The sequence below is a fragment of the Vulpes vulpes genome, chromosome 9, assembly GCF_048418805.1.
Source record: "Vulpes vulpes isolate BD-2025 chromosome 9, VulVul3, whole genome shotgun sequence".
NCBI lineage: Eukaryota > Metazoa > Chordata > Mammalia > Carnivora > Canidae > Vulpes > Vulpes vulpes.
Window position 1 is genome coordinate 39457288 of NC_132788.1, and position 117217 is coordinate 39574504.

General features: G+C 35.3%; 1 protein-coding gene across 5 annotated transcripts; it reads left to right on the forward strand.

The window, feature by feature from the left end:
- The first annotated feature begins 272 nt into the window (after nucleotides 1-272).
- On the forward strand, nucleotides 273-111827 carry CDK8 (cyclin dependent kinase 8). Of its 5 annotated transcripts, none has more exons than XM_025996687.2 (13): nucleotides 273-874; nucleotides 52782-52857; nucleotides 63651-63761; nucleotides 68114-68254; nucleotides 91071-91128; nucleotides 93315-93446; nucleotides 100683-100826; nucleotides 103267-103336; nucleotides 104114-104186; nucleotides 106832-106929; nucleotides 107638-107716; nucleotides 107835-107993; nucleotides 110535-111827. In XM_025996687.2, exons 1-13 carry the CDS (start codon nucleotides 747-749, stop codon nucleotides 110658-110660), a joined length of 1395 nt encoding a protein of 464 aa, XP_025852472.1. In that variant the 5' UTR covers nucleotides 273-746; the 3' UTR covers nucleotides 110661-111827. The 5 variants fall into 5 exon arrangements, with proteins under 5 accessions (XP_025852472.1, XP_025852473.1, XP_072575947.1 ...); XM_025996688.2 differs by having other exon boundaries at nucleotides 107838-107993; XM_072719847.1 differs by lacking the exon at nucleotides 273-874 and adding an exon at nucleotides 28370-28388.
- Nucleotides 111828-117217: the final 5390 nt, after the last annotated feature.

The window sequence follows — 117217 nt, forward strand, 5'->3', positions numbered from 1 at the left end:
TCTGGGGCCCTGGCCGCCGTCGGGACAATCCACGTGGTTCATCCAGCGGCAGCTTTGGGCAGTGGCCACCCCGCTTCCTCCACCCGGTCCTCGAGGTGCGGGCCCCAGCGGGGCCGGACCGGCAACGCGGAGCGGGCTGCGGGGAGGCCCGGAGGCAGCCGGAGCCTTCGCGACGTTTTTGCGACAGCCGTGGCCGTGTTCCGCGCGTCCCCTCCCTCCCTCCTCTCTCTGAGGAGGTACCGGCTGTTGTGCGGCGCTGCCTTTCTGTTTGAGTGTATGAGGGAGAGAGTGAGTGAGTGAGTGTGAGCGTGTGTGTGAGAGCGGGTGAGGCGTGAGTGCGAGTGCAAGAGGAGGAGAGCCCGCCGCGGCCGCCCCGCCGCTCCCCGCCGCGGGAGCAGAACGCGCAGCAGGAGCGAGCCGGAGAGCCGGCGCCCCGGGAGCCCGCGGGGACAAGGGCAGAGACGCCGCTCCCCACCCCCAGCCCTCGTCCCTCCGCTGCGCCGCGCCCGGGGGAGCCTCCCCGTGCCCCCCCCTCCCGGCCGGCCTCTGCCCCGCCGTCCCCCTGGATGTCCCCGGCGCTCTCGCGGGGCCTCCTCCTGCTCTTGCCGCATCAGTCAGGCTGGTGCTGCGGCCGCCGGGCGTAGAGCGGGCGGGTTCCCGGGGGCTGCGGCTGCCGGTGCCTCCCCGGTCCCCACCCCTGCCCCCCGGCCCCCCGACCCAGCTCCCCGGCCCCGGAGGCTGTGACAATGGACTATGACTTTAAAGTGAAGCTGAGCAGCGAGCGGGAGCGGGTCGAGGACCTGTTTGAATACGAGGGCTGCAAAGTTGGCCGCGGCACTTATGGTCACGTCTACAAAGCCAAGAGGAAAGATGGGTGAGTGTTTGTGTCGGGGCCGGTGTCCGCGCTGGGCGGCGCTCCCGCAGGCCGAGGCAGGTAGCCCGGGGGGGGGGGGGGGTGCTGGGGCGCCGGCGTGCCGGGCTCCCACTTCCTCGGCACCAGCATCGGGTCCTGCCAGCCAGGTTTGGGGAGGAAGTGCCGTACGAGGGATCCAAGCCCACGCGAAACCCTGCCTGCCGCCGCCGCCTTCGTCTTCTACTTTGCTGGCTAATAGGGAGAAGCAGCATCTACTCCATGGGCTGTACACTTTTCCAGGATTTCGGTTATAGATTTTCAAAGAATTGTAGTAAAACGTCAGCTTAAATGATTTTCGTCGTTGGGGGGGGGGGTGCCTCGATTTATTATGGTGACCTTCTGGGGGATTTCCTCACGCCTCTGGAGTGAGATCCGTCAGTCTGGAAGGGAAGCTGCGATCCTTGCCCCCCACCACGGTGTGATTGATTTATTACCAAATTTGGATTTTATTTGGGGGGGGGGGGGGAGAAAGCAGCAGGTAAAGGTGATGCTGCAGAGTTCTTCGTAGTGATAATCGGATATAAATGTAGCAGTTGCTATTTAGAGATCATTAACCTGAGTTTTACATAGAACAATGGGGGTTTGGTGCAGGGTGGGTGGTGGGGAAAAAAAGGCAAGGGACAAATAGGGGACTATCTTGTTCAGGCCTGTTCCCCCAAAATGTAGCAGTCGGCAATGAACTGTAAATAGTCCCTTTGCTTTAAATATTTCCCCCTAGAAATAACTTAATTAAGTCTACGACTGGTAATGCTCTCAATTTAGTTTTTTAAACAGGCAAGTGAAGTGTTCATTTTTCCTTTGTCAGTAGATGAATGTCGTGTAATATTGACAAAAGAGAAGGCAATTCTTAGTTGAGGGGAAAATATATTTTATTAACTCCTTGTTTTCCTCTTGTAAAAACGTATGTTGCCTCTATCGCCTTTGACCGTACGGAAAATTGCTGGAAAGATAATGTCAGAGCTTATTATATAATCTTTAGATTTCAGTGTAAACAAAGTAGGTTTATTTGAATATCACTGTTAATTTGTTAGCTACCTTTCAACATTTAAAATGATTGCTTTTTTTTTTCCCCTCCCCAAATTAGGTAGGAGGGTATGTTCAGAACTATATTAGCACTAGAAAAATGAAACCATTCATAAAGCTGAAGTAAGTTGGGGGGAGCCATATTTATAAATACTTTAATATTCTGGATATTGGAAAAGGAAGTGTATATTCGACATTTTTCTTAGATTTAGTAAGATATCTTTTTAAAATAACTTAAAAGGGACTCTTAGAGGAAGATAGTGATTCTAATAAATTTAGTATGGTGCATTTCAGTGCTTATATGCAGCAATTAAAGCAGTACAGATATCTGCAAAAGGTCTGGATTTGAAAACTTGATACTCTGTGTGCTGCATGTATTTAAAAGTACTTAGTGGAAGATAATCTGGTGACATTTGAGAAATCGTAGACTGGAGATGCCTGTTGACTCTGTTGTTTATATTTTTAATTGAAAAATTCTAATAACATTTTTTAAAAATCACCTTTCTCATATAATATTTTTCAAAATCCTTAAACCATCTCCCTTTCCCCCAATATTATGTAATTTGGGGCATATTCAGAAAATCCCCAATCCCATGAGAGTAGACATAGTAGGACATCTAACTAGTCTGTCATCTGCTTTATAAAATTATGGTGACCTTAAATTATTTTTAATCTCTCTGAGAGAAGCCAGTTTTATTTTCATAAATTAATAGTTTAAGCTAATAAAATACATAAATTTATTAACTTTGATTTTATATTTTATTTTAAACCTATGATACTGTTTATTGCCAAGAGGTACTTTTAACCACATTTTATACCTCATGGTTAGGTTTTAATTTAGACTAAGAATAGTTTTAGAAGAATTATACAATTTGAAAATAGCTAAATGTATATACTATGTGAACATTTCTTAGGCATTTGTGAAAGCTGAAAAGTAGCATTGCATTTTGGGAAAAAAAATAACTTTATTTATAATTCTTTGGGCTTGTTTTCCAGCAACCTTTAATGATTTTGTTTATAGGATGAACTTTAAAAACATACAAAAGGATCAAATGTCAAGAGAGTTTTAGAATTACTTAAGACAGCTTTTGTTTTCCAGAGGGAATATTTTTGGTTTGGCTTCTTATAACCTCCCTCTGGTAAAATACTGCATTGTATTTATGAGGTTCTTTTGATCTTATGTCAGTGAAATGTAATTTAATGCATTTTAGTCCTGGTAAAATAAAATCTGTGGCTGTTTAATCTTTTGTAAAAAGATGATGATGAAATAATTTGTTTCTAGTATTGATTTACTTTCAAATTAAATTATACATTCTGTAACTGAAATTTCAGAGTACTCTAGGAACCCAGACAATTACACCTTCAAAGAGAATCCTGAGATTTACAATAAAATAGGTTTTGTTTAGACATATTTGCCTATTAAAATGAACATATGTAAATGTTGTATCCTTTCGGTTGTCCAGCAAGCATCACAGAACATGAGTACGTAGTAAAAGAATTTAGACCAGAGGAGTTAGCATCTTAAATTACTAAGTTTTAGGAAATAAAACAGCTCTCAGGGTCATTTCTTTCACTTAAAGAGTTATTAATACAGTCCTGCCAGGATCCTACACTTATGTTAAACTTCACATTTTAAGGAATATGGGGAATGAGGAAATATTTTATTTGAGGCATGATTATATATATGGAAAAAGGGTCTTTTATAATTGTGTTAATTTCAGATTCTAATAGAGTTAAAACATAAATGCACAATAAATCTTGGAAATAATTTGCTCTCACTGTCACCATAAATGAGATAGAGAGTGTCCTTTGTGTCTGAACACCAAAAGGGTACGGTACTCAGTAGGAAGCAAGGAGATTCATTTTCTTTCTGAGTCAGTTGCATTTCCTCTTTGCAGAATTTAGGCAACCAAACTCATTTTGTTCGAAAGAATGGAAAAGTGCAAGAAGATAGAAAACAGTTTGTATTTTTAAATTTTAAACTCTATTTGTAGGGACTGGACATTTCTAGAATTTAAAAATCAATTTGAGATAAGAGTGATCTCTAAAAGAGAAAAGCAAAAGAAATTCTCTTAAATAGTATTCTTAGTTTGCTGGACTCTGTTCAGAAGAACAGATAATATATAATTGGGGTTGTATTTGTGAGAGAGTGAGAAATACAAAGAAAACTTTTGTTGGGGTACTTTTGTAGGCAATGCAGAGATTAGTAGGCAGTAATATTGATAATAGCTAAATTATTGAGTAAGAACGAGGTCCTCGGCAAAGCCCTTTATATTCATCATCCATTTAATCCTCACAAGTACCCTATCAGGACAGTTCTGTTTTGCAGTTTTACAGGTGAGGAAACTGTAAGAAAGGTTAAACTATTAGAAAGGTTAAATTTGTTCATGGTTATATGACTAATTAAATGTCAGAGCTGCAATTAGGGGATTACAAACAGGTCTCTTACTCCAGAGCCCATGCTCTTAACCATTATGCTTCATATAATTAATACATTAAGATAAATGTAAACCTAGACATGGTGATTTGGTGTTTTAGTTGGTCATTCAGAAAACATGAATACCTTATCATAGTACTAGTCTTTTCAATTAATTTAAAAAATACTTTTTTAATACATTTCTGAACAGCCCTGGTTTTTTCAAGTGCGGCAAGTGTGTATGTAGATATGTGGGTGTATTTTTATGTACACACATACATGTGTATGTCTACAGATATACACGTGTATATATGTGTGTAGAGGGGAAACCAAACCTCTAATAAGGGATGTTAAGATAAGAAAGTTCTTTATCTAGTGGGAAAACTCTTAAGTTTGAGAGACTAGAAAACGGAGTTTGAGTTCAGATTCAGCCTCTGATTGATTACCAGTATGACCTTGGGCAAGTCACTTGCCTTTTGTAAGACCTTGGTTTCCTTATTTGTAAGACTGGAAGATTTGATTTGATAATTTTTAAGATCTTTTCTAGTATTATGATTTCAGAAAGTAAAAATTATGAATATGTAATACTTTTGCAAGATGAGATAAACAACTACTGAAACAAATTTTACTTTAAACAATGATACACTTTTATGTTTCTTAGTGTTGTGCTTTAACATGCGTTCTTACCAGCTTCCTAAAAGAAGTTAACTTCCAAAGACTTGCCAGCTACTTTACCTGTCTTACTACTGTAGCATTCCATCATCTTTATTTCTTCAGATGTCAGGATTTACTGGCTAGCACTTGCTCCCACTCCTGTGAACCATTCATTTGATAGCTAGCACAAGGAACTCTTCTGATTCAGTCTGCTTTGGAGCTTTAACTCAGTTTTAATTCCTTAATTATGATCAGAACTTGATGGTACCCTTTATTTCCACTGACAGAATCTAATAGTTTTTCTTCTGAATTTTGTTGAACTCTATATCTGTGTTCAATTTGATTTAAGTATTTCTTTAGATGTCAAAATGCCAGATACAACATATATACCCATTACTGAGGATTTTGCATGCCCAATAAGGAATATTCCTTATAACTTCTAAAAAAATATGATTGAAAGGAACAAGCAGAATATTTACTATGCACTCTGTGTTACTTGCTGTTGAATTCATCTACCTTAGATATTCAGTGCATTCAGATCCACTGTTTAGGCCACTTGGAGGTTTCATGCTTATATCTCATTTTCTTAGTAGCCAGACTGGCACATTCATTCATTTGGGATTTGTTCATTTGACTTTTCCTTTTCTTTTTTTTTTTTTTTTAAGATTTTATTTATTTTGACAGAGCACAAGCAGGGGGAGAGGCAGGTAGAGGGAGAGCGAAAAGCAGGTTCTCCGCTGAGTAGAGAACCTGACATGGGGCTCGATCCCAGGACCCTGGGACTATGACCTGAACCGAAGACAGACACTTAACCTACTGAGCACCCAGGCGCCCCTACTTTTTGTTTCTTTCAATATTTGAAGAAACCCATTCAGTCATTCATTAACCAGTATTTATTGGACCCTTTTACGTGCCAAGCACTGTCCAAAGTATTGGGAATACAAAGATGAGTAAAATATTCCATTAATTGAGGAGGTATCTAATGGGGAAATAAATGTAAAATAAACGAGGCAGCCCGGGTGGCTCAGTGGTATAGCCACCTGGGCTGCCTTCAGCCCAGGGTGTGATCCTGGAGACCCAGGAATCGAGTTCCGTGTCAGGCTCCCTGCATGGAGCCTGCTTCTCCCTCTGTCTGTGTTTCTGCCTCTCTCTCTCTCTCTCTCTCTCTCTCTCTCGATCTCTTTGTGTGTGTGTGTCTCTCATGAATAAATAAAAATCTTTAAAAAATGTAAATAAACGGTAGCAATTTAATAAGCACTATAATAATTAATACAAGGTGCTTTTGGAACACAGAGATGGAAAGTCCCAACTGCTTAGGGTTTTTAAGGAAAGCTTCTCAAAGAAGGCAACATTTTGTTTGACTCCTAAAAGATGGGGAAGATCTTATCAGGAAGGATCTTTTAAGAGGACTGGGATAAAAAGGAATGCTTTTGCTTTTTTATTATGCTCTTACAGATCCCAGCAAATTTTGTGCATTTGAATTTTTTCTTCTCACGCCTTACCTCTTCACATCTTTCTGCCTTTGAACTCCTGCTGTATGTGTTGTATTATGTACATGCACTACAGATGGTCCGTTGTACCCACTGCACACGATGAGGTTTCTGTTATTTCACAGTGAACACCTTAATTCTTTGTGTGGCAGTTTTCCATCAGAAGAGTGTTGCTGAATCAGAGTACAAGCAGCCTCTGAAATTCAACTGTCTGACTTAAGAATTTCTCTCTCATGTGTAAAGCTGTCATGGCGGAACTCCATTTTGGTTACAGCTCTGGATAGCAGATGATTCTACCTTGGTCTCACCTTCATGAAGAGCAGGGAGCCAGAATTTTCTATGCTGCAAGATGGTGGTGGCAACAAATTGGAGGGGAATTTCTCTTGTTGGAATCTTGATGTGTGAAGAAGAGATGGGAGGGAGGTAGGGGAGATGGCTTCCAGCATCCTGGATTTCAGCTAGGAAAATAGAAATAATGAAAGATTATTATAAATTATTATAGGCTATTTGCAAACTTACCTACTTTTAAAAAAATTATTTCTCTTAGCAAATGTGTTTAGAATTATGATTTATAAACATTTAAAATGTTACCCATATGTAAGTTGGGAACTGTATATGCCAAATCAGTATATGCCAAATATTATCTCCTATGGCTGGTGTCATCTTTCTTGTAGTGCCTTTTGTTGTTGAATCTAGTCCTCATTCTCTCTTTATTCTTTTTTTTATTGTTTTTCTGTTCTTAGTTGCTGCTAGATAATGAAAATCCTTTGCCCTTTCCTTCTGCAGAACAATTTGTAAATCCTTTCCTTCACACCAGCTTAGGTAGGCCTTGTTCATCTCTTTGTTACTTAGAAACTACTAAGATATTTTTTGTTTTTACATATGGCTTGTTACTTCAAGGTGGTTCTTGTCACTAAAAAGTGACCATCAGCTGTTATTTTGATCTTAATACTTGAAGACCTTGATTTTAGTGTCATGATTCTTAAGATTCTTCAGTATGGTTATTGTCAAAGTCACAAAACCAGTCCGTGCTGTAGTAAGCTTCCTTTACTGATGGAATTATATCATGTCCTTCAGATGTGTTATGGCAGAAAAAAAAAAATGGCTGAGAACCCCCTTTTTAAAATTGATATATATTACATACCATAATATTCACCCTTTTAAAGGGTACAATCTACTGCTTTTTGGTACATTCCCAAGGCTGTGCACTCATTACCCCTCTCTAATTCCAGACCATTTTTATTGCCCCAAAAAGAAACCCCATATCAGTTAGCTGTCACTCCACATCCCTTGTCTTCCCAGCTTCTGGCAACCACTATAATACACTTTCTTTTTCTATGGATTTACCTATTCCAAACATTTCATATAAATGGAATTATACAGTGTGTGGCTTTTTTTTTGTTTTGTTTTTTTACTTAGCATAATGTCTTTAAGGTTCATCTATCTTGTGTATGTATTAGTATTTCATTCCCTTTTATGATTGAATAATACTGAATCGTATGAATATACATTTTGTTTACCCATTCGTTAATTGGTAGATGTTTGTTTTACTTCTATTTTTTGGTTATTATGAATAATGCTGCTATAACATTCATGTTTGAGTTGTGTGAGTATTTGTTTTCAGTTCTCTGGGCATATACTCAGGTATGTTTAACTCTCTGTTTAGCTTTTTGAGAGAACCACCAAATTTTTCAAGGCAGCAAAGAACCACTTTTGAGTAGCTTTATCTTGTCTTTAGTTTAGGACCAAGGTCTTTGTCGTTTGTGAGACCTGACTATCCTATCTTATTCCCAGAATATTGTTCACACCTTTGTCCGTTGTAGTGATTCTGAAATAACAGATTAATACAGGTGCTCCTTCATCAAATCAGACTATCATTCTGAGCTTTGTCTCAGGCAGGACCTTGTGCTGGAAAATTTTCCCTCCAACTGAGGTAGGTTCTAACATTTAGATTCAGAAATCCTAACTACTTTATCTTAACATACAACTCCAATAATTCCCTCTTCACTCATCACCTCACAAAACATATTTAGTCCTTCATAGATGTATTATGTAACTACTTCAGTGAATATGTGGTTAATGTTTATATGTCCTTTGGGTCTATCTGGTGAATGTTTATGGGTTAGATATTATAGATTTCCTCTAGGGCAGTATAATTGTGTTCCCCTCAGTTCCTGGCATATTGCCAAATGTTGACAGGTATTTAATACTTTTTTTTTTTTGGTTTACATGAAATTCATATTTGAAAGTCTTCCTTTTAAGTTTGCTGAAATTAAAAACTTGAGCATATTACAGGAGACTAAACATCTTGTGAAAATACTCAGAGAAGCAGAATTTGGTACCAGGAGCAGAATTGAAGAAAACCAAAAACCAAGGGCAGGGCAAACTTTGTTAATCAGTTGAACTAAATACAAATCGTAGGTATTTAGGGATCCCTGGGTGGCTCAGCGGTTTAGCTCCTGCCTTCGGCCCAGGGCTTGATCCTGGAGTTCCAGGATCGATTCCCGCATCTGGCTCCCTGCGTGGAGCCTGCTTCTCCCTCTGCCTGTGTCTCTGCCTCTCTCTCTTGGTCTCTCATGAATAAAAAAAAAAAAAAAATCTTTAAAAATAAAATCGTAGGTATTTGAAAAATTGAACCATTACAAAGAATATTTGACATTTCATTATAGTTTCCCTTTAGCTGTAGTTTTTGTTTTATTTTTGGTAAAAAAAATTTTTTTAACGTGTTTAAAAAACATTATTTGCCTAATATCTGTAATATGTCAGGTTGTGTGCCAGATGTGAGTGATTCAGCAGTCAGTAGGCCATGGTCTAAGTCCTTAGGGAACTTAGAGACTTGAGTGATACAGACAAATAAAAAGTTAATGAGAGCACCGAGGGATAGGGCTGTGGTAGGGAGAATACATAGGTTACCATAGGGTACCTGACCAGTTCTGGGGGTTCAAGGATGGTATTTCAGTTGTGACTTGAAATATAGTTAGAAGTTACACAAGTGAATGGACAGTGCACAAGAATGAGTGAGGGTTGGGGAGTTACAGTACAGGCTAGAGGGGCAGCATCTGGTTCCAGAATTGTTTATAAAGGAAGGGTTTCTATCTGGTTGAAAAGGGAGTGTGTAGGGGTTGTATGGTGTGTAGTAAACACGTTTTAATTTAAATTATTTATTTGAAGTGATTTCAGGAACTTTGATGTCGTGTTGTAGGAGGAAAGGCTAAATAAAGTTCTCTCCACAACCCTTTGGAGCCACTGCTGAGCAGCATTTATGAAGGAAAGATAGTATGGTAAAGAAATTGAAAGAGTTCCAATGCCAGATCTTAGTAGTAATGGATGAGGTGAGAGGTATAAAAAAATCAGTTGGAGAAGTGGGGTCTTAGAAATCACGTCAGGGTCTTCGTTTTTCTTTTTCTTTTATACTGAAGACAATAGGACCATTTATTTGTAGGATTTTAAGCAGCTAGTAACAAGTTCAGATTAAGTATTTTAAAAGATTGCTTGGCAATACATTCAGAATAACTTCAGGGAACTGGGGTTAGGAGAATGTAATAGTAATCTAGGTGGGAGATTTTGGAGGTTTGAATTAGGATATGATTAAGGGAACGAGGAACAATTGATAGGATTTGTTAATTTACTGGATGTGTGAGAGAAAGAGGTAAGGACTGAGGAGAAGGCCCTAGGTTTCTGGTATGAGCTGTGGGATGTTGCCATTCACACAGCCAAAACAAGAAAAGGAGCAAGTTTGAGTTTTGATGTATTAAGTTTTGTGTACCTGTTAAACATGTAAGAAGAAATGTCCATTAGGCAGGTACATGAGTCTAGTGCAAGAGAGAGAGCTGGGTAGAGATAAATTTGGGAGTTACCAGGTACTTGAAGCTTCACAAGATCTTAAAATTGCCTAGGGAAAGTGTAGAGTGAGAAGAAGTCCTAGGATAGAATGTAGGAAAAAAGATGGTTCATCCAGGAGGCCAGTAAGTTGAGTCCTGAGGAGGACAAAACTCAGGATCAACCACATTGTGCAACAGGATTTGTGCAGTGTATAGCTTATTGGCTATAAACTTGGAGAAAAACCAGGACCTTGTCAGTAGAAGCATAATAGCTAAGAAGAGAGTGTTTTCAGAAGGAGTGGTAGGCATACCTTATGCCACACACAGAGCAGGGGAGATAATGGTGTTCAGGCTAAGTAATGTATTTTAAACAAAAGAAAAATTCAGTGAAAGATTTTTGGACACTAGACCTGAAATTATATCTCACTTTGTAGATTTTATCCAAAATGTTTTGTGGTACTTTTATGGGTATTATCATTCAGGGCCAAGCAGTGAAAAACTTTACTTCCATCTTTGTTCTATATTAGCTGTATTATTGAAGCTAAACCTGTAGATACTAGCTTGCTATTTCTTTGTTAGTTTGTTCTTTCATTCCATACTCTTCAAGACAGTTTATTTTTTAAGTAAAATAACTTTTTTCCCCTCTGATTATAAAAGTGATACAAGTTCATTGTAGAGAATTCATAGTCCAAGGAGACCTGGGTGGCTCAGTGCTTGAGCATCCGCCTTTGGTTCAGGTTGTGATCTCGGGGTCTTGGGAATGAGTCCTGCATTGGGATCCCTACAGGGAGCCTGCTTCTCCCGCTGCCTTTGTCTCTGCCTCTCTCTCTGTGTCTCTCATGAATAAATAAATAAAATCTTAAAAAAAAAATTCATAGTCCAGAACTGTATACAGAAACTAAAAGCCCTAACTCTACTACTAGGAGACAATTACTATTTTCTTTATCATCTTCACAGATAACACTGTAAGTAGAGATTAATGAAATCTATTATGATCTTGCTTTTTTTTCATTCAAAAATATTATGCATCTTTTCCTTTTCCTGTTAATAATTACAGCTCTAAATAATCAGTTTTAATTATTGCAGTCATTACACATGTATGAATGTAAATATATATCTGGTGAAACAGTTCTCTAGTGATAGAAAAAATTTAACTAGTCTCCAAATTTTACCCATTAGTTATCAAAGGATCTCCTAGAAAATGTGTCTGCAGTTCTCCAACTGTAGCAAGTCCTTGAAGCAGTTTCAGGGTCAAAGGTTTTATACTTCAAACAACTGTCTTTTTATTATAAAATAAGATTGGGATATATAGGTCATATATCCTCATGATAAAAACTCAAATCGTACATAAGGATAACTAAGAAAATCTAAGTCTTCCTCTTTAGGACAATCATTGTCAGTGGCCCCTTAAATATATGCATATAGAAGCATATATATGTATGGGTAGACTTTAAAATTTATTATGATACATCATTCATTTTGAGCAGACAGTACATGCATATGAAAAAAAAATGTAAGTACACTGAGGAAGTTTAAACTGAAGAGTTCTCACTCTGTCTCCTCTAGCCACTCAGGTCCTCTTTCCAGAGCTGTTCACTGATAGTTTTCTTGTGTATGCTCTCCAGTTTGTGGAAACAAACATCTTTTGACTTTGTTTATGTTACTATTTTTCATGTACAACTCTTATTTTTATGAAGACACATTTATCATTCATTTCTTTAATGGCTGCTGGGTTATTTGTCAGAATTAGTTAGAAAGGTCTGTATGTCATTATCTTTAAACACAAATTGTATGGTACTGTGTATATAATTCTGTGCCTTTTTCCAGTTTATATGTTTTGGTGATCAGTACCTGCACATACGACACAGTTCATTGCATCAGCTCATAATCTCGTTTTTTTGTTGTTGTTTTTAAAGATTTTATTTATTTCTTCATGAGAGACACAGAGACAGGGAGAGACATAGGCATAGGGAGAAGCAGGCTCCCTACAAGGAGGTTGATGTGGGACTCAATCCCAGGACCCCGGGATCATGACCTGAGCCAAAGGCAGACACTCAACTGCTGAGCCACCCAGGCATCCCTCATCATCTCATTTTATGGATATAATGAAATATATTGGTCTACTTGAAGGACATTTAGATTCTTTCACTTTTTTGTGCTCCATAAAAGCACTTCAATAAATGTCCTTTACATCTGTCTGTGCACACAGCATTCTCTCAAATGGGAACAGAGCTTCTCAAGTCCCCAAAATTTCCCACAGAGATATTTGCTGTGGCTGATACCCCTTGCAAAGAGTAAAGTTTTCATGAAGCAAAAGAAGCTCCTTTGCCCTATCTACAGAGACTTTCAGTCCTCCTGGCTTTCTCTCAGTGGTCCTAGAAGCTGGTCATTATGCCCATACACAAGTCACTGATAATAACTCTGGTACATCACTGCAGGACTAGTGAAGTGCAGGTCAGTTTCTCAGGAATAAGTCTTAATAGACCTGGGTTAAGGCTCTTCTGTGGGCCAATCTTAGTCTTCTAAAAAGGTTCCACCAATTACATTCACATCAAAACTCCAAAAGCAAAACTTATCTGAAAGGAAGAAGTGGGAATAGATACAGTAATGATGTGTTTGAATCATGGGGGTTAAACACTTGTAAAGTTTAGATTATTCTTTGGGAACTTTTGCTTTGAGTTTTCTTTCCCCACATAGTCCTGTGTATTTTAGATTATTTGTTGGGATAGAAAAATTTAAGAGCCATGTGGATGTTTAAAGTTATAGTCCTTATTATGTTTACATTTTATTTTATGTTCATTTCATCAAATTTCTGTATTCCCACTTAATTCTGCTGGTACACTTTGTTCCTATTACAAGTAACTAATGTTCTGGATGTGTTCTACCTCTAGCCACTTAACACTGACTTTTACTAGAAGATTCCTTCCGTTTCCTGTTACTTGGCTTTGGTCATCCTTTCATTGTTGCCCAGCACTGAGCTTCATCCAGTCTTTTCCTTTCTCCCCCTTTTTGGCTTACTTTTTCTGTGTGTGTCTGTGTGTTTTAATTTCATTTTATTTAAAGTCAGTTAATTAACATATAGTATATTATTAATTTCAGAGGTAGAGTTCAGTGATTCATCAGTTGCACATAACACCAAGTACTCATTACATCACATGCCCTCTTTAATGTCCATCACCCAGTTACCCCATCCTCCCACTCTTCCCTCGCCCCCCCCCCCCCCCCCAGCAGCCCTCAGTTTGTTTTCTATGGTTAAAAGTCTCTTGTGGGGGATGCCTGGGTGGCTCAGCAGTTGAAGGTCTGCCTTCAGCCTGAGGCATGATCCTGGAGTCCTGGGATCGAGCCCCACATTGGGCTCCCTGCATGGAGCCTGCTTCTCCCTTTGCCTGTCTCTGCTTCTCTCTCTCTCTCTCTCTCTCTCTCTCTTTCTCATGAATAAATAAATAAAATCTTTTTTAAAAAAAGATGTAATTAGAGGAGACAAACCACAAGAGACTTTTTTTTAAAGATTTTATTTATTTCATTTTTTCTGATGGCTGAGTATTCCATTATATATATAGATAGATAGAAGATAGGTAAACCCCATCTTTTCTACCCGTTCATCTGAGCTCTTTCCATAGTTTGGCTATTGTGGACATTGCTGCTGTAAACATTGGGGTGCAAGTGCCCCTTCGGATCACTACATTTGTATCTTTTGGATAAATACTTAGTGCAATTGCTGGGTCATAGGGTAGCTCTATTTTTAACTTTTTGAGGAATCTCAATACTCTTTTCCAGAGTGGCTGTACCAGCTTGCATTCCCACAAGCAGTGTAAGAGGGTTCACCTTTCTCCACATCCTCACCAACATTTGTTGTTTCCTTACTTGTTAATTTTAGCCATTCTGACTGGTGTAGAGTGGTATCTCACTATGGTTTTGATTTGTATTTCCCTGAGGTCAAGTGATGTTGGACATTTTTCAGGCGTCTGTTGGCCATTTCTATGTCTTCTTTGGAGAAATATGTTTATATCTTCTGCCCATTTGACTGGATTATTTGTCTTTTGAGTGTTGAGTTTGATAAGTTTATAGATTTTGGATACTAGTCCTTTATCTGATAAGATATTTGTAAATATCTAGTCCCATTCCGTAGATTGTCTTTTGGTTTTGTTGACTGTTTCCTTCCTGTGCAAAAGCTTTTTATTTTAATGAAGTCCCAATTTGCTTCTGTTTTGTACTGATTCTGGTGTTGGTCTTGTGCTTTGTCACCTGTCTTGGTGACCTCTTGGCTTGCCTCCATAGACTGAGAAACTGGAGCTCATTATGCTGCCAATGGAATTGCTTGACTTTGTGTGTTCAGCAGAGGTAATCATTCATGGTAGATAAGCAGGCAGATGATTATCTGTAAGATAATTCTGATGCATTTAAATTTTGAAGTGATTTTTATTAAAAGTTTTAAGTACTGTAAAAAATAATTCTTTATAGATATTTCTGCTGGACAGAAGTTGGGAAGGTATTTACTCTGTATACAGAGATACAAAGTTAAGAAATGCACAAACATTTTATCTTTTTTTAAATGTATTTATTTATTAGAGAGAGAGAGCATAAGCAGGGGGAGCACCAGAGGGAGAGGGAGAAGGAGACTCCCCACTGAGCAGGGAGCCTGACATGGGGCTCATGGGGCTCAGTCCCAGGATTCCTGGTCCATGTCCTGAGCCAAAGGCAGACACTTAACCGACTGAGCCACCCAGGTGCACCTATCTTCTTATCTTAAAATCTATTAGTATAAATGAGTCCAGCTCTACTTGAAAACTTAGACCAGATATCATGAAGCTGAAAAGTTACTATTGTCCTGTTTTAGCCAAGACTAGCTGACCTTTGCATATCCTCTTTAGCCTTGTGATGAGTTAGACTTGGAAGTACATAAGTGGAAAAAAAAAACAAAAACAAGGAAATCTATCAAAGTAGCATGCACATCTCATAGTTCATCTGTTTGTCTTCTGGGTTTTTGTTTTTGTTTTTGTTTTTTTGGTTTGGACCATTCAATTCTAAAAGGTATTTCAGCCTGATGTTCTTTAAGTACTTTAGGTTTTCAGAGCAATCAAAAACTAAGTATAACACTTTTAAACCTTATTGATTCTGATCATGGAAAGTCTTTGTTTCTATTGCACTTTGTGTAACTGGAAATATGTTTGCTGGTTTCCACATCAAAATGCGGTACAATTACATTTTGCCTTGGTGAAATCTTGTACTATAATTATCCCAGAACATTTTGGAATGTAAGATAACATTTGCCACTAGTTATTTATTTTAAAAGTGTTTAAAAGTACTTTTGATTAAGTTGCAGTGTACTAAGTAGGGATATTAAATCCCAGTTATCTTTATGGGGATAATATTAACGATACCTTCCAAGAAGTTACAAATTTATAGTTTGTAATTTTTTTTTTAAGTAGGCTCCATGTGGGGTTTGAACCCACAACCCTGAGACCAAGACCTGAACTGAGATCAAAAGTCAGACAAACCGACTGAGCCACCCAGGCACCCCCATAAAAGTTTGTTATAGCTTTATGGAGATAAAATTCACATACTATACACTTAACTTATTTTAAGTGTACAATTCACTGTTTTTTTTTTTTTTAACATATTTAGAGGGTTGTGCAGTTATCACCACAATCTAATTTTAATTAGAATTAAAGAATTAAAGGGCCAGAATGTTTTTGGCCCTTCTAAAAGAAACCTTGTACCCATTAGCAGTCATTCCCCCTTTCCCTTCAGTCCTCTAGCCCTTTGCAACCACAAATCTGCTTTCTGCGTCTTGATTTGCCTATGGTAGACATTTCATTTAAATGAAATCACACAGTATGTGGTCTTTTGTGACTGCCTTCTTTCACTTAACATAATGTTTTCAAGGCTCCTCAATGATTTAGCATGTATCACATTTTGTTTAGTCATTTATCAGTTGATGGATATTTGATTTGTTAGCACTTTTTGGTTATCAGGAGTAATGCTAATACAGACATTGGTGTACAACTATTTGAGTTCCTGACTTCAGTTCCTTAGGTATATACCTAGGAATGGAATTGATGGATCATATGGTACTCTGCTTAATTTTTGAGTAACTGCCAAACTATTTCCACAGCGGCTGCACCATTTTACATCCCTACCAGCAATGCACTAGGGTTCCAATTTCTCCACATTCTTGGCCAACACATATTTTCCTTTTTTTTTTTTTTTTTTTTTAAAGTATAGCGATCCATATGAGTATTAAGCGGTATCTCATTGTGGGGTTGTGGGGTTTTTTTTTCATTGTGGTTTGATTTGCATTTCCCGAATGACAGTGATGTTGAGCATCTTGTCGTGTATTGACCATTTGTATATCTTTTTGCGAAAATATCAAATTCTTTGCTCATTTTAAGATTCAGTTATCTTTCCATTATTGAGTTATAGGAGTTCTTTTTAATATTCTGGATACTAGATCCTTATCACATACATGATTTGCAAATATTTTTCCCACTCTGAATTGTCTTTTTACTTTCTTTTTGGTGTTCTTTATAGCACAGAAGTTTTTAATTTTGATGCAATCTAGTGTACTTATTTTTCCTTTTGCCACTTGTGCTTTTGCTGTTGTATTCAAAACCTACTGGCCGACCCAAGGTCACAAAGACTTAATGTTTTTTCCTAAGAGTTTTATAATTTTAACTGTTAGATTTAGATCTGTGATAAAATTTGAATATTGTGGGATTGGGGTCCTAACTTTGTTCTTTTGCTGCTTGTGGACATCCCAGGATCTTTGAATTGTCTGGGCACCTTTGTTAAAAATCAGTTGCTCCTAAATGTAGGATTTTTTTCCTGCACTCTCAGTTAGTTTTACTGATCTATATGTTTGTTCATAAGCCAGTATTACACTACATTATCGTCCGTTTTGAAATTGGGAAGTTTGAGTGCTCCAATTTTGTGCTTTTCTTCCAAGATTTTTTTCATTTTTTTATTTGCAGTAAAATACACATAATAGAAAATTTACTATTTTAACCATTTTTAAGTATACAATTCACGGATATTAAGTACATTCTTATGTTCAGCCATCTCTCATCATCCATCTCCAGAACTGTTTTCATCTTACAAAATAGAAATTCTGTATCTGGTCAAAAATAACTCCCCCTTCACATCTCATCCCAGCCTGGAAACCTTCATTCTACTTTTTGCATCTATGATTTTACTGCTTTAAGTACCTCATATAAGTAGAATCATACAATATTTATCTTTTTGTAACTGGTTAATTTCACTTAGAGTAGCCTCAAAATTCATCCATACTTTAGCATATATCAGAACTTTCTTTCTAAGGCTAAGTCATATCTCATTGAACTTATAGACCACATCTTACTTACCCATTCATCCATTGAAAAACACTTGGGGTAGCTTCCACATTTTAGCTACTGTGAACATAGCTATACGGATAGTCCCTCAAGACCCTCCTTTCAGTTCTCTTGAATGTAAAACCAGAAGTGGAATTGCTGGATCATGTGGTAATTCTGTTTTTAATTTTTTGAAGCATTGCCATACTGTTTTCCACAGTGACTCTACCATTTTACATCTCCACCAATAGAGCATAGGGGCTTGTTTCTCCACATCCTTGTCAATACATATTATTTTCTGGTTTTTGTTTGCTTTTATAGTAGCCATCTTAATGGGTATCAGGTGATACCTTTGATTTTCATTTCCCTGATGATTAGTGGTGTTGAACATCTTTTCATGTTTTTATTAGCCATCGTGTAAGTTCTTTGGAGAAATGTCTGTTTAGATCCTTTCCTCATTTTTGAATTGGTGCTTTATTTTTTGTTGTTGAGTTTTAGGAGTTCTCTCTATATTCTGGGTATTGATTACTTATAAATGAATTGTAAATATTTTCTGCCATTTTACAGGTTGCCTTTTTACTCTATGGATATTATCTTTTGATACACAGATTTAAAATTTTTTTATGAAGTCCAATGGCTATTTTGGATTTTCCTTTTTTAAAAAAAAAATTATTTATTTATTTATTTATTTATTTATTTATTTATTTATTAATGAGAGACACACAGAGAGAGGCCCAGACATAGGCAGAGGATGAAACAGGCTCCCTCTGGGGAGCCCAATGCAGGACTTGATCCCAGGACCCCAGAATCATGACCTGGGCCAAAGGCAGATGCTCAACTTCTGAGCCACCCAGGTGCCCCTATTTTGGTTTATCTATTTTCTATTTGTTTTGTTTTGTTTTCTGTGCCTTTGGTGTTATATCCAAGAAATTACTGCTAAATCCGATGTTGTGAAGCCTTCATCCCATGGTTTCTTCTAAGAGTTTTATAGTTTTAGGTATTACATTGAGGTCATGGATCTATTTTGGGTTAATTTTTGTATATGGTGTTAGGTGGTGGTCCAGCTTCATTTGCATGGATATCCACATTTGCATGTGGATGTCCATATTTCAACCACTTGTTGAAAAGATCTTTTCCTCCATCAAGTGTTCTTAGCACCCTTATCAAAAATCATTTGACCATACATGTAAGAGTTTATTTCTGGACTCTTTATTCTGTTCTTTTGGTGTATGTTTGTCTTTATGTCATTACTAGACCTTTTTGAGAATTGTAACATTGTAGTAAGTTTTGAAATCAGGAGTGTAAGTTCTCTCTAGCCTTCTTCTTTTTCAAGATTGTTTAGACTATTCCGTGGCTCATAAAGTTTAAATTCTGATTATATTTGGTATTTTTAACTTTTCTAATAGGTTAGGATACCTTAGAGATGTATGTTTGTGAATGGGTCTAGGTTATTACTAAGCTTTCTAGGTAACTGGTTCACTGGTTCACTTTTTATTTGCCAAACTTTTTTTTTTTTTAATCATTGTGGATGAAAATCCTTTTAAAATGTATTATTTAATTTATATGTATTTTGTATGTATTGGCTTCTGTACCAAATAGTTGAGTTTTCATAATTCATCTGCCTGTGTTGTTTTCTTTTATTCCTCTCTTGTCAGCTCTCACCTAAAAAAAGAACTTAATGCTTTTTAGATTATGGGAGTAATGGAGTATCAGTTGTAGAAAATGTGGATAAATTTTAAGAAGATAATAAAATTCACCCTAATTTAGCCAGACTTTTTTCTTCTAAACATGTTTTAAAGTCAAATTATATTGTACCTATTATTTTAAAACCTGCTTCATTCCCTCACCAATAGATTGTGCATATTCCATGTTATTAACCATCTTTCTGTTAGGGTTTTTTTTTTTTTAACATTTAATTTTTACATTCCAGTTTTTCTTTGCAATTTTGAAATTTTGTTGCTCCATCTTTGTAGATATCCATGATTTTATCTGTAAGAAAATTTCTAGAAGTGGCTTTGCTGGGTCAGTTTTTAAGGTTTTTGATACATAAGGCCTGATTTTCTCCAAGAAAGTTTGAACTTATTGGTAATCTCATTCATAATAAACAGGAGTTAATATTTACCACTTTCTTGATTAGTATCTTTATTGTTTAATTTTAAAAATAACTTTCTTTAAATCTTTGCAAATTTAATAGGAAACCTATGGAATCATCGTTTTATTTATGTTTGTTTCATTAATATTTAAATTTATACCTTGTTAGTCATTATTTAGTGTCTTGTGAATTGTTGATATTTTGCCTGTTTTACTCTAATATTCTTCTTTAAAAATTTTTTTTGTAAAATGTTTTATTGGGATATCAACTCTTCATATTGCAAATATTTCTAATTTTTGTCTGTTTTTACATTTGTGAAATTTTAATTTGTAATAAAATTTATTATTGTCTTATTGCTTCTGACTTTTCTCCATTATATACATTTTTAAATGTTTTCTAACATTTTTGTGGGTCTTAAAATTTTTGCAGTTGAATTTTTATATAATCTTCAATTTGTTATAGCACGTTATATAGGGTTCTAATGGGTGAATTTTCTAGTCCTTTTAATACTGTTAAATAATTCTTTCACAATTGATTTGAAATGCCACCTTATCATTACCCTCAATTCCCAAGTATACTTCTGTTTTTTTCTGAACCTTCTCTGCTAGTTCATTGATCTCTCTATTCTTGTGTTACTCCCCTCTTGTTTTGAGTCATAGATTATAATAGCTGGTGAGGTACCTTTTCATTACTCTTTTTAAAAATTATGGTTGTTTTTGCCATTTATTCCAAGTAAACTTGAAAATCAGTAATTCAGAGGCTCCTGAATGGCTCAATTGGTTAAGCATCCAAATTCTTGGTTTTGGCTCAGGTTACCATCTCAGTGTCCTGAGATCAAGGCCTATGAGACCCACATCTGGCTCTGTGCTCAGTGTCTGCTTCTGCTTGAGATTCACTCTTTCTCTCTCTCCTTCTGCCCCTCCCCCTCATGTTTCCACATATGCTCTCTCTAAAATAAATAAATAACTATTTAAAAAAATAAAATCAACAATTCAAGTTCTGAAAAATATTTTTTGACTTGTGTTTAAATTGTGTTGTGTTGATTAATTCCCATATTCAGCATTATGGATATTTTTTTTTATTTGTTCAAATTGTATCTAATGAATGTTGATAAAGCCTTGTAGTCTTATTTATATAGATCCTACTTGTTTATTACTAGATATTTTATTTTTGTAATTTTATGTGTAGCTTTGTGTGTCACATGCCTCATGCAGTATTTGTGACATACGAACAATTTTTCATTAACTATTTGTTATGGAATTTAAAAAACATTCAGAGTAAAGGTAGTTCCTTGAATCCCCATTAATCTACCATGTTGCTAAAAAAGCCATAAACTTTCTGTTCCTGTGTAGTTAAAATTTTTTATTCCATTTGTGACTCTTTCATGTTACATTTTTTGCTTTTATTACTAATTTCTTTATAGTACTTCAACTTTAGAAAATCTGATGTTACTGCATTGGCTATAACTTTTTAATAATGCCAGTGTTGGGGGTGGGGTATTTTTGCCTTACTTTTTATTTTAAATGGTAATATTACGAAGTTTTTTGTTAGGTGAGACCTTTTATTAATTTTTATTTTCATAGCATTATTAGATATCAGATTGATATATGCAATATACTATCTTTATGAGCTTGAACAATTTAATCTGTCAGAGCACTTCAGATTTCTCATCTGTAAAATGAATTCATCCCACAGAGATCTTTTGTATAATATGGTAAGATAAAGCATGGAAATGAAGTTTTCAAGCTCTTGTAAGGCCATCTAGGTTTCATGTATTTTAATATATTTATTAAATTAATCTCACTTGTTCAGTCATTCGTGATTCTCTATTTCTCCAGCACTCAATTATGCTAATTCATGTTTGTGAAGAATTTGAGGTGTTTATTAGGAGATGATTTTCCTAGATACGTCTGTAGATAATAACCTGTAGTGCTTCTGCAATAATGTCACGGTTGTGTTCCTGAGAAATATTTTATTATGAAAAATCTCATAAAAACAGCTGTTTCATTAGGGAAAGGGGGCTGCTGGGATTCTGTTGTCTTGCTGTAATATGCATATTTTTATAGCTGTAATGTAAAAGTATTATGTCTATTGACTAAACTTAATAGAAACAAACCATATGTTTACTCCTTTATCATTTAGTCCATTCACTTAGAAGGTTCTTAGATACCCCTATCTCCTTTGCCCTTGACCATGCATTCTTTTGTTTACTACTGGCATAAAACAAAACAATTCTTGGGTAAACAGAACAATTCTATTACAGAAGAACAGCCATACACTCAAACAGTGCATCTATGCATGCCTATTGTTTGCACACAACTATTATTTTTCCTACTTACTCGATGCTGATTCCGTTTTGCATTGTAATAACCATGGCTTTGTGTACTGATTTTTTCCCCCTAATTAATTGGTGATGTTATAATCATGTTGTTACAAAAAAAACTCATGCAGTAAGAGAATTGCCTATATTTGCTAGTACAGAATAAATAATAAGTACTGTCAGTACTCATTGACTATAATTGGCCAGGTGACCCATTTCATATATTGAGATACACTGTTGTTGCTCTGGCTCAGTGCAGGTGTTCAAGCTTGGCTCAGTAAACTGTGCCTATTGAATGGGATCTGGGTGTATAAATGTTTGTTCTTGTTATAAGCATTTGAATGGGTTCCAGAAAATTGTAGAGGTAGTGTATCTCTAGAAAACACATGTGCAAAGGTAGGAGTTGGGCAGATGAAGCAGGTACTCACTGTTATCACTTGGACCCTGTATTAAAAACAAAGTAGAGAATGTAATTCTACTATTGAACAAAATCATAGTACCTTTTTACTTTTTACAAGTGTTGTCACTTTGTAGGAAGATAAGAACTAGAATAGGTTTGGAGAAAGGCAAGTAAAATGATTGAGAGAAGGATGTTCTATAAACTGAGAGGGTTTGGGTCTTTCAGCTTAGAATTTAACGGAATGTATTTAAAGTATAGAAAACTGTGACTATACAGGTAAGTTGAATATGACCTTGTTTCTGAGTCTCAGGCTTACGAGCTCTTGTTTCTTCCTTTTCCAATCTTGAAATAGGACAATTAGATAGAAGCTCTATAATACTTTATTTTGCTGCCAAAAACATAATGAATTTCTAGAAAAATTTAGGTATATTCATGAGTGATAGATCTACAACTAGTTACTAAATGGAACTTAAGGTTTTATCCTCAGTCTTCTGATGATCCAGAGGTATAAGCATACCTTCCCATATGGGTGCTACTTTAAATATATGGAAGACTAACAAAACTTCTTTGTGACCCAATATATAGAACTATGACTGATAACTGAAACTGAAGAAGACAGACACACTTTGGCACCATAACATAAGGAGCAGTTTAGTAACAGACAAAGTTGTCCAAACATAGGAGGCAGAGAATTCTTTCTTTATACACATGGTTTCAGCATACCTTAAATGACAACTTGATGGAATTGTGATAAAGGAAACTCAAGTATTGGGTGGATGTTTGGACGAGATAATTTGTCCAATTTGTATGGTCCTATCAGCTCTAAGATTTTATTATAAAATACAAGGAATGATGATCAGTTAGAGAACATTGGACTGAATGGGCTAGATCTAGAAAATATATAGTAAATTATGCTGAAACCTGGAGATGACTTGTTTGCCCTTCAAAGTTGATAAGCATCACATTTTTTAAAGATTTATTTATTTATTAGGGTGATTGCATGCGTGTGCTGGTGCATGAGTGCATGGTGTGGGGAGCAGAGAGAAGAGGGGGAGAGAATCTTAAGCAGACTCCACACTGAGTGTGGAGCCCAACACAGGGTTCAGTCTCAGGACCCTGAGATCACAACCTGAGCAGAAACCAAGAGTCAGATGCTTAAGTGACTGTGCCACCCAGATGGCACCCACATGTTTACATTTTTTAAGCAATTCTTTAAATTTTTTTAAATTAATGAAGTGATAGAAGTATAAACAATATATACATAATACATAGAAGAATATGAACTGGAAAGTAATAGTGCTCCATTCTTCCAACCACTCTGTTTCCTTCTCCAGCTAGTGGTGAGGGAAAGGGAGGGTTGAGAATTATTCTGAGGTTTCTGGCTTTGAATAATTGAGTTGCTGGTGGTGCCATTAATGGAGAAATGGAGTAACTCTTGGAAAAACAGGAAGCTGTGTGGGACAGTCTTACTGAATTGTCTAACATTGTTTGTCTTATTTAATTATTTAGGCCTCAAATTTTATTTGCCTTCTGACATTTTGTCTTCAAAGATGTCAAATTATTTCAAAAGGGATAGGAGCAGACTTGAAGAGGTTTTTACTGGACAAATTTGGTGCAATTTGAGCATCAAAAAATAATAGATTATAATATGTCAAAAAAGAATCCATGAATCCCTACAGACAGTAAAAAAGGGAGGAAGAGTTTTTTACAGAAGAATGCCAATTCATAAATGTAGAAGGAGTGATGGAATTAGAAAAAAAGCATTTTGAGACTTCCAGTATAATAATTGATTCAGGCAAGAATCATTTATGGATACTAAAGTCATTTGATGAAAGTTTGTTGGAATAGAGAATATTCCTTTCACCTTCAAGTATTATCTCATGAATAATTTACTAATTGCAAAGAAGAAAATATATCTTTATGTATGGAGAGATCTGGTAGTCCCCAGTTTAACAAAATGATCAATCTTAGCATCAGAAATAGTGGGAGAGCCCATCCCTATCTGTTGTGATACAATTAGAAAATTTAAAAAATCATCTCTGAATTATTCTTGCCTACAATGTTTAACTCAAATCTATAGTTGTTTATTACACTTCCCTTCAATTTTTCATTAGGTTTAAGCATTTTTATTTTTTTTTATTTTTATTTTTTAAAAGATTTATTTATTTATTTATGATAGAGAAAGAGAGGCAGAGACACAGGAGGAGGGAGAAGCAGGCTCCATGCCGGGAGCCTGACGTGGGACTCGATCCCGGGACTCCAGGATTGCGCCCTGGGCCAAAGGCAGGCACTAAACCGCTGAGCCACCCAGGGATCCCCGGTTTAAGCATTTTTAAATGAATGTTTTGAAAGAATGATTTTTAACGACCATTATAAATCCTGTATGACAATTTGTTAATTAATTAAATGTAAATCTGCCAGTGAGATTATTTAGGGGTGATTTTTTTTATAAATGGTGATTTAGGACTTAAACTCAAATATTCATTTAAATCTGTATCAAAAATACAGACGTAGTAATCTTGAATGACTCTGTAACTTTGTGAACATTTCACCTATTGCTCCTTGGAGCTTTCATTGGAGACTCTTCATTAAGAGCATTTTAGAAGACTGAATGGATGAGGAAGGATATGGAATAGTGAGATGGAGACACTGGCAACTCTACAAGTCCTGTGGTTCTATAATAGTAAGTAACTCAGCGTGACTCCCATGGGAACTTGGTGTTAGCTATTTATGAATTAAGCCATTAAAGCCACTGGTGGTCTATAGTGCTGTACCTCAGTGTGATCTTAGTTTTCTTTCACTGATAACTAGTGAATGTGAGTATCCTTTCATATGATTGACGGCCATTTGAATATCTTCTTTTCTGAGATAGTGTTCAAATCTTTTGCCCCTTTTTCTACTGGATTGTGTCTCTCACTGATTTGTAGGAATTCCTGTGCTTTGTTGAAAATACACACATTACAGAAAGTTTGTCATTCTGTGACTTGCAGTTTTGCCTACATAACAATGTCTTTTGATTAAAAGAAGTTAATAATTTTAACACAGTTTAATTAATTTTTTTGGTGAGCAACCTTTTTTTGCGTCCTATTTAAGAAACTTTGTGTTCTACCACAAAGTTGCTTTTTTAGCATTTAGATCATTCCGGATTGATTTTTAAATGTTTTGTTAGCTAAAATCAAGATTTATTTTACATAGTCATAATTACTGTGACCTTATAATAAGTGTAATAAGTCAGATAATATAAGTCTTTCAATTTGTTTTTTAAGATGATCTTGGCTGTTCTAATTCCTTTTTATTTATTTACACATTTTAGAATTTGCTTATCAGTTTCTGCCAAGCATGCACACACATCTTCCAGTCCATGATCATGGTATACCCTCCATTTATGTAGGTCTTTAACTTCTCTGCTTTTCATACTTTTCAGTGAAGTTCTTAAACATCTTTTTAAGAATTTTTTAATTTTAATTCAATCAAAAAATTCTAAATTATGGAAACATAATTGATGTACACAATGTTCTGTTAGTTTTAAGTGTACAACATATTGATTTGACAGTTCTTTTCCTTACTCCATGCTCACCATGATAAGTGTAGTCACTGTCACCATATTATTACAATATCATTGATTATTCCTTATGCTATACTTATCAGCCCTGTGACTTATATATTTTATAACTGGAAGTTTGTGCCCCTTGATCCCCTGTATCTATTTGGCCCATCCCTCTCCCTGCCTCCCCTCCGGCAACTACCAATTTGTTCTCTGTGCTTATGGGTCTGTTTCTGCTTTGTTTATTTGTTCACACATGTCTTGTTTTTTAGACTCCACATATAAGTAAAGTCATGTGGTATTTGCCTTTCTCTCTCTGACATATTCTAGGTTCACCCATGTTGTTGCAAATCTCATAAAGCACCAAAACATTAAAATATCTGCTGTGGAAGCAGATCTTTTCTTGTAAAAAAGATCAGGAAGGAATAGGCCATTTTTTATGGACCCCCTAGATTTTAATTTCTGTAAATCTTTTCTCCTGGGCTTTCCCAAAAGATGACTAAAGTGTGTGGGAGTTGTCTAAGAGTACTGTAACATTTTGATATCTCTTCCCAAGATGGTTCCCATTTCATTACCTGGTTCCCATACCAGGTAATGAAATTTTCAGTGTCAATATCATCAGGTAGCTCTAAAGTGGAGGAACTTGGGGTTGAACTTAAGTAGTGGGGTCTGTGAAAATGAGAGAGCCTTCACATACACACCCTCTATTCTCTTGTCTTTTTCCAAGGTTTATTTCTGTGAAAGTAAAGTTACAGAAGCTAGCCCCTGTGAAAGATCCCTGAATAATGTTTTGGTGAAGATAGGAACCTCCTATCCTATCCCATGAAAAGATATGATAGATGGTCTTTTGTGGAACATACCATTTAAAAAGTTACTTAAAAATCGAGTCCAGGAATGCCTGGGTGGCTTAGCAGTTGAGCATCTGCTTTCGGCTCAGGGCATGATCCCAAGATCCCGGAGTCCCACATCGGGCTTCTTGCAGGGAGCCTGCTTCTCCCTCTGCCAGTGTCTCTGCCTCTCTCTCTCTCTCTCTGTCTCTGTCTCTCATGAATAGATAAAGAAATCTTAAAAAAAAAATTGAGTCCAGTTACCCTTACCCAGAACACAAGTCTTTATTAATTCATAATTGGAGAGTGGTTGAGCCCCGGAACGAATTGATTTCATTGTCATTAAAGCCAGTGGCAGTATCTTGGGCCTTGGAAGTTTGAGAGTCTCTAAGATCTTTGCTAATAGGTAGCAAGTATAGTTTCAGAATTCCCTTTGTTCTTTCTACCTTCTTGAAGATTGGGCAGTAAAGTTTCTGAGCAAGTGGAAGGGCTTTGAAAACTCTAATAATAGCTTCAGCAAGATGGGTACCTCTCATCAGAGAGAGGTTGGAAACACATTGAATAAAGTTTTTTATTTTATTTTATTTTATTTTATTTTATTTTATTTTATTTTATTTTATTTTATTTTATTTTATTTTATTTAAGGTAGAATGAGTGAAAGAGAGCGCTCACACACGAGCAGGGGAGAGAGGGAGAAGTCAGTTCTCTGGGAGCCTGATGCTGGGATCATGAGCCGAAGGCAAATGCTTAACTGAGTGAGTCACCCAGGTGCCCCTGAATAAAGTTTTTGCTACTATTTGAGATGTAGATTTCCAACAAGAAATCTATGTCTATCCCAAGAATAAGCAAATGATGACCAGGACATATTCACAACCCTTGTGTGAAAACCATTTGGAGGTATTCAAAGAGACCTTGAGGTTTGACCCTTGTCCATGTTTCACTTTTATTATTTTTAACCAAGGATTATGTTGGTGAGAGGTGAGACATAAAACAACATGCTCAGCAATTTTAGTAAAGTTTTCCCATTGAGTGAGTTCACTAACCAAGTTTGTCTTTACCAGAGTGTATAATTTTATGTAAAATATTTCTGTTTCTTTTGAGAACCTTTGATGCCATAAAGAAACTTTCTTGAGAGCACCAGAAGCTACCATGGGTAATCACCCAGATTTCTCCCCCAAACCCTTCCTTTTCGAACTCCGAAGGTAATTGCTGGCATTGTAATGTAGCCTCTTTGAGCCTATTAAAAGACTTGAATTTTTCCTATCAGGAGGGCTAAGATCTTAGTAAGGGATACCTATTGCCATAAAGATCAGCCAGGGCATGTTCTTTGATCTTTATGTTATCTCTCTCTCTCTCTCTCTCTTTTTTAATGGGCTTCTATCTTTATAATCATTGTCTCTTTTAGGAAGTATTAATGCTGAAGTCAAGAACCCTCATTGTTTCCAAAGCATTTCAAAATTATGGACTATCCCAAAAGTGATCCACTCTGTGAACCTATGTGTATTAACCCTTTTAACTCCAGCTAACCAGTTCACTAACGGGCAAACTGGTGATTTCATGGTGAGTTTTGTCATCTGGGAGTGTCTTGTCAAAGGAGTCATATTTTAGGGAAGAATTGAGATCTGTTTCAGCATACTGTTTTTAATAATCATTTAACAGTATAAAAAGTATTCTTAGCTCATAGGCCATCCTGTGGGTGGTATTTGGCCCATGGGCCATATTTTGCTGACCCCTTAAGTATTACAATGAATAGAAATATGTGAGGGATAAAGTAATTGGATTTTATGTGAGCTAAGCCTCCTTGCTGAGACATGTTCTATCTTTGCAGTGAGCAACAAAGATTGTACAGTATGAAGGACCTTGGGGTTGGAAGAATATCCTTAAATGAAGTGAGCGGAAGTCTTTAACTACTGTGCCTATTTTTAGATAAACTGGGTAGTCTTTTGCCACTGGGTCAAGAGAAATTTCAGTAACCTCTTGATTTCTGATGATTCTCATGAAGTTAAGTCAGAACACCAGTGGCTTGTTCAGATCTCTCATGGATGAATAGGTAGAAAAATTCATTATAATTAACTTAGTAGGAAGTGACTGAGGTGCTCATTTTATATTGCAAAAGATCTGTTCATGTTTAGGTTTACGTGGAAGAGATTTGGTTATTGAGGTCTTGGCTAAATTATTTAATAATCACACCATTTTGGAAAAGTTGGGACCCATTGCCTGCTTTGGTCAGTGAGATCTAGGAATCCTTGTAACTGTCTCTTAGTTATTTGTGTTGGAAAGATTCAAACAATTTGTAATCTGTCAAGAGTAAGGGATATCTCCTTAGGATAAATCATGTGCTAGTTAGTATACTTGAATAAAGTTATAACTTCTCTTTGGAAATCTTACGTCTTTTCTGAGCTAAAACCAAAAGATACAACAGCCTTTGGCCTTACCATATCTTTCAAACACAACAAAAGATCATTCACATGTTAGACTACAGTAGAAACCCAGGGAAATTTAAGATCCTTGAGGTACAGATTGAGGACTTGTTAAAAAATTGGGGGTACCCTAGGAAACCTCTAGGACCTAACTGTCCAAGATATATTATTGATTTTCCCGAGACAAACAAGTATGGACTATTTTGATCTAAAGAAACACCATGCACTGAGTGGGGCACTTGACAGGATAAGCACTGGGTGTTATGCTATATGTTGGCAAATTGAACTCCAATAAAAAGAAAAGGAAAGAAAAGAAAGACCATAGAAAGACACAGATACATAGGTGTGAAATATGTACCCTCAGGCAGTAGTGAAGATAAAATATTATTTTGATATGGCTCTGTATGAAATTGAGATGAGGGCCACCTGGGTGGCTCAGTTGATTAAATGTCTGCCTTTGGCTCAGGTCATGATCCCAGAGTCCTGGGATTGAGCCTTGCATTGAGCTCCCTGCTCAGCAGAGAGCCTTCTTCTCCCTCTCTGTTTGCCACTCCCCCTGCTTGTGCTATTTATTTGACACAGACAAATCAAGTAAATAAATAAAAATAAAAAGCAAAATCTTGAAAAGATGAGAGGGAAGATGTATATTCTATTTATGGGCCTTAAATCCTGAATAGATCTACATTTTTTTCTATTACTCTTTTTTTTTTTTTTTCTAAATAATGAGGACAGGAATATAATGTAAGTACGATGAGTCCTTTCTATGTAAAGTTTTCAGATATGTTTTTTAGTCCTTTCTGTAGCTGCTGCTTTTTGAGAGCATGTCCAAATGTGAGTAGGTATTTGGATGGGTCAGTGGAGCCTTGATGGCTTCAGCCCCAATAAATCTGCCAATGTCAGTAAACTTTTTGTTTTTCCACAAAAAGGCATACTTCCTGGAGATGTTGAGCTTGGGTTTGATTTAAATAAAGGGACACTAGTAAATCAATGTCCCAATTAGCTGTGACCTGATTATTGAATAGGAAGACCTCTAGATTTCAAGGAAAGGGCCATTAGGAGAACACTTAATATGGTAAGTGTTTTGTGCAGTAGGTCTTCCCCTATTAAATTACCTGGAGTGATATCACAAAAGGAGGAAAAAATGTTCCTTTGTTAAAAGCCTGCTAGTAGACTGAGGGTAGTACTTGAGAATGTCTGAGGTTTATTATAGATACCATCACTGAAGTAGTTCGTCAACTCCAAGGGAGAGGTTCTGTAATAGTGGTAGGGTTTAAGGTTGGTATAGGATCAGTATTAACACAGATCTTATAGGGTTTCTCTTCAATATTATAGAAATTTGTCCTTCTGAGTTTAAGGATAAAGTAGGATATTCTCCATCATATCACCTTCCTTGATCACCTATTTTATTTTTTTTAAGATTTATTTATTTATTTATTCATGATAGACATAGAGAGAGAGGCAGAAGACACAGGCAGAGGGAGAAGCAGGCCCCATGCAGGGAGCCCGACGCGAGACTCGATCCTGGTACTCTAGGACCGTGCCCTGGGCCAAAGGCAGGCGCCAAACCGCTGAGCCACCCAGGGATCCCCCACCTATTTTATTTTTTTCCTTCACTTTGTTAGCAATGGCAGAACTATTGTTTTTCCATTGTCTTTCCTGTTTATAATATCTACAAGTGTCTGTATCAAAAGATTCACTTTATTAATTCAGAAGTTCCACATCCTGGCTACTCCTTTTTAATGGTTATCCTAGAGATTAAAACATGCATTTTTTACTCTATCAGTGTGTAATTCTGGTGCATTTACCCTTTCCCAAACATTGAAAGAATATTAAAATGTTTCAAATCCACTTACTCCTCTTATCCCTGACTTATGACTGTATTGTTGTATCTTTTAATGCTTTATGTTTAATACTCTACAAGATATTATCATTGTTGTATATAGTCAATATTCATTTAGAATTACTACCACTGTTACCCCGTTTCTTATTCCTTTCTGCATTATTGTACTTCCTTTTTGGGTCATTTTTGTTCTACCTAAAGAATACCTTTTTTACTTATGGCTCTGTGATTCATAATGTTTCTTGAATCTGTAATTTGCTGTTAGTTTTAGAAAATTCTTAGCCATTGTCTCTTTAAATATTATTTGTGCCCGCCTCCTCTCTTGTTTCTCTCTCCTTCCTCATGGGATCCAGTTACATGTATGTTAGACCCTCTCATCTGTATTATCTATGTTTCTTATCCTGTCCTTCATGATTTTCATCATTTTATCATTCCAGTCTTTATTTTGAATATTTTCCTATGATATCTCTTCCAGTTTATTAATAATCCCTCCTGTTGTACTTCTGTGTTTTTAAACCCATCCATTGTGTTATTAAATACAGTTTTGTTTTTTAATAATTTATTTTCTCCTCAAAAATCTGTTGTGTCCTATTCCTGGGCTTTTGAGACTTTCAGAATTCTGAGTCTTTTTCTGAGTCTTTTTAAATTTTTTTTTTTTAAGATTTTATTCATTTGAGAGAGAGTGCACATGCAGGACTGGCAGGAGGGGCAGAGGGAAAGGGAGAAGCAGACTCCCCACTGAGTGGGGAGAGAAGTGCGAGGCTTGATCTCAGGACCCTGAGATCCTGACCTGAGCTGAAGTCAGAAACAACCAACTGAGCTACCCAGGTGCCCTTTAGTTTCTTGTTACCTTAAGCATTCTGTGCGTAGTTAAAAATGGCAGAGACTATCTGGAGCCCTTACAAGTCTATTTCTATTGCTTGTGGTTTTTGCTAATTGTCTTGTCTCCTCAGTTTCCTGGTTTTTGTTTTTGTTTTTGTTTTGTTTTTTTAGGTTTAGACCTTGTATTTGAAATTTTTCTTTAGAAATAACTTATACCTAGGAGATGGTATCTTCTAACAACACTTCCAGGAGTGCCTAAAGGAGCTAGCAGTCTATGACTATATTGATCTGTTTTCAAGCTTTGATATTTGAAGCAGTCCCCATGAGAGTCAGTATACTTCTTGTTCATATCATTCTTAGATTACTGTTCTTTATGGTATTGCCCAAAGTGCATGGGCATTTCCTTGCAACCTTTCCTTCTTTCTTCTTGGCTTCAGTGGTCCTTAGACTAACTATAAGCTTTATCTCCTTAGCCCTGTAAGGTTATCCAAAACCTCATTCGGCTCCCCAGTAGCCTCACTGTAGGACTGAACATATCTCTTCGACTATCATTAAATCCTGAGTTACCTTATTAACTGTTTATTTTTTATACCATATGTTATATTATAGTTTTTTTTTAGTCACATGCCAGTTATATTCTCCATTTTTTGTTTGTTTGAATAATTGGAATCCTTTTTTCTTTTCAAATGAAATGTTTTATAGAAAAGTAAAAGGCAATAAAAAGAGGATCTGTTTAGGTTGAGGCAGGGCTAATGCCTTGATTCTTCCATATTTTTCTCCCTTTACCCCTTACTACTCCTGAGTCATCTCATTAAAATTTTAAGTCTGTATGCAAGTTTGAAAAACTTATCTTGCAAGAGAATTTCACATCAATTTTAAATATATTTGAGTCATAGAAAGACATATAATAAAAAAAAAACATAATGAATACTTTTATCTTCTAATTAAGGAATAAAACATTACAAAATTAAAGCTTCTTGTGTATCTTTTGTGGGAGAATAACGGTCCCCCCCAAAGATATCCATATCTTAACCCCTGGAACCTTTGGATATGTTAAATTATGTGGCAAAGGGATATTAAAGTTGCAGATGGAATTAACGTTTCTAATCAGCTGTCCTTAAAATAGGAAGATTATTTTGGCTAATTTGAGTGGGCCCAGGGTAATCACAGTAGTACTAAAAGTGGAAGAGGGAGGTCCCAGTTGTTAGAGAAAGAGATGTGACAACAGAAGCATGGTTAGAGTAATGTGACATGAGAAGGATTTCACCTGTTACTTCTTGTTTTGAAGATGGAGGAAGAGGTCCGTGAGCAAAGACACGTGGTTGCCTCTATAAACTGGAAAAGGCAGGGAAACTCATTCTCCCTTAGGGCCTCTAGAAAAATATTGTCCTGTTGGCACTTTGATTTTAGCTACCAAGACCCATGTTGGCTTTCAATCTACAGATGTGTACCATAAAAAATTTGTGTTGTTTTAAGCCATGTTTATGGTAATTTGTTACAGCAGAAGTAAGAAACTAATATACGCTCTCTGATCAGATTTACATCTCTCACCCTAGAAGTAACCAACACATTGGTGTTACAATTCCTGTGAATGCCTTTATATGGCTATTACCACATGTATGTTGTTGTTGTTTTTTTTTTTTTTTTAAGATTTTATTTATTTATTCATGAGAGAGACAGAGAGAGAGAGAGAGGTAGAGACACAGGCAGAGGGAGAAGTGGGCTCCATGCAGGGAGCCTGACCCAGGACTGGATCCTGGGTCTCCAGGATCAGGCCCTGGGCTGAAGGCGGCGCTAAACCGCTGAGCCACCTGGGCTGCCCCACATGTATGTTTTTTAAGTGCAGTATGTATGTTAAGTAATGTGCATATGTTTAAACTTGATATAAATGGTATTGAATGGTACTTTTCATTCTTTGCCTTTTGGTAAACATTGTTTTTGAGATACAATATGTTGAAACAAATATTTATAACTTATTTATTTTATTGCTGTAAAATGCCATTGTAACTTGTGAAAATTATATATTCTCAATATACATTTGGATTGTTTGATAAACATTTTTTTAAGGGAACTAACATTTTAAAATTAGAAGATTTCACATTAAAATCTATTGCTGGAGGGTACCTGGTGCCACAGTCAGGCCATGGCTTTTTTTTTTTTCTTTTTTAAGATTTTATTTATTTATTCATGAGACACAGAGAGAGAGGCAGAGACATAGGCAGAGGAAGAAGCAGGCTTCATGCAGGAAGCCCAATGTGAGACTTGATCCCAGACTCCAGGATCATGTCCTGAGCCAAAGGGAGATGCTCAACCGCTGAGCCTCCAAGGCGTCCCAAGGCCTTGGATTTTGATTTCAGCTTAGGTCATGATCTCAGGGCCCTGGGATCAAGCCCCACATCGAGCTACACAGTCTTTGCAGAGTCTGCTTGAGAATTTCTCTCCCTCTGCCCCTGTCCCATTTTGCTTGCTCTCTTTCTGTCTAACATAAATAAATCTTTTTTAAAAAATCTATTTTTGGCTCACCTTTAAAAAATTAGAATGTTCATAAACAATGTTTTGAAGTTGTGCTATCCAGTATGATAGCCACTAGCCACATGTGGCTGTTTAAGTTTAAATTTGTTAAATAAAATTTAAAGTTCAGTATCTGTCATACCACCTTTATTTCAAATGCTCAGTTCTCATACAAGGCTGATAGCTACTACCTTGGACAGAGCATAGAATATTTCTGTCTCACAGAATGCTCTATTGGACCCTACGTGGCTAGTGGAGTCATAGATCCCAAAGCTCCCATATCACATGTACATTTTTGGCCCGCTCTCTGATAGAAGGTCCTTGCTCAGGAAGGTTTGAATCACAGTCAGTTGTGTGACTTTGGTCATACCAGACCTTTTGGTATATCAGTTTTCTCATCTGTAAAATGGAGCTAATTAGCTGTCCCTGGCATTACATGTATTAATATATTAGAAATGCTTAGAAGAGTACCTAGTACATTAAATGTAAGTACAGGTTGTCCTTATTATTGTGTAAATTACCTGTCTGATCTCTCTGTATACTTGAGTGTGCTGCCTTGCCTTTAGTAGCAAGTTCAGTAATAATGAAACTTTCTATATACTGAATCCCCTTCCAGTTACCACCCTATGTTTCACCTTTCTCATAGGCATTTTTTTTTCCTTAAACAGCAAGGGGAAGGAGAGAGAGAGAGAGTCTCTTAAGCCAGTCTTCATGCCCAGCACAGAACCCATTGTGGGGCTCGAAGTCACACCCTGAGATCATGACCTGAGCCAAAATCAAGAGTCAGATGCTTAATTGACTGAGCTTATAGGCATATTTATTAAGAGTTATTTGTTCATATTACCATTAATTCCTCACTCTCCACTTATTCTTCAGTGCACTCCAGTCTGGCTTTTGCCCCCGCCATTCCATTTAAGTCCACTTGGCTAACATCCCGGATCTGTATGTTGCTAAACCCAGTGGACACTTATGGAGCCAGTATCACACAGTGGTCACGAATTCAGGTTCTGGATTCTCCCTAGTTTGCTAGATACATGGCCCTGAAAAGTTACGTGCTTTTTCTAGGCCTTAATTTGTTCACCTTTAAAAAGGGGATAAAGCAGCTTTCTTATAGGGTGTTGTGAAAAATGAATGAACCTTTACGGTGCTTAAAATAGTTCTGGGAATATTGTAGTTATTTAATGAATACCTCCTACCATTATCATCATCATTCTTGATTCTAACACATTTTCTTTTTCTTCTGTAAGCTCTTAATTTATTATACTTTTATTTTATATGTATGGCTTCTCTTTTTCATTCATCTGTGGGAATTTCTTATCTTTTCTCCAATGTAAAAGTGAGAGTTCCCCATAACTAGATCCTTCAAAGCCTGTATTTCAGGCCTTTCTTTTTTAACTCTTATATTCTTTTTCCAGGTAATGTCATCAACTTGTAGGCATCAGATGCCTTTGAAATATTGAGGACTGTGTGATTTACATCTCCAGGCCAGACATCTGTTCTGAGCTCAAGACCCATTTATACTCTCATCTACTCACTTTCATTTTGATGTACGACAAGTTTCTCAAACTGAACATACTCAAATTTGATTTGTTTCTCTGTATTCTTCTTTACAGTTGGCAGTTTATCCAACGAAATTACTATGTCAGTAATTTGGAAATTAATTGTGGATATCTTTCTCTTTCAGCCTCTAGTCAGTCACAAAGACCTGTCAGTCCTTATCTTCAAAATATAATTCCAGTCTGTCCACCTCTTACTATCCAGTCAGTTGCATCTTCTCTGCTGTTAATCTAGACCAAGCCACTATTATCCCTTGGCTAGAAAATAGCCATAGAAGTTTTTTTTAATTGTGGTAAAATATACATAACATAAAATTTAAGTATACTCCACTGTACAGCATTTTCACATGTACCATTCAGTAGTATTAAGTAGATTCACTTGTGCTACCATCACCACCATTCATCCACAGAACTCTTTTCATTCTGCAAAACTAAAACTCTGTACCTATTAAATAGCAATTCCACATCCCCCTCCTGCCAGCCTTTGGCAACACCATTTTACTTTCTATCTCTATGAATTGGATTGTTCCAGGTACCTAATAGAAGTGGGATCACAGTAATTGTGAGCTATATGTAGGTTTTCACCTTAATTTTTGGTAGAATACCTGTTAAATATCCTCTTTGTTCTTTATTGTTTCTTTCTATTCTCCTTACCCTTTCTCTGCATTCTTTTTCTCTACCCCTTCTTCTCTTTGCCCTTTCTTTTATTCCACAAATACATTTTTTTTTTTTTAAGATTTTATTCATGAGAGACAGAGCAAGAGAAAGAGGCAGGGACACAGACAGAGGGAGAAGCAGGTTCCATGCAAGGAACCCAACTGGGACTTGATCCCGGGCCTCCAGGATCACGCCCTGGGCCGAAGGCAGGTGCCAAACTGCTGAGCCACCCAGGGATCCCCCCACAAATACATTTTTGAAAATATGGATTAAATTCTCCATTCAAAAAACATAGAATGACTGAATGTAAGAAAAATAGACCCAGATGTATTTTGCCTACAAGAGACTCACTTTAACTTCAAGGATATTCATAGACTGAAAGTGAACTGAGGGAAAAAAATATTCCATGCAAGAGGAAACGAAAAGAGAGCAGAGGTAGCCATACTTAATGTCAGACAAAATAGACTTTAACTCATAAGCTATAACATGAGGTAAAGAAGGCCATTATATAATGATGAGGGAATTATGTCTTTAGAGAGTCATAACAATTGTAAATATATATGACCCCACTGGAGCACCCAAATGTATTAAGCATATGCTAACAGATGTGATGGGAGAAATGGACAACAATATAATATAGTAGGGAACTTCAGTATTTCACTTTGAACAGTGAATACATCATCCAGGCAGAAATCAATTAGGAAACATTGGATTTGAATCAATGTTTTATATATAATGTATGTAACATATATGTGTATTATATAAGTATATGTATATCTATATGACAATGTTATATATATATAGCATTCCACCTAACAACAGAATATACATTCTTCTCAAGCCCATGTAGATCATTCTCCAGGATAGATCATATGTTTTTTTTTTTTTTTTGATAGATCATATGTTAAATCGCAAAACATATCTTAGCAAATTTAAGAAGATTGAAATCATACCCAGTATCATTCCAGATCACAATGGAATGAAATTAGGAATCAACAAGAAGTAGAAACCTGGAAAATCCAAAGTTATATGGAAATTAAACAACATACTCCTGAGCAACTAATGAAACAAAGAAGATCTCAAAAGGGAAATAAAGAAATATGTTGAAACAAACAAAAATGGAAGTAGTATACCAAAACTTTGGGATGCAGCAAAAGCAGTTCTGTGAGGGGAGTTTTATATTGATAAATGCCTTCATTAAGAAACCAGAAAGATCTGGAATAACCTTCCTTTATAACTCAAGGAACTAGAAAAAGAACAAACTACACCCAAAGTTAACAGAAAGGAGAAAATACCAAAGATTGGTGCAGAAGTAATGACATGGAGACCAAAAAGTAATAGAGAATATCAATGAAACTAAGAGGTTTTTTTTTTTTTAAACTAAACAAAAAAAATAGACAAACTTTTAACTAGACTAACTAAAAAGAAAGATTCAAATAACAGAAATAAAACAGGAGACAAGTGATATCAAAGAAATACAGAGGTTCATAAGAGATTACTATGAATGATTATATGCTAACAAATTAGATAGCCTAGAAGAAAAGGATAAATTCCTAGAAACATACAGTTTATCAAGACTTAATTCTGGAAGAAATAGAGAATCTGTTCATAGTAACAAAGGAGATTGAATCAGTAACCAAAACCTCTCAACAAAGAAAAACTTAGTACCAAATAGTTTTCCTATTTAAAGTAAACCTTTAAAAAAGAATTAACGCCAATCCTTCTCAAACTTTTCCCAAAATTTGAGGAGGAGGGAACACTCTTAAACTCATTTTGTGAGGCCAGCTTTACCCTGAAATCAAGCAAGATGAGGACACGACAAGAAGAGAAAACGGGCCAATTATCTTTCCTGAATAGAGATCCAAAAATTCTGGACATAATATTAGCCAGCTGATTTCAGGATCACTATTAAAAGGATCACATGCTATATTCAAGTAAGAATTATCCCTGGGATATAAGGATCTTGTAATATACACAAATCAATAATTGTGATACATCATGTTAATGGAATGAAAGATTAAAATAGATTAAAGAAATAATCATATGATCATCTCAATAGATAGAGAAAAAGCATTTGCCAATTGCAACCTCCTTTCCTGATTAAAAATTGTTGACAAAGCAGATATAGAGGAAATATGCCTCAGAATAATAAAGGCCATATAAAACAAGACCATAGCTAACATCATACTCAGTAGTGAAAAGCAAAACACTTTTCCTTTAAGATCAGGGTGCCTGCTCTTACCATTCCTGTTCAACATACTATCAGAAATCCTAGCCAGAGCAATTAGGCAAGAAAAGATAAAAAGGCATTCAGTTCAGAAAGGAATGAGTAAACTTGCTTCCGTTTGCAAATGACATGATCCTACATATAGAATATTCTAGAGACTCCACTAAGAAACTGTTAGAATTGGTGGATTCAGTCAAGTTGCAGGATACAAATCAACATACAGAAGTCAATTGCAGTTTTAAAAATATTTATTCATTTTATAGCACGGGAGCATTAGGGGCTTGATCTCAGGACCTGAGCTGAAACCAAGAATCGAGGCTTAACCAACTGTGCCACTCAGGTGCCCCAAGAAATAATTTGCATTTCTATGTACTAACGACAAAGCATCTAGAAAGAAATTAACGAAACAGTCTCATTTAAAATAGCATCAAAAACAATAAAATACTTAGTAAATTTAATGTGAAGATTTGTACTATGAAAACGATAAAACTTCAATGAAAGAAATGAAAGAAGACACAAATAAATGGAAAGATATCCCATATTGGGTAAATGGAAGAATAAATATTAAGATGTCCATACTACCCAAGCAATCTATAGATTCATTGCAATCCCTGTCAAAATTCCAGTAGCATTTTTCATGGAAATAGAAAACAATCCTGAAATTTGTATGGAACCACAAAAGACCCCAAAGAGGGGTCAAGAGCTGGTTAAATATCTGCTCCTGTAATTTAGAAGGGAAATGATATGGACAAGGGGTGGCAGTAAAGCTGGAGAGCAGGGCTAATAACTGGGTAGGTGAAATGAAGAGAAAAAAATAGAATAATTTCCTAATTGGACAAATGGTGAACCACAGAGTTTGGTGAGTTGTGAAGGTCTAAGGATCAGGACTAAGGGTGATAGTGGGGATAGGACAGTGGTTTAGAATTTCCAAGCATAGAAGCAGATCCTCTGGATTCTTGCATCTTTTCACTTCACCTGCTTTCTTCGGTAGTCCAGCATTTACAGGAGAGGGGAAAGATCTCAGAGCTTTCACAGGTGTACATTTTCTGATGGTTTTATGTGTCCATCACCTTAACCTCTTATTCACCAGATATTTATTTATTTATTTTTTCCTTATCTCACATTTCATTTTGGAGATAAATCTGAGGTAATTTTATCTTAGACTTTCTACATATAACTGTCAGTATAGATAGATCTCTTCTGAGAAATATAACGCGGAAATACAAGCCAAAGAACATTTCCAAGTTTCTGTAAACATTGTCAATTTAAATACTTTTGCTTTTAATTCATCTTAATATTTATTTTTTAAAGATTTTATTATTTATTTATTTATTTATTTATTTATTTATTTATTTATTTATTTATTTATGAGAGAGAGAGAGAGAGAGAGAGGCAGAGACACAGGAGGAGGAAGAAGCAGGCTCCATGCCAGGAGCCTGATGTGGGACTCGATCCCAGGACTCCAGGATCGCACTCTGGGCCAAAGGCAGGCGCTAAACTGCTGAGCCACCCAGGGATCCCCTTTTAATTCATGTTAAAGAAATCAAACGTTAGAATCCAAGTTAACTCTAAAGCTATGGCTACTATGTTTTGGAAAATTGGGTTACTAGGATGAAATAGCTTATGTGTTTATAGCTCCTTATAAGTCTGTTTCATATCTAGATCACTGCTTCAGACTCAGAATAGATTTATAATTGTAAAATTGGCCTTCATGCAGGTATTCTCATTCTTTGATGTCAGATTTATAAAGTATATGTTATATTTTCATCTTAGGACTTTATAGTAGTGCGAATGAAGACAGCAGTTATTCATAGAGTCACCAAGCTAAGTCTTGCAAGTGCAGTGATGTGTATGTAGTATGAGAAAATTTGTCATTGCATTAGTGCCTGCTATATTTGGTCTGCAGTCATAAAAATATATTCACTTTTCATTATAATCAGATAACTGTCTTCTCACAATTGATCTTTTCTCCAGATGTCTAATTCAAGAACAATTTTATAGGTGATTAATTACAGAAATTGTATCAGCGGACATGTTACACGATACAGATTATTTCACAAAATGTTATGAACTATTTCATGTGATGTGTCATTTAGAAGTATTTAGCTCTTTAAAGGTGTAAAGAATCAATTTATCTGTTGTAGCAAAGCTTATCTAACATGTAGGAGATGTTAAGAGTTTATTAGAATCTAAATTTGTACCTCTCATTTTGTGAGTTGGAAATTGGTTTTCCCCACTAACTTTATTTACATTTTGTGATTAATCTAATTCTGATAATCGTGTTTTCCCTCTTTTATATAGTCTTTTGTGTCTTGTCTCTTAGCTTCAAATCGCTCAAGTATATAATTTGCTAAATCATACACAGTTTTATTTATACACAGTTTACATTTTTTTTACTTCTTTGCTATTTTTTAGTTTTATGTAATAAATTAAAAGATCGTAGATCTGTGAATGCTACACATAAAACTTTAAACTTCAGGTAGTCTTTTGTTTTAAGATCTTTTCGTCCTCCTTGCTTATATAATAACAGCAGCTTTAAATGAAGAGTTTCTGATAGCTCGTTATCTGTGCTTTGCCATATGAGTTATTAGGCGGGAATTTGAATGTGTGTGTGTAAGTAAAAAGCAAAAATAATCTGTTTATTAGCTCACGTAGGTAGAGGAGATTTGTTCATTTACATATGACCCATTTATTGCTGTGGTGGAAAATGCCTAAGAGTGTTTTACCTGGAAGCAATTTGTAAAAGAGTTGGTAGTCATAATTTCCTGAACAGAGCTAATATAGTGTGTGGAATCATGCTTTAGGAATCAGACTGCATGGATTCGAGGTCCTGATGTGCTGCTCTCTAGCCTTGTGACTCAGATTCTTTGTTTCCTTTTGTGTAAATTGGGATACTGATAATGCATTGTGATGTCATTATTAAACAGTGCTTGCAAATAAAGGACAATCTGTGTCATAAGCAATATAAACTACATAATTGATACTTTATTTTTTGTAAGCCACCTATAAAATTCTTCTCATTACTATCTGAGTTAAAACAATACTGTGGCAGTCAGTAACTTATTTATCCTAAAAATGATTTCTTCTTCTGTGTGTATATATTTAGATGCATATCTGTATATCTCTATGTATATGTGCAGACATATAAGTGTACATGTGTATTTGTATTTATGTACACATACATAAATATGTTTTTGAAATGTGCTTATGTATGTTTATAAATATTTTTGCAGAGAAAGTATGTGGTTATGCATAACTATACATAACTACATACATGTAAAATCATATTTTGTATAAATCCAGTGCATGTGTGGCATGGACTTTTAACATTTATTTCAAATGCTTAATGTAGTACTTGGCTATGGAAAGTGCTTGGTACATATTATCATATTCTTCTAGGAATCCCATTCTTTGTCTGCCTGCAGAAGTTGCATTTATTGAATATATTCACTTGTGGAGAAAGGGCTTTCTGGTATTTTGGAAAGTTGGAGGCAAAGATATATAGGTCCCACTCCTGGGAAATGATTCTGCTTTTTCCCCTTAGATTAACACTGAGTTTGCCCAAGAACTAAGAAAACCCAGGGCTTATAAATCTACTAATAGAGTAATTTTTAATAGAATGCTATGAAAGTGTCAGATATAACAGGTTAATGTTAATATTGCTGCAGGACTTAAACTTCTCTAGTCTGGCAGGAACCTGCTTTGTGAGGAGAGACTCACTGGCAGCTGATAACCTCCCCTTCACCTTTCATCCACTCAGAAATATTCTGCATATTTTATTACTCTATGTGGCCCCTGTTTCTGGTAAGAGGATATGTATTTACCTAATTACAATGAGACTCTATCCATTTCTACCTTATGTGTAATTGGTGTTGGAACAGTGGGTGGAAGGAAACAGGTAAGAGGCAGGTTTCTTCTTGCCAGTTTTTAACTCCTGTGGAAGCACTGTGCCTGTATGTAGGACTGCATTAGGCAAAGTGAGTTTATTACTCCCTAATTTTACTCCTGTTAATGTATTGAAACTAGCAAAATTTTAGTTTGGGCACTTGTTATTCGACTTTTAGATTATTGACAATAACTTCCCAATTACCCTTCTTGCCTTGCATTGACCCTTCAGTGTGTGCTGATGTGTGATCGTCCTTAAGTTTAGTCTAATCACATCTTAAATTTTATTGTTTAATACTGTCAAATATCTATGTAATTCTGTTGAAATTTTCATAATATTTTTTATCTTTGGCTTATACCAAATTTAACTCTTCTCCCACTATAATTTTTTTCCCCCAGACTTTTAGGAAATCCTATTTTTGTACTTGAGTAGGGATAGTTCCATTTAACTGGTTGTTTCTTGGTTTTTGTACATGCAATTGAATTGAAAATACTGGTTGGGGGCACCCCGGGTGGCTCAGCCATTTAGCACCACCTTCAGCCCAGGGCCTGATCCTGGAGTCCCGGGATCAAGTCCCATATCGGGCTCCCTGCACGGAGCCTGCTTCTCCCTCTGCCTGCGTCTCTGCATCTCTCTTTTTCTCTCTCATTAATAAAAGAAAAAAATATATTGGTTGATACATGGCATACTGTCATTGTCAATCTGTGCAAGACTCTGTATTCTTTATTTTTCATTCTCCTATTTCGGCCCCATTCTCTTTTCCCAGTATAATCAGCTCCCAATCTTATTTTTTCAATTTTATCCTTTCATCCCCTATTTCAATCTAAATATCTTATAACATACTTAAATCCCTGAAAATATTGTTTATGTATGGTTATGTTTTTTTTTTTTAAGATTTTATTTATTCATGTGAGACAGAGAAGCAGAGACATAAGCAGACTCTCTTTGGGGAGCCTGTTGTGCGACTTGATTCCAGGACCTCAGGATCATGACCTAAGCCAAAGGCAGATGCTCAACCACTGAGCCACCCAGGTGCCCTGGTTATAAGTTTTTATGTAAAAAACTCTGGTATAATTCTCATTCCTTTAAAAATTATCTGTTTCTACTTAACTATACATAAACCCCATTCATTGCTTTTTACCGTATATTCTCAATATGTGCATACACCATGTGTTATTACTTCTCTGTTCCCATTGATGCACACTTAGTATACCTCTATTTGCTTCTATAACTATGTCATTTTTTGTAGCTATCTGAAACCCTTCCTGTGGTATACAGTCAGGAGAGGAATTGCTGGTGTAGGAAGTACACATACTTAATATCACTATTCCAGATTGCTTTCTAAAATGTTTGTGCCAGTTTATACTCTTAGTAATAGTACACAAGGGTTACCTTCCCTTTATGTTTTCACCAGTTTAAATGAGAAGCATTAAATAATGTTAAATATTAATCTTTAAAAATACTGAAAACAAAAATAGAATGCAAGAATGAGAGGGTAGATATTTATTAACTTATGTAGAAAAACTTTTGTGGCCAGATTTTTCTTTATAAATTCAGGTTTAACACTGTGTTACTAATGATAGAATTAAGACTCTGCATGTGAGAAACCGAGCTGTAATGTAATGACTTCAGATCCCATCCATTTTATTTGTTCAACAGTGAGCATTCATAACATTCTTTTCACTTGCAGAGTATTGTTGACAGGGTAGAGTGTAGATTGAGGGACAAAAAGACATTTTTACGGTATCTTAATAACATGAATCTTGAATATTTATTGACAGTAATAAGTGGAGTATAATATATGAACATTTAAGAAACATTTGGGTATATTCACATGCCTGATATAATAGTACTTTTAAGAAAATAAATATTTAGGGCCAAATCGGAATAAATTAGTGGATATGTGAAATAGGAAAGACCAACCATTTGGGAGAAAAATACTATGCATTAATTTCTGGTCTTAGTGTTGCTTGTTTCTTCGACCATGATTATTAAGGAGAAGAAAAATGATTATAAGTGACTATGCCAAGATACAGTTCTTGAAGTCAAGATGCAATGACCATAGTAACTTTACTCTTTGTAGAGTAGTGCTCAGAAAAATATGACATTTTGGGAAGATTAAGAAAGATTGTTAAGTAATCTGTTTCTAAGCAAAAAGCCAAGTCTCAAATGTGTAGACAGAAACTTTCCTAGGTTTGACATCCCAGGGGCTGCCTGTCCTGTTTATTTTGAGTTTACTATTTCAGGAGTTGCTTAGTAGTTGAGTATGATTGCCCAGGAACCAGAGTGAGCTGAGTTGCACCCAAAAGAAGGTGGCTACAATCTTAGTAATTAGTTTGTTTGCATATTTTAGTGAAATCATGAGCAAATTGTAGCCAGGAATTGGATTCATACAAAAAGTAACTAGGGATACAAAGAGCAGTATTATGGGTATTGTTATTGACATAATAGGTCTCTGTTAACAATTCAGAAATATAAACCAGCATAGAAGATAGAAAAGAGACTGGAGGGGAAAATGAGAGCATGCAGATTTCAGCCTGTCTTTGGTTCTGGCCATTTAGATCTTGTTCCGTGGGTCCTGGATAGAAGCTATCTCTAGAATCATCTTCTAGAGGATTCTTAGGAATCCTCAGTGTGAGATCTCTGGCTGGGATGGTCTTCCAGTAATTTGAGGATGTGTTATATCACTGTAATTGAGAGCTGTGCATTGAAGGAGTTTTACTGCTATTTTAGTTGTCAACAGAATATGGCAAGGTCATTTCCATGGGGGTTCACATGCAGTTTTCCCCTAACGATGCTGCAAAAATAGCCAGTCACCTAATCTAAGAGCATGTGGAGCTGATTAAGTATCTAGCAAAAGAAGAGAAGATTGAATAGTTCTGGAAAATTATTATGTTAACCTGAATTATTAGAATGGCAGAGAACGGCTTCTCTATTGACATATATATATATTATACACAATTAATTTATAAGGATTCTGTGATTACCCACAGAGCTAGAATGTATTGTGAACTGTGAGGACTTTAACCAACCTGCAAGCCTCCTTGATTTCTACCATCAAGGGTGCTGTGCCTGTTCCTGATTGATAAGGATATTAAAACCTAGAAACAAAAATGAAATTGAAAGTTATTGTATCAGTTTTTCATATAAATATGTTTAATATATATACACACATACATGAATATATTTTATTTGCATTTAATCTATAAAGATTGAACTTCTTTTGGATTTGTCAAATCAATTTAGAGATTGAGTTTTCAGAATAGGAAATCCAAAGTTATTTTAAGTGTAAAAGATACCATCAGTTTTATTATTTTGATTTTGGGACTTAAGTTCACAAAAGATAAAATCAAGAATTTTAAATGATAATAATACATGAACCTTAGGGTATCTAAAGGTAAAAAGTAGTTCTAAGGAATATTTGAAACTCCTGTAGCAATAGGAACAGTAATTATTAGGACCTTTAATCTTTTTAAAGTAGATTTTATTAAAAATGATTTAAACTATAGTTATGGCCCAATGATACATATTTAAGAGCATTCTTTCCCGAATTGGAAATGTTAAGATTATTAAAAATACCTAAGATGTCACACTAAAGCAAGTTAGGTTGTTGAGTTCACATCTCTATAGCATTTGGCCGGGTAAACTTATTGTCTTGCACAATCACTAAGATTCCATGCTGTGTGTAGTCTGGTATCCTCCCAGACGTTTTCCCCACAGTAACCATCAAACTGTAGCATTCAATGATAGTTGCTTATGATCTGCTTCCAAATTATTGCATAATAAAGATAATTACATCTTTAACACATTAGATTTTATGTAATTCACAATTTTAACTACATAACTAAATAGTGATTAGTTCAGTGGTTTCTTTCTTTTTCTTTTTTTTCTCCCCCCTAAAGCATGACTTTTTCCATGAAGGAAGCAGTGCACTGATTTATATTCTGGCTCAAGCTCCTTGATCTGGCTGACTACTCCATAATATTTTCCTGTCATTGCAGCTGACAGTATAATTTTCCAGAACAGACTCTTAAACTCCAAACCACATCTATTGACACTGTAATCAATATTCATGATTTCATGTAATCCAGTTAGATTAGAACTTCTAACTTCTGCTATTGAGAAGTCCACAGATATCCTGATTTCTGATCCTTTTTTAAAATTTAGTTTTATTGAGATATAATTTACATATAGCATTGTGTAAGTTGAAGGTGTACAACTTGACTGATAAAATATATACATTGCAATATGATTACCACTGTAATGTAGCTAACACTTCTGTCATGTCACATAATTATCATTTCTTTTTTTGGTGGGGAAAATTAAGATATAGTCTTTTAGTAACTTTGAAGTGTATAATACAGTGTTGTTGTCTATAATCACTGTGCTGTACATTGGGTCTCCAGGACATTTTTGTCTGCTGGTTGCAAGTTTGTACCTTTAAACAAGTCTCTCCACTGAGCTCAGACCCTGGTAACCACCCTGTACTTTGTTTTTATGAGTTTTGGAATTCCACATGTAAGTGATACCATACAGTATTTGTCTTTCTCTGATTTCTCTCACTTAGCTTAATGTCCTCAGGTTCATCCATGTCACAAAATGACAGGATTTCCTTCTGTCATAGCTGAGTAATATTTACTATTTCTAAGTGACCTGTTCCCCTATCTCCACTGGAAGCTTGTAAAATCTACTCATCTCAACTTTTCTGAAATGTCTAAATATTGTGTCTGGATGGCTTATTTTCAGCTGTTTGTGATGGGAACTCATTGGACCCTTTCGGTTTTATAAACCCTGTCATTCAGTTTAGGAAGTTTCCTTGAATTACTTTATAAATTTTCTTTCTTTTCTCTTTTCTTTCTTTCTGGAACTCTTAATTATTTGTATATTGGATTTCATGGACTGGTTGTCTAATTTTTCTGTTTTTCTTTCATGTTTTTCTTACTTTATTGTTCTATTTTCTAGAATATCTCTTCAATTTTATCTTCCATCCAACCAGTTCTACTTCCAGAGATATCTTCTTCGTTTGCTACTTTTGGAGGATTTTGCTGTGTACATCTAATTTGTTCTCATCTTTCTTCACTGTCAGCTTCTGAGTTAGTTTTCTTGGATCCTCTCAATCAATTAGTGTCTGTCCACTTACTTTGGAGTTTCCAAAATTTTATGCCACTGCCTTTCCATTTTTTATCCATATGAGTTTCTATCTTTAAAACATTTCTTTACCATAGTTTTAGCAGGGCTTTAGGAGGGAAGTGAAATTTCATAACGTATGTTCAATACTCTATTTTACCAAAACACTGCTCATTTTTTTTGACTACTTTACAGCCATTTTATATAATTGACTTACTCCTCCTGATGATTAAAGGCAAGTGTTCATCATGGTTCCATCCTTTTCTCTTCTTTTGGTTTTCTCACATAACACACTTTTCCTCAGCTTTATTTATTATTTTTCTAATGTAATATTTTCTTCTCATATGTTTTCTACTCTCCCTGAAGTGAAGCTATCACATATATTCTATCCCCCTCTATGGAGACAGCTGACCTAGAAGACCCCCTCCCATCTTACTTCTGCCTGTTTCTAAAATCACATCTGTCCTCAGGGCTGTCAGCATGTTTCATGATGTTAAATTGCTACTGCTACTCTCTGCTGTTCCCTGAGTATGTCTCACCTTCCCCATGCTTCTGTATTTTTGTACATGTTGTTCCTACTTTCTGGGATGTCTGCTCTAACTACTGATTTATCTCCCCAGCTCCTCCCTCCTTTCCTGACAAACTTCTGAAGTCTTAAGAATCTCTGCTTATGAAGCCTGTTTCTGAAGCTTGCTTTCATCTTGCTTCAACCCTTCAAGCTATAGTTGTTCATCCTCTCTATTTATAGCACTTAGAACACTATATTGCAATTATTTATTTATACAGTCTACCTTCTTCAACTGGATCATGACTGAAACTAGGGAACAAATCCTTTTCCTCTCCAATGTGCCTTTTTACTAAAAAGTGACTGTGTGGATGGATATATAAGTAAATGTGTATTATAAATCACAGGGCATTATTATATTATGATGGTAATTATATTCAGTGATTTTCAAGAGGAGGTTGCCTTTTCGCTAATCAAACATCTTTTTTATTCTCCCATTTCACCTTTCTTTCTCATCATTTACGTTTATAAAATATAAGACATACAATTGCTTGGGATGAGGGAGAGGACTATGCAGATTAGAATTTTTCAGTTCATTGAGAAGACATTTGCATATAGCAACTTGGCTATTATTAAGTAAGAGAAATTCAGGGTCATTGTTAAGGAAGTAGGTAAATGGGTAAGCCTTTGGTTTAATATTTTTTTCCCCACCACTCTCTTTCTCCTTAGGGCGCTCAGATCTAGGATGCTATCCTCAGATAATACATATAAACAGTCTCTTACGCTCCTGGGTTCACCATCTGATTAAATCAGTAACATGCACGTAAAAGTGTCTAATAGACTTATTCTGACCCTGACTTCATTTTATTTATTTGTTTTTAAAGATTTATTTCTTTTGAGAGAGAGAATGTGTGAGAACAGGGGGAGGGGCAGAAGAAGAGGGAGAGGCAATTTCAAGCAAACCTCCCACTGACTGTGGAACCCCACTCAGGGCTCATTCTCATGACCCTAAGATCAGGACCTTAGCTAAAACCAGGAATGAGTTGCTCAGCTGACTGAGCCATGCAGGTGCCCCTCGACTTCATTTTATTTTTGTGTCACCCTCTTTAACTTTTTTTTTTTTTAACTTTTTCAGAAATCATTCAGACTTAGTGAACATTAAGCATAGATTCACTTAATGTAGTTTTAAAATAATGAGTACCCATGGTGCTTTACTAGAAAATATATTGTAAAGCTGGTTGTGGTACAACAAATCTTTTTTCAGAGAAATAATGTTGGTATTGGGATTTTTTTCCACAGCTAAGGATTTGGTGTAAATATGTTGTAGAAACAAAGATAAAGCTATGTGAGTCTTAATAATTTAAGATAATGTAGTATTAAATGAACTTAAATGAATTGGTTTTATATGAGTTATTCAACCAAACCTTCTTTTACTCTGTTCAGATCTTGAACTTTACCACCTTTGCCCTTACTTTTAGTATATGACCTAATTTCCAACATCAGGAAAATAGGAAGTCCATCTAGATGAGAACTCTTCCAAAAAGCATTTCTCCTTCTAGCCCTATCTAATTTTCCTCCAGCATTTCAGTCTTTGCTTTCCTAATTTTTTACGTCTCTCTCTCTCTTGTAGCAGCAGCTCCATTTCTCTGGGTTCTTCCTGTCAATGCTTAGCCTATTCAAGTCTCTTCCATCTTAAAAAAAATAGTAATTCTTTAACCTTGTGTATGATTCCAGTTACTGTTGTACTTTTTCCCCTTCAAATACCTACACCTATTGTCTTAGTTTGCTTTTATGCCCCAGTCATTCCTCAGCCTTCTGCAATAGACTCTGCCACAACATCACTCCCAACTATTTTTGCCTAGTCTACTCTCTGGTGACTTCATCATTGCTAAATTCAGTGAACACTTCTCCGTCCTCACCTTACTAGCCTTCTCTGCACCTTTTGATACTATTTACTATTCTGCCCTTTTTCAAAATCTTTTTTTTTTTTTTTTTTTTTTTTTTTGACGGTCCTCCTTTTTGGTGTCACTTTGCTCTCATGGCTTTGATTGCCGTGTATATGCTAATTATAGTAAATCCGTGTCTTCAGCTTTTTCTTGAGCTTTACACGTGTTTATTCAGCTTGCCATCCTCATTTAGGTGTCTCATATGTATTGCAGACTTAACCTATACAAAACAGACTTTTGTGTTCTTGTTCCCTCAGATCGTTTCTTCTTGCTGCTTTTTATTTCAGGTAGTAATATTGCCGTTAACCGGTTGCTGGGGCAGAAATCATTTTCTTTGACTCCTTCTTCTGCCCAATATCCAGTCACCAAGTGCTCTTGGTTCTAACATATATTGTTCCAGTCTGTCTGCCCTGTGGGACAACCACCATTCTACAGCTACCGCCATCATCTCTCAACCTGAGTAATTTTAATGCTGCTTACTTTTAACTGGCTTCTCTGCCTCTGCCTTTAACTGGCTACTCCCCTTAAGCATTCAAAAGGCAACCAAAGATACTTTTTTTCAAACGAAATATAACTAATATTTTCTTTTTAAAGAAATCTTTAATGGAGTGCTTCCTGTTATTCTTGGAGTAAAAAAGACTTTTATGTTCTGATTCCTAATTAACGTCGTCAGCCACATGCCTCATTGTTTTCTGTGTCTCTTCTCCCTCAAATGATTTCTCTCACCTCATTTGTTTTCACATTGTGTTTCCCCCTAAACTCATCTCTCTCTCTCTCTCTCTCTCTCTCTCTCTCTCTCTCTCACTCACACACACACACACGCACACACACACACACAAACACAAACACCAGCAGTTCTTGAATCTGATCTGGGAACCGCTAGTTACCCCACAATCTTTCAGAAGGTCCATAAAGTTGATACTTTTCATAGTAGTGCTATGATATTACAGTTGACCCTTGAATAGTGTGGGGGTTGGGGGAGTATTGACAGCCCACTACTATGACTACAGTCTAAAATTCACATATAACTTTTACTTCCCGAGAACTTAACTACTAATAGCCTTACAGATAACATAAACAGTAGATTAATACATATTTTGTATGTCACATGAGTTATATACTGTATTCTTATAATAAAGTAAGCTTGAAAAATATTAGAATCATAAAATACATTTATAATACTGAATTGTATTTATAAAAAAAAAAATCTACGTATTAAGTGGACCATGCAATTCAAACCCATGTTGTTCAAGGGTCAATGGTATTTCCTTTTCTCATTGTCTCATGAATGTACAGTGGGTTTTTTCCCAAAGATATCATAACGTGATGAGGTCATTGCTCTGGTGGCTAATAGATACATGCTTTTGCATTCTATGTTTTTAAAAGTTCTCATTTAAAAGATATAATAGGGTAAATAGTAATAGATACAACAAATAAAAACTCTTGAGGGTGTTCAGTAATATCTAAAAGAGTAAAGGGATCCTGAATCAAAAAAGTTTGAGGGATCCCTGGGTGGCGCAGTGGTTTGGCGCCTGCCTTTGGCCCAGGGCACGATCCTGGAGACCCGGGATCGAATCCCACGTCGGGCTCCCGGTGCATGGAGCCTGCTTCTCCCTCTGCCTGTGTCTCTGCCTCTCTCTCTCTCTCTCTCTGTGACTATCATAAATAAATAAAAAATTAAAAAAAAAAGTTTGAGAATTGCTGTTTAGGCTTCATTTGAATGGTGTTACGGTGTTTGTTTTGAGAAGTTTTTGCTTAGATCCTCCACTAGAGTAACCATTGAGTATCCTCTGTGGTTTGCACTTGCCCTATCATAGCACTTACCAAACTGTGTGTTAGTTATTTATCTGTCCAGGCCAGCAGACACAGAAAGCTCTGTAGAAGGAACAGTGCTCTATCCCAGTACCGAGCACAGTTCTGAATACATAGTAAGTGCTCAATAAACACATGTTGAGCGACTCTCATCAAAGGTATTTGGGGGATATGAGGACTATAACATGTTTGAAATTATAACCATTTTGTACTATAGTAATGCATTTCTTTCTTTCTTTTTTTTTTTTTTGACCCACCAATATCTGAATGGATTTTAGAAACTAAGCTCTGTGTGTGTGTGTTTGTGTGTGTGTATTTGTGTTCAGTGCATAGTGTATAATACACACATGAGCATATGTAGTAAGGAAATGTGTACATGTTAGAGCAGAAAGAACCTATTTCTGAATCTTTGACTTCCCAAACCATGGAGCCTTGAACAATTCTTTTTATTACTTTGAATCTAACTTTCTTCATCAAATAGTGGAATTGAACTAGATTATCTAAAAACGTTTTTCCTTAAATAAATACTTTCCCCATATGATTACATATGAAAAACATCTGAAATGTATTAAATGTTACTTATGTATTAAAAATGCACATAAATTTAGTTTTGTCTGTATATTAAAATAACTTTGTTTTTACAGGAAAGATGATAAAGACTATGCTTTAAAACAAATAGAAGGAACTGGGATCTCTATGTCGGCATGTAGAGAAATAGCAGTAAGTGAAGTTCTTTTTATAATCATTATTATCAATTGACTTACGAGTGTCAACTGTGTAAGTCTCTGAATTGTATTTGTCACATATACACATTAATTGAAAGTTGGTAAATATTTTTCATATTGACTATGGAAAAATATATTTGTTTCCTAAGAGAAGTAAAGGTGGTATATAGTTCTATCAAAATATCTATAAATCATTTATTTGGGAGTAAGTCAATCTTAGTTGTTTATATAAATGTATATTTTGCCAATAAATGTCACTGAATATGAAGGGTCCAGTTATTATTTCATTAGGTGCAATAAAAGTAAATTTGTATGAACCTATATGTAGTTCATTAAAATTAATATTTCTATTTTAATAAGATGAGATTATGTCATTACTTAAAATGAGATTGTATTATTTGATTTTCATTGTATTTGTTTGTTCATTTGAATATGTAAAAATACATGCTGTTTTCTTTTGGAAACAGCTTTCCATGTGGTAGCTGTGGAATTTCATTTTGATTCCAAAGGAAAATATTCATGTTAATGCATTACTAAATAATTATTCACACATTTAAACAGAGTATTGCTTCCATGAGATATTACTTCAGTTTTTACTGTTGTAACACTATGGATCCAAATTTATCTTTTCTGGTTATAATCAAAATATTCTAGAATATATATTATAATCTTTGCTTTTGTGGCTTTTAGCCCTTGTATCTATCCACAGATCATAGGCTTTTTTGATTGAATTAATTAATATATTAATTTAAATAATTTTACCTGTTTAACAGAATCTGTGCTGTTGGGTTTTCACTTAGTAGCCATTTGTTGTGTGTCATATTGATGGGAAGTAGAGTAGGTAAAAGTAAGAAAAACAGAACAAGTGAGGATCCCTGGCCTTAAATATTTACACACCGATGAGGAAAAAAAACACTAATCAATTTTTTAATAATAATATACCGATCACAGTGATAAAAGTGTGTGAGAATAAGAATGTGATCTACATCTAAGCAAGAGAATCAAAGAAGGTTGCATGTTTTGGAAGATACGTAAGAATTACTTACATGAGGGCAGAGTAGAGGTGAGGTGGAGAGCGTTCTTTCTTAACCAAAGGTATGCCATGTTGGAAATTGTATTTCATGTAATTGATAGATTTTTATTGCTCTTGAATCTAGAGGAAGGATATCTGTACCTTTTCAGTTCTTCAACATCTACAGTTCTACATATTCTAGTTACTTTTAAAGAATTAAAATCCATCACACCGTGGTTAGTGATATTAGATGTCCTGTTAGAGATCACCTTTGGAGGGGTCAGGGAGTGACAGAAAGGGGAAACAAGGGAACTTGCAGGATTCTAGTAATGTTCTGTTTCTTGATTTTGTTCTGGGTCTGGTTATATAGGCTTATTGTGTGAGAACTCACTGAGCTGTGCACTTACGGTGTGTGTGCTTATCTCTGTTTATTAAATTTCAACAAAATATTTTAAAAACTAACAACTCTTCATTTTAGGAACAGACATTCTTCATGTATATGTTGATAACTGTAAATGCAATTAAGCACAGAAAGAAATATGAAAACTTATTTTTAATGTGTTTGATTATAGCTCTTCTAACCTAAAAGGAGCAGAAATTTTTATTTTTAATGAAATTTACTAATTTTTCCTTTTTATGACTATTAATTTCTGTGTCTGGCTGAAGAAATCTTTACTTATTGATTGTGAAGAAATTTTCTCATGTTTTCTTCTAAAAGCTGGGTAATTTTGGTTTTACTTTTTAGTTTATGTTATACTTAATTCAGTTTTGTTTGTATGGGTGTAATGTTAGGTTAGAGCTTCTCCCCCACTTCACCCTATGTAAGTGTACAATTGTGGGATCATTTTTTAAAAAAGATTCTTCCTCATTGAATTTGTTTGGCACCTTTGTAAAAACTTAAATGACTATGTAAGTATGGACTATTTTTGGTCTCTATTCTGTTCCATCTCTTTGTCCATCTTTACGCCAGTCTGCGGTCACTCCAGCTTTACAGCAAGATTTGAAGGCCATCAGCCTTATACTTCTATTTCAGGATTGTTTGGGCTATTTTAGGTCCTTTGCATTATCATATAAATTTTTGAATCAGCTAGTCAATTTTTACTTCTAAAATATGCCTACTGGGATTATAGTTTGGATCAGTTCAGGGAAAATTGATATCTTAATAATTTTGAAGCATCCAAACCATGAATCTAAAAAGATATACTTTCTATTTCTAAAGATTTTCTTTAATTTTTCTCAACAATGTTTTGTAGTTTTTAGTTGTAGAGATTTTGCATACCTTCTGTTAAATTCATGTCTAGGGACTTCATGCGTTCTGGCGCTATTGTAAATGGGATTATTTAAAAAATTTTATTTCCTATTTGTTTGCTTCTATATTTAGAAATAGAACCTTAAAAAAGGAAACAATTTTTAAAATATTACACATTTCATATATGTTGTATGTCTAAATTCACTGGTAGATTTAGGTGATATATGCAGATTTTCTACATAAAAAATTATGTCATGTGATTTGGAATAGTTTACTGTTTTCCACTTCTTAATTTTTATTTCTTATTGCACTGGCTGGGCCTTCATATAATGTTGAAGGGTAGGAGTGCCTGGGTGGCTCAGTCGGTTAAGCGTCTGCCTTCAGCTCAGGTCATGATCCCAGGGTTCTAGGATCAAGTCCTTGCTCATTGGGGATCCTGCTTCTTCTCCCCTTCTTCTTCTTCTTCTTCTCCCTCTGCCTGCCTCTCCCCTTGGTTATATGCATGTGTTCTCTTTCTCTCTCTCTCTCTCTTTCTCTCTCAAGTAAATAAAATCTTAAAAAAAAAATGTTGAAGATAATGACGATGAAGGTCTTTGACTTGTTCCCAGTCATGGGAAAGTGTTTTCAGTGTTTAACTATTAGGTAAAATGCCAGCTCTACGTTTTTTTATAGATGGCATCAGTCAGACTAAGGAGGTTCCTTCTAGTTTTTTCATAAGTGGTATCAGATTTTATTGGATGCTTTTTTCTGTGTGTACTGAAATGATCCTATAGTTCTCTTTTATTCTGTTACATTGATAGGCTACATTGATTTTTAATGTTTATCCAATTTTGCATTCTCAAAATAATCCCTACTTGGTTATATATTGTTAGATTTGATTTACTAGTGTGTTATTAAGGGGTTTTAAGTATGAGTTTGAAGGATGTTGGTCTATAATTATCTTTACTGTAATATCTTTGTCTTTGGTATCAAGATTATGCTGCCCTCATGAAACACACTAGGCATTCCCAATTGTCAGAATGTAGGCATCCCCTGACAATTTCTGTAAGAATAGTAGTTTTTCTTCCTTAAATGTTTGATAGAATTCACCAACCAATATTATTTACTTAATAGATAAAGAGCTCTTCAGATTTTATATTTCATCCTGTGTTTGATATATTGTATTTTTTATGGAATTTGTCTATTTCGTTTAAGTTGTTGAATTTATTAGCACAAAATTGTTCATAATATTTCATTAATCTTTTCACATCTGTAACTTCTGTAATGATGTCCTATTTATTGCAGGTTAGTAATTTGTGTTTTCTGTCTCTATCATTGATCTCTGCTCTTAAATCTTTATTATTATTTTTTTCCTTCTATTCTTGGCTTACGGTTCTTTTTTATCTTCTTAAGGTAGAACTTTAGGTCATTGATTTTAAATTATTCGTTTCTTTTTTTTTTTTTTTAAGATTTTATTTATTTATTCATGAGAGATGGGGGGGAGGGGCAGAGACACAGGCAGAGGGAGAAGCAGGCTCCATACAGGGAGCCTGACGTGGGACTGTATCCCGGGGTCTCCAGGATCAGGCCCTGGGCTGAAGGTGGCACTAAACCGCTGAGTCATCCGGGCTGCCCTAAATTATTCTTTTCAATAAACAATTAAACTATAAATTTCCCTCCAAGCTGTATTCTACTTTCATTCTGAAGTTTTATTACATTGTATTTTCATTATCATTTAGTACAGAATATTTTCAGTTTTGTGATTTTTTTTCTTTTATTCCTAGATTGTTTAGAAATATATTGTTTAATTTTTAGGGCCGCCTGGGTGGCTTGGTTAAATGTCCAACTCTTGATTTCAGCTCAAGTCATGATTTCAGGGTTGTGAGATCAAGCCCTGTGCCAGGCTCCGTGCTCACTGTGGAGTCTGCTTGTCCTTCTTCCTCTGCCCTTCTAGTTTGTGCATTGTCTCTCACTCTCTTTCTCAGATAAATACATTAATTAAATATAATTCATTTTTAAACATGAAGTAGAATAGAAAAACCTAGAAATGAGCCCACAATATTATATGGTTAGTTAATCTTTGTCAGAGAAGGAATGGATATGTAATGGGAAAAAGTCTCTTCAGCAAATGATGTTGGGGAAACTGGACCATGTTCTTTCAGTATACACAAAATAAACTCAAAATGGATTGAAGACCTAGATGTGAGATCTGAAACCATAAAATTCCTTAAAGAGGGCACAGGCACTAATTTCTCTAACATTGGCTAAAGCATCATTTTTCTCTGTCTCTCGAGGCAAGAGATATAAAAGCCAAAGTAATCTATTGGGACTACATCAAAATAAAAAGTTTCTGCACAGTGAAGGAAGCAATCAACAATACTAAAAGGCAACCTACTTAATGGGAAAAGATATTTGCAAATCATATATCTGATAAAGATTAATATATCAAAAATATATAAAGAACTGATACAACACCCAAAAAACAAATAACCCAATTAAAAGTTGGGCAGAAGACCTGAACAATCATTTCTCCAAAGAAGACATCCAGATGGCCAACAGACACACAAAAAAGATTGCCCAACATCACTCATGATCAGGGAAATGCAAATCAAAACTACAGTGAGATATACCACCTTATACCTGTCAGGATGGCTAAAATCAACAACACAGGAAACAACAACTGTTGGTGAGAATGTGGAGAAAAAACTGTTGGTGGGAATACAAACTGGTGCAGCCATTGTAGAAAACAGTATGGTGGTTCCTCAAAAAGTTAAAAATAGAACTACCCTACCATCTAGTAATCACACTATTGCCCCAAAATGCAAAAACATTTATTCAAAGGGATGCTTGCATTCCTCTGTTTATTGCAATGTCATTTACAATATCCAAATTATGTAAGCAGCCCAAGTGTCCATCAATAGATTAATGGATAGAGAAGACGTGGAATGTGTATTGGTGTGAGAGAGGAATACAGTCATTAAAAAAAAATGGAATCTTGCTGTTTGCACCAACATGGATGGAGCGAGAGAGTATAATGCTAAGTGAAGTAAGTCAGGCAGAGAAGGACAAGTACCATATGATTTCACTCATGTGGAATTTAAGAAACAAAACAAATAAGCAAAGGGGAAAAAGAGAGAGCCAAACGAAGAAACAGACTCTTAACTATAGAGAACAAACTGATGGTTACCAGAGGGGAGGTAGATTGGAGATGGGGAAAATAGGTTATGGGGATTAGAGTACACTTACCTTGATGAACACCGAGTAATGTATAGAATTGTTGAATCACTATATTGTACACCTGAAACTAATATAACACTGTATGTTAACTATACTGGAATTATAATGAAATACTTAATAAAAACATTTTTTTAAACATGTGAGTCTTGAGATAATTTATTGTCATTGATTGCTATTTCCATGTGGTCAGAGAAAAGAGATCCTATATTTTAGAGATATATACTGAAATATTTACAGGTGAAATCATATCAGTCTAGGATTTATTTAAAAATAATCCAGGGGTGAGATGGGAGGAGTGGGTATGAATGTTGAATAAATGAGATAGACTGAGAGTGGATGTTGATACATGGGGGAGGGTCTGTTTTACTATTCTATTTTATTTACTTTTGAAAATTTTCTATAATAAAAAATTAAAAAGAAAAAAGGATATGCCATCTATTTTTGGCACATCTTATCGGTCTTCTCTCCCTTCCATTTATTAAATCTACCTCTGAGAAGGAAGAAAAGATATTTCCCCACCACTCATTTCCTTTTTTCTCTTACAGTCCGCCCCAGTTTATTTTCTTTCATAGCACTTATAGAAAATTATAAGGTGTTTCTTTTTGTTAGTTTGTTTTCTCTTTTCACTAGACTGTAACTCATTTCTTCACCAGGCATGACAAAGTCTTTGCTCAGTAAATCCTTGTAAAATAGAGGGAAGAAAGAACTCTTGAGCATTTCTTCTAAAGTTAAAGAGCATTGCATATCTTCATCCTCATTGTATTGTAAGTGGTTCGTTTGGTATTTCCACAATCTTTTGTGAGCTACAATCCCTTTAGCATCGTGCTTTTCAAACTGCTTTGGTGGACTGTCAGTATTCTAAGAGGCAGCCTTGTAGTTGGGGTAAGGGTAAGGGAGCAGAGAGATAAAGCTCCAGGCTTTACTTTTAAAGCTCACGTCTACTCTAATTTAGGCACCTCAGCGTTTGTTTTCAGTTTTGTTTTTATCGACTTGTAAAAATTTGATTGAAGAAAGTTTCCACAGCTTTAACAAAATAATTGAAATAATTTAAGAATAATATGCTGTATACTTTTGTGGTAATTTCAACTTAGCTATCATCATACCATGGTATAAATTCAGAATATTATTTTTGTCATGTTGTAAAATTTTAATACTAGAAATCGGTGTCATTTAGAGGATATCAGAGGTTTTCTTTCTTATTTTCTCACTTGCTCTAAGTGATATTTATTGACTAGATACAGTTTTATTTATTTTTTAAAAGATTTTATTTTTTTGAGAGAGACAGAGTAAGAGAGAGCACAAGTGGGAGGAGAGGGAGAGGGAGAAGCAAACTCCCCATTGAGCAGGGAGCCCAATGCTGGGCTCAATCACAGAACCACGGGCTCATGACCTGAATGAAGGCAGATGTCCAACCAGCTGAGCCCTCCAGGGGGCCCCCCCAGATACAGTTTTATTTTATTTATTTTTTAAAGATTTTATTTATTTATTTATGAGAGAGAGAGAGAGAGAGGCAGAGACAGGCAGAGACACAGGCTGAGGGAGAAGCAGGCTCCATGCAGGAAGCCCAGTGTGGGACTCCATCTCGGGTCTCCAGGATCAGGCCCTGGGCTGAAGGCGGTGCTATCTGCCTTCAGATACAGTTTTAAATGTTATTATGTTATTTTTTATTTATTTGTACTTTAAGAGTTCAGATTAAATGTTGTAATATTATATGGTACAATTAGAATGAGTTAAGTTTATGATGAATGATGTATTAAGACATTTGTATTTTTAGCAGTGATCTTAATACAGGAAATTATAAGATTTTATTCCCAGTAGAATTAGAAGAATTTAGGTGGTTTCTGTGTTGGAAACCATTGCTTAAATTAATTTAAACCTGGGATGCCTGGAAGGCTCAGTGGTTGAGTGTCTGCCTTAGGCTCTGTCTGCCTTGAGTGGTGATTCCAGGGTTCTGGGATCGAGTACCACATAGGGCTCCCTGCAGGGAGCCTGCTTTTCCCTCTGCCTTGTGTCTCTGCCTCTCTCTGTGTGTCTCTCATGAATAAATAAATAAAATCTTTAAAAATTTTTAATTCAAACCTTTTCTTTAAATTATTTTTTAACATAATATCTTCAAAAAGGAAAAAAAAACCCACATCCCCCAAAAACCTTAGAAGGGTCCTAGGTAAATGTTAGCTACTCTCAATAAAAATCAGTTACCACTACTGCAGTCACAGCATTAGGATTGTGTGCTTACTTGAATTTGTCTCCTACTAGAGGACTTCAGCAAGTCTTACTTAACACATTTTATATCCCAGGACCTAGTACTTCTACCACAGTGACTGGCATGCAGGAGAAGGCATTTGGTTAATGTTAGCCCTGCTAAATGTAGCCCAGCTCCCTGGTTTTTTGGAAGTGCTTCAATAGAAATATTTACTTGGACCTGATTCCCCACCGAGACTCAGTTCCATCTTTGACCCCACGGTGACCCATCTCCTGATAAATCTCCCTTAAAAAAATACCCAGCATAGTGTGTTTTACTTACTCAATAATAGTAGTTACTTACTGTATTGGTTTACCAAGGCTGCTGTAACAAAATACTATGGACTGAGTGGCTTAAACAACAGAAACTTCCTTTCTCAGGGATGGAACCTATAAGTCCAAGATCAGAGAATCTGCAGTTGATTTCCTCTGTGGCTTCTCCTGGGTTTGCAGACAACCACCCTCTTGTGGCCTCTTTAGTGGTCATCTATGTACAAGCTGCCCTGGTATCTCTCTGTGTGTCCCAACCTCCTCCTCATTATAAGGTCACCATTCAAATTAGATTAGGGCCACCCTAATGACCTTGTTTTAACTTAATTGCCTCTATAAAGGCCTTATCTTCAAAAACAGTCACATTTGGAGGTACTGGGGGTTAGGGCTTCAACGTAGGGATTTGGAGAGAACATAAATCAGTCTATAACACTATTACTTACTATGATAATGATTATCTCTTACTGTTGGTATATTACTAAATCATTATCCTCAGAGATTTGTTGTCTGACTCATCAGATGGATGTTTTAAAAATAGATGTGGGTTAGTTTTTTTTAAGAAATAGATTTTTTTTAAAAGAAGTGGATTGTTCTTATGAGGAAAGCAGTGATCTTAGTCTACAGATCAGAAGCCAAAGGGTGTGTTGTATGATGCCTTTTAATTTGTATATTTTGTTTATTCACAAATTAATTATTCACCAAATACTTAATGTGTGCCTGCCAGGTGCCCAGGCAGGGTGCTAGAAGGTAGCAGTGCCATTGTGAGCAAGACATGGTGCCTGCTATTGTCCATTTTGCAACCTAGTACATACTTAAAATATCTGTGCCTCTGGAAAGAAACGAGAAATAGTTCCCCAGGTATTATGTCTTGGAAAGTGTTGGTACTAGACCTTAGAGCACTGACTTTGTATTTTAAAAGTCAGTTAATTTTAAAAGCATTAAAATTCTGATTTGAACCACTGTATAGGACTATGATCATAAGCAAATTATTTAATCTCCTCAAACCACTATTTCCTCATTTATAAAATAGAAGTAATATAAATATTTCATAGGGCAGTTCATGATTAAGTGAGATAATGCACGCCATATGCTTAGTCCCATACTTGGCCCTTAGGAAGAACTTAATAAAATAGTTGCTGCTGGGCTTTTTGTTCTGTTTTGTTTTGTTTATTCAACACAGGAGCTAAGCCTCATCTTGGAGGTGAAATTGAAGAGGCATCTAAGAATAGCTTTATATGTAGGTTTCTAATAATTGGAAAGAACTTTTGCCAGAGCTTTGGAGTTTGTTATAATTTCTACCCTGCCAGTTTCCAGAAAGGATTTGAAATAGTGCCTGGAAGTGTGTTCCAATCATGAGGTAATGGAGAAAAACACTGACCCAGAAGTAAGATGAACTTAGCACTAGGTTTAGCTCTGGAGCCAGCTGGATGATCCTAGGTGATCCTGGAGTCTAGACTTTCTCTATCAGATTCTTTGCCTTGTTTGTTTATGAGGAAATGGTTAATCTTAGATACTGGCCTTTAGGTTTCTGAGGCTTTGTGTATAATCTCTAAAATCTCGTAAGTTTGAAATTCTAAAAGCAGAAATATATAACTTGAATTTAATCTTGCTCCTGAATAATTATTACTTTCCAGAGAATAATTGTTAATAATATAAATGACTTAATAGGTAGTCCATTCATAGTCTTTCCTTGGCTAAATTCATTTCAGTGTCCTTGCCATATTGTTTTTTTTTTTTAAGATTTTATTTATTTATTCATGAGAGACACAGAGAGAGAAGCAGAGACACAGGCAGAGGGAGAAGCAGGCTTCATGCAGGGAGCCGGATGTGGGACTTGATCGCGGGACTCCGGGATCACGCCCTGGGCCAAAGGCAGGCACCAAACTGCTGAGCCATCCAGGGATCCCCTGCTATACTGTTAACATTGCATTTATATTCTTGTTTTGATAGCAGTGTTCTTATAAAAGGTACTGAAGTCGTAAGTTCTAAGACCTTGACTTTCTCACATGGCTGTTATGTATTTGGAACACATTTGGAAGGCACTATATGTAAGTCAGTTTTAACTGATAAAGACATAATATCTCAGAGGCCTCATGAGAAATTTTTTTTTTACTGTTACTAATGTTTCTTTCTTTTTTTTTTTTTTATTCAGTGGGGTTGGAATACTTTTTAACTGATAGATTATTAAGGCCACTTTGGTTAGTAAATGGAATAAAATAAGGAAATAAAAGATTTTAAATAGAAGATTGTCCTTTTAGGAAATGAGAAAACTTAAAAAAAAAAAAAGGAAATGAGAAAACTTAAACCCTAAAATGTGTTCTACTTAGGTGCTTCTGTCTGTAACTTCTTTATTTTTTTATTAAAAGTTTGCAAAATTTTAATGAAATGTAAAATTTAAGTGCCTGAAAAAAATATCTCACAGAATTACAGATCTAAATTCTCATCTGATATTTGGTATTGACAATGGTTATATTTTCTGAGGTTACAGTTAGTTTTTTAAAAGCTATTTGTACACTAATTGTACACTTAATATCGTTAAAATGGTGCTTTTGATGTATATTTTATCACAAAAAACCAACTAAACAATAACAAAATAGATTTACTCACTTATATCTTTCAGAGTTTGCCTACATTTGTTACTGAAGCACCTATATGGACACTTTCAAAACAGTTTGGGTGCATATTAGATTTTTAGGATATTACCATTAGGTTTGTATTGCCTGTGAATTATAAATGGTGTGGTTTATTTAACATTATTTTCATGGCAAAGATTTTTTAATGGATCTTCCTTGTTTTGCAGTTACTTCGAGAGCTTAAGCATCCAAATGTCATCTCTCTTCAAAAGGTATTTCTGTCTCACGCTGATAGGAAAGTATGGCTTCTGTTTGACTACGCTGAACATGACCTCTGGGTAAGGTGAATTACTGGTAGACATTGAGCCATTGGTTTCAGTCGGGGATTAAGAGTGACTAAAAACAATTTTAGGAGTTTATCTTACTGTGAGATTTACATTTTTAAAATAAAAGTACCTCATAGAATGTGGTTAATGAATTACCAAGGCTAGGGCATTTTGCTTTGTATTATTACATTTTGATCGTATCAGTTTGAACTTTGTAACATACTACAGAAAATAGTAGAATATGAAGAGTATAAACAATTCAGTATTGTTTCCTAGCTATAGATTGTTGATAAAATTTTAAAAAGTAACTGTTATAGCTGTTTTGTTAGAGAATTTCAAAGTAGCATGTTTCTTTTTACTTCTATAAAGGAATATAAAATGAGAAAATAATATCCTTGTGTAGGAAGACAAATATATTTAGAAGACTAGACTGAGGTCTAATGGTTCTGTTACTTGTCATCTGATATTAAGCAAGTTTCTTAATAGCTCTGAAGTTGTAGTTCTCCTATCCCCATCTGTAAAATGTGATACTTTTCCTGCTTTTTAATGAGATTTTTCTGAAAAGCAACTTGTATTTGAAAAACTTTATTGTAAGTGTACTATACAAATGTAGCATACTATTAATCATTTATTGGATATTATTTACACTTAATACTCCATATTCTAATGTATTTCTTATTTCCATCAGAAATTCAATATTGTACTTACTTGAATTGAGCATATTCTTGTATAGGAAGAATTATTTTTGGAAGAGAGTCCCCTATTAAATCCTTGATTCTCAAAGTCAAGTAATTACAGCCTAGTAGATTAGTTTTATTAGATTACCTAATATAATGACAAAAATGATGTTACACTGACAAAAATTATTATAAACTGAGAATTTATTTTGGCTAGATAGCTGAATTATAGACAGTTAACAGTGCTTTGCATTTGCTCAGTGGATTGTTTTTAAAATTTGTATTTACATAAGTTTTGGGTAACTATAAAATTTACTCCTTTATTAAATGTAACAGTTATATTCTTTGAAAGTCTGAAATACCATCTTGGGAGTTTATGATATATATAATGAAAATCTATAGCAGGATAGCCAAAATAATTTTGAAATATATTCACAAAACTTATATCCTGATTAGTCTTGTATAAAGAATATGTTAATACAGACTATAGTTTAGAAAATGAAACAAGTAAAAACCAGTATTACATTGAATTAATTAATTAGCAAGTACTTCACTTCTGTGAACTATATTTTTTTCTAGTATTTAATAAGTAATTTAATAAGATCTTGAAGTATTTCATTATGTTTTATTTACTAGTCTATATTTATATTTGTTGGTTGTGTATTTATTGAGATAAATAAAAAAGAAAACATATGTACAGATCTTCCTTGGCTTACATGGGGTTGCATTGTAATAAACTCATCACAAATTGAAAATATAATTAAGTCAGAAATACATGTAATACACCTAACCTATTGAACATCATAGGGTAGCCTAGCCTACCTTAAATGTGCTGAGAACATTTAAATCAACCTCCAGTTGGACAAAATCATCTAATACAAAGCCTGTTATATAATAAAGTGTTAGAATATCTCATGTAAGTTATTGAATACACTACTGAAAATGAAAAACAGATTGGTTGTATGAGTATGGAATGGTTGAAAATGTGTTGGTTGTTTATCCTTACTGGGTGCAGTAGCTGCTGCTGTTCAGCATCACAAGCAAGTATTGTACTGTGTCACCAGCCTGGGCAAAGATCAAATTTCAAAATTCAAAGTATGGTTTCTGCTGAAATCTTATTGCTTTTACTCCATAATAAAGTAAAAAAATCACAAGTTGAACCGTTATAAATCAAAACCATTGATACTGATATGCAAGGGATTATAATATTCTGGCTCAATTTCAGATATCTTCAAAATAATTTACATTTTTCATTCAGCTATAGTTTGTAAATAGAAATATAAAATTTGAAATAAAACTAGTATAAAGTCCAGTAAAACTGCTCAGAAGTAAGTTCATCTTCTAAAAACAGTCAAATAGTTTTAAACTCACTGATGTCCAAAATTAGCCTCATTTACGGAATTTTAACTTCAGATTTCAGAAATTGAAACTTATATGGGTTTCATATACTTTCAGGTTTACAAGAAGTATTTTCACTCTGTAGATGCCTGTTTTCCACAAGTAAATGCAATTTGATTCAAATTGTTTTTATAAGTTATTTGGAAATAATTTTTAGAACTGAAAATAGACATCAAATTTTCTGTTTTATGAAACTTCTGTCCAAGGTCAATGCTGGTTGTAAATATTTTTGTTACTGTTGTTAGCTTCTGTTCTAAAATAAATCTAATCAAATTGAATTGGGATTCTGTTAATAAAAATTTTTAAATTAGGGTGCCAATATTGATACAACCCAAACTTATGAGAAATTTTCTAGGCTGGTTGATAAACATGATTTGTATTAAAACATGATTTGTAATAGTTGAACATAGGAGATAGTACTATATTCAGTATAATTCCTAGCAGGCTCATATGTGATATCTAATTTTCCATGTAGGTATATAATATTTATGCTTTTACAAATTATGCTACATGCATTGTTGCCAGATACAAACACATAGTCCTCATTGGCTTTATTGTCATCTTATTAATACTCGTTTGAGTCAAGTAAGTACTTTTAATGTTCATTTTAATAAAAATCATTCAGTTTACTGAAAAACCTCCTTTATCCATTTTACTTTCTTATTTTAATTGGAATATTGAAATGAATTAACTGGGGTAAGGCGGCAGAGGGTAACAAAACAGTTCTAGTAAAAGGAGTCCTTTTAAAAAAAATCACTAAAGTGCTGGTGAAATTTCATGGTGAGCACATCACATATTTGTTAAATAGCCCTGGAATAAAAATGAGGGTAAGAGATTTCTTACCCAGTGTAGTTTTTGTAGTTATAAAATATTAGTATAAAACAGTATTTTGTTAAATCCTAATGAAAATGTTAACTGAAGAAATGCATATGGCATTATTTATTGTACCTCCCCTACATATTATTTTATTCTGGCAGATTTTAATTTTAAAAAATTAATTTTAAAAAGCTGTTTTTATTAAGCTCTGAGAATCACTGGTTCTTATTAAGGTAAACAGACTTTATTGTCATACCATTTCTTAGGATAGGTGACAGAACATTCTAGATTATTGAGTTGTAGTTCTGTTTTGTTTGACTGCTTTTAAACACTTTGGAAAAATAACTGAGAAGAAAATTAAAATAGTGTAATGCTGTACTAAAGTATAGATTAATCATACTGCATGCATGCTGAATAATACATTTTACCTTCCCACCAGGTAGTCTTTGCTGTATATTTTTTCTTTGGAAAGTAAAAGTTCTTCACTCATTATTAGTTATTCCTTATCCATGTTCTACTTTCTATTTCAAAAGAAAGTAGGAAGTGGAAATGTTGACCTCTAATATAAAATATGTCACTCTTTTATTTTAATTATGTTTATCAATTTCAAGAATATGTTTTCACTCAGAAATACTGCTCAAGAGTCTGTTCATGTTCACATAAGATGCCACATATATACCTCTGTGTTACATACAGCAGAGTTGACTTCAGCTGACTTTAGGTGTTCTTACAGTAAAAGTGCTTTAATTAAAATGAAGAAACCTGTCAAGAGAGTTTGAAACATTGGATCTGATTTCTGTTGAGGTATATTTATTTATAAAGTGATTTTTCTGTTTATAAAGTGGTATTGTGTTTACCAGATGTCCACTGATACTATCCCTAGAAAGCTCTTAGTGGATAGTACAAGGCTGTTTTTTTCTCATCTGATTCATATTTCTAATATTTTCACTGTGAACTGGTCATTTACATGTTATTCTTTAAGTTTCTATGTATTTTATTGAAATAATTTTCCTTTTTGCTTTTGTTTGTAACCCTTGTATTATAAATAGTTACTATATCTATGCTGGATCAGCCACCCGAAGTATATCTTGAAATTTGTTCTATTCTTTTTCTTTTCATTTAATCACTACAGATAAAAAAGATAATATTCTTGAAAATTTTCACCAGGTAAACAGGAGTCAAATTCTGAAAGAAATTTTTAATTATACTTTCAAAATAAAATCACATTATTCTCTACTTCTCTGTTGCAGTCATTTATTCTCTGAGACATGATCATATGCTTAGGAAATGAAATTTTAGCTCCAGTTATTAGGAAATTGTAAATTTGTGTTATCCAGCAGAATGTGAAATTATATTTTCAACATCTTTGGGAATCCCTGAGTGTTTCTTTTTCTGTCAGGAAATTATTATACTTCAAATTATCTTTCCCTCTTTTCTCTTTTAAGCTTCTGGTGATATTTCTCTTTCTTTCAGCATATAATCAAGTTTCACAGAGCTTCTAAAGCAAACAAGAAGCCAGTTCAGTTACCTCGGGGAATGGTGAAGTCACTATTATATCAGATCCTAGATGGGATTCACTACCTGCATGCTAACTGGGTGTTGCACAGGGATTTGGTAAGTTGATATGTAGCTTGGTCTAAGCAAGAAAGATGCATTTATAGTTGGATGATTTTCTAGTTGTCTCTAGATATTAGTGCTGCATAGAACTGCAAACCTTAGAGTGAGAGTGCTGTAGTCTCATAACATAGTCTAGCCTTGTGCTTTTTTATATGATGCATACTTGGACATACACTGACTAGTGTTCACTGACAAGGTGAAAGAGGGCACATTGATTTCCCTAAGCTTTTGTTTACTTTTAAGTCTACAAATAAAGTATTGACTTGCTTTACATTGATGATTGCATGGTAGGCAAACACTAGAAATTGATATATTTATGAATAACTTGAAAATGAAACTTTTGGAGCCTGCTGCATACTAAGTTACATATATTAGAAAAGGAGATGCTAATTCAATCTGGTTATTTTTTAATCCTCACTATATTAGTACATTTATTAATCATAATTGAGTACATTATTCAGAAGCCTTGCCATATTAAGGTCCATTAAATTTTTGAGAATTTAGAAACTTCAGAAATTGGCTTTCTGATTTTTTGTTTTACATGGCAGAATAATTTATGCCTTTTTAAAAACCTATCTAGCATTAAGTTGTGCATTGTTCATTTATCTTCATGGATGTAAGTTAATTAAAATATCAAATTCCCCTATTGAATGTAAGTACATTGCACTTTTGTTTTTTTTTTCATTGTAGAGATGGTAAAGTATATGGTAAAGAGATGGTAAAGATGGTATAGTAAAGTTTATAACAATACCTTCATTCTGAACAACTATAGACACAGTGCTGGAAATGATGATTTGGTCTCTAATCATATGTGTTACATAGGAAAAACCTGTAGACTTTGAGGCAGCGCTGATCTGCCCCTTGCACATATTCTTTCCAAGCTGCTGTATATTTAATACCTTCAAATCAGATGTTCCAGTTTCATAGTTTCTCGTTCTTTCATCTGCCTCCAATAAATCTCCTTTCAGTATGTTTAATGGTACTTATTTTATCTCCTGTTCTCATACCTAGAAAGCATTTAGATTGGGACCAATAAAAAAAAATAGTTGAAAGAACTTTTTCCCTTGTAAAATTTATTTTCAATATTATTAGAATATTTACAGTGAATTTATAGAACAGAAGTAGGACAAATCTGTTGGCTCTTTATGAAGCTGAAAGTAAATTTCAACCTTTAGGGGTGGAGTCAACTTAGGGAAACCACTATTACTACTTTTGAGCTGCTGACCATTGCTTGTGATAGCTAAGAAAATAAATTCTGGCATTTTTCCCTAATTATGCTGAGATGACACTACATTTTCTTTTATATCATTAAAATATGTATGTCTTTTAGATGAATGCAGATAATACAAAGCAGCATTTAAAATAAGTTAATGTATATTAGACTTCAACCACTTACAGTAATGTTACCTACAGTACTGAGGATGGTTATAAAGTTTAATTTGTTTTTTTATTTCTCTTTTGGGAAATCTTTCTATTGACACAGCCTAAACAAGTTCTCTTTGACCTAGGGATAGTGTAGGACATGTCACTTCAAAGGTCTCTGTCGGTTGTGTGCCAACGGGGGGGGGGGGGGGGGGGGGGGGGGGGAGGGGCGGGGGGCGGGCAGTGGGAGCAGTGCACTCAAGATGCCAGTATCAAAGGGATGCAATGTGTGTAGATGATTTAAAAATAATAATGAGGGCAGCCCAGGTGGCTCAGTGGTTTAGCGCCACCTTCACTCCAGGGCCTGATCCTGGAGACCCGGGATCAAGTCCCACGTTGGGCTCCCTGCATGGAGCCTGCTTCTCCCTCTCCCTGTGTCTCTGCCTCTCTCTCTCTCTGTGTGTCTCTCATGAATAAATAAATAAAGTCTTTTAAAAAATAAATAAATAGGGGATCCGTGGGTGGCTCAGTGGTTTAGCGCCTGCCTTTGGCCAAGGGCACAATCCTGGAGTCCCGGGATTGAGTCCCACATCGGGCTCCCAGCATGGAGCCTGTTTCTCCCTCCTCCTGTGTCTCTGCCTCTCTCTCTCTCTCTCTCTCTCTCTCTCTCATAAATAAATAAATAAATAAATAAATAAATAAATAAATAAATAAATAAGAAACAGATGAAAAATAGTTACTTTCTATTGGCATGATATGCTGGCAGTTATGAACAATATCAAAGATAAAATATTCCTATTCACTAAGCAAACCATTCCCACCCCTGTTATCCCCCTTATTTGCCACTGCTATCTGTTTGATAGTCAATTTATCAAAAATATTTTCTGAACTGTAATATATTGTGTACTGCTACCTCCTTTGATTTCCCCATTTGGAGTGAGAGTTCTTGTTTTGTCTGGGTGTGACTCCTTACACCTAAATCTTTTGTGCATTGCAGGCACATAGCAGCACATTGAATCATTGTGTCATTAAAGTGGTAACTTCCTCTGCCCCCAGTCTGGATCTTACTGGTTCAGATGCTTGCTTCTTGAATATGTTCTCAAGTTTTGAAAGAAAGATTCATTATCACGGTTTGTTTTTTTTTAAATGTGCCTACCTTCTGTTAATTGAAAACTAAATTTTGGAGTTTTGATGTTGTATGATGTTCAACTGTAATTACATTAAAAATTCATATATATACTTATATAGCAAAAAAGTATTTACTTTGAAAAATGTTCTTCAGAAGCTGTATAACATCACTTTTTAAAACTGTACCTCAAATACTTGTTATTATTTGCAGATGAAATATGTACCCTATAAGAACAAATAAATTAATAGTTAATTTCATTCCTTGCTGCTTTTCAGTCTGGTTTAGATTAAATGTGCCAATATTGATCTTAAAAGACCTATATAGATTTCTAACGTCATGAATTGGACCAATGGGTTGAATTGCTGACTTGCCAAAGAAACATCATAGTAAGATGGATAGTTGCCACAGACTCTCTAAAAACATCATTTTAATAATGCCCCAGAATGTTTTAGAAGCTTTTGCTTAGTAAAATTGTTTTCATTATTAATAGACATATTGGTTTGAGATGATAGTTACAAAATTCTTTGATATGTGCAGTTGAACTTTAACAATAATCCTATATAATAAATATTCATTTTGTCATTATTAATCATCACATAGTAGCAGATTAGTAACTGGGGTCTCATCCTTGGTAAGAAATAGAGATTCATAAAAAAAAAAAAAAAAAGGAAATAGAGATTCATAAACTCTGGAACTGTGGTTGGACTGAAGTCCATAATAAATGCATATGTGTGTGTGGATGTTTTAAGAAGATTGGGCCTGAAAGGAAGCACATGCAATATTTATTTTTGTGAGATAATTTATGAATCTAAGCCAAACGTTTTTAGTTTTAGAACATTAAAATATGTATGTATAATTTAGTTTACATTTATACTTTGTTGTAAGCACAGATAAATAAAAACAAAGATGTTTGCTTTATTTTTCCCTTGGCTACACTCTATCCCTTTCTTTTATTCTCTTCTCCATGGGAAGTGAAAATAGTCTGACCAACAGGCCATAGTCCTGGTTCTGTCATTACCATATGTATTGGGATTCTCCAGAGAAACAAAGTGTGTGTGTGTGTGTGTGTGTGTGTGTGTGTTTGTGTGTGTGTAGACAGAGAGGGAGATTGATTTATTTTAAGGAGTTTGCTCATGCAAATTGTGGAGGCTTCGTAAGTCCAAAATCTGCAGGATAGGCCAGAAGGCTGGAGCCTGGAGGGAAGAGTTGCAGTCAAGTCCAGAGGCAGTCTGCTGGCAGAATTCTCTCTCCTTGCTCAAGGGGCATCAGTCTTTGTTCTATTAAAGTCTTCAACTGATTGTATAAGGCCCACCAGTGCTATGGAGGGTGAGCTGCATTTCTCAAAGTCTACCAACTTAATTGTTAACCTTATCCAGAAACACCCTCATGGAAACATTCAGAAAAATGTTTGACAAAAAAAAAAAATTTTGACCAAATATGTGGGCACCATGGCCCAGCCAGGTTGACATGTAAAATAACCATCCTATACAAATGAGTAAACAGGTGCAAAATTGAAACAATATGGGACCGGGCAGCCTGGGTGGCTCAGCGGTTTAGCACCTGCCTTCAGCCCAGGGCATGATCCTGGAGACCTGGGATCAAGTCCCACGTCGGGCTCCCTGCATGGAGCCTGCTTCTCCCTCTGCCTGTGTGTCTGCCTTTATTTCTCTCTCTCCGTGTCTCTCATAGATAGATAGATAGATAGATAGATAGATAGATAGATAGATAGATAGATAAACAATATGGGACCAGTTAATTCATTTTTACCCCCCAGTTATCTGCTTTTATAAAATAAGAGTGTTGGGTTAAGGAATATTAAGTTTTTTACCTACTACTCTAGAGAGGAACTAAGTTTGAAATCTTAATGAAAACTTCAAATAAAGATAATATTTAAGTGACTCAAAATAAGGAAATGTTTGAAGTCTTTTAGCCTGATTGGGTTGAGTTTGGGTTTTTTTCTGAGCACAAATAAAAAGACAGTAAACAATCAAAATTGTATTTGATACTTTTTTTGTGTAGAAGCCAGAGTTTCATTTGGCAGTGGTGTCTGAAGTTTTTCCTCTGAAATGGTAGTCCTCCTTGATTGAGTTAAAGCACATTGGCAAGATCATGAGAAGCTGTCACTACTAGTGCCTCTTCTATGACCATTTTAGGACATCCAGCCAGTTCACTCGCTTGTCTGTCTGACTTCTTTCAGTAGAAATGATTGTTTTTTATATAACTTTCTAAATTTAGGATTTTTTTTGTACAGTCATGAAATAAATTTGAAAGTTTTTTTTGTTTTTAAGAGTTCTGTGATTAGATTAAAATTTGAAAATCTATCAGGTATATGCATGCCAGTATATGAATTGAAGTGATAGCTGGTTTTAATCTTTTTCTTCCTTCTCACTCAGTATACCTACTTCAGCTAACTCAGAGATTGCCCTGCCTACTCGAATCCTTTTTTCCCTTCCTCTCTAGTGTTTAAAATTCTATTCAGCCTTTAAAGCTCTGCTCCTACTACCTCAGCAATAAAGTCCCCCCATATCACCCTGGCTGGAAGTGAGAGTGTATATATCTAAAGTCCTGTAGGAGTTACTTGGAACTTCTCATGGGTACTTAAACTAGTTTTGTTAATTTTTCTATCTGATTATAAGTTCCTGAGATCAGAGACTGGCTTAATATGTTTGTATCCTTCCCAATGACTTAGCAAAATACACAGTGTATACAATACTGCTTATATTTGTTGAATGGACAAATTAGCTCATTTGTAACAGAAACAAAGTGGCTTCCAAGGTGATTCTCTATAGGTTATTTCTGCTGCTGGATGTTTGTCTGTAGATACAGACATGTGCATACTCTGTTGCATTTCTTTTTTCTACTGCCCACCATCTTAGCGCTACTGTGATTTACTGCAGTGGAGCTGTCCAAAAATACTTCTCATACTACATCTTTAGTTTTTAGGAGCCTACCTCTTTCTACCTAAAAGAACTCAGCTCTTATCAGTCAGTCCAAAGACCATTCAGCTAATGATATTGATCTGTTGATTTCTTTTTTATCACACTCTTCCTCTACCTAATATTTTTGTTACACCCAGTGAAACATGTTTCCTGACCATTTACCTGTTTGTTCACGTTCTTCTTATGTCATTTGTTTTTTCAAATGTTTTTCTTTAACCTTAATGTTAGAACATCTCCATCATGGGTCCCTTAGTTTTTTCAAAAACATCTTAAGAGTCCCTTCTGTGTGAATTATTCTTTAATTGTAGATAAGGCAGCAGTACCTGCCTTTTGAACAAACCAGCTGTTCTGAATTTGCAACTCTTATTTCACTTTTATACTACATTTAACACAGTTCATTACTAGTCACAATGTAAATACTTTAATTTCTAGCTAATATTTATTCATTTTTAATTTTCTAGTGCACTCAGTGCTGGCTGAATTTTATGCTTTTGGTGGAAAATATTCATCCTTGGGATGCCTGGCTGGCTCAGCAGTTGAGCGTCTGCCTTTGGCTCAGGACGTGATCCCAGAGTCCCGGGATGGAGTCCTACATTAGGCCTCCTGCATGGAGCCTGCTTCTCCCTCTGCCTGTGTCTCTCATGAATAAATAAATAAAATCTTAAAAAAAAATTCATCCAGCTATATCAGACACACTATAGAAGTGGTTTACACTTAAATTGGACTCTAAAGACCTGGGCTTTAAACATATTTGCAAAGGAACATAGGAAAGTAGAGTAGTAGTTAATAAGACTGGCCAATTGACCATTAATTTTTGTTAAGTGTGTATCAAATTCTCATATGGTCATTAATGTGTCCCACTTTTAAAAAAACTGATACTCAGAATTTCATTGGTTTTATCATAGTGGTAATTAACTTGGAACTACCAGGCACATAAAGGTTGTATTTTCATCCCAACAGGACTAAGTGAAGTGTAATATTAAGTGAGAGATTCTGTAATTTTTCGTCATAGCTATTATTATTATTATTATTATTGTTATTATTATTATTATTATTCAAGCTGAATTACAAGGCTGTATATGAAATTTGGAGTGCTTTGTTGTAGTATTGCAACTGTCAGCTGTAAGCACTCCTGCCCTAAACCAATTCAGAATAGTTCTTTATGCCTAAAGTTTCTTAGAAAATAAATCTCTACAGAGATTTCCTTTAGGAGTATGCCAATGGAGATGTGCTACTGTGAGAAGTGAAATAGCCCAGTGGGCCACTGTATATACATATTTAAAAGAGGTGCAAGTCATTTCGAAGTTTTAATATGACTTAAAAAAAATGTCTAATAGTGCTGCTGCCCTGCAGTCCCAGTAACTTGGAATCAATTGGTGGGGCTTCCTCTGTTCTTGGGGAAGGATGGGTTGGTTTCCTAGCAACAGTCATATAAGATCAAAATCTCTGAGTGAGCCATGGACTCAAACTCAATTTCAGAGAGCCTTCTTTATTAAGGCATCTTATCATGTATTGATGGTAGCATAATGAATTATGGGGGTATTCTGGGTCTGATTCTCTTTATTTGAGAGAAAGAGTGCCTGGTTTCTTAGTTTTGTTTACCAATACTAATATTTGCTCTTGGTGATACGGTTTGTTTTGAGGTGGATGTTTTATTGTCTGTTGAATTCTGTCACTAATAAGTGGAGAAACTAAGAAGCAAAGATGTTAAATACCTCGGTTCTGGTTACTTGGAGAACTGTAACACAGCAGGATCCCTAAATGTAGGGGTTTTTCTTCTAGGTTAGTGAGTTTTAAATTGAAGGTTGTAAGCCATAAGTGAATCAGGAAAGCACACAATTCAGCCAGCCTTTTTATTTTTTATTTTTTTAATGGAATAGAATATAAAAAATATCAGAGTACATTATACATATTAAGGGCAGTTATTGTCATGAGACTTTTGTTTCATATATATTTATATGTGAATATTGTCATTTAATATTAAATGATTTTTTTCCTGTGGGTTGTCTTAATAAAGGTTTGAAAGCCACTGCGCTATACAATTTCCCAAAAGGTATTTGATATAGTTAGGAAAAGAAGAAAAAACTTGCTTAAATCTTTAGAAAATACTTAGTGCAATCTGAAGTTTTACACAAACTTCTTGACAGTGATGATTAAATTATTTTAAGTAGTAGTCGCCTTTTGGGAATAAATTTTTCTAAGTAGGGTTTATTTATGGGTGGGAGAATTTCAGGCAAGTTTCACTTTCTTTAATAACTTTTTAAAATTGAATAGTTTGCAGTTAACTTATATTATTGTTATAGTGAGAAAAAAGTCATCTGAACTAGAAACCGGAAAATGTCTATTTAGTCTTATTAAAAGTTCACACATGCTATTCAGTGTGGCTTGGGATGTTTTTGTTTAAGTGTGATGTTTTCTTTCTGCCTAAAAAGAAGGGCCAGCTAATTCAATTTTTTAAAGATTTTATTTATATATTTGAGAGAGACAGAGTCCGAGCAAGGGGACCCAGAGATCAAGACCCCAGCTGAAGGTTTAGATGCTTAACCAGCTGAGCGACCCAGGCACTCTTGGGTGGGTAAATTCTTTGGTGGTGACGGGGAACAAGCAGAAAGGACTCTGAGATTTACTCATATGCTAGAACAGGCAAGCAACAAAATAATTGAACAGTTGGGAAGAAAGGAGCTGGCATTCACAGCCTCTGTTGTGTTTTTTGCCCCTTCTGTATACTTTAGCTTCTGTAAGATGAATGTGGGGGAGATGTTAAGTGTATTTCTTTAAAACAGAACTTTTGCGAGGGGTGGCTCAGTTGGTTAAGGGTCTAACTCTTGATTTCTGCTCAGGTCATGATCTCAGGGTGGTGAGATGGACCCCCCCCCCCCTTCCGGTTCTATGCTGGGCATGGAGCCTGCTTGGGATTCTCCTTCTCCCTCTGTTGCCTCTCTCCTCCCCTGCACACTCTCTGTCTCTCTCTCAAAACAAAACCAAAAACCCAGAGTTTTGGGGAAGAAAAATACTTTGGGAAATGTCAGGTTTAATCATGCTTATTGCTTGAGATTTGCTTCGTTTATTGGGAACTACCAAGGATTTACTCTAATTTTCTTGTTTGTTTAATTGTTTAGCATTAAGTTTGCATCCATGAAATTTAGGCTTGAGGATAAAACATGAGTTTTACTGATGATAACTGATTAAGGCAAACTTAAATGAGGTTTGCATTGATTTTAATTAATATTGTGAATTTTGTGCTTATTCTAAAGTATGTTTACTTAAATGACCAACTGGGCAATTTTCCTTGAAAATATTTGATTGTAAACAGTCTGTTTGGTTGCTTGACAAATGCTAAATTTGCTTAATTTTGTTCTTAATATTGAGTATACCCAATGGACTGTATTCAGTTTTTCATAAATAATGAAAAGTAGCCTATTTATTTTTACTAAATGACACAACTGCAAATACACATGTTTATATGGGCAGGTTACAAGTTGTTAATAAAAATATTGTTATTTGGTTTGCATCTTGCTTGTAGACTACTTTTTCTTAGATTCTGAATGAGTCCTTTCAGACACTTTATCAACACACTACTAGAATATTTTTAGTCAAATTTCTCACCAATCAAGAATGGTTATTCTAAATAATCTCATTAAGGTTGTCATTTGTTTGTTTGTTTTAGAATGTGAGACTTTTTGAGTGATCCTGAAAATTTAGTAGAAGTAGAGGACCATCAGTTTTAAGTCAGAAATATCTTTTCACTACTTTCAACATAATTGATGTGATAAATCATTATATCATTAATATAACCACTTCCATTTTTATAAACAAAATTTACTATCATCCAGAGCAGTGTATTTCCAAAAACAGGACAGATTTGGGAAGGTTTTGTTTAAAGGACTTTTGAATCATATTAAAGACAAGAATTTATCAGGTCTCGGCCTGCATCAGATATAAGTTATTACTACTGTATGTAGTATTAATGTTGAATTCCTACTTTTTTTCGCTTGTGGCCTTTAGACTTTTACATGTGGAAGAGACAAATACACTGTAGTCAAAATATCAAGAAACAGCTTTTCCAAAAAAAAAGTTTCATAGTTCTCTGAATTATACTTTGAAAGAGCATATGAAAATTAATATTCCAGTCTGATTTTCTAATGGTAGACTCAGGCCTTGAAGTATTAGAGTATTAAATTGTTTTCTAGACTGGTGAAGATTTACCAAAGTATTTTAAGCTTTAAAGATAGAATATATTATATAAAGTTTTGTCTTATGTCAGCTATAATTGTTACTATAAACCTGTTTAAATCACAGGCTCCTGTGGCCACATATATTTTTAAGTAAGTCTTTTTCAGTTTGACAACTGTATGTCTTTAGCAGATATAAGCAGATGAGAAGCGGTCTTATCGGAGGGGAAGAGGAAATCTTCCTAAAGAAATAAGCATATGCAGTTAGCCACATTTCAAAGTCAGTTCAACATAAAAGGTCAAGATTTTATGTAAATGCTTGTAAATGTTCTAATCAACACATAGGAATTTTTTAGTAAAAATGAAAGTTCCTTCAGGCAGAATAAGATATTGTTAGCAATAGTTATTAAATTAACTATTGAAAAATATTTCTTTATTAAAGTTTCTTACTTGCGGTACAGCTGGGATTTTACTTTTTCTTCATAGGGTATCACTTTGTTGTAATTACCAATGTCTGTTTTTATTGTTTAATTTATATATAATTTGCCTTCAGATAAATACCATGTCATAGATATACTACTCTTAAATAGTTACATAATCTGAGGATTCCTAACTCTGTGCTAAATACATCGCTGAGGGGTGCCTGGGTGGTGGTCAGTTAAGCATCTGGGCTCTTGTTTGCAGGCTCAGGTCATAATCTCAAGGGTGGATGGAGCTACAGGCTCCAGGCTCAGCAGAGAGGCAGCTTTAGGATTTTCTCCCTCTGCCCCTACCCCCACTCCCATGACACATGGGTTCTCTCTGTCTCCCTAAAATAAATAAATCTTTTAAAAAAATAAAATAGATGTCTGAATTTCTAAGATTCATTTCTTTTCTCTAGAATGTATGGTCTTCTCAAATTGTAGACAGGCTTGTATAATTTAGGTCAGTGCCTGTTAAGATGCCTGTTTAATAAAAATGTAAATGATGGGAGAGAAGACTGCTAATTTTTTTTAATCATTAGTTTTACAATGTGTTTATGTAAATACCATGTACCATTTGAAATGAAGACCATTTCTTGGTGTTCCCTAATTTCATAGACTAGTAGACCATAAAGTTGGAAAGCCTCTTGGAACTGACCATTCCCATTCCTTACATGGTGTGTTAATTCTTGGTAATGCTTGTAGCAGATAACCATCCCGTCACCATTCAACATTGCCAAGAGTGACTAGTGTTTTTATTATGGTAGACTTGTTATTACACAGATGTATGCCTTAGAAGATAAGGTAAAAAATTTGGAATGCATTAACACTCATTCTTTGGCCCCTCTCTTCTGATTGATCTCCCCTTTATTTTTCTCCCATCTGATGAACACCAGCTGGTAAAATCAGATGTTGTCTGGGCCTTCATGGAAAGGAGGAAGAGGGGAGTCTACAAGTTAAAAAAAAGTAGGTAAAAGGTAGGAAAAAGTAAAAAATAACAGGAAAAGTTAAGAAGAAAAATAAGAATGAGTTGCATGTGGCAAGAACCAATAAGGGATCTTGGGTTATGCCTCCTAAAAAAATTAAGCCCCTATTATTGTGGGCCTAAAATTTGTTCGAATCTTGACTCCACCACTTAATTATGTAACTTTGGTAAGATTAACCTAAGTGTTACTTTCTCATTTATAAATGGAGCCAAACCTCTATTTTTATCTCTTGTAAATTGAGATTCATTTAAAGTTAGGACTGTGACTGACACATAATAATGTCCATTTTACTACATTTTACTTCCAATTCATCATCACGTTGCCCTGGGAATATAAGTATACCTTAAGGGCAGGAACTTTATCCATTTCCTTTAGTGCTATATGATTAATACCCAGAATAGCACAATAAATATTTATTGAGTAAATAAATGGATTCTTGTCAAGTCCCCCTTTCAAACATATCTTAGATCAAACTACAATAAGACCGTCTAGTAACTCAGATTTGAATATAGCATATTGGCTATTGGTCCCACTCATCTGACTAGTGCCATTTATCAAAGAAGAGTAAACTGGTGCTTATTGTCAGGGAGAAGCAGTTGTGGAGAGAATTAACTATGAAGGGAAGGGCAAAATTCAGCAGAGATTCTGCATTCTTGTAGCTCAGCTATCTCTAGATCAATCAGGAGCCACAAATAGATTCCAAAATTCTTTGCTGGCAGGACATGGATTTGGATTTTCTAGGTGGACTTCCAGGACTGCTAGTTGTATAGGTTCACTTTATTTCATTAATTTCTGTTTATTTACCCCACAATAACCTGACTTTCCAGTTTACACTATTGAATTTTTTGGACTCCACTTATTGCCTTGTGGCTTTGCTTCTTATCATTTCTTTTAGTGCTGTTCTGATGCAGGGTGCCTGGATTACTGTAAAAACTCCCAAGCAATCTAACATTTTAGTCTTGTGGTTTATATGGTCTAATATTAATATAGCCGTGAGAATAATTCCTATAAAAAGTAAATCAAATCCTATTCTACTACCTAAAATGCCTCTGTAGCTTTCTATCTCTGAGACTGATACACAAAATCTGTCCTTCACATATCATATTATGTCTTTGTACTGCAGACTGGAAAGCAGAAAGCTTCAGCATTGTTTTATATATCACTAAGAAAGAAAACATTTTGCCAACGTGACTGTCACACAGAAAGTATAAGATAGAACCCAGTTATGGGACACTAAAATTTTAAAGGAACATAAAAATTGGAATGTATGAAATACATTTTTCCCCTTGTTATTTGGTAATGGTAAATGGCTAGAATCTATTTACTGGTGCAGTGGCAAATAATCGAGGTGACTTTTTTCAGTCTTTAGTGGGAATTCCTAAGTTTCAACATTATATGTGATGTTTGTTCTGAGTTTCTGTGAATACCTTTTATCAAGTTAAAGATGTTTACTTCTATATCTAATTAAGTTGTTCCTAAATCAAAAATGGATTTTATTTAGTACTTTCTCTGTACCTTTTGAGATGGAAATAGAGCTATTTTAGTAGCTATTTTAGAAACTTAATATTTATATGGTTTTGGTTCTTTTTGAAGTTGAACCATCTTTACATTCTACTTGGTCTTGACTGTATTTTCAGTCACTATTGGATTCCCTTTGCTTATATTTTATTTCATCTTTATTGACAAGGAGATTGATCTTTAATTATCTGTTTGTATATTGTCTTTGTTCTGTTTTGTTTTCATGATTATCAGCTTCAGAAAATGATTGTAGTCCCTGGGATAGTGTGTGCATTGTAGGCATTATTTATTCTCGAAAGATTGGTGAAAGTCATCTGTAAAACTCCAATTCTGGTGCATTGAAATGGGGATTGATGACTTTTGACTACTATTTAAATTTTTTTAATGGTTATTGAACTATTCTAGTGTTCTACAAAGCCCTAGATTAAATAAGCATTTTAAAATAAATACAAATTACCATAATCGACACTGGAAGAAGTAGAAAAACTAAAGAGACCAATAATTACGGAAGAAATAAAGACATTTGTCACAGGAATATCTCTATAAAATACAATTGTGAATCGTTTCACAGTTGCTTCAACCCTCAAGCAACAGCTAATCCTACACTGTATAAATTATTCTAGAGTAGTGCAAAAGAAAATTTCCTTAATAACTTTGTAGGAAGAAAGCATAACACTGACACAAAGCTGGTAAAGATAATGCATGTAGCCCTGGACCAGTGTCATGTAAATATTTGTGCATATTTCTTAAGTAAATTGTTAGCAAATAAGATCCAGAGCGACATTAAAAGAATACTATGCTCTAAGTAAATGAAGCTTACTTAAAGAATGCTAGGTTGATTTCATATTTGGAAACCTATTAACAGAGTTCAAAATACTAGTGCTAAGAGAACACTGATTATTTCAATAGTTGTAAAACTTTGGCAAAATTCAGTATGGAGTATTATTTGACAAAATTTAATATTCATTTCTGATTGAAATAATAAAATAATAAAAGAAGGAAATCTCCAAACACGAGAAGTACGTATATCAAATCAACAGCCATTAACCTTCTGACCTTCTGTCACTACTTATTTAACAATGTTCTGGAGCTGTTCTGGACCAGAAATAACCTAGATAACTATTATAGGGGAGGCTTCATAAAATAGGGTAAATGCAGTAGTACTGTGCATTTATTATTTGTTCACTTGACAGTGAACAGGAAGCAAAAGAGCCTTTATAAGATATTTGTATTAAATCTAAATAATATAGATTTAGAGATATCTAGAATTATGTCCATCAAGATGTTTGTAATGGTTTAACTCTATAAGATGAGATTTCAGGTAAATTTCATTTCCTTTCTACTATCCTATATTTTAATTTTCTACAACACTGTATTTTATTACTTTAACTTTTAAAAGCTGATACTAAGAATAAGCATTTTTTTAATGTCTAAAAGGTATAAATGACTAAAATCTAAAAGATCAAAACTACCAGGGGTGTTTCATAGGGCCATTTAGAAAAATAACTTTGGGGGCACTGTCCACTCAAAGAAGGGCAGCCCAACCCCAGGAAATTTTTACTTCAGAATCACTATAGCAGTGAATCACTGTTGACATATTATAATGCTAGCTGCCATCGTAATTCTCATTATAATATATTTAGGACCTTACATATCAGGCATCATGCTTATAAGCCTTTTATGAACATTTGTTACATTTAATATCTGCAATGATAGTTGTCATTATTTTTATTCATATTTTATAAATGATGAAGTAGAGGTTAAGGACACACAATTTAATGATTGGTGACACCCCTGAGTTTTTTCAGCCTTATTCTTAACCACTTCCTCATTTTCTAAAGAAATCTATCATATTCTGAAAATGTTTAGGAGGAAAAAAAAAGTTGAGAAACATTTGTCTCAAATCTGTGTCTGTTCAAAAACAAAATTATAGTATCAGATAAAGTATATTTTATTTCAAAAGATTGAAACACGTTTTTTAATGACACAGTGATTAAAATACAGCAAAGACTTTATGGTTTGTTCAATTTGACAATTGTACAAAAAGATATAGAAATATATATAATTGTATACCTTGCCTTTTTTCTCTCAGATTATGAGAAAAGTAAAGAATGAACAAATATTGTAGAATAAAGCAAGTGATGTGATAGAGTTGCTTGGCAATTAGAACTGCCTAAAAATATATATTTTTTAAATAAACATTCACTCACAAAATTATACTTCTAGCCAGTGTGTACTAGAAGATAAAGATTTGTGGTAAGTACTTACAAAGGCACAAATTCTGCATCAGTCTTTGAGAACACAATAAGATAAAGTTAGAAATAAACCCAGAACTATATTTCCTTAACTATTATACATCATCAATTGAAAAAATATGCTGTTTAAAACACAGAATTTGGAAGTATAAAAGATACTCTTGAGTTAAATGTATACATCCATTGCAGATTGCAAGACACAGTCACTGTCAGAATTTTTGAAATCATACAAGCAAGCAGAAATATATCGCTTCATACCAATTGTTTGAAAGGCAAATAAAAAAAACAGAAAAACTTTAGAAACATGTTAGAAAAGTGAGTAATAATATTATATAAGTTAAAAACACCAAGATTAACCAAAAATCAGACCACAAATGACATTAGCAGTTAATTCACTATACATACTTAACACACAGATATATGCAGTGTGTGTATAAACATTTTTAAGAGTCCAGTTTCACTGGGAAAGTAATGCAACAATATTTAGGAGCTGCCATTTTTGCCTATCAAATAATAGTGCTCAGTTGTACACTAGCAGTCTAATGTAGTGGTTTAAGAGGACAGACTCTGGAACCAAACTACCTGTATTTTAACTCGTGTTCTATTGACAAGTCAGTATGAAATGGTTAACATGAACTAACTCAGTTCAGCTGAGGCTTTTATAGCCTTTGTCATCTCATTTATAGATTGGAATAATAATACATGCTGATATGGAGTAATTGTGAGGATTAAATGAGTTAATCTATGTAGAGGACCTAGCATATAACTAACGTGTATGTTGCTGTTGTCATACTGTTGCTTCTAATACTATTGTCATTTTAGAGATAAAGATATTTTATCTGCAAACTAGACCATATATTAATTGGCCCCCCACCTGCCTTTATAACTACCTTTCCTGCCAGTCTGCCCCTGCTTATCATACTCTACTCACAAAGGCCTTCTCAAGGTGCCTGGGTGGCTCAGTCAGTTAGACATCTGCCTCTGGCTCAGGACATGATCCCAGGGTCCTGGGCTCAAGCCCCATATGGGGCTCCCTGCTCAGTGGGGAGCCTGTTTCTTCCTCTCCCTCTCCCTTTCCCTTCCACTTTCCCCTGCTTGTGGTTTCTCTGTCGAAGAAATAAATGCTTTCTTGAATAAACCAAGCTATGGAGTTACCTCAGAGACTTCTTGTTTTTCCTTTGAACTGCAAAGTTCATACATAACATAACACCTACATAAATAATCCTTTCTTCTCATCCTTCAAATTCCAGCCTAAGTGTCACCTTGAAAGGCCTTCCCTCACCATCCTATCCAAAGTAATGCCCCCATTTGTCCTTCCCTCACCACCTATTCAGAATAGGACCCTCATTCTCTCTAATGGAATAGCATTTTTTTTTTTTTGCTTTTTTTAAAAATAGCATTTGGTAAATTTCTAATTTTTTATGTATTTGTTGATCTTTATCTAATGTCTGACTTCCCTAGAGACCCGGACCATGTCTATTTCTTACTATCTCATGCCAAGGATAGTGCATGATAGGTGATATGTCCTCAGTATGTTGAATGAATGAACATTAACTACTATGACATGAGTTAAACCTATAATCTATCAAGAGCTTTAAAAAATATTCATTCCTTTTGATCTAGCAATCCTACTTTTAATAAACTCTCTTAAGGAGATTATAAAAAATGGTGAAAGGCCATCCCAGCATTATTGATAATAGTGACAAATTGAAAAAAAAAAATACATGTCTAACAGAAAATAATTGTGCAAATTATTACATGCAGGAAAGATGAACTGTTGTTGCCATTTAAAATTATGTTTATGGTAAGTTTAAGTAATATTGTTATGTTGTTACAAGAAAAAGCAGACCACAACAGAGTGGCAATACTGAATGAAAAATACATCAACAAAAGAAAATGTACCAATATATTATGATTAAATCTGGATAGTAAATTGTGGTTTCTTAATCATATTTGAAAAAGAATAAACTTTTCTAAAAGATCATATATTCTAGAAGGAAAACAATGTGTTTTTCTTAAGTATCAAAAGTATTTAAAAAATTGAATGAATACATTCACACTGTTATAAGAACTTACTATGTAATAAACCAGAAGTTATTTACAATAAACAAAGGCATCACTCCTTAGTATAGTAGGGAGAAGTATTTTCTTGTCTATAACAAATTTTTTTTTCTTACTTATTTCTTAAAACTACACTAAAACCCATAGAGATCATAGGATGTAAAATGTATATTTAAAAATTAGGGTATTTATTCTAGCTTTAGCTGGAGGTAAATTCCTAACAATAAATTTGTAACTATTACTAAAGATACAGTAGACCTGCTGAAATGTAAAAACACTAGTAAAAATACTCTTAGAGAATATAAAATGTACAGTTTTTAGGAAGAGGAAAGCAATATATTAGAAAAATGGCAAAAATAACTATAACTTTACTATCTAGATTAAGTTACTACTATGTATCACTTAAGCTAATAAAAATTATAAAATCTTACAGGTACACATTGCCTTTGGTTTTGCAGATTGGTTTTATCACACTTAATGGTATTGTTTTTATAAAAGAATGTTTATAAAACCGATACTTAAACCCTTAAAGGGCAAAATTTGTTAATGTGTATCAAAAAACTTTAAAAATGTTTATAACCTTTACAAAGCAATTTGACTTTCTAGGAATCAATCATAGGCAGATTCAGAAATGTTTGTTATGGCATTATTTTTCTTTTAATAAGGAACTAGGAACAACCTAAACATTTAATAGGAGCTAATGGATGTAAGTTACAGTGAATCCATAGGATTCATAAGGATTATGTGAGAAAAGTAATTTCCAAATTATAAAATCTTCATGATATACTAGTGCCAAAGGGGTACAAACAATTTATTTAGTATCATGCTATTTTTTAGTTTTATAAAGAGGAAAAAAAACCAAAAAGGTAATTTGAAATGTTTGAGGTGGTCATCTGTTAGTTTAGAGACTATAGATGCTTTGTTTTCAGTCATCTGTTATCAAGCACATTGTCCTTTTTCTTCATTTCCCAGGTTATGTCCATTGAGCACATACCCACTTTTGAAATTTAAAAAACAAAACAAACTTCTAGTTTTAGAACAATAACGCTATTGATATTTTTTTATCTGATAATTCTGCTTTGGGATTTCATCTCAAGGAAATTACCTGGTGTATATATCAGGGTGTTTTGGGGGTAACAGGGAGGCAAGTATAAATTATACAAATATTGTCAATGAGAGCATAGTCAGGGTTGGTGCCAGAAGTGGAGGTTTGGGGAAGATACAACCAGCTGTCTAGTAATAGAGGAATACAATTTAGTTAGTAAAAGTAATGTACAAACATCCAGATTTGTCCAGAAAATAATACTTGAGAAGACAGAACACAAAACAGTACAAACAATAGTTTGTACTATTCACTCATCACTGTTATACTAGCAAATATATAAATTAATATTGTTTAGAATAGTTTTTGGAGTTAGTGATTTTCAGATTTGAATACAAACTATAATTTTTTTGGTAAAATTTGGTTAAATTCTTAATAATGACACTGGAACTGTTCTGAAAACTAAGAGATTTTTGATAGCCTGTCTCTGCCACTTAATCTCTCTCCCTTGAGATGTGTGATCTCAATATTATTCAGCTTTCTAGTCTTCAAGATTACTTAAAGTTACCTTTTTTTTTTCTTAGTGGACATTTTATTAGATTTTTTGCTTGAACTGTGTTATACCTTACCTTACACCTATTTTTGTTTTACAAAATACAATTAAATAAATCTAACTTGGAAAATACATTTCTATGTACAAGAAAATATACATGTATATATTAATATGTGCACATTTTTATTAGGAATAAATATGGCTGTGCCTATAAATTTAGTATTAGAGGTGAAATTCATAGCTCAGAATTCATAGCTCAAGAAATTCATAGATCAGAAGAATAAGGGAAAACTATTACAAAGGTATCTTCCAGATCTCATTCACTGGGTTTCCAAATTTCTGACTCAACTACTTAGAACATTTCATTAAAACAATTTTTTAAATTACTGAATATATGCCTACTTAAGTCTTTGTTGCCCAGGTTTGAATCTCTCATATGTATGTATCACAGTTCATTTTTTTCAGCATGTATGATAGTAAAAAATGATTAACAACCAAACTGAAAGTTACTGAGTATCTAGAAAATGTGCCACTAGATTGTGGTGTTTACAATGTTTGTGAAAGTTAAATTCTGAATAAATCTTAGAGAACAGCACTAATAATGGTTTCTTATGGATTGCTATTTTTTTCATAGATCTATCAAGAATGAAATTTTCCTGTTGACTCGAAGTTTCTATCTAGCCTTGACACCTTAGTGCACATATGAAGACCCCATTTTCACTCCCAGAATAAAAAGGTCTTAGTAGTTATCTAGGTTGTATGCCATCATTCTCCACTTCTGCACCTAAGTCAGATATTTCTGATTGATAATGGTGGCTTCCTGATCAGCCCAGTTCCTATTTTTCTCAAGATAGAGCTCCCTATAGTCCTTAACTTTTTTTTTTTTTAATGTGGGAAAGTATTTAAGATTTTATTTATTTATTCATGAGAGCCACAGAGACAGAGAGAGGGGGGCGGGGGGCAGAGACACAGGCAAAGGGAGAAGCAGGCTCCTCGCAGGGAGCCTGATGGGGAACTCAGTCCCAGGACTCTGGGATCACGACCTGAGCCAAAGGCAGACACTCAACCACTGAGCCACCCAGGCGTCCCAACTTTTTTTTTTTTAAGTCAGGATTGACCCCTTAAATGAAACCACTTTGCCATCATTGCTGCATGCCATGAAAATAACAGGAGGAGGGACCCATTGTTTATAAATAGTGTCATTGAAACAACATAGCACCATTCTCCTTTGTGACTATATAACATGCCCAAACTGAATTTTAAATTCACTTATAGAAGTGGTGTTGGTGTTGGCTTTTAGCCCTGAGCTCTGCTTCAGATCATACAAAAGGCAGCAAGTTGCCTAGGAAAGTGATTTTTAGCTATTAACTAGCTCTTTGGCCCCAAATCCTTGACAGAGAAACTGTTTATTCCCCCAACCAGTGCTAAAACCCTGTTTTGGAACTTGACAGTCTGGTAAGTTACCCAACAAAAGGAAGAACAAGAGAAGAAGTTTTCCACCTATACCTCGTAGTAAACTGATCTATACCACTCACCCTAGGGCTTCTTCGATATGGGCCCCACTACTGAATGAGTAGGAAAGCAGAAAAGAAGAGAGATATCCATGTTGTGCTCTGCTCTTGCCAGCTACAGAGATAGTATTTTAGAATTGAGCACTTAAGTCCTGGAACAGTCCATCACAGCAAACCAGTTAATCAGTTTACACCTTTGGAGAAGGGAGTAGGATTTGGGATGTAGTGGAAGAGCAATGGGTGGCAAAAGGGTCTTTAACTTTTAATTATATGTGACTTTATAGTTTGAATTGTTTATAATCAGAATGTATTCAAGTATTATTTATGTCATTAAGTAGGGGGACAGAGAATCAAATTATGCCAAGTAACACAGAGGAAGGATCTTTGGGGGCAGAAATAATGGGATACCAATGACTTGGTTTTGAAAGGTCTAGTCACAGGACTCGGAAAATGGCAGGGGGGTGTGGGTGATGGCAGGGAGGTGGAACAAATTGATGGGAATAAGCTTGCAGATGCCTTGCATCCCCTCAGAAGGACATTGGATCTTATTCACAGGTGGTGAGAGACCAGTTAAAGTAGAAATAATGTTTTAGTAATAATAAAGCATAGCAAGAGCATTCAAAGACATTTTTGAAAAGGTTCATCCATACCACTCTCACTAACTTTGTTCTTCTACTCATGGTACTTTTTTTTTTTTTTTAACCTATTGGTAATCACAGTCTGTATATCATTTTGTGTTCTGTTTTCACTCAATCTTTCAGTAATTTTCCATGATAACTACTATGGAAGTTTTTAAGCAAGGGAGTGATATGATCAGCTTTGTCTTTTAGAAATGTTACCCTGGCAACATTACAGAAGATAGTTTGGATGGGAGAAGAATTGTAATGGGTTTAAAGAGTAGAGAATGTGTTCAAGAGATATTTAGGGAATTCTGCCCCAATAGACCATAAGAAGAGAGTTCTAGCAGAGAAATGGAAGTTTCCCCCTGATCCCACATTGGTGGTTGAGAGCAAGCTCTGTTTCTCAGCCGAATAGAAATGCTGCCAGATGCCTCTTTGGAAAGCCCTCCTCTGCCTTCAATATTGTACACTAGTCTCAGAGATATGATTTCATTTTGAAGTAGGCTGAGCTGAGAGTCTCTGCAGAGTCTAACCCAGTGGTGACTGACACAGTGCACGAAAGCAATTTTACTTGTGCTAGGCAGCACTTGCAGGTAGCCCACAAGGAATAGCATTAATGCTGTACTTCCTTTAGGTATTTTGCCAGTTATTCTAGTGGCCAGGAGTGTGTGTGTGTGTGTGTGTGTGTGTGTGTGTGTGTGTACAGTACTGATAGAGGTTCTCAAAATTTTTTTGAATGAAACTATTGTTGTTGACTGAAAAACTTGCTATGTAAAGTTACTTTCAAAATGATATATTAGGAAGGGAGCACTTGACTTAAAACATGGGGTAGATTCTGCTGCTGCCTACTCTTATAGATGATTATACTTACAGGGCAAGTCATGTAATGTCTCTAGTGCCCAGTTTCTTCACCCTGAAAAATGTAGGAATTTGTAACCTCTGAAATGTATATGCTACCGTTTCAGCAATTCTTTGCTTTTTTTGCTAGGTACAAAAAATTTTTTCATCTGTAAGTTACATTTTGTCAGTAATAACATCGAGGCTGTTACTGAATATGGCTAGGGAAGCCTATGAACTAGTTACCACTGTAGATAGTCTTCATTAACATTTTTAATTTTAAGGTTGCTTTGAAGGGCATTCTAATCTAATTTCACTGTTATTTAGTAGATTGGTAGAATTAAAGACCAAGTAAACAGGCTAGCAGAGTGAGAAAGTTTTGGGGGTTGCCCTCCCCCCACCACTTCCTATCTGTCTGTCCCACCCTCTTCTCTTCTTCCCTCTTCTTCCTTCTTGCTGAGAAGGGCACAAATCTCACATGTCAGGGGATCCCTGGGTGGCGCAGCGGTTTGGCGCCTGCCTTTGGCCCAGGGCGCGATCCTGGAGACCCGGGATCGAGTCCCACATCAGGCTCCCAGTGCATGGAGCCTGCTTCTCCCTCTGCCAATGTCTCTGCCTCTCTCTCTCTCTCTCTCTCTCTCTCTCTCTCTCTCTGTGACTATCATAAATTAAAAAAAAAAAAAAAAAATCTCACATGTCAGTGTAGTAGGTACCACATAGCAGATTGTAGATGATAGTTAATCCTGTATATTTTTAGAGACTTTTAACACTGTTTGAAATTTTACTTCTATAAAATCTTATTTTAAGTTTTAGCTTCTTTTTTTATTTAAACGTAAAAAATCTCAAAACCAGATCATAGAAAATTCCTCTTCACTAATCCCTTTAGAAAAGACTTTAGTAAATTGATTTTTCTGTAATTTATTTGTTTAAACATAGGTGCATACTTTGCATTTCCAAAAATAAAAGGATAACCAGCTGGCTCCATCCTTTGCTATTCAGAATTAAGCCATTTGTGAAGATACATTTTCCCTTAAAATTGCAGGACATTTTATATAATTGAAAGAGTTGGAAGTAACCACAACATTATAGCTTCCTGTCAGATGCTTCACAGTAGTGAGCACAGACTGAAAAAAGGGCCAAGAAAAGCCTTATTAACTCTACCTGGAGAAAAGTCCTGTCTCATTGGGCCTTCATGAAGTTTGAATATCGCTTTGCATAAAGTTTCTTTGGTGACTTCCTGTGTTTGATTTTAATTTTTGAGTAAATGAGATTTTGTAAAGGTGGATTTATGTTATATTGATATATTTTCTGTTGTAAAGAAACCACTACTGTCTACTGAAAAAAAAATCACTATTTTGTTTCCACAGAAACCTGCTAATATTTTAGTTATGGGTGAAGGTCCTGAGCGAGGAAGAGTAAAAATTGGTATGTTTTATCTTTGATAAGTCACAGTGTAGCACTCTTGTAAAACTTTTGCAGGCACCTATATCATTTCTAACTTTTGCTGTAATAATATGTGTATATTCATGTAGTTCCTGCTTGATCAAAGCCATTTCTAAAGAGTTTATGTTAAAAATGAAAAATGTTTCACACTCTTAAAAGGTGTCAGACAATCTTTAGGGCTTGAAGTGTTCTAATTATAAAACAAGCTGTGGATGTTTCTTAGAAACCTTTGCCTTCATTAAAAATAGCCTATCAAGGTTAGTGGCTTCTATCCACATTAGAGGCCAGCCTCACCTTTAGTCACAAGGGCTTATACAGCACATTAGTGATTATAGCATCACTTCTGTTCACCTGAGCCAGATTACATCAGAACATGTACTTCTGTTGACCTTGTCAACATTGGAAATTATAAACTAGGAAAACCATGAAGGCTGGATAGGTATAGACTCTCAAGTGTGAATGAGCCTACTGATAGAGGGCCTCTGCCTAATAGGAAAAGAAAATAACAAACATTCTGTACCTTGGCATATTTTCTAATAGCTCTGTTTCTTTATATATCAAAACAAAATTTTACCCAGTTCTGGCCTGGCACCTATAAGGATAGAACTGAATTTATTTATTCTAACTGGTTTTTTCCATTGTCATTTCTAAGTTGTGTCTGTCACATTTATTTAGTTTGTTTCCTGTGTGGGTAGAAGAAATGTTGTAACTAAATTATGTTAATTTAAAGGCAGCAGGATTCTGGGAGTATTTTTACAAAGTAATTTCTGATTGCAACATTGAATATAAATTCAAATTATCGGCTAATTTGTACTACTTCCCCAACAAAGAAAAACCTAGGTATTCCTAACGCCTCCTTCCTCCTCCCCAGTAAATTTCCCAAATCTCACTTTCCACTTAGACTCTCAGAATACTCTTTTATCATACAAACCTTGCAAATTTTAAATATCACAAAAATTTGATGCACCTCAAAGTACTCCTGGTCATTGACTCCCTTTGAGAGCCAGGCCCTGTCAGTACTTACTCTCTAGAGTCATCAGATGACTGTTAAGTCCTTATTTGTGTTTTTAAAAAGTCCAGTTTGGTTGCATCAAGTTAAAATGTAAGTTCAAAGTGTGCAAATTGGAAAAGACCTAGTCAAACAGTAGTTACAGATGTATTTTTACTATAAGATTTGAGGAAATTTTATACAACAAAATCTAGTTTGGAATTATATGTAATGCATATGATGTTAGGTTTGGGAGGATATTAATGCTTAAAGCATTCACATTTAAGAAGAAATACTATTTTTTATATAAACCAATATTTAGTAATCTGAGTCATGGTTTTATCTTTACCAAATTTCTGTGGTTTTTCTTTTAACCTCTATAATTACGTAGATTAGACGAGGGCCTACTTCATTAAAAATACATATTAAGAAAGCAAAACGAAACAAATGATTGATGAATCTCGAAATTTTTGATAGATGGTATGAATAAGTGATTATTCATTCATGTGTATTTGATAAAAGCGATGTGTAATGACACTAGATACTAAGATGAAGACTGTTTTTGCCTTTAAGATTACAGTGTAATAGGATGAACAGCCATGCCTGAATAACTACACTATATATTAAACTGTGTCAAATGCCACAGCTCTAGTTGTGAGCTAGGGTTTTGTGACATTTGTCAAATCATTTAATTTCTTCTTTTGAGAAAATTTTTTTTCCTCTAGAAAAAGGAAGTGATTGAACTATAATGATCTTTTAAAAGGTCTTTTCCAGCTTAAAAATTTTACTATGATTCTTTAAAATTAATAGTATTCAACCCAAATAAATGGGGGGAGATAGTGGTGTTAACTTACTGTATAGTCAATGTCTGATTCCCTGGCGAACAGGCTTATTGATTCAAATAATGGGAAGCTGTACTGTAACGGATGTAGTTTGTCAGTGCTTGCAACCAGTACAAGGAATGGACACGCACCTTAACTACCCTGTCTCCAGTAGTGGCATGACAGGTGGGAAGAAATCTGCCCAGAGGCAAAGGGTCACCCTGCCTCTAGCAGCAGAGCATGTCCATAAACCAGGTTGAAGAGTTCAGCAGTTTCCCCATCTTCCTAAATAGTAGTGGTAAAATTAATTGTATTGGTAAAAATCTGTTGACTTGACCTTATTATTATCTGTTTTCCAGCTGATATGGGCTTTGCCCGGTTATTTAATTCACCTTTGAAGCCTTTAGCAGATTTGGATCCGGTGGTTGTGACGTTCTGGTACCGAGCCCCAGAGCTACTCCTGGGGGCAAGACACTATACCAAAGCTATTGGTGAGTGCAGCTCACAAAAAATCTATCACCTTTCAGAAATGACTTTGTTGTTGTAAAATACACATATTTCTATATATTAAGTCAAATAATACAGAAGGTTATAAAGTACAAGCAAAATCTGTCCTACAATCCCACTGCCTATAAACACCACTATTAGCGTTAGGAGTGTATTATTCCAGGCATCTCTCTCTGATAGATAAATAGATGTTTTAAAGCTTTTTAAATATATGGGATCATACGATGCATGCTAAGTAAAAATGTATTTTAAATTTTACTTGAAAGAGAAATAAGCACAGTAAAATTTCTAAGCCATTAAACTGCAGACTGATGTTTGTTTCACCAAAAGAAATATTTATTTCTAAAAGATCCCCTTAGAGTTAAGGGGGGGAAATTATGGGAAACAGTAGGAATTTAGGATATCTTAATTCACTTTTCAATTTTTGATTGTGTTGATTACCTCCCTCTAGGAAGAATTAGGAAATTAGTACTCTTTTACTTCCCCACCTACCTCTCAATTTATAAGCTATGTGAGAAATATCGTTGTCATCATTATTATCATTACTACTACTTTGTTAATGTTTACGACATTTATTTTCTGTTTGCAAACCGTAATTCCCACAGTTCATACTCAGATTATATACTGTAATGGATTCGGTGTTCAACTACCACAGTCCTTTTACCGCATCTTTCCCATTACTAACATCTATTCTGCCTCATGTTATTTCATTGAACTTTATCATTGCATACTTAAGTGCTTTGCTTTTCTTTTTCCCTGTGTTGTATGTCTTTACTGTTTACCTAACTTGTTCTGTGTTCTCCAGAATGGCATTGAGCCTGCTTTTGTTTTTTTTTGGTTAACTCCATCCTGAAGTCTTCTATGGTTTGCTGTATTATGGATTTATTTTTATCCTGGCTTTTCTTTTTTTTAATTCCTCTGAGTTGGATATATTTCCTTCTGGGCTTTATTATTTTGCTATAACAATATCTCAGCTTGCTTTGGAAGGGTGTGTTGGAGGTAAATTTCCTAGTTCTTATATTTCTGAAAAATGCCTTTGTCTTACTATATCATGCAGTTTGACCAAGTTTAAAATTCTAAGTATAAAAGGACTTTCCCTCAGTATTTGGTGATGCTCTTCCATTGTCTTGTAGCATCAGTGTTGCTAATGAAGACTCGTGCCAATCTTATTCTTATTCCTTGATGGACTACCTGGGTGGTTTTTCTTTCTAAAAACAAATAGGATCTCTTATCTTTATATCTCACAGTAATGTGCTGGCCTCTTGGTAGGCACATTCAGTCTGAAGGTCATATCCCATATTCCATGTCTGTGGAAAACTCCTACACTAGTCTTTTGATTTCCTGCTGTTTTCTATGTCTGTCTTTCCTAAACTGAGTGTGAGCAGATGTTGGATGCCTCAGGTTGACCCTTTTTACCACTTTTCTTATGTTCTTCTGTCCTTTTTTTTTTTTTTTAAAGAACCCCTTCTTATGCTCTATCAGTTTTTTATATTATTTTATGTAAAGAAAAGCTTCTCAGAGGTCTGTGAGGACAGTGGTAACAGTGCTTTTTAATTGTTTGTAATTTGCTGTATTCCTGGAATAATTTTTTGTGTTTTCTTTATAGGCTCTCTTTTTATTTATATGGCTTGGTTTCTCCCTTCCACGTGGCAAGTGTTCTTCCCCTGTTTCTTGACCCTTGATTGTCTCTTGATATTTAAGAATCAGGTTACAGAAAAGTGCTTAGGAACTTCGTGTACATAGATCATAGGGCTCGTTGGCTGGCAGATTTTCTCATGATCTAGCAGAGAATACCATTAATGAGGGGATCCCCAAATGCTTAGCATGCACAAGTCTTTGTCCTGAGGACATTCAGATTCCTTAAGGAAGAGTCTTCCAGTTTTGGTCCTAAGTTTCATGTACGTAGCCCCAGGGCGGTGAAGGGAGCGTTGGGGAAGGATCAACTGTTCAAAACACAGACTTTATAGCTGGTCCTCTAAGGACAAAATCTTCCAAATTGTACAGGACAATCCTGCTTCACACTTAGTGATAATACTGTGTCTAGGGCCTTCTCTGAGCTATTCTGTCTGCCTTCCATCTTCCTGAAGTAAAGTGTTCTTATGTATCTCTGCCTAGATCAGGTCTTCATATGGCCAGTCTCTCTTTTTTTTCTTTCATTCAGATCTTAATCAAAATACTACCTCTTCAGAGAGAATCTTAGTGATCACAGTCTAAAGTAGTCATCCTGCCTTCCCTATCCCACTTCTATCTTACTGCATTAAAAGCATTGAATAATATCTAAAATCCAGTAAAATAGATAGACCTTGCCTCGCTGGTCACCCTACTAGGCCAGTGCCTACATGGTACACAATGATAACTTAGTACTCTGTTGAATGAATTATTGAATGAATCTTGTCCTCAGTAATCTCCTCCTGTTCTTTTTATTACTATGGATATGTGCCTTTATTATTTTGCTGCCATTTCAGTGTATACCCAAGAAGGGAAAAGAAGAAATACTTATGATCATTCCCCCATTAAAAAAAAACTTTATTCATTCATTCATTCATTCATTTATTTATTTATTTATTTATTTATTTATTTATTTATTTGGCAGAGAGAGAGAGAGAACACAGTAGACAGAGTGGCAGGCAGACAGAGAGGGAGAAGCAAGCTCTAAGCAGAGAATGTGATGTGGGGCTTGATCCCAGGGCCCTGGGATTATGACCTGAGCTGAAGGCAGATGCTCAACTGACTGAGCCACCGAGGCTGCCCTCATTCCCCCATCTTAATCTTGAACCCAACATGTCTTTCTTAAGAAAATCTTTATATTCACTAATCTTCATAACTACTTTGAGATCACATTTCATTTTATAGAAAAGTAAAGGTAGATAAAGTTAAGTCAGTTAGATACAGGACTTCTCTGTACTATATTTACAATTTTTCTATAAAACTAAAATTACTCCAGAATAAAATGCTTATTTTTTAAAAAGTCAACCAGAAGGAAAAGTGAAAATTATTAAACTAGTCCTGTTTTTGAATACATATAATTACCTGTGTATACATTTGGTTATCTTTTTTATAAGTATATTTTAAGGGACGCCTGGGTGACTCAGCAGTTATGTGTCTGCCTTCGGCTCAGGGCATGATCCTGGAGTTCCAGGATCGAGTCCCACATCAGGCTCCCTGCATGGAGCGTGCTTCTCCCTCTGCCTGTGTCTCTGCCTCTCTCTGTGTGTGTCTCTCATGAATAAATAAATAAAATCTTAAAAAAAGTATTTTAAGTCTTTAGCATATAAACTAATACGATGTATAACTATTTTTTCCACTTAAAAGTGAGTATCTAAGGGATCCCTGGGTGGCGCAGCGGTTTAGCGCCTGCCTTTGGCCCAGGGCGCGATCCCGGAGACCTGGGATCGAATCCCACGTCGGGCTCCCAGTGCATGGAGCCTGCTTCTCCCTCTGCCTATGTCTCTGCCTCTCTCTCTCTCTCTGTGTGACTATCATAAATAAAAATTTTAAAAAAAAGTGAGTATTTAAAAGCATTGTTACTTTTGATAAGACATATTAACAGACTACAAAGATAAGGAAGTGATTGCTTAATCTTAGCTGTTATTAACTTGAAAACTTGAGACTTTGAATTGATTTAAATTAAGTAAAAAATTTGCCATCTTAGAAGCTTGTGACTGTTTATCTTTTTCTAAAGAAACTTATATTTTGAATATTGAAATTCCTATAACTTGTTATTCACTAGGACAATCTGCAGTGTGGCATTTTTGATGTGGGGCTCTTTCTCACAAAGCTAAACTAGCAGCAATTTAGTAGATCCCCTTGTTCAAATGGCTTTGTAATTTGGAAAAGAGAAGCCCTTTCTTCATATTTTTCCTCTCTTCCTCTTCCTCATCAAAATTTATTGGATAACTATTAGGTAAACTTTTTAAAACTTAAGAGAAACTGAAATGTACACAAATTAATCTGATTTATAGCCCTAGCTCTATCACTCAGGGTGTGTGCACACACGCATGCTCACCCTCATGCAAACCATTTAGTTCTTTAGCCTCATTTTTTGAAAGTGAGAATTTAGCTTCAGTCATCTCTTAGATCCCCTTTAACTTCAAAAGTTCTGTGACCTTGGAAAAACAACTGCTTCTGAGGTAGAGAGATTACAGAGGACACTAGGGTGCAGATTGAAACCAATCAGACCCTCTGCAGTGGTGATCCCCACCCCATGTACACCTGACTTGGCCAAGAGCAATCTTGGAAAGCATTTTCTCTTATGAAGACATTGGCTCAAAAATGTCTTGAAAGCACTTTTCTTTTATGAAGACATTTGTCAAAAATGTCAAAAATATCTTTTAAATCACTTCTTTTTTTGAGAGAAAAATTGTACATAAACCATTTTTAATATAAATATTTAAAAACAGAATAAAGGAATAAAAATGAAACTTCTTCCTTAAATCCAGTCTCTCCCACACAATCCCATTCTGCGTATTACTTATGTAAGTAGCCTGAGGGTGCATTAAAGTTCCCCAGCCACAGTGAAAGCTGCTTATCAAGAACTTGCTTAGCATTTTTACTTACTTGTCAGATAGTTGTGTAGTTTGAGTGGCTGATAGAAGAACCTTTGTAGTTGAATGCACAGATTACTTGTTCAGTAGTTGATTTTAATAGCATCATTTAGAAGAGTGAAATCTGCTAGTGGAGTTTAGTGGATTATGATAAACTGAGGCTACTAAGAAGCAGCGGAAAGAGCATAGGAGAAAAATGTTCCTACCCTCTATTACAAACAGATTTTAGTGCTGCGGTTTTTTATTCACTTGTACAAAACTGCAAGCCAAATAATTAAGCCAAAGAGAGTCAATAATAGGCTAGTAAACATTGTACTCCCAGTAACAAAGTTTAATTCAGTTTTGAGTGTTTTGGGGTTTTGTTTGGTTGACTTCATAGAGGCTGAAAGAGGAGTTTCAGTTTTTAGTTAATCATCACTAAAGCAGTTTTAAAGTTTTATGGACTTTTAAACTCAGATGTTTGTTCTCAAATAACTGAATGCCCACTAATTATGTGGCATTCTATTAAGTGGGAAGTATACTATAAAATATCAAGCTCTACCCCCCGCCAAATTTGGATCTACATAGCATGCTAATTGCTGTCTACTTTGCCTAGTTAGCTCAATAGCTACACAAAGCATCCCAGATTTTGAGAAATAGATGAGATTTATGTATTTTTATTTTGGAAAGTCTTTTCCTGAAGGAGGTAGGCAGGTGAACAAGGAAGGACTTTACCATGAAATTGGCACATTCTGGAAAAAAATAGGCAAGATAGGAAAGAGAGACTTATGTACACAGATTTAAAAATTTGTCTGAAATAATAGCCTGCTTAGCTAACTTAACTTCCTGATTAATGTCTGGATCAGGATTTTGAAGAAAGGAAGGATGATGAGATTGCTAAAAGTAAGAGATAATAAAAAATATGCAGAGAAAGAGGTTATGAGGGCAAGGTTAATAAGCAAGGTTTAATAAACTAATTTCTTCCTATTATCTGACCTTTTATTTTAGAAGCAATATCGCTCTAAGGATAGTTACACCACTTATGTTTCATCTGCCTTTACATAGTTTTCTTTAGAATTTTTCGTAGCTAACCAGAATGTGTTGTTATGGTGTCTTTTGGGTGCTAGGAGTAGAGTTTTAAACATGCAAACTGACCCATAGGCTCTCTTTGTGATGCTCCTTAGCTTACCTTTTAAGTAAGATTATCATAAGTCAAGTTATCATATGGGGTACATATGTAAAAAGAATAATCACAAAATAATTTTTCTGTTACTAAAAACAAAATAGTTTGGCTTGTATCTCTTGATACTTTTCCATATGATGGTATTGGCTAACTTGGTTCTCTGATGTGGGAGAAAACTGATGCAAACACAGTGTCCTTTTTAAAAATCACTTGCTTGTGGTCAGGGTGTTTAATCTTACTAAAAAGATTACTGACTTGTTAGTATTAAATAGAAATGTGATAATTTTACATTAAAGATCTATATTCTAATTTTAGAGTTTAGGAATTCTGAGTTATTTTATAAATTAACATTTTTTTCTCATTTTCTATGTATGTGACAGTTATTAACAGACCTGGGTAATTCGCCTTAGTAAAATAGTGGTTTTTATTTTTCCCTCTATAGTTATTTGTATTTACCACAGGTTTTGGTTAGATCAGTCAAAACACACTCACACTCATTGAATCTCTGCTGTGTGCACACCATTGTACTTAGTGTAGAGAAGTTAACTTTGTTCGTTTAGGACTTTGTTAAAGTAGAAACTGAGTAATTTCAGTTTTAAATTCTAAAGTGGCATGTAGATCTTTCCTCTGTTAATAACAGTTCTATTGAGTAAAAGTTTAATATGAATGAAAATTAGCTTAAATCTTAAAGTGAATGAAAGCAGTTTGTTGTACTACAGAGGAATCCATTTGCCTGGCTTTTTATAAGTAAGTCTAGTGAATTTGTACCCTTTCCACCTGTCTTAAGGTAGGATTTTGCTCCCTGTTTTCTTGTCCTTATTAAATTGCAAAACCTGACACTATCGTATCATAAAGAAATACGTTGAAGGAAAAACTGTTCAAGTAGAAATGCAGTTTGATTAAGTGAGGCATTGTCTTTCTCCTATTGGTATAACACCTTGCTAATTAGTGCTAGCATGAGGGGATAATTATTAGACTTCACAAATTAGCATGTACATAAACTAAAGAAAAAATATTTCTACCTTAAAAAATTGGTGCTGATTGTTTTTGGCAAGTATGCCCAATTTCAAAGGCTATTTGGGTTTTCTGTTTTGGTTTTATTTTTTGTTTAATTTTGTTTGTTTGTGGTTCCTATGCTCCATATGCAACTTTGCGTGTATTGCATAGATAAGGTATGTTTGAAGCATTTAAAAATTGCCAAAAATTTAGCTAATAAATTTGATTTGAACTTGGAATGAAGCCACTGGGTATAATGGAGATGTAATAGGGAATGAAAAATTGGGGTCGGTTGGGTGGGAATATATATTTACAAATAATATTCCATGATATTTTAATTATAATTGCTTTAGAAATTAATATGACTTATTAGGAAAAGAAAAGAAAGAAAAAACACTCCCCACCAAGATAAAAATGCATTTTCTTTTGGAAAGAACCACTTTATTTTCCTCCTTTCTTTTTCTTTTTTCCTTTCCTTTTTTTTTCTTTTCTTTTTTTTTTTCTTTTTTTTTTTAAAGATATTTGGGCTATAGGGTGTATATTTGCAGAACTACTAACGTCAGAACCAATATTTCACTGTCGACAAGAGGACATCAAAACTAGTAATCCTTATCACCATGACCAGCTGGACAGAATATTCAATGTAATGGGATTTCCTGCAGGTACACATTATGTTTTTGTTTTTGTTTTTAAATCACTGTTGTTTGAACCTAGATATCTTCATTGGAAAGGTGTATATCTTTAGCTGATGGAAGCTACTCTTACTCAATTCTTTATATTTATGACTTGCATTAACCAAAGATCCTTAGGAATAGCAAAATTTATAGAGTTCACATATTAACATAAAGATATTTATGGGTTTTCTGAATTTGAGGAGTATATTTTTGTTTCATTTTATTTTTTGTTTTGTTTTGTTTAATATTTGAAATGATAAAATATTTACGATCTCTGTATTAAAAGGTGCCTTTAATTCTTACAAAAGGAAACTAAATAAAATTCAGTAGTACGTATTTCTGTCTGGCAACACATATAACAATGCCAATATTTGGGATTTGAATACAAATTTTGAACATTTTTTATATTTAGGGCACTGTACAGAATCACATTATATTGAATAATAGAATTTTTTATCCTATAACCCTTGCTGCTAAGAACATTCTTTTAAGTGTTCTGTTAGAACAGCCACCTTGCCTGTACTGATTGGCAGCAGGGAGAAAGTTATTTAGGTGTCTCATCACAGGCGTTAGACCTCTCCAACTATATCCCCGTCCCTTGTTATGCCATAGCATGGTAGTTCATCAGTCACCAAAACTCTCCCCAGAAGTCTAGAATAATGAAAATGGCTAGCCAGGTATTTATTAGAAATTGTTTCTTACTAGGAATTATTCTCGGGTCAGAATAACTCTAGACTAATACAGAAATACTTGGGAGTTATAATTTCATATTCCCTTATAGGAGTGTTAACACAGATACTACCTTTCTGCAGAATTGGTCAATGGGTCTGTGAAGACTACTTTATTGTGATGAGAATTTTATTTGTTCACTGAATATTTGAGGACCTGCCATCATGTGCCAGGCACTGTGTTATGCATAAAATAATGTTGATATAACAGGCATGATTCTTGCCTTCTTGGAGTTTATATTGTACTGCTCTAAATAGAAATGTTTAAATAATAGCTATGGTTTGAATAGATGGAGAAGAATGACCTTTTCTTTCCACTTCTGAATGTGTCCACCATTTCTAAGGCCCGAGGGAAAGGAACATGGTTTACAAGGGGATGGAAGAGGGGGTGGCCTCTGTAGGGATAATTCTTAATGTGTAGTTCAACAGTTAGGGGAGGCTCAGCTTATAAGAAATTTGAAAAGCAGACAGTAGGGTTTAGATTTAATGTGCAGAAGAATGAGAATCCATGATAAGTTCTTGAGAACTAGTGACATGGTTTGTTATATTTTAGATTACTATGGTAATGGTAGGTACAAATCAATTAAAGAGAGGTAACTGAAGTCAGGGAAGCCAGCTGTTTGCCTGCATAACAGTACTCCAGGTGTAAAGTGATAAATGAGATGGAGAATAAAGGACAAATAGGGACTTTTTTTTTTTAATAGGAAGTATATAATTGAGGGAAAAGTAAAAGATTGCTCAATCTAGCTTGAGAAATTGACAAAATAGAGAAATTGGAGCATGGAAATAATTAAGGAGAAAGCCCCATCGAGGAGTTTAAAGTATATATTCAGTTGACTTTACAGTGTGATATCTTTGGGGGAGAGGTAGCACATATTTGTATAAGTAATTCGAAGGCAAACCTCTAAAGGCCATTTAAAGGCTAGTGGTGTGGTTAATTAAGCTACCTGTTGTTGTACCACTGCATCAGGTAGTCTTTCAGTACAAGTCCATTGATAGTAATGGAGAAAAGCAGCCATCTAGCATGAGCAACTCTAAGGCCAGCAAGACTAACTGAAAACATGTTCTACCTAATGTAAGGAGCCGGGACTGTTTTTGTTAATGTTACTGAAACTAGCCAAGCCACCAGCTGACTTATTTACATACTAGTTCTGTCCTGCCCTGTTCTATTCCAGTTTTTGCTTCTTACATTGCTTGCTGTTGTAAAGCAGTATATTTAGTAAAGTGAAAGTAAGGAGAGCCATGTTTAAAAAAAAAAAAAAAAAGGCAACTTACACCTATGGAGAGGAAAGATACTACATTTGTCTTTGAAGAGACTGGATGTTGATTTAACCAAGAAATTGGGTGGAAAGGGGGAAAAAGTGGTTTTACAAACAAAAGTAGAATTATTTAGTAATAGAAATACTTATTAATAACTTATTTCTCTCTACTTATAGAAATTGTGGTAACTTATAGTAAATTACATAGAAAGTAGGCACTAAAAAGATAGACTTATAGAGATCTAATGCTATACCAGGGATCAGAATTGTATTTATAGGTCAAGATACGATGCTTACTATAGTTAATTATTTATTTGAGGTCTGTGTTTTCCTGGAGGTTCAAAGTATATAGGACATGTAATGAAAATTGAGGCAACTTTTGTTAAAATTCTTGAGAATAGGAACTTAGACAACATAAAATTTTATCAATGTATTTCACAGATAAAGATTGGGAAGATATAAAAAAGATGCCTGAACATTCAACATTAATGAAAGATTTCAGAAGAAATACGTAAGTTGGAAATAAAGTAGATCCTTTGTTGGTTTTTGCTTTTCTGGAATATTCAATATAAGTTGAACACTCAAGAGAATACTGAATATAAGCTTATTCTAATAAATAATTTTATTTATTAACAAATATTTTCTTTTTTAAGATGTTTAAATGATATATAAAGAAGGTAAACAGCTGATTTTAGCAGCTGATTTGGATATGAGAAAAAAAACTTTCCATATTTATTACTTTCTGAAAGTGAACATCAGTGGAAAGGATCACAGCAGTAAGAGACTAGAATAAGCAGCCTTGCTAATAGTTACTTGCCCACCCACCTGAATTGTGTAGTCATTTTAAGCAAGTTGTAATAGAGAAGAAGAAATGTTTCGTTTATTTACAATGCAAGATCAGAACATTGGGAGAGGATAGTTTATAGGCCTATAACAAATTTTTTAAAATTTTACATTTATTTTAAACTTCCTAGTAAGGCTGAATTAAACATCTAACCCATATGTTATTTAAGAGAATTGTTGAAATAGCAGTCATATAAAAAAAAAATGCTATTTAGTATACATTATATATTAAATTATCTTGTCTTTACTTAGTGGCATCCATTCATAAGTGACTAGTGTGAATATTGAATGAAATATGAAACTGATAATGCTATGCTGATTATTCCATTTTCAATATGTATATTCTGTATTGGTTGTGATTAAAATAATTGTTTGTAAAACCTTCAGCCAATGTAAAATTAACTTCAAAATCTAATATAGATATTTCATAGTATTTCTCTTTCAGGTATACCAACTGCAGCCTTATCAAGTATATGGAAAAACATAAAGTTAAACCAGATAGTAAAGCATTCCACTTGGTAAGCTTTAGAGAACAATAATAAATTTTTTTTCCCCTGGTTAGCTAACCAGAGGTTTTTTGGGTAATTTACATGGTTACTTAGCACTCTTAGAGTACTTTAATGTGGACATCTTGTTGGTACATATTAGTAAAGGCATGAAAATACTTGTTTTTCCAAACCCATAACATGGTTTAACAGACTAATGTTTGGTCATTTGATTTTTAGAAGATAGTTATTGTACCATGTCTGTCAAGAATATTTTTAAAATTATATTTATTGGTTTTCATCAGTTATTTAAAAATTTCAAATATTTCAGAGAAGAATCTAAAAGAAAACTATCCCATTACTCAGAAATAGGTTTTACAGATTATTTTGTATTTTAACTCTTTGAAAGATTGTTTATAAAATATTTAACCCCTATGATACTCTGACAAGCTTGGGTATTAGAAGTCTGTCAGTGATGGTGTGTGTTACTTGCTTTCTCTGTAAGAATATGAGAGATTCAGTATTTATTACTGTATAATGAAAAAATAGTTTGACCTAGAATCTAAATGAATCCATGTACTATTGTAATTTATGAGATTATATTCAACTGTTGCCAACTTAAACTTGTTTACAATAAAATTTCCACTTTTATATTTTAACAGTTAAAAATGATTTTTGGTTTTATGTTTTCTTAAAAAGTTATATAACATACAATGGGGAAATTTCAGGGAGCTGGTTGTATTGTATTTGGTTTAAAATTCTTTTAATCCTTTATTCTCAGTATTTTTAAATGAATTCATTAAATGGGAATTTTTTTTGCCTTGAAAGTATTATATTTTCCTTTATTACAGTACCAGGCCTCTTGCAAACATTGCTTCTCTTTCTGCTTTTTTTCTCTGTCTACTGCTTCTACACCTTCTATTTATTTTTATATCATGTCATATATTTCATATCTTATCACAACTTAAAAAGCAGTGCCTAACCTACCTTATCACCACACAATATATTATCCAAATAATGGATTCTTTTAGTATGCTTACAACAGGACCCAAATAGGAAAGTAAGTTAGATCCTTCAAAATTATGGACTTATTTATTCTAACAAAATAACGATAATAGTGGTAGACTGAAAGTCAAAATTCAAGGGACTTCCTCTTACTTCCTCCCAACTTACCTGCTATTCAGTGTAGTCTAAAGGGATCACAACCATCAATATTGACATTCCAGAGATTCCCTCACAGCTTATTTCCTTTTTTACTGGGGTTACCTCTCTTGTGTGGGCCCACCTGAAAGCTCTAATGTAACTCCATTAAAACTGTTGAGCATTTTAAATGGCAAATCCATGCTTTTCCTTTCAACTCTAAAATAAAGTGCTTCCACTAAAACATCAGATCATCAAAATTAAATTTAAATCTCACCATCCCAGCATTTCTTCTGTATTTTTAAATATTTCATGTCCTTCTGTCCTCTGATTGTATCTTCTTCCATCGAGTCTCAACACATCTGTGAGTGTTCAAGAGTGGTCCTAGTCCAAGCACCATAGTACTTGGTGGAAAGGCAGCTTCTCGGACTCCTGCCCAGATATCCCAGTCAGAGTTCTGAGAGTGGGGCCTAGCAGACTGTTTCAGAAGGGCTCCAGGGGCGATTTTGATGTACTCTGAAGTCTGAAAATCACCATGTTAGCTCAAAGAGGACAAACTAAGAGACCACTATTTAGATTAGCTCTTAAATCCCCTACTAAAATCAAATGTTCTGAAATAAATAAATAAAATAAAAAATCACCTCAAATATTTTTGTTCATAAAGTCTTAAATAAACTATGTTTTAACCAAAAAAATACTGAATTTTCACACATTAGTGTGACATTTTTATAGGTAGCAAAATAATAATACATAGTGCTTTCTTTGTGTCAGGTACCCTTAGAATTGCTTTCCATATATTAACTCATTTAATTCTGAAAACAAACCTATGGTAGTTGGCACTATTTTTAATCTCCATTTAACAAATGAGGTTGCAAAGAGATTAAGCAACTTGTCCAAAGTCACTCAGATAATAAAGGTCAAGTCAAGACTTGAACCAAGTAGTATTCTTCGAGTCTCCATTCATAACCCCTCTGTACTTCACAAGTTCTGTATCAAGCACCATATTTATTTAGACGGGGATAACATTGGCCAGGAGAGCTTTCTCTGATGATCTGTGCTGTGCAATAGGATAACTCCTAGCCACATGTGGCTCTTGAGCTTTAGAGATGTACCTGATATGATTGAGAAATTGATTTTTTTAAGTTTAATTTGGTTTTAAATCTAAATAGTCACATGTGACTAGTCTGTTATTTGTGTTATAATAGTTTTTTTCCCTTTATAGAAAAAGAATAGAAAATATAAGAGTTTAGTCTTGTTCTAAATTGGACAAAACAATTTGCATAATGTATAGATCATTGGTTTAGAATAAGGTAAAGGTTTTGTTTACTTCTTAGAACCAAGTAAGATCTTGATTATTAGAATTACTAAATGTGAATTACTATGTTAAATGTAATAATCCAGTTTTTCTCTTGTTAATTTGGGGGAATAAATACCTTTCAAATTGTAGTGTTTCATCAAAAAACATGTATATCCCACATATGGCCAAGGATTAACTATGAGAAGTAACACAATAATGTTTTTATGATTTATGATTTCAGCTTCAGAAGTTACTTACTATGGACCCAATAAAGCGTATTACCTCAGAACAGGCTATGCAGGATCCCTATTTCTTAGAAGATCCACTTCCTACATCAGAGTAAGTGATCAGTTTATTAACTCACCAGCAAGATAGAATTTTCTGGAGTGTGCTTGTTTGAGTTGTCAACTCCAAGTTGCCACTCGCGTTACATGGGGACCTAGGGGAATCCTAGTGACATGAGCTATGGTGACTGAGGTGTCATTTAGGGCTTTTACAGTGAAAAGGCATTCCTGTTCATGTCTTGCTTTATGAAACATTACCAGCTTTATTTTCAGCCGTGCCCCAATTATTCAGTGACAGGTTAATTATGCATGCTGTAGCTCACTCAGACTCACTGAGATGGCCCACTGCTTACAGTTACAGTTTTGTGTTTTAATTACAAAATCCCATTCCCAAATAAATTTGTGTTCCCCATGTCATCTCTTATGTGTAGAAGGGAGAGTAAAAAAAAAAAAAAAAAAATTGTGTTCAAATAGTGACATTTCCACTGGAATCTATATTTGGATTGTAATAATAAAAGAGTGAGTCTGGGATAAAAGCAAGTTGAGTCATATTCGATGATTATTGATTATTTTCACACAATGAAAAACCTTCCCATGGCCTGCTACAATGTCCCTGGTTAGAAGAAAAGATTCATTTTGGCACAGTTGCATGAAGGGTACTCATTTTACAAATAAGGACACAAAGTCCATCTTAAAAGATTAAAATGAAGCATCTGAGATACTGAGTAGCATACTAGAAATTTTCTTTTTTTGTTGTGAGCAGCGTTTTTGCCGGTTGTCAAATCCCTTACCCAAAACGAGAATTTTTAACAGAAGAAGAACCCGATGACAAAGGAGACAAAGTAAGTATTAAAGTACATTTGGCTGCTGCTTGTTTTATTCCATCTACCGTAACATTTTCTTGTTTGTATTTGGTTCTCCTTCTGAGTTGAACTTTATTTTTCTGTTTAACCAATTGAGAAGAACCAGCAGCAGCAGCAGGGCAATAACCATACTAATGGAACCGGTCACCCAGGGAATCAAGACAGCAGTCATACACAGGGACCCCCATTGAAAAAAGTGAGAGTTGTTCCTCCTACCACTACCTCAGGTGGACTCATCATGACCTCAGACTATCAGGTATTTCCAGTTCATTGTGTATTGACTGGCCATATCAGTATTTGTAGATGGGTTTGTGACCTAAGAAAATGCTGACCTTCATGTCCCCAGGAAAATATAGTGATGTGAGTGTTACTGGCACAGCAGAGTACTGACTGTGGTACCGGACAGGGGGCCGACTTTTGAACTAAACAGACCTGGAATGATCAAACTTAAATTATGCCATTTATGAACTGTGTGACCTTGGACAAATAAAATTTCCTGGCCTTTTCACCTGTGAAATGAGACTAGCCAAGCCTTGCTTGTAGTTGTTATAGGAATAGACATGATAAGTCCTAGCACCTGACATATAGTAGGAGCTCAATCAGTATTGTGCATTGTTTTGAAACAACAGTATATCAAGAATGATTAAGAATGATTAAGAAAGCTACATCTAAGGCTTTCAGGGGCATCTGGGTGGCTTGGTCTGTTAAGCTTCTGCCTTTGGCTCAGGTCATGATTCCAGGGTCCTGGGATTGAGCCCATATCAGGTTCTGTGCTCAACAAGGAGCCTGCTTCTTCTTCTCCCTCTCCCCTCTGCTCATGTTCTCTCTTGCTTGCTCTCTCTCAAGTAAATGAATAGCATCTTTAAAAAAAAAAAACACAGGCTTTCAGATCCCAGCCTAGCCACTGACTTTGGGTAACCTTGAGTAAAGTAATTCAGATGTTCTCAGTTTTCTCATTTGTAGAAGTGATGATGGCAAGTGTGAGGTGGTAGCAAGGATTAAATGAGAGGACGTACGCTAAGGCACAGTGGCTAGCATGCCATAGTGCTTAACAGATGTTACCACTTTTTATCATTTTTATTTTCATTATCATCAAAATTATTAGTAGTGTTCATAGTATGCAGTAAGCATTTACTAAGTGGTGGTGGTGGTGCTGGTGATAACTAATAATAAGAGTTTGTTGGGTGCTTACTATGCCAGCTTTTTTACTAAGCATGAAACTTAAATTATTTCCTTTGATCATTATGGGAACTCTGTGAGTAAGGGTTATTGTCATATCAGAGATGCTCAGAGAAGTTAAAGAACTATCACATATTTACCTGTTGAGCTGGGGGTAGACCCAGGATACAGGCTCAGATCTGACAACCAAGACTGCTCTGTTGCCTGCCTGTGGATCCCATCAAGTGGTATTGTCAGTTTCTTTGCAGAAAGACAACTTGGAAAATCATATACCTCCCTGCTTAATTCTAACCATATTGCCAACTTACGGATCTCAGTGTGGAAAGGACACTGAAAACTCGACCACTTAGAGTTATTTACCTACTGAAAGACAAAAGATCTTACTGAACTAGTAAGGTTCCCAGAGCTTGCTCCTACCCATCAGGAGTCAAATCTTAACTCTTTGCTTTGGTTAAGGAGAGGTCCAGTCTACCAAACCATGAAATTCTTGTCTGCCTGGGTAGTAAGTCTCTTCCAGGAAACTAAACAAGGTAATCAAGGACAGACATCTCTGGAGGTTGATGTTTGTTCTGGCATCTCTTTCTCCCTATCCAGATGGGAAGAGTATATCCCTTTTGGCTCAAGAATGTATTTGCACACTAAGGTCATGGCATCCTTAGAATGAAGCAGAGCAGTGCTCGGCCTTTTGCTTCTGAAACCAAAAAATTGCTCTGCTTCTTTGTTTCTTGATGTTATCATTATGGTTGGTTTTTGTAGGTGATTCCAAAAAGTATTTCTGACTATAATTTCATGTGTCCACTCTTCTTAAAATGTTATTTTGCTAGAGTTGGCAGAATTTAGAATTATATGATATGAATATACTTTAAAAGAGGAAGGTAATAAATTATGGTAAATCAGTTATCATATTTGTCTTTATATGAGCGAGAGGTGCAGGAATGGGGATAACAATATAACAGACCAAAATCACAGGACTCTTATACTCACATTGTTCTTTCCCTTTGTGCTCTTTTTAGAACTGAGAATACATTCTTCTTACATTTCTATAATTATAAACCTATTTTTTTATAAACCTATTTTGTATGTAATTTGTAGCAGAAAATAAGATTCATTAAAGGGCATAAAAATATTTAATGCCAAAGCAAATGATTCTGCGGTACCTTTCCTTGTCCTGTTCATTTTTATCCTTTAGTGACACGTGTGTTGGGAGGTTTCTGTTGAAGAAACTAGCATGTAAGTTAGCTTTGAATTTCTTAGGGTATGTATCATTAAGTTCATGTATAAACATCTCAACCGAATTAATTATTACTTATCAGGTAGTTACAAAACAGCTTAAAGGGAGGATTACTGTTGTAGAAAAACAAAGAACTGCACAGCAGAGTCATGAAACTCAGCTTAGTATTGTTTACTGGCACTACTTCTGACCATCCTAAAGAAAACTGGTATTAAAAGATTTGGGGTTTTTGTCATTTTCATTCTAAAACTAGTACATGGCACAAGACTTTTAAATTCTCACTGTCTTGAAATAAATGACATTTCAAACCTACACCTTGCTAGCTTGAGGTAGAGCCAACTTGTAAAAACACCTGACTCTCATTTCTCCTTCCTTCTTCTTCCCCAGCGTTCCAATCCACATGCTGCCTATCCCAACCCTGGACCAAGCACATCACAGCCACAAAGCAGCATGGGATACTCAACTACCTCCCAGCAGCCTCCACAGTACTCACATCAGACACACCGGTACTGAGCTGCGCTGGACTGTTGTCAATGCACTGTTGCTAGCGCTGCAGGACTCTGACGGTGCAGCTCTCTGCGGGAACCTGGGATGGGCCATGGGAATGTACTGTACACCCACATCCTCAAACTGTCCAGTAGCCAAGTTCCACCACTTTTCACAGATCGGGGTAGTGGCTTCCAAGTTGTACCTATTTTGGAGTTAGACTTGAAAGAAAGTGCTAGCACAGTTTGTGTTGTGGATTTGCTACTTCCATAGTTTACTTGACATGGTTCAGACTGACCAATGCATTTTTTTCAGTGACAGTCTGTAGCAGTTGAAGCTGTGAAATGTGCTAGGGGCGAGCATTTTGTCGTTGTATGTGGTGAATTCTTTCAGTGTAACAACATTATCTGACCAATAGTACACACACACACACAAAAGTTTAACTGGTACTTGAAATACACAGTATATGTTAACTCAACAGAATAATCAAGACTCAAAATGAGATTATTTTGGTACACCCTTCATTTTAGTGTCTTATCAGTGGGTTGATTCATTTTCTACATTAATCAGTGTTTTTCGACCAAGACTATTGCTTGGGTTTTTTTGAAAGTATAAAAGCCACATAGTTTTTCCAGAAAGGTTTCAAAACTCCCAAAGATTAATTTCCAATTTATAAGTTTGTTTTTATTTTCAATCTATGACTTGACTGGTATTAAAGCTGCTATTTGATAGTAATTAAATATGTTGTCATTGATATAAACCTGTTTGGTTCAGCAAACAAACTGAAATGATTGTCATAGACAGTGTTTTATTTTTCCTGTTGGTGTTGCTGATTAGTGAGCATGCTTTAAGACGAAAAAAGCATGAATGATAACTTCCTCTGAAAGGTGCGGCATCCAATTCAGATATTTTGTCCTGATTTTAAAGCTGGTTGGTGTAGTGCTATTAAAATTTTGTTCAGTTAATTTTCTTTTTTAAAACTTGTTCGCACGTTGTTTAGGGTGCCCTTACTTCAGCAAAGGAGAAAGTGTAGGAGAGCCTTAGAATTTTTGAGGAAAAAAAAAAACCTATAACATACAATGTACTGTATCAAACTATTTTACATGAATGACACAAGTATTCTGAATTTAAAAAAAATTGAACATTGTTAAAAACAAGGTGTTATGTAATAAATTTATTTTTCATAAATCAAAATATGGAGTCAGCTCTATTTTTATATACACAAACGTGTTTTATTTTAAAGCATGTCTTACCAAGTGGCCTCTAAGTAAATCTCTTCAGTTGTTTTCCTTAATAATGTCTATATTTTCTGCCTCCATAGTAGAGTGGAGTAATGAGTTACATGTTTTAGATATGGATTCTTTTCTCTCTTGCACTTAGTTCTATAATAGATGTGGAACAGACACCTTTCTAATTGAAAGAGTTATGATGAACCTTCCATTTCGAGAATAAGGCCTAATTCTGTGTTATACTGAGAACAGTTTGTTTTTAGCCCAAATAATTACTTTTCCTCCCTCCTTCAGCGTAAGACACAGACGATTAAAAAAAGGCTAACATAGTTTTTTTCTTAAAAATTCAACTCATTCATATAAAAACATTCTAAAACATTTGAAGCACAGAAGAGTTCCAGTCCTGATAAGTCTGACTATAGCTCTGGCTATAGGGATAATTTAGGAGCTGAATTTCCACGTTGTCTTCCCACCGCAGCTCCTCCACACAGCACATGGATCTGATCTTAGAGCTTCGTTCTCAGCACAGTCAGGAGCTCCCCTCTGATCACAGACTGAGTCACTCTCATTTTTGCCAATCTTACCCTAACCATGTCTTCTTGTTTCCCTTCACTCAAATTGTCTTCTGTTTTGCCTCCCTGCCTTTGATACAGTGGCTTCCAACCTTACTGGGCATGAAAATCATCTGCGGTTTGTGGCCTCTGGGTCTAGTCCCAGAGGTTGGGTCAGGGGAATAGGGAGAGACATGGAATCTTCATTTTTATTTTTATTTTTTTATTTTTTTATTTTTTTTATTGGAGTTCAGTTTGCCAAAATATAGCATAACACCCAGTGCTTATCCCGTCAAGTGCCCCCCTCAGTGCCCATCACCCAGTCACCCCAACCCCTCCACCCACTTCCCTTTCCACTACCCCTTGTTCATTTCCCAGAGTTAGGAGTCTCATGCTCTGTCACCCTCTGATATTTCCCACTCATTTTCTCTCCTTTCACCTTTAATCCCTTTCATTATTTTTTATATTCCCCAAATGAATGAAACCATATAATGATTGTCCTTCTCCGACTGACATACTTCACTCAGCATAATACCCTCCAGCTCCATCCACGTTGAAGCAAATGGTGGGTATTTGTCATTTCTAATGGCTGAGTACTATTCCATTGTATACCTAGACCACAGCTTCTCTATCCATTCATCTTTTGATGGGCACTCAGGCTCCTTCCACAATTTGGCTATTGTGGACATTGCTGCTATAAACATTGGGGTGAGGTATCTCGGTCTTTCACTGCATCTATATCTTTGGGGTAAATCCCCAGCAGGGCAATTGCTGGGTCGTAGGGCAGATCTATTTTTAACTCTTTGAGGAACCTCCACACAGTTTTCCAGAGTGGCTGCACCAGTTCACATTCCCACCAACAGTCCAAGAGGGTTCCCTTTCTCCACATCCTCTCCAACATTTGTTGTTTCCTGTCTTGTTAATTTTCCCCATTCTCACTGGTGTGAGGTGGTATCTCATTGTGGTTTTGATTTGTATTTCCCTGATGGCAAGTGATGGGGAGTATTTTCTCATGTGCTTGTTGGCCATGTGTATGTCATCTTAGTGAAATTTCTGTTCGTGTCTTTTGCCCATTTCATGATTGGATTGTTTCTTTGCTATTGAATTTAATAAGTGCTTTATAGATCTTAGATACTAGCCCTTTATCTTATAGGTCATTTGCAAATATCTTCTCCCATTCTGTAGGTTGTCTTTTAGTTTTGTTGACTGTTTCTTTTGCTGTGCAGAAGATTTTTATCTTAAGTCCCAATAATTCATTTTTGCTTGTTTCCCTTGCCTTCATAGATATATCTTGCAAGAAGTTTCTGTGGCCAAGTTCAAAAAGGGTGTTGCCTGTGTTCTCTAGGATTTTGATGGATTCTTGTCTCACATTTAGATCTTTCATCCATTTTATGTTTATTTTTGTGTCTGGTGTAAGAGAATGGTCTAGTTTCATTCTTTTGCACGTGGCTGTCCAATTTTCCCAGCACCATTTATTGAAGAGACTGTCCTTTTTCCAGTGGATAGTCTTTCCTGCTTTGTCAAATACTAGTTGACCATAGAGTTGAGGGCCCATTTCTGGATTCTCTATTCTGTTCCATTGATCTATGTGTCTGTTTTTGTGCCAGTACCACACTGTCTTAATGATCACAGTTTTGTAGTACAACTTGGAATCCAGCATTGTGATGCCCCGGCTCTGGTTTTCTTTTTCAATTGGAATCTTCATTTTTAACAAACTCCTCAGTTGATGCAGTAGCCTGTGGAACACAGTAAGAAGAGCACCTTCAAGCTGCTCTAAAGATTGAGCAGACAGTAGCAGTTCTGTCAGTGGCTTGGAGAGATGGCTGCCCTGTTGACAACCCACCTTCTCCTGCATAAATTTTTATTTTTTTATTTTTTATTTATTTTTTTTAAATTTTTATTTATTTATGATAGTCACACAGAGAGAGAGAGAGGCAGAGACACAGGCAGAGGGAGAAGCAGGCTCCATGCACTGGGAGCCTGACATGGGATTCGATCCCGGGTCTCCAGGATCGCGCCCTGGGCCAAAGGCAGGCGCCAAACCGCTGCGCCACCCAGGGATCCCCTCCTGCATAAATTTTTAAAAGCAGAGCCCATTACAAGTTCCACTGTAACTGTTGGAAACTCCAAGGGCTCAGTTCTCAGATTTTTAAATTTCTTTATTAACCCCTATTCTTGGAGTGATCCTGGACGGTCTTGAGGAGTTCAACTTGTTGGTGACCATCAAATTTACATATCGAGCCTATTTCATATATAATTCCAGATTCACATATTTAATTGCATCTCTGACACATAAATAACATAACCCAGACACACACCAACCATCATCCTCTAGGACTTGCCTTGGCTTTATTTCTCTACATTGCACCTGTCACCTGTTTGACTATTTTCTGTGTCTTCCCTGTAGAATGGAAGCTTCCTGTTCCATCTCAGCCTCTCCTCTTTCCACTTGCCCCCAGGTGATCTCACTCAGGCTTGGGACTTGGGGAGGCTGATGGTTCCCAGATTTCCTATCCAGAATTACCTGCTGTATCTGACTCATTATACAGATTGTCTCTAGACTGAAGATACCTAAAGTGGACTCCTTGCTCTACCATCACCCTGCTCCTTTTACAGACTTCATTGTCTCGGTGACTAGGAACCCTTATGTCCTAGTCATCCAGGCCACACAGAATCTTGGCATCGTCCTCTCACACACACGTCCATTCCATATGTAAATCTTGGGTGCTTTCCCTTTTTAGTTCCAGCCCAACTGCCCTCACCACCTTTACTGTGCCACCCTACACCAAACCACAGCTACCTCTTCCCTGGCCTGTCACAAACTTCCTGCCTGTTTTTACCCTAAACTCTCTCAGCCTCCTAGACACAGACTCAGCAGCCCAAGTAACACTGAACACAGGTCATGGCACTTCTCCAGGGCTTCTGGCTTAGTGTGAAAGCCAGGCAAATCTGCGTATCGTAGCCTCTCATTTCTTATGACTCTTATGTCACCATTCATGTGCTCCACTCCAGAGGCTCTGCTGGCCTTCACTGATCCTTGAGCCTGCCAAGTACGTCTTGTCTCACAGCCCTGAGGCTCATTCTGTCTGCATTTGTCTCCTGCTCTCCTCAGCTAGTTCTGGGTTCACTCCCTCACTTCTTCAGGCCTGCTCAGGTCTTCTTAGACTTTTCCTTTCCACTCTGAGATAGTATCCTGTTCCCTACCTCCCACCCCAACCATATCCCTTATCCCCTCTACCCTGCTTCACTTTCCCCTCCTAATATTGAGCACCACTAATTTACGCTTGCTTGCTGTTTCTCCCCACCCTACCAGAAGATAAGCTCCACAATGGCAGCCTTTCTTCCTTGAGATGTAATCAACATGTAACATTGTGTCTGTTAATGGATAAGAGGTGTTGATTGGATACGTGTAGGTATTGCAACATGATTACCACCCCAGTTACCTAACACCTCTAGGCAGGCTTTTTATGTACTATAATAATCCCAGCAACTCGAAGAGTGCCTTGCACACAATAGTGTTTATAAATATTTACTGAGTGAATGAGTAATTAAGTGACTTTGTGTTTGGATGACAAATAGTATCTCACACCCAGCATATTCGAAAGAGAACTTCTTATCTTTACTCCCTACCCATCATCTAGCTTCCTAACTGGTTCCTGGGTCTCTCACGCTTCTACTCACACCATTCTGTAGCCTGCCTTCCACATTGCAGTGATCCTTTCTCTTCAGAACAGTGATCACTACTTGACATTTTTATACATACATGCTTTTTTGTGTGTGTTTATTGTCTGTCTTCTCCATGGAGTAAGGACTTTGTTGTCCTTTTATTTTTATTTTTTTTTTTGTTTTTTTTTTTGTTTGTTTTTGTTTTTTGTTGTTGTTGTCCTTTTAAAGAATAAACTAGAATGTTCATTGTACATGCCCCTAATCCTTCAATGGCTTCCTGTCACACTTAGAATAAAGTCAGAATTTCTCAACATTGCCTAAAATATTCCAGTTTGTTAGCTTCCTCTCCGATCTCATTTCCTTTCTCCCCACCGATGACTCTACTCCAATTATTTTAGACTCTTTCATTTCTCTCGCTATGCCTTCACTTAGAATTATACCCTCCATGTTGTTGAAATGGCAAGATTACATTGTGACTGAGTAATATCCATTTTGTATGTACATCTCGGCATTTATCCATTCAACTATCCATGGACACTTGGGCTGCTTCCATAGTTTGGGCTATTGTAAATAATGCTACAGTAAAGTGTATGTGTCTTTACAAATTAATGTTTTTGTATTCTCTGTGTAAAATACCCAGTAGTAGAATTGCTGAATCATATGGTAATTATATTTTTAACTTTTTGAGGAATCTCCATATTGTTTTCCACAGTGGCTACACCAGTTTGCATTCCCACCAACAGTGCATGAGGCTTTCTTTTTCTCCACATCCTTGCCAACACTTGTTTCTTGTATTTTTTATTTCAGCCATTCTGACAGGTGTAAGGTCATATCCCATTGTGGTTTTGTTTTGCATTTCCCTGATAATGAGTTATGTCTAGCACATTTTCATGTGTGTGTGTGTTGGCCATCTGGATGTCTTCTTTGGAGAAATAGCTATTCATGTCTTTGCCCATTTTTAAGTGCGGTTGTTTTGGGGGTATTGAGTTGTAATTGTTCTTTATATATTTTGGACACTAGTCCTTTATTGGGTATGTCATTTACAAATATTTTTCCCATTCTTTAGGTTATCTTTAGTTTTGCTGATTGTTTCCTTTTTATTTTGATGTAGTCCGAATAGTTCATTTTTGTTTTTGTA

Coding starts and splice junctions, on each gene's coding strand:
- CDK8 (XM_025996687.2), top strand. CDS start 747: ATGGACTATGACTTTAAAGTGAAGCTGAGCAGCGAGCGGGAGCGGGTC. Junction 875..52,781: donor AAAGCCAAGAGGAAAGATGG/GTGAGTGTTTGT, acceptor TTGTTTTTACAG/GAAAGATGATAAAGACTATG. Junction 100,827..103,266: donor TGTAATGGGATTTCCTGCAG/GTACACATTATG, acceptor TGTATTTCACAG/ATAAAGATTGGGAAGATATA.